This window comes from Corvus hawaiiensis, chromosome Z (assembly GCF_020740725.1).
Source record: "Corvus hawaiiensis isolate bCorHaw1 chromosome Z, bCorHaw1.pri.cur, whole genome shotgun sequence".
Classification (NCBI taxonomy): domain Eukaryota; kingdom Metazoa; phylum Chordata; class Aves; order Passeriformes; family Corvidae; genus Corvus; species Corvus hawaiiensis.
The window spans coordinates 62233974-62378152 of NC_063255.1; the positions used below are offsets into that span (position 1 = coordinate 62233974).

At 39.1% G+C, this 144179-nt stretch overlaps 1 protein-coding gene across 22 annotated transcripts; it reads left to right on the top strand.

The window, feature by feature from the left end:
- Positions 1–14875: 14875 nt before the first annotated feature.
- Positions 14876–116836, top strand: MPDZ (multiple PDZ domain crumbs cell polarity complex component). 22 transcript variants are annotated; one of them, XM_048292782.1, is made up of 50 exons: positions 14876–15196; positions 23352–23422; positions 24009–24175; positions 30643–30864; positions 31800–31939; positions 33922–34135; positions 36394–36522; positions 37740–37943; positions 40639–40753; positions 43051–43139; positions 45548–45743; positions 47048–47146; positions 49092–49171; positions 49884–50030; positions 51235–51402; positions 52392–52577; positions 55257–55466; positions 57930–58046; positions 60602–60760; positions 63640–63927; positions 64833–64956; positions 67985–68183; positions 71079–71120; positions 75533–75637; positions 76433–76525; positions 77010–77187; positions 79304–79414; positions 79942–80025; positions 82592–82693; positions 83916–83987; positions 86755–86917; positions 87517–87713; positions 92729–92820; positions 93082–93172; positions 93500–93580; positions 94117–94209; positions 94300–94374; positions 95731–95908; positions 96680–96825; positions 97145–97228; positions 97335–97528; positions 97784–97931; positions 101191–101277; positions 109558–109654; positions 110301–110344; positions 111389–111511; positions 112414–112518; positions 112637–112749; positions 113764–113887; positions 114658–116836. In XM_048292782.1, exons 2-50 carry the CDS (start codon positions 23407–23409, stop codon positions 114802–114804), a joined length of 6438 nt encoding a protein of 2145 aa, XP_048148739.1. In that variant the 5' UTR covers positions 14876–15196; positions 23352–23406; the 3' UTR covers positions 114805–116836. The 22 variants fall into 22 exon arrangements, with proteins under 22 accessions (XP_048148739.1, XP_048148756.1, XP_048148738.1 ...); XM_048292781.1 differs by lacking the exon at positions 14876–15196 and adding an exon at positions 15294–15379; XM_048292784.1 differs by lacking the exon at positions 14876–15196 and adding an exon at positions 15294–15379 and having other exon boundaries at positions 110304–110344.
- Positions 116837–144179: the final 27343 nt, after the last annotated feature.

Consider the following 144179-nt stretch of genomic DNA (forward strand, 5'->3'; position numbering starts at 1 on the left):
CTTCATATAGAGTATTCTTTATCTTTGATTCTAACTTCATTTTCCAGGCTTTGTATTAACTACAGTCTGCTGGGTGCCTGATTTCATCTCTCTTCTTTCTTGTTCACATATCTGATCAGTGAATTTAGTGTCACTGAGGCTTATTCATCCCAAGCTTTGTAACCATTCTTCTGTTCTGCATATTATGTACTTTATACATCTTAATGTCAGCTGTCTGGTAATGATCAGCAATGTGGGACTGATTACTGGCTTTCAGGAGAACTGTGGAGATTGTAAATAATACGTCTGTTGAGTTTGATGAAGAAATGTCAAACTTTCTATGATTCATGAAGCCAAGAAGGATGTTAGTCAAGAAGAGACCTGGTCCCAATTATCTTGGCATCTTTATAGAACTTTGTGCATTTCTCAAATCATTCACAAAATATTCTACCTCTTTACAGGAAACTGATATTTGTATATAGACAAGATACAGATAACGGCGGTCAGAGGGAGGAGACAGGAACGTACAGCTTGATGAAATGTCTACATTTCAACTTACTCTGCTTACTATTCCATCCTGGGGGCCCTCACATGAATTTCTGAAAACTCAAAGAGGTAGAACAATTTGCCCATAATGATTTTATTTAACTTGATAGTAGTTTGTACTAATTACTTTAACAGTTTAACTATCATTTAACAGTTTTTCTTCTCTCTGCTTCTTCTTTGGTTTCAGGTAAACATCTTAACAGATCTCATTCTGCCATGGACTTCGGGTTTTGGAGTGAGTTTTGTGTTTCTCTGTCAACAGTTAATGACACCACTAGCATCTAAATCATCATGGAGAATCTAATTTTCTGCAATAAGTGTCATGACTAGTATCAGTTATCACAGGAAAAAATAAAGAATCACGGTCTTGGCATACAAAAACTTAAAGTAAGGAAGAACAGCACAGTAAGTTATTTTACTTTCTAATGAGATTCTAAACATAGCAATTCATTATATATGGCTCCACCAACTTAACCGCCAATATAAGCCACCATGCAGTTCACTCAGCTCTGAACTCTACCTAGAAAGATCAGAGAAAGCTACAGTTACCTTTGATACATTATAGCTGTGCCTTTGGAAGGATAATCCTAGGTTTCTGGTTGGAAAAAGTCAAGTTCCAATACCTATTTCTGTTAATGCTACATATTTATGTACATTCAATAGGTTTTGGGGCAAAAAAAGAGGAAATTTAGAGTTACTGTTCAGAAAGTAAAGAAGATGCCTAGAAAATACCTCTTACATTTTTTGAACAGAAGCTCCCTTCAAGCTTCTGAAGCTATAAATGAAAGACTATAAGAAAAACAGACTCAATATTTTCCAAACCCATCACACTAACTGTTTCATGATATAACTTTCATTAGTACACTTTCATTTGTCTGCAGTAGTGAATACGAAGAATATACTCTTACATTATAGTTGAGTTCAATGGTTGCACTGACATCTACTGGCAAAATAATATTTTTAACTACTATGTGTGACATTTAAGGTAAAAAATTACAAGCCACGTAAAAAAATTACATACCACAAGTTGTGGTATAAGAAAACATTACTTTGTGCAAGTACTTATTTTCCTTTGCCTTTTTTTTTTTCCTGTAATACAACTAGCTATGCTATTTTCCTCAGATCTTGCTAATAATGGAATATATTTTAAGAATCTACATTTCAATTTATATATATATTTAAGATGTATATATTTGTAAGGAAGTATACCACACAATTTGACTACTTGGACTGGTGTTTTGCTTGGTTGGTATACCAGCCAATTTGGCTGGGGTTTTTTAGCACTCCCTAGAGATGCACTGAAAGGGAATGGGGATGCTACAGGATAATTTGGTACTAAACGAATGTCATTACAATGACATAACAAGTATACAACTCAAATTTAACAGGAGACATGTTTATCTGGGTCATGTTTAAATAGCCCAAGTATGGCATCAGAACTGCTGTATTATGACTCTGACAGTAGAGACATCCTGCACCACAGTGTCTGCATGAGCACAGAAAAACAACCAACTCTCTCCTGCCATCACCTCTGACTGAAGTTGTTTTGACACTTCTTGGATGAATTTTTAATTTATATCTGCCCAGGCACATCATGAAATGGAATGGAATTCCATTAAAAATGAGCATGCTAAAAAGCTGATAGGCAGGGAGCAGTACACATGAATGTTCACAAATCATGTCCTTAAAGCATAGAAAGACAAACAAAACAAAACTTAAAATGTAATATAATTTCAAGGGAAAGGGTCCTCAGCTATTTAAGACACAAAAGAGAGTATGTCAGTCTATTTTTTAAACATCAGTCTGCAACTTTAAAATAGATAACTTTTGCTATATTTTAGTTGTTTTCTTCCTCAAAATCTGGAAAGAAAAAGATATGTTAGGGAACCACCTTTTAAATAAAGTTTCACTGCTAGATTTCCAGTTGCATTTTTAAAAAGTCCAGGGTAGGGGATGTTCTCTCTGATTTTGGTTGAGCCCTCTGATTGCATATCAGAATTTTATATCTTGACTAGAGGAGGAAGATACATTGGTTACTCTGCCAGTTCAGGATGGAGAAAAAAGACAAAGAAATAAGTTCCTCTGATATTTAATAAGAAATTTGTATGCTTTGTCTTTCTAACATCCTTTGGAACAATTAGTGGAATAGCTCATTTATTTAATAATGAAGTTGCAGGGTTTGTATAGCAGCTGTTGATTAATTTCTATCTATGCTTATCATTAAATCTACATGCACAAAATACCAAAATAACAGATTACAAGACTCTGCTAAGCTGGACAGAGCAACACTTGAAAGTGTTGAGTTATGGTTTACCTGCAGTCACACAGGAGCTACAGTTTCACACACTCCTTAAACATGCTTATATTTTTTATCTCATGTTTTGGACTTTATCTAAAGTGTAAGAAATTATGAAGTTGGAGATAGAGGTACAGTAGTCTCGATAAGTGATTAAATGCTTATTTTGGGAGGTTAAAATGCTGAGAGATATCATAGAATCACAGAATCAGAGCATTAACTAGGTTGCAAAAGACCTCTGAAATCATTGAATCCAACCTATGACCTAACACCACTTTATCAACTAAACCATGGCACTGAGTGCCGCATCAAGTCTTTAACACCTCCGGGGACAGTGACTCCACCACCTCCCTGGGCAGCTCATTTCAATGGCCAGTCACCTTTCTGTGAAAATTTTTTTCATAAAGTCCAGTCTAAACTTTCCCTGGTGCAGCTTAAGGCTGTGTCCTCTCATTCTGTCAGTAGGTGCCTGGGAGAAGAGGCCAACCCCCACCTGGCTACAGCCTCCTTTCAGGCAGTTGTAGAGAGTGATAAGGTCTTCCCTGAGCCTCCTCTTCTCCAGGCTAAACAACCTCAGCTCCATCAGCCTCTTCTTACAGGGCTTGTGTTCTACACCTTTCATCAGCCTTTTTGCCCTTCTTTGGATGCATTCGAGTTATCTCAACATCCTTCCTAAGTTGGGAAGTTGATTATCAGTAGCTTTAAGTGTGAGGATATTTTGAATGTGTGAAGATCTTATATTATTTTAATTTAAACAGCATAACCCCATTCGATAAATCCTTGTATGCTTCAGTCTTTATAAGGATACACAACTCAGTGAGTTTGCCCAGAGAAACTGCTGACCAATAGCCATGTTAAATGCTTTCCCTGTATGATGTGCAGGTTTCTAAAACTACAATGAATTACAAGCAAGCTGGCACAATCTAAACATCTTGACATGACATCGTCTCATTGTAGCATTAGAACAAGGCATTAGGAATATAAGCTAATTTATATTAAATGGTTATTATTTTTAAAATGTTTAAAAGAGTATTTGAAAAGCTATTTAAAAGACTGATTTGTTCTTCCTATAGATAGTAACACTATGAAAACCAGCTTTTAGTTGGAGCCATCCAACTAAGTACTTCACAAATATTAGTTAAAAACATAGTTCTTTTGCAGTGTTAATTTGTGAGAATTACATTCTTTTTATAATTTTCAATACAAAATAATCCTTACATATAATTTCATAATGCCTAAGGCTGTGGTAACGGAAAAACAAAACTGATATTCAGGGTGAAAATAGTGAATTTATTTAAGGTATTATGGAAATGCTGCTGTAACTAGAAAGCCTAAATATTTGAAAATGAGACTTTAGTACTCCTAAACAGACCCAGAGCTTACCTTTTATTTTCCAGCTATAATCATATTGAGACAGAGCTTGCTCTCTTTACAAGGAGACAAAAGTGAGAATAGTGGTAAGTTGTTACAGATGCTTTTAGAAACTTTTCATGCAAGTAGATATAGCATTTAAATATTTAAAGTAATAATTTTTCCATCACATGCCTTATGTATTGGAAAATTTTGCCACCTGTGGCCAAACCTACCACGTACTTTATGACAGTAGACTTGAAAACCATTTTTAAAGGACTTTCAGTAGTGAAAACAAGGGTTCCAGCATGAATTTGTCAAATCACTGATGCTGGGAAGGTCATCTTAGGCAAGACAGCCCAACTTTTTCTGTAATCTGGGGTGTCAGATTTTAGATCTGTAATAGTGGGTCCAGAGGAGGGCCACAAAATTGATCAAAGGGCTGGAACTCCTTCCCTCTGAAGAAAGCCTGAGTGAATGGTGATTGTTCATCGTGGAGAAGAGAAGGCTCCTAGTGCAGCCTTCCAGTACTAAAAGTAGAGTTGATAGGAAAGATAGAAAGAGACTTTTTAACACGGCCTGTAGGGAAATTTTGGTTGGGCATAAGGAATAAATTATTTATGAGGATGATAAGACACTACAACAAGCTGCCTAGAGAAGTCATGACTTTAAGTTTCATTTCATGAAACTAGTACTTGCAGTGGAAGAGGCCATGAACTTTTGTTTTCCACTTTCCCTTTTTATCCCATTTTCTGCTCTATAGTGTCCCTCAAGCCAGTCAATGCTGGCTCCCTGTATGCAAAGAATGAAGTAACTATTACTGCATCTATTGTGAAAAAATGTTGCCCCAGTCAACTAACTTGTGCATCTACAATTTCAACAATTTTCACTACAAACATTGTCTGTAATTTACAGTACTGTAAAACATTGATGTGAACTTTTCATTCCTTGCAGTGTATATTTCATAGTTGTGTTTACATTATGCAACCACATGGGTGTCAGGAGCAGGATGATTACATTTGCACAATGTGTACCTCAGCCAAAATGCTCCATTGCCCAGAGCAAATTAGCGGAGTCATAGAATTCTATAATCATAGAATATCTTGAGTTGGGAGGTACCCACAAGGATCATCAAGTCTGACTTTTAGCACTGCAGAGGACATCCCCAAGAGCCACAACATATCCCTGAGAGCATTGTCCAAATGATTCTTGAACTCTGGCAGGCTTGAAGATGCAGTAATATGTATCTAATGTTTCCGGTACCTCAGCCATCTCTGAATACCTGAAGCTAGGCTCTGACCCTGCAAAGCAGTGCATTGTGACATGCTGGCATATCTGAAGTGCTAAGTAGCAACAAGGAGTCAGGTCTGATCCCAGTGGCAGCGTGAACCACCATGGAGACGAACTCTGCAGAGAAACTACTAGGGACCTGAATTCTTTCCTGCTCTATGGACTTTTAATAAGTGCAGCAAGTTTCAGTGATGGATACTTAATAACATTATGTGCCCCACTTCATCTGATACTTGATAAACATATTCCTTGAATATTCCTTTAGTTTATCTTGGGTGTCCATCTGATTTTTTAAAAAATTTTGACTAGAAATTAAGAAACCTTTCTTGGACCCATCTGCCAAATTAATTTGAAGTATAAATCTATTTTTTTTTAAATCTTTCAAGCATCTATGCCAAAAATCTATCAGATTTATTATTTCACTCACTGGGGAAATGCTCACAGAGTTTTAAGAGATGTTCACATTACTTAGAGTTTGCATTTCGCCCCATGCCCCAGTTTTAGCAAGTGTCTTCAGTACCTCTGAATTAGAAGGCACTTTTGTTCCCACAGGAAATTGGATTTCTCAAATATCTCATCAAGGTCAAAAAATCATTTATGCTTTGCCACTCTTGTAAGAAAAGTACACTTACAAGCAAGGCATGCCTGTCACTGCTGTACTTGGTACACAAGCCACAATCAGACTGTTGATGCTTATGGCTTAATGAAAGCCTGAGACAGCTGAGAGTCAGAAGGCAAAACTGGTATTTTTTATCAAAACTGTTTATAACTGGGGATAAAAATACAATTTTTGAATAGAATTGGAGAGGCAAAATAAGTCTTATTACACTATTCAGCATACGAATTTTCCTGTTAAATAATTTCAAGGATTTTCTAAAGAAAATTCATACAAAAAATCAAATAAATATGCTAAAGATATTATTTTGTAACTAATAACAGAATACTCTGAGTTGGATGGGACCCACAAGGATCATCAAGTCCAACTCATAAGTGAATGGCCCATACTGGGATCAAACCCACAACCTTGGTGTTATTAGCACCATACTCTACCCAACTGAGCTAATCTCATGTTCCCAGACTTGAAAGCATAGCATGAAATAAGAGACCATTTGAATTTTCCTGAGACAAAAACCAAGGTAATGAATGTAAAGCTGGATCCAAAGAAAATATGATTGATCCAGTTTCTTAAAAGTTTGCAAGTAAGTTAGACACCTATGACCTTGCTGTGGCTTTCAAGGCCTTCATGGAAGCACTGAGGTATAGGCAGATACCATTTTTCTTAGAAAATGATACTGGCCCTAAAACTGCCTTAGCAAGGAAGAACATAGACAAGGATATTCAAATCTTTCTCACTTGCTGGGCTGAGGGATTTCCTATTACTTCATATTTATAGATTGCAAAATTTTTTGGTTATTTCATCCCTGAAACAAAGGCTTGTTCCTTTTTGTATGGAGTAGAGACATCTACATATATACAGAGTAGTTTCATGGGCAGACTCTCCAGCTGGATTGTAGCAGACTCTACCAATTTTATTTCCTCCCCTTACTAGGACTGAAGGCTCTCTTGATCAAGGACTTTACTATGACATTCCTGGAGGGATTTAGGTGAAAGACTTTTGGGTTTAGATGTCAATAATGCCATGTATGAGGAGGATGAGATGAAACAGTCTTGGTGTCAAAGGCATAGACTGTGCCCAACTCAGCATATTAATAGTGAGGATAACATAGGTTATTTTTGCAAGAAATGTAAATTTAAATCCCTTCCAAGAAGGATCTCAATTCATATGCCTTGTATGCCAAATTCTTTCTCAAAAATGGAGACACAGGATTCCCTTTGGTCCTTGTGGTATCTCCACAGGAAAGTATTTTCTATAAGAGAAGTCTGGGTACAGTCTCCAAAATCAGATAGAAAAACACCTAATTTATGAATTCTAGCAGGACTTACCTGAGAGTACACCAAAAATATATTAGGAAACAAAAATGGACTCACCTAGGTAAATTAGATTTCCCAAATACAATGTTGGTGGCTCTCAGGCAGCAGACCTGGATGGGGCTGGGTACTGGGTGTAGCAATACTGGCAGCCTTCTCTAGCCACTCACACAGATCTGAAGAAAGACTCTTGAATCTCTCCAGCTTGAACTAATTCTGTAAGAACTGTTTCTCTCTAACTTTTCTAAGGATAGTTTCTACTCCCAGGTCCACAATTTATTTCACTACAGTGGAATGGACAGTGGCGTTATAACAAAAAGCACCTGCAGAAGGCATCTGCAGCAAGGGTGACCTTGCAAGCATGGATGTCTGAAAGCCCCAGAAATGTTCTTGCAATTAAGTCCATGTGAGTTGTCATGCATTAGATTCTAGAAAAGGAGAACACATTTAATGACTGCAGGAAGGAGGGAGAAAGGCTGACTTTGAGCCTCATGAGTGTGATGATGCACTCTGTGTTGCTGGGCAGGGGGTTATATAGAAACTAGTGCGTCTAACTTTGTATACAGATAGTTTATGCAGACAGCAGTCCTAAAAACTACAAGCATTTTTCTCCTGATGCTGGCTTCACTTCTGTTTCTCTTGTCAAGTCTTTCCTATTGAAAAACATACAAGAGGGATCAGGAGGTGTAGAAACATTTCTCTTGCTGTCTGAAGCAGCTCCTCTCTGCTGTTTGAGTAGCATTTACAAACAAGTGTGCATTGTGCAATTTTCATTCTTCATGTTCAAGAAGGTCTGGGTATGCTAAGGCAATACTGGATTATGAGACAGACTAGGTTCAATATTTCTGTTTTCCTTACCTTCATGTTTCTGTAGTTGCCTGGGCATTTATAGTTCTGTTTTTCAAAGCTCAAGTACCCAAATAATAGGGACATGAAAGAGAAGAGCATGAGAGGGAAAGAGTGATTTTTGCTTAGTTGTTTAATTTTATTTTTGGAAATGACGTTACTATTATTCATTCCTACTACGTATAAATTAGATTCAGAGTTCAAATATTATTAACAGGAGCTTTAAAATTCATCACTTTGCAGTTGTTAAATCCATTTCCTCTAGGTTTATCTCCTTGGCAACAAAAAATAAAGGACACCCATGTAATGAAAAAAACAAATGGCAGCTCATCTGAGCCAGTCTTTGCATAAGATTCTGACTGGGTGGGGACTAAATGTTGTCTCAAGTCATAAAACTGGAGGAAACTTATTACAGCCTTGGGACCTTGTCCTGTGCTCTGCACACTGTATGAATCCTTAAAAGGCTGGAGAAAACAAAAAAATATTGTACTTAGCCAATGACAGTGGCTACACCATCTAGCTAGAGAACAAATTATTTTTTGCATACAAGGTTGTGATACTGATAGGTAGCCACTTAACTCCTGAAAATGAGGGATTCCACTTACTACTGTGAGTTTAGATGGAGTATTGATTCTTATTTTTATATATAATGGAAGTTTCTGGCACTTACTGACCAGCTGAGGGCAAATTTGCTTGTTTCATATCAAAGTTTTTAAGAGCTCCTTATGACAATACCACTATGAGAAGAACCCTTCTCTATAAGACAAGCAGCTGCCCTAAATCAAAGTGGACTTTAACAGAAAAAAGGCATTTACTGAATTAGTTTCCTGCTCTAACAGAGCTTTTTAATGTTGCAGTTGGACTAAATTTAAATTTTCTCCATTTGCTAAAATGACTTTCACTTAGTGTTAAATTCCTATTTAAGAACAAACTAAAATGAAACTTTCATTTGTCAGATACTTGTATAAATGAGCTTATTCCAGAAATGCCAACTTTTTTACATCTTCTGGTCTGCTGAAATCTCTTTTCTCTCTGTGTTTTTTCATCGTTTTCTTAGTACTTTCTTGTGGCTTGTAGGAATGGTGAACTTTACAGCACTTGAGTACGAACAGAGGAAGAAAAGACCTTCAAAGAATCAAACAAATCATAAGGAATTTACATCAGTGAACCTGACTGAGACTCCAAAAACGCAGCCAATTACAAACATGCCCACTCATATCTGGGCCAATAGTCTGTAGCACAATGCATCAAAAGTTTCCTCCTTACATCCAGCTGGCTGAATAGGAGATATTTTCAATAACAGAAAAGTTTCCTCCACTCTTCTTGTTTTTACAGGTGCTAATCCTGCTAAATAAAATACCTTTGGTATGGAAGGACAGGTATAATAGCTATTAAAGCGTTTTTCCTGGGTAGCTTCTTCAAAATAGTGGAGTAGCCTTCTTTGGGGATGTCACTGGCCATCCATAAATGACTGGGCTGATGTGAATGAGCAATATGTAGTTTTCAAGTTCACAGGCAGATGGATATATTCTTTGCATGTTTGGATTTTGGACTCTCCGTACTGTACCAACACCATGCTGTAACTCCTAGTCTGTAATAATCACATTTTCAATGCAACTATGGTCTAATGGTATTAAAGGCGGTTAATAATAGCAGTAATACTAATAGCTTTAGTCCCAACCCAAAGTTCACCTACATCATAAACAAGATAAAAGGACACAGACGTGCATTTCTGCCTCGTCTCTATATATAAGTTAAAACTAAGAACATACAGCGTCATGTGGAATCAGATCCCTTGGAAAAGCAATGGAACAAGGTTGGTTGCATGGTCTCTGTGTACACACAGTGCCTTGGCGAAGCTATCTGTAAAGCTTCATTGCCCTCTCAAACAGGCTACAGCTCTAATCTGTCCATGGCTGGGACAGTGTAGTGAGTTGATACCATTTTGATGGTTCGGTAGGTAGGGAACTATTCATCCAAAATGGGTAATATCATGAACGTTTTTGTGAACAAAAGTCCTAAGACTGCCAATTCAGAGATGTACTTTTTCCTAAGATTTTAACTCTGAAAATCACTGAAAGCAAAATACTTCTCCAATTTCACATTTGGATGAGAAGCAGAGACTTGAAGACAACGTGTACTCTTACATGTAATCTGCATCATACACTGCACAGGGCAAGATATCAGATACATTGATTAGCTAAATTGTGCATATGGAGGCAATTACTATTTGGACAGTGATAAATTGCAGAGCCATACAACAAATCATTCTACACATATTGCTGTGCTTTCCTTTAGTTTTGTCAATTCATCTGTACATAAACTCCTGAACTAGTCAGGTCAGGTTCCTTTCATTCTGAATTTTTTAGAACTAAAGGAAGTGTCATGCAGGAGCTCCTGTTTTTCCTAACACAAGAATTGCTAATGAGATACTGCCTTGTCTTTTCAAATACTGGAACAACTGTTGCATTGACAAGCATACCCAGATCACATGTTGCTCTGACTACGTCCCTTGAGGGACTTCTGAAAAAAGCTTTTAAAATTAGGTTGTCTGAGAGTAGAGTCTGTCGAATATGTGGAAATCTCTAGCAAAATACAACATTTGAAAAAAAAAAAAGCCATAATCTGATGAAACCAGACACTCCTTGTAGGTATTATGTGTCTGGAGAATTTATGATAAGGTTAATATTCTTTGTCACTTATTTGGCTTCACTTCTCTGCTGTGAGCAAGGCCTGTGGCTTTAAACAATCCTGTTTGTGTGTAAATAAATGCTCTTTTAATTTGTCATAATTTCAAGTATTTTGTTTTGTATCTATAAATAATTAACATACCTTTTATGACTTTTTTACTCTGTTTTACCTTACAGAGCATACATTCCCTTCTGCGCATAAGTGTAGGCTCCAATAGCAATCATAACAGTTACGAAGTATGTCCCCAGGGAAGACAATTTCCCAAAGAACCTTTAAAATGTAAATCTATGCACCATTCTTGCCAACATGCAGGCTTCAGTAAGTGAAACTAATATTTGCTACTTGCCAGCATAATAATCCAAAAACTGTGTAAATTTCAAACATGAAGAGAAAGTGCCTGATTTTTAACTCTGTGTAACAACATACATGGTGTTACCTCCAGTAATAGAAGTAACTGCATAGTTACACCATCTGACTTTTGAAGTGTAACTTTTACATTGAGATGATGAGAAGAGTTTTATATTTAATACTGTATGCTTCTGCTAGTATAACTTATTCTACTCTAAAGAGCTCCATGAAAAAAGATGATGATCCATCCTTATTTGGATAAGGACAAAATGCATAACCACATACTTAAAATATTTAGATTAGCAGCTATAGCAATTAGGATCATAGTTACCTTTGATTTCAGATTGGTTTTATACAGCTTAATTCCACTTAATGCAATGGATTACTTTTGCTTTACATAGCTGGGAATAAAATTTATGTAATAAGTTATTACCATTCTCTAAAAGGGAAGATGGTAATTAATGGGTTTTTTAACTTAAAATTTGAGCAAATGCTATAATGAAAAGTATAATATTGTGTCTATGCATGCATATATACATATGAATATACATTAAGAAAAATATGCTGTCATATTGAAGAGTAAGGCTATAAAAGCAGAAATGTATCCAATTTTTAATCAAGGTAGTACTTATGAAAAGTGTTTATTGGTCTCTTTTCATGTTTTATTCCAAGTTCAGGGATGGAATATTTCAAGCATAAATATAAAACATATAAATATTCTTGAGTCCTTCCTGACAGGATTCTTCTTGGTCCCTAAAATATATATTCTACCCATTCTGCAGTGGGGCATGCAATAACAATGCCCATACCAAATATGATACCCAGAGTGATGAAACTAAACAATTACTGTTATGAATACTTTTTTTTTGTTAGAGAATAAATAGATGTGTGCCATAAATGTCGTCAAATGTGTTTCATAGGCAATATCTTCTCACAGCGAAGTCAGTACTTGTGACTCAGATAGAGCAGAATCAGTCTCATTTCATTGCCTAGATCCTGTTCCCATTACTATTTTAAAAGGCTGCATCCCCAACAGCAGCCTGATGAATGATTTAATGGACACACAGCCTTGTTTCTGGTGCCCTGTTATTTCTGTGCACACTTTTTTTCTGAGTTTACTTCTCCTTCATGTCTTCCAATAAATCTAAGCAGCAGATCATTAATATCAATATTTTATTTATTTAAGTAAATCAGCAAGGCAGACATCTCATCCAATATTGATACTTTGACCATGAGTATATTATAAATTGACCTGAGAAATGAAATATATCAGGATGTTAATACTAGAGAAGATAAAATGAGGGTTTCTTTAGACCCTCTTCACCTTTTCCTTAAGAGACCTTTCTGACAGAATATTTTGTTATGGATTTTGTAGTCATAGCAGTCTTTTGATAAAAGCATAGGATTTAAAAACTGCATGCAATTTTTATTTAAAATCACTGGAATAAATATGTGTAGATATAACAAGTATTTGTAGTTAGTTAAGACATTTAGCCTTGAAATACAAAGTAGATTCTCTTTTTCATATTTTAAGGATCTCTCAAGATTGCACAACAACAGTGGCCACACTCCTTGCAGGAACAAAGCCATGACATAACTTAAAACATGGTGTGTCACTGTACATAATGTAACCCACACTAAGGAAATTATTAATACTTTGTGACCCTCTTTTTCTAGGAAGGGGCTGGAGAGGTCTTACTTTATAACAAAAGGAAGAAATAAGTAAATACAAATTGCTGATATCTTTCAAGTTAACTTTCTAAAGCTAATACCAGTTATATCCACAAGACCAGGTGTGTACTCCAAACCCTAACAATTTGTTTTGCTGTTTGCTAGAACTGTGCCTGCATGGCTCTTCATCAGAGGCATCAGCTACTGCGGACAAGAGCTCACTAGGTTACTGTGTTACAAATTCCCATTACAGTTTTATGTTTATTGTATGCAGAGTTGTATGTTCACTGAGAGGGCTCAGTTTGTGTGTACAGCTATGTTGGCATAATTATACTCATGCAAATATTTTTAATACAGGCAAGGCCTAAGGTAGCCCAATGGTCTGAACTTCAGTAACTATCGTCTACTTAATATATACTCCAAGGACTTGACAAAATCTGACTATAATTTAAAATGTGTTTCTACTTGAGAATAGCAGCCTGTATGTTAAAAAACTTCTGAAAGGTATATCCCATACAAAGCCAAATTGCACCAGGAAGAAGTATTATGCAAGTAATGCTGTTGTACATCAGGAGTCCTGTTGCACCTAATTTTGCCCACTTTTTTGTCCAAATAGACTTAATAGAATCACTGTGTTTTGTTTCAGTTGTATGCCATGGTTAAAGCCTGAGCAACAGGAAAAAATTACAATAGCTGTCTCATTTTGTACTTATCTAATCAACTGTGGCTTATTCATTGAACAATGATACATGGAAACAAACTGTAACTTATTTTTAAGACTTTATTCTGGATTTAATAAAGGTTCATGTAACACACAAAGTTGGTAGGACAGTTATAGAGCATTCAATGTCCTAGCTATAGCAGAGCCTCTGTTTGGTTAAAAAGCAATATGCTTACCAGCACATGCCAGACTGAACAAGGGAACAAGGGAAAAGAAATACTTTTCTTAGTTAAAAAGCGGAAGAACTATTGTTAAAAAGGTGTAATTACATGCATATTTCAGTATTTAGCAGAGGAAAAGGCAGCTAATCATTTGGAGTTTTTCAATCCACCAGCTGTAACAAGAGCAAGCAAGAGAAATATTGTTTAGTGATTCAAATTTTTTTCAGAATTCAATTTTCTAAATAAAATTAAAAATGTACAAAGGGCTGGGTTTCTTAAAGTTTACATGTTAAGTGTCCTGCTAATTAAAGTTTTTGTAGTGGGATTGCATTTATTGATACTCTTGAAAATAGGGCAGTATTCCATTCTATCTTCATAACATTAGGTTTCCTTAAAAAGTTTGTGTGACCAAAAAAACCCCAAAAAAACAAGCCAAACACTTCCACCCCCTTCCCCCTGAATATGACGACACTTAAGGTTAAAATCTGTTTGGAAAAAGAACCGAACCAAGCCAGAAGGCAACGAGACAAAAAGCTCACGGAGCTTCTGCAGAGCCAGAGTCAACATGCCTGGTGGACAGCCGGGGTCCATCTCCCTCTGCAGGGGGTTTACCTCAGCTGAGCCGCCTGAGAGCATCTACATCAAAAAATTATCTTCTGTAAAGGAAAAGGTGAAACCGTGACCCTGATGACATTTGCTAGAAGTGAAGTTAACAAACAGCAAAACAATTACACTTTTAGCTGAACTTATGTTTTGGGGGGTTTTTGTGGTCACTGCAAACACCTCTGCATTACGTGCTTTATTCTTAGACATATATATATATGAAAGACACAGCACCTTCCTTACAAAATTTTAGTTAACACACTAACCAGCCGCTGCATCGAGGGAAGAGCCATCCCTTCATTAAGTCTGTGACCTTATAAATAATTTTGTCTAACTTCATCATGTGTTGTTTGTTGATCTTGGCATTTTAATTTTTTTTAACATTTCCAAACATTTCCTATTTTCCTCCCTTCCAGGCCAGGCTCATCTTGTTCCACCAGAAGGGGTATGGCTGATGGCCGGGCTGGCAGCAAGCGGGGCCAGGCCCGGCCGCAGGCAGCACCGCACCACCGGAGAGAGGCAAGGGCCAGCCTGCCGCCGCCTTCACTTCACGGGCGAACCGGGGAGGTAAACCGGGGCAGCCCGGCTCCCCCGTCTCATCTCGGCAAGGCGTGCACTCCGGCATCTGCGGGGAGACAAACTTTGAGGGCAGGGCCGCGACGCGACAGGCCGGGAGAGACGGGGCCGAGACCCCCAAGCGTGCCCCGCAATCCCCTGGACACCCCCGCCCACCGTCGCTGCGGGCGGCCGCCCCAGCCCGCCCCGGTGAGACCCGCGGGAGGGGGGTGCTGCGGCGGCCCGGGGGGGCGGCGGGGCAGGATTAGGTTTCAGGCCGCCGGGGCGTGCCCGAGCGCGCTGCCCCCGCGGCGCGGCTCGCTCAGCGCCGCTACTCGGGCGCGGGAAGGGCGGAGAGCGGGGCCGGGCGGCGGGGCCCGCCGAGCCGCTGGGGTAAGCAGGGTGCTGGGCCGGGCGGCGGGGAGCGGGGGGAGCTGGCCCGCGTCGTTCTGTGGGGATGCGGACCGGGGAGGGTGGGGAGGGCCCACCGCGTCGCTGGAGTTTGAACGGCCTTTTAAAACGCGTTTGTCTCTCCAAGTTTTATTTATTATTGTTCATTTGATCCGGGGGGGCTGGAGGAGGAGAGAGGCCGTGGAGCCGCGGGCGGGAGGGCTGAGCCTGTTGCTGTGTCCCGGCACATCCCCCTTTTCTCGCCCCCAGCCGGCCGCGGGCGGTGAGAGCGGCTGTGGGGGTCGGGCTGGGTCGGGGTTCCGGCCTGCGGCGGGCGGCCCGCGCCTCGGGCGGCCTGGCGGGGCGTTGTCCTCACGCAAACAAAAGCCGAACCTCCCCTGATATCCTCCGGGAGCCTTGCTGCCCGTTCGCGCATTCCGTTTTCACCCCCTGCGAGTGTTTCGTGACGGGAGGAGGTGTCCTCATCTGCCGCCGTTGCCACAGACCTTGCGGGCGGCCGCGGCCGGCACTTGTGGGCGGCGGCGTCTGCGGCGTTGACACTCGCTGGGAGCCAGAGCCGGACCGGAGGCCCCGGCGACACTGGCGGTGTCCTCCGGCTCCAGACGGGGCGGCGGCCGCGGCTTCTCGGGACTGGTACCTGCTACCGTGCTGGTGTCGGCGCTCCCCGCAGGTCCGACTCCGCTGTAGCGCTCCAGCCGCTTCCCCGTGCGCGTTTAAACGTAACGGGTTTGGCTGGGGGGAAGCGGAGGGCGAGGGGCGCCCGCGGTTGTACCCTTTGATGAGTTCGGGTGCGCAAAGAAAAGGCATGGTTCGTTTCTCGTGTCCCCCCTTGCTGCCAGCACCTCCCTAAGTTACTGGAAAGAGTAGTAGGAGGAAAGAAAAAGAAAACTCACAAAGCCGACCTTTTGAACTCCGTGTACAGCACTTAACAAATTTGGTTTGCCACTTGGCTGAGAAATGTTGTGGTTTTATTTTTGTTTCCTTTTCCTTGTCGTTTGCTTTTGTAAACACTGCCTCGTCCAGGTGTATTTTTGTGCATGTAGAAGATTTTTCAGGCGTATTTTAATACATGTAGAAGATTTTTCTTACTATAAACTGTTGGATAGAAAACGTCCTTACTGGCTTTGGTGCCAGAGGGGATGTCAGGAGTCTGTCACTGTAGGAGAGCAGTGATTTACTGAAATCAAGCGGAAGGGTCTGAATTCTGCAGTAGCGGAAGTTCTATTGTGTGATGTCTTGTGGTTTCCATATCACCACTGCGTTTTCCAAGATAACAGCGACTGGTTGGTAGGGAAGAATCTAAACTGGAAAAGGGGAAAGTGGTAAAATAGTTTTTGGGCGTGTTACTTGATGCTTCTGTGGAAATTGAAAGTAATTGGAACACTAGGAGAAAAGAATGCAAGTGGAAAATATCTAAGGACATACTCACCTTAACAAGCAGGATTTTTTAGACAGGGAACATAAATTTTCTTTATTGTTACGCATTTTTAGCTTGCTTATTTTTATCTCTCCCATCTTGTTAACAGTAACATGCATGTAACATTTAGTGATTAGACTGGTGTTCCTAATGGCATCCTTAGTGCTTTGAAGAAGCTTTTCGCTAGGAACTGGATACATTCTCCCTTCTTCTCACTAGGAAAGTTGAATCAGTATCAGCACTAGGGAAAGAGAACTGCGCTACTTACATACGAATGGGTGATCTTTTTGTTCCACCTGGTCCTGGTCTGTGAATTCTTCAGAGGGGAATGTCTTACAGCTTCTCAGTCATGCAGATAGCTGTAGATGGTTTTAACAAGTAGTACGTTACTCAGTATATTGAGAACCATTTTAAAGACCTTTTAAATCTCTGCTCCGTGTTTCACATTAAAAAAGTTCTAAAATTCTGTGAAGTGCGCCCAGTACATTTTCTAATTGGCTTTATATTTGAGCATTCTGGTGAAGCAGTTTTGGCCAATACAATGCCATGCTGGCAGGATACTGTATCATCATTGATGAGGATAGTTTTGTTTCACTGCTGGTGTTCCCAACAAGTCAATACAAAAATATGCTGGTTTTGCCTAGGCAATATTAAAGTATTTCTTTTGTAGGCTTTTCAGACCCTGTCCTTGCATCTGAGATCCCTTGCACAGTGGTCTTGTTACGCAGTGTTATGATTTTCTGTATAAGTCACTTGTTACTGTCACAATACACACAGAGAAATTTACGTTTTCAGTTTGTAGGGAACTTGGTGACTCTTTGTTGATGCTTACTGGCAGCTGTTCAGAGAGGCTTTGTATTTATTCATTTATGTATGCTGTTTTCACCTCTGTGAAGAATCCAGTATACATTGAGGTGCAACTGCTGTTACATCTATGCTTCATCAGGTTTAATTGAATTTAATGAATATGGTAATCAATTGCCTATGCTTGAAAACATAAAGAGGCAATATTAACCATACCTGTATTTCATTAATTCAGTCTACTTAGTGTCCCATATATTCTGCATATGCTAAAAAGTTGCTTTTCAGTTTCTGAAGCTGATGTAGAAGGATTCCAATTAATCTTAATTTAAGATATTTACTGAAAAAATACTTTTTTTGTAAAAGATGATCTGTTTATTTCATTAACAAAAAAACCCCAAACAAATCCCCCCAGAAACACCCTATTTTGTTGTTTTTGGAATGCTCTTTACAAATCGCTTTTGAATACACTATATCATACACATTTATCAGTAGGTGAAATCATTATGGATAATTCAGGCCCATTTCCCAGTTGCAATTATTAGTTGAATGTCAGTTAACATGGATGTTATATCTTATGCTGATGTAGGTCTTCTTACAGTGTTACGGAACATTATTAATTATACACAGTGAACAGATTGCCAGTTCATGGCATTTTTAAGTTTCTTTAATATATTAGTGTGATGTGTACAGAAGGTTAAAAGTAGTTGAATGTTCAAAATCCTGTTTTCATAGTTTATTCAAAGTACATGATGCTGTTCAGCTCTATCACAGAACTTCTCTTCAACTGAGCCTCTACATCTCTCTATTTTTGATGCATTTAACATTTTGCTAAATTTCAAGAGGCTAGTAATGTCCTTTCAAAGTGCTTAGTCTTAGTATAAGCTGTGCAGTACTGCCTTTTTATTTCTGCTTTGAATATTTCAGAACAATTTTCATTAGCATAGCTTTTAAATGTAAATGTCAGGTGTCTCTTGCTTGCTTGTTATATTCCAGGTAGTTGGTGGAAATCTGCTTTGTTCCTTGTGGAACAGTGCACATTAATTTTGCTTGTATTAAATCCTTAATTTGAATCAGTTCTGTCTTTTGTCATCCAGAAGTCCTCAGTCTAGAGTCTCTTGGCTGATGTAAACAAGTGGTTGATGTTAATTTGGCAAGCTTGCATCCTGTCAATAAAATGGTAGGCTAGCCTTTTTTCCCCTTCTTTCTTCCTGTCCACTTTTTCTTTTTGTTTATTCTCTTTTCCCTGTTGGTCATTGCTCTCTGGCATTTATTTTCACACCTTTTGTGTGCTTAAGAAAGTGCTGTATGCAACAGCAAAATTGCATTTGTGACAGTGGAAAAATACCTAGAAAAAAATATGTAGAAAAGCATGAGATCTTTCCACTTACTGTGAATAGTTTCCCCTGCCTGAATTTTGACCACCTTAGTTCTCCTCCTGGTAGTAGCCAGCATTCAAGAAGTAACTGGGAAAAATGGAAGAACTCTTAGAATCTGCAGGCAAAGCAGAAACTTTAGCAGTAATTAGTATCTCCCACTTCCTGCGTGGTTTTGTTTCCATTCCTGCAGCACACAGAGCTAATGCAATATGCCTATTTGAGTGATAGCCAGAGAACTGGGGAGGAAGATGACATGGGATAAAAATCAAGTACTAAAGGATATCTCTAGCACAGACAAATCCAGGCCAAAGTGTTGGATTAGCAGTTTCAAAATAGTCTTTTTAGCAGCTATAAAATGCATGTTGTGGTTACCTTGCTGCTTAATTGAAATAGATTTAATTTTAATCTCATGCAACTCCAAGCCAAAGTTTGGGCCTAGAGATCACTCTTAAGATAGGCATTTCCTCTGTATCCTCAGAGCGCTTCAAGTAATGCAGGAGCTACAGGGCAAAGCCTATTACTGTGTTTTCTATCTTTGGCATTTCATGTTTCCTAATCCAGGGCTATGAGCATTAGCTTCCAAGGTATTATCTGAAATGGCTTTTCGAAATAGTAGGTGGAGTATCCGTCAGTGAAACAGAGTAGGTTTCCTTGTAGAAACTAATCAGGTGTGAAAGAATGATCAATGGAAAAGGGTCATCTTTCTATTTTTGTGAATCTTTTGTCTGTTTAGCTAAATGCCTTCTGTGATTGCAGTGGAAAAGAGGTGATCAAATAAATTTTGGACTTTTTAAAAAATTTTGCCCCCTGTGAATTTAGTGTTTCAGAAGTGGACAGAAAGAAACCAGAGCTGCAACATGGCAGCTGTTTTCTGGCAACCAATGTTGTCAAAGAAGGGTAGCATAAAGAGTGGCGAAATGTGTATATAACATATTTTTGTTCATTAGCATGAGAAGTATCAAATTTCAGAAGTACAAACTTGAAAGGGATCATCTTTAACTGTCATTTATTCTTGGAGAGAATATGGCACGTTTGTCACCACATACCTGTCTAAAATTACCTGTGTTGTCTATTCTAATGTTCTAACGCAGAAGGAAAAAGAGAAGATGATGAGGCTTGAGATTTTGTCCTTTTTTTTTTTTTTTCTTTTTGGTTTGTTTGGCTGTTTGTTTGTTTTTGTTTAGTCACAGCTTCCAGCTACCTGTGTCTTTAGAACTTGAAAGTAAATTTAACTTGCTGTTTGCTTAACAGTATTTCTTCAATTTACCAATAAAGTCTTAACTCATACAGCCTGTTTTCTTATTACTGTGAAGAGATTAATGAACTTTAGCATTGAAATACAAAAATAGTTAAATCTACTTTGTGCTAAGCTAGTAAGCTCTTTGAGGTATGAATATTGTTGTATCATGTATAGAAGGGCTGGTTTTGGCTTCAGGTTCCTGTGATACAGACTGCCAGGAAACTGCAAAATGAGGAGATCAGAACAAAACTTCCCACTGTACATCTAGAAATCTGTGATGCCATTATAAAAATATTCACTATTAGCCCTTTCAACTTGTAATCATGCATGCCACTCTGCTTCTCACTGGTGTATTATTGCTAAAATACCTAGAAGCAAGCTGGTTTAAAGGCCAGGGTGTCCTGTAGTGGGTGGTGGTGTTTATGGATATGTCTCTGCAGTGCATTTTGGACAGATGTGTGGTTGCTTCTCCAGTACTTCCACTATGTTAATGTGCCACTAAGCTGGTGCTGACAGATCCCACTTGTTAGCGTGGATGTGGCACAGCAGGAGCAGTCATGTGGCTTTTTGCTATTTCAGAGTGCAGGCAGAGCAAACAGGGGTCATCTTGGCCTGCAATGCTGGTGCCTCAATGCATTGTGTCTGCCTCAGAGGAGGTATCTGAGGGAAAATATTCTGATGACAGTTTTGGTCTTGCTCATGCTTATTGCTGCAGTCCACAGAAGCATTAAGCTGGCCAGCTGGGGAGGGGTTCCCTGCTAATATAAGCACAAATAAGGAGAAATAAACCAAGAGTTCAAAATGGATTTGCTGATGCTGGCATGACACTAGAGCAGTATTCACGCCTCTCTCTGAAGCATGAGGTAAATAGAAAGTATGTAATGAGTGTCTTAGCAGAGCTAAGGACTTCATTTCATTGCAAATTAGACACCATAATCTCAACCTACAGATACGTTTAGAACTTGTGTCTGCTTTTAGAATCTTCTGCTATAAATTGTTAGAATTCATACCTTCAGGATTGCATGAACACACTGGAGACCTTGGGTGATGTCACTTGTAAAACAGCACAAGAAGAATGAGATTTTAGGCAAATTGAGTCGTAAGTTAAAGCAATATCTAGCTACTCCAAAAAACAGAGACATTTTACAGCTGCGTCTCTTCTTGAGGTTGTTGCAGAGCTAAAGCAGAACACTGATCCTGTATTTTCCCTGAGTAGTTTGATCTGTTGAGCATATGATGTTACGTGCTTGTGCATATAGTGCTGTGATACATGAAATGACTGAAAAATACACCTTTTCTAATTTTTTGTGCAGTTCTCTGGTTCCTTCCACTACACAGCCCCAAGAGTAGGTATTGAGAAAGAACTGGAACAGTGAAACAGGAAAGCACTGCTTTGACTGCCATTGCCACTGAGGAAAACATCTACAGAGATGACATAAATGCTTCTATCTTTAAATAGGGGCTCTGAGTATAAGTAATAGTAGTTTTTTACTCTAGAAACAAAAGCTATGGGTGATTAAGGTTTGGGGAAGTCAGCTTCCTTCATGATGTTTGAATAATCTCATCCAGCCCTTCCCATGTAAAATAGACTTCATTTTGTCCTGTTTTGTAGAGTGACAAGGTGAAAATACAAGTTATTTGGATTGTTTTTAAGATCTGGTAATCACATGCTGGGATTTTGCTTGCCAAGTGAGAAAACAGATTCTTCATAAAAGCTTATTTTTATTTAAAGGCATAATTTGGATCACAGAGTAACATTACTTTGACAAAGTCAGGTTTAAGGGGTTTGAATTTTGTATGTTGTCCTAAAAAGGATGATCAGTGATTCTATATCAATGAATTGTTAAATTCAAATTCAGTCTTCAGAGAGGTTGTGGACTCCGCATTCCTGTAGTGAGCTGGATGGGGCTCTGAGTATCCAGATATAGTTGGAACTAGAGGATCTTTAAGGTCTCTTCAAATATAAACTATTCTGTGATTCTATGAATAAAACTGATAGGAAGCTTCAGGCATACTGAAACTAGGGAAGTCATATTAATGGAACTTGAAACCATTTTAAACCCATTTGGTTTGCTTTTTCTGCACAAACTGCAAACAGTATAGACTTGACAAAAGGATCGGGTTCTATAAATAATGATCCTGTTAGGCTGCCTTATCCAGCGATCTGCCAACATCAATCCTTTTCCTCTTTTTATCCAAAGTTTCAAGAAAAAAATGACTTTTCCTGAATGCTTAGAGATCACAGCTCTGTACGTTTTTAAGTTCTCCAGATTCAAGTTTGGATGCTATAATTAACTGTTTTCTTCTATAAAGAAAACAAAAGCACGATTGTGAAAGATAAGATCAACAGTTCATATACCTGCAATAATACTTGAACTCCTCACTTCTCCTCAGCTATCCATCTCCATCAAGCATGTTGTATCACTGCAAATTTCTGAGCAATTGCAGGTGTACGTTTTTAAAAAGCCCCAAAAACAACAAAAAAGAAAAGGCAAAGCAATTTCAGAGTTTCTTCCTCTTAGTGTAGAATTTCCTTCCTGGAAACCCACGCTGATGAATACTCAGCTATCGTCCATACCTGAGTCTCAATTCCAGTGTTAATAGTAGAGCCTCTAGTGTGAGAGTCCTGCAAGCCTGTAGCCTTGTGATTTATATGACTTTTCTTTCAAAAGTAACTGTAAAAAATGTGCTGTGGCTCATGAACCTGAAATTGTCAACACAGAGCTTGAAAACTGATCCCACAGGGAATGTCTTTTTGTGAATCACTGAAAAGGAAAGCAATGAAACCGTGTAAAATATCAGTGTCAGCTATGATTCATAGCGTCTGATTAAAGCAGTGTGGGTCATGTTGTGCAACAATATGCAGACAGCAGCTTTGATATGGAAATGCAAAAATATTACAAAGATATTCCTAAAGCAGTTTTCAGGAAGGTTTGGAGCACCAAAGTGAGTCAGAATATGGTCACCTTTGAGGTTATTTCAATTATCTGTGGAGATAGGTTTTTTGTGGATTGTTATTTTGATGTTTATTGCTTTCAAAAGTCAAGCTTTTTTCTTTCCCTTCAGAGCTTAGTGTTTCTATTATTGTGACCTTTTTTCCTTTCTGTTATTTTTCAGGGAAATATTTACTGTCTCTTTCCAATGTTGAAATAGAAGCTGAGAAGCAGAAAACATGTTGGAAACAATTGGTAATCTTTTTTTCATTTATTTCACAGTATTTTTGTGGCCAAATCAAGTGCGTGTGAGAGATTTGGGACATTGGTATATACTACTGAGAGGGGTTTTGAAAAAAATTATCTACTGTGCTTAGAAATGCATGTTTTCTTTGGGTTTTTGTATTTGAAAACAAAAGTTGTACAATCGCATGCTTAGTGTATTTAATTTCTAGCCTGTTGTCTTGATTTAATTGTTTTAATCTTTTCTTGAATTAAAAGTTTGCATGGAAAAGACAAATGTTTTCTATTATGACTATTTATTCCACTATTTATTTACAGTGGACTGTAGCCACAGTTCCTGTAACTGAATTTTAATGGAGGCTCTTTCATTTTTGTAACCCACTTCTTGATGGACAAAAATACAGTTTTCGTTGGCTTCTGTTTTGTGCTCTGCCTCTGACTTCCTGCTTCATTAGACATGTTTGGGCTGGGATTTTTGTTCAAAACAGAGCCATTCAAGTTCTCTGTAGTTTGAACAGTAAAGAGGGTTACATATAAACCTGTTACCTTGTGTGGCTGTTTCTAGACTGCTACTGACTAGGAATGATTATTGCTACAGATACACATCGGGCCCTCCAGGCCATGGAGCGGTTACAGGCAAAACTTCGGGATCGAGGTGATGTTGCAAATGAGGAGAAACTGAGCTTATTAAAATCAGTGCTGCAGAGTCCTCTCTTTAACCAAATTCTGAACCTTCAGACTTCTGTTCAACAACTGAGAGATCAGGTAGGAAAAGCAGTCTTTCAAGTGCAAGGGAAAATTTGCTAAGGTCGTGTAAAGATGTGTGTGTTTCTGCTTGTTGAGCAGTGAAATAGCTTACACTAAACATCCGATCCGAAGGTTTGGGGACATACACTATTGACTTTTTGGGTCTTTGTTGAGGCCATATTTTGTGTATGTGATTTTTATGTATATGCTCATTACTTAAAATGTGCAGGGTAGGGAAATGGTGATATGGGGTGGGGGGGTTAACATAAAGCTTTCTTTCTCTGCCCTTCAAAAGGAGCATGTTTTCTAAGAGTCTAGGGCTTTTTTTCTATGAGCCTTTTATTGCTCTTTTGTGTCTTACGCTGCTAAAATGAGGTTGTAGAGGGAAACTATGGAATGGTTGACTTCAGAAGGACATGAACATCTATTTTGTACTTTGTACGGGAATAAAAGATCAAAGAGAAGCCAGAACTCCTGCCTCCTTTTTGCTTCCTCAGGGTATTAAGTATTAATTTTCTGCATGTTTTCAATGAGCTTGAGAAAAGGGTCAGCAGCTTGGCTATATTGACTTTATTTGTTGCTATAATTTTCTTGTCAACAGAATAAGAATTTGAAGAATATAGAGAGTAGTTCAGTAACTGAATTAGGACTAAACTGTGTATCTGGCTTTGCAAATAGTTGTTCCTGTTGACTCCTGCAAGATGGGCAGCTCTGTGTGGTATGCAGAATTGCTGAAGTGGGAGGGAGAAGACTCTGCGCATGGACCTTATCATCAGTGTGGAGCCACATCTGGTCTCTGACCAGATTGTGATGAGGAGGATTCTTCACAGTCCTCATAGTCCTTAAGCTGTGCGGCAGATGAGTGCACTGTGGCCCTTTCTTGCTTCTCATGGATCATCATGATGCTATTTTGCACAGACAAGAAATGCCCGTGCTGTATTATCACTATGTTTTTCAGATTTTGCCTGTTTAGTATCTAAAGACTTGATGACATTGGAGTCATTTTAAAAAATCCTGGGGAAAAAACTGTCCTGAGGATTTGTTTGCACTTTGAAAATGTGTTTGTTTTGCTCTTTGAAAATGAGAATTTAACAGTGACATCTAGAAATTGTGTGAATTATGTGGTGAAGACCCTGGGAACATTTAGTGAGAAATAAAAGTATGCCTGAAACATTAATAGAAGTTTGGTGAAATGACAAATTAAATTTTCACTTCTGGACATTAGCTGTGAAATTAAAGGATGGTTATCTTTTTCAATACACTTGCCTAAATTAGAAAATGAAGCAGCTGATACTAGGGTGGGTAATTTAAGGCATGTATTTTTTAAAAAGCAAATAATAACTTCACCTTCTGTCCTGACTCTGCAGGTTTATCTGCAAAATAACTTTAGTGGTCTGTGAATGTTGCATGGCACATACCCTGTCTAGTTGACAGGGGAGCTGTTTGGATGTGAATTCCCTTTTTTTATGTGTGCTTATATGAAGACTTACACATGTAAATATATGTTTCCAGCATTCTTAGATTTGTGTCAGCTCTTTTCCTGTATTTTCTCTGTAGGATTTCTTCCCTAGAATATAACATGAGATGGTCTGGGTTTTTTTTGTTTCATTTAAATATTTATAAAGCTTACTGAAACAGAACAAAGAATAAAAGCATGAAATAGGCAGTTATGTTAAAAAAAAATTTGTATTTTAAAAGGTTCACTTTTGAGGATACCCTTCAAGGACACCCTTTTTACAACTGGCAGGGTATTGTGCTCTTGAAACTCTTAAGCTACAGGTTGATGAAAACTGCAAGACATGTGAGTAGTGACCAGGTTTTTTGGCCAAGCTGTGCCAGACTGAGGAAGGAGACAAGTTGTGTCCCGAGCAGTTGCAGTCAGAGCTCTGTTTGAGACAGGATGACAAATAGTGCTGAGTTGTGCAATGACAGGATGTTGCAGCCTCTACCCACTCGAGACTAAGATGGCTAGTTTTTTAAAGTTTAATGATGAGCTGCAATGACAGTTGAGTAGGGGTTTGATTCTTCTCAAGGTAAAGTATGACAGTCTGTTTAACTGCTCCTGTGTTTTTAATGAGTTTTTAAAGAGCTACAAGACTACTGCAAAATTCTCACGGAGGTCATCTTTTAGAAAAGTATAGATTGAAAGAGGGGATGGGACCAGAGAAGCCAGAATGGCAGTTTACTTTACAAGTCAAACAGATTCCTTGCAAGTATCCCAGCAGAAGTAGATCAACCAGTGAGACTTCATTATGGGCTTCTAGGGATGTCAATAAATTAGAAGGTAAGGATGTATTCCTGGCTTGAGGCACTGTGTCTGCAAGGCATAGAGATGATAGTAAAAGTCCTACCCTCTGTTTGTGCAGTGTGTGGCCAGAGTGGTATGTTGCTTTATCTTGAGGCATGGTGCTAAAGTCAAAAAATCTGATGCCTTGGTTCTTATTAGTAGGTGCTTTAAAGTTGTGTGGTTTTTTTTCTTAAATGAGCAACCAGTATTTGTTTGCACTGCAAAACTGTCATTGCGAAGTTAACTGAAGTGGAAAAGTCTAGGCACAACAAAGGGATGTTTTTGTTGTGAATTACTGTTCTGACTTCACAAGTCACTTGAGCTGGGGACCACTGAAGGAACCAGGTTTTCCCGTCTCTTTCTGTCCTTGTTCTTCAGTGAATGCTTGTTTTCTCATGCTGAAGAGCAGTCTTGTTGTTTGAAGATAAGGAAGAGACAGAGAAGAAAAGTAGAGATTGTGGTGTATTAAACTTCTCAAAAATATTTTATTTTCTTTATGAAATATTTTAAAGAAAGTGCTCAGACCATACTAGCATTCCTGTGCTGATTCTCTTCTACTCCTTTTTGTCTCTCACATGTTCACCTCCTCCTCCCCACCTTCTCCTGCCTCCTTCCTGCTCAGAGCTCTGCCAGAAAAAAATATCCTGTGGTTGGACTGGATGGCAGGGCTGCATTCCTCAGTTTTGGTTTTTAGTGTGGTGGTTTGGGGTATTTTTGTTTGTTTGGGTTATTTGGTGTTTTTGTTTTGTTTTTGTTGTTGTTGCTTGTTTGTTTATTTGTTGTTGTTTTGGTTTATTTCTGTTGTTGTTTTTTGTTTGTTGGGGTTTTTTTTAACTTGTGAGTTTGACCATAGTTTTTCCTTCACAGTGTAGTGGTGGGTAGTAGCTGGGTGTCAGTGCTAGAGAGGGTTTAGGGAAGAAGTGAGAAAAGTCTTTTCATATTGTCTGTGAACACTCGCTTAACTCTGTATTTTGCACAAATAGAGCTGTTTAGTTCATGTTTTGAACCCCTTTTGGCAACAATATTGTTTGCTCTGTGTTTTTAAATGAAGTGATCATAAAAAAATACTGATTTGGGATCTGGTTCATCTGCTCTGAGGATGGAGTCATAAAGGTGCACCTAGCAGAGTGGTGCCGGTGCCAGTTCCTGTTCCTGGGAGTCCAGGGCCTTTCCCTGCTGTTGTGCTTGCATGGCCTCTGGCTTGCACTTTCTCAGTTCCAGTGTGATTGCTGTTGCAGCTGGCATTTTTGCTACTCAGGAATCTTGCAGTCAGTCTTGTGCTTCTTGAGATGTCCAGGACTGCTGCTCAGTAGCTGGAGCGCAGAAATACTGAAAATTTCTTTTTGTCTAAGTTGAGACTTAGTAATGGTGAGGACATTGCTTTAAGTGTTGATACACTGCAAACATGGCTTATGTAGTTGCTTTTGTCTTAAAAAACTATTTTGAGCTACTGCATGGAAGCACAGCTTGATTGTATTTAGTGTCTGTCTGTGTGACTAAAACATAAATTTTGTCATACTCAGTGTTATTTATGAATTTTTCTTTTTATCTTGTGCAAATTATGTCCACGTTGAAGATGTTTCATACCATAAGGAGAAAGCCAATTAAGGACAAATGGCATAAGCCAGTTTATAAAACAAAGGAGTAATGTTTCATGCAATAGTTATACAATCACAATGCTATAAAGCTACTTCTGAATGGAATTAGGGTGATTGTATTACTGCAAAGTAGTACAGTTTATAAGTTATGAAAAATACTTCATTTCAAGATTTGCACTTGTGGTTTATTGCTCCCCCTGGAATGACCTATACTTCTGTGGTTAGCAAGAATATATAGCAGGTATTCTCTGCTTTTTCATGCTATAAGCCTGGATTTCAGGAGGCACATGGAAGAGAGTAGTTGTCACATTTTTGGTTAAAATTTTTCTCCAAATTTTGAACTTCTACCTTAAGTGCTACTGTAAATGTCATTATAAATGTTTTTATAGTTTTTAAAGTGTAACCACGTCTGTTTCAGAAGAGGAGATGTGAAATGTGAGGTTTTTGCACACACATGCGCACACACGCACACACACACACGAAACTTTGTTAACAGTTTAACATTTTTTCTTTGAGTTTATTTTTTTCATAGAGTTTCAGAGGTCAGATGACACTTTATGTGAGGTTGGCTTAATGTGCTAAGCACATCCTCCACTGAACATGTGGCTGTGTTTGTTTAAAAAAGGTGTGATGAAAATGAGGTGTTGCTGTCAGTTGCTCTTGATGTGACTGTGTTCAATACTGTGTTGTAGCTGTGCTGTTGTACTGAAATTTTGAGGAGAAGCTTTTAAAGTTCAAGTTAAGCTAGTGTGAATTGCAAGGTTATTTTTTCCTTTTCTTGCAGTATGTGTAGTATGCAACACTTCTTTTCAGTGGTATTTTTACCATCATGCAAATAAATACAATCCAATGTTTTCAGAATAATGGAGTTGTTACTTAGTTATGTGTCTTAGGAAAACATGAACAACTTCCATCTTTTGCTTTGAAAGGCAGAAGGAATGGGAGAAGTTGGTCAGTTCCTGTATGTCTGCACTGATGCTCCAGCTCATACAAGTATGGAAAAAGGATGAAATTTCAAACTGAGAAAATGGCATTATATTGCCAGTTCAAACAGGATTTGGTCAGTGAAAACATACAATGTAAAACTAAAACAATTAATCGCCCTGTAACTACTTGTATTTCAGCATGAGAATGTGCAAGTTCTCTACCAGGGAGAAAACCATCATTCCCTAAGGACATTGCCTTATCTTTTTTGAAGAACTCCTTCAGTATTGAGTAGAGAAAAACAGTCACAATTTGTTTGAAACATAACCCAAGTGATTCCTCACAAATACAGATAAAAAACAGAATCAAAATGATATAAAAATCACTGAGTTCCAAAAATCCGAATTTTCTTCTTTACAGTTTTTTATGTCAGAGCAGACTTAAAAATGCTGTTGAGAACTTTCCTTTCCAGTTGCCTTGTGGTATTTTTTTCTTTAGCTTGAGGGCCTTCCCAGGCACATAACTTGTTCAACAAATTATGTTTCTTTTATTGCATTTTCCTAAAACACTCAAATGAGATGGAATTGTATGATGGAGAACAGTATTGACCTTTTAATGATTGAACTGTTGGAGGATTGATATGATGAACCTAATAGAAGTAACATGCTTGAAGAGTTGAGACTGGTAGACATTTTAGAATATGTCTACTGTTTTAAAATTTTTATTGATACTTGAAGTTTAAAATATGACTTAAGGAAGAGGAGCCTTAGGTTTCTGTATTGTGATGCAGAATGCTAGAAAGTGTGCATCATAAAACTATGAAAAGTGTTTGAAATTGCAATATGATGGTTAGTGTGCTAGGCAAGTATGAAGCAAATTTATCTGGAGTAAAGCAGTACCAATTGACAGTCCACAGGCAAGTGGGACGAAGGGCACATGAGGGTTTCTGCTTCACCTGAGCTTTGTATTGCCAGCAGCCATTCATTTGATTGCTTGGCACAGGTCTGCTTGAAAAGAAGTGATTTACTGTGGCTGTGCTAAATGGAGAATTTTCTTACTTTCTTTTCTGTTCTAAGAAAAGTGTGTTGTAAAGTCTGTCTGTGTGAATATATGATTTTGACTTTCAGATCAGCCTAGTGATTTTAGCCTTGTTCAGTAATCTTATATTTAATCCTAGCTCATGCAGATAGTCACGTTGGTAGCTATAGTACATAGTGATGCGGAAACTCTGACCAGTGAAATTTGTTTTCTGTGTAGCTGTGAGATTTCCTTATTTTTTCATCAATATACACATACTTTTTCTTTTTCTTGTAAAATAACTATGGGGGTTTTTTTCCTTAAATACTGATACTTAGAAAAAGTTTGTTCCTACTTGTTTACCTCTAACACTGTGGTGGAATTTTTCAAGATGCGATGTTGATGGGAACTGAAGAATTTTAGACAGTGTGGAAAATAATTTTAGGTTGTTCTCGTCAATTACTTTTGTGTTTTATGCTTGTAGTTCACAACTTTACATTGAGTATAAATATTGAAGATAATTTTTCTTCTTAACATGTCTGTTAAAAATTGCAAATTGGAATTTGAAGTACTTCTAATGATCAATTGGCTTATGATCTTACCTAATGAGAAGGTTTCTGCTGTGCCTATAGATCCGTGTTGCCTTCAATCTTTTACAGGTAAACATTACACCTCCCATACATTCCAGTGGTGAATTCCCTCAGCTTCTCCATCATGGTGTGAACGTGGGGTCCTTGCCACTTAATGAGTCATATTTGTTGGCTCAGCAGAATGGCAGTCCAGCTAATGTGCTAGAAGCATCAATGAGATCCATTACGCCTCAGATTAATGGGAAGTTCTCTAGTGATGACTTTGAGCAGCTGATCAGAAACATGTCCCAGGTAACCTTGTCATATAATAACCACAAAATATGGATTACTGATTATCTGAAGATTAAGATACATGATATTTATTTAAAATCAATTGAGTTACTACACAAACCAGTGCTCACTTACTGTATAATATAAAAGTAACCTTTTAGTTTGAGAAACAGTTAGTAGATGAGAAGGCAGTTGAAAAACTGGCCCTTATATTGTCACTTGTGAACTACTGTCCTTAGCTGACCAGTGTGTGTGTATTACAGATCAGCATGCCATTATTTTTCCATGCTCATTGTAGAATTGCTGCTCTGTGCATGAGGGAGATATACTATATGAGGGAGAGCATGTTCTTGTATGCATAATTAATGAAAGCTAGTTCTGTGACTTTGTTGGAAATAAAGTGGAAAATTTTGACCTTGTTATGCATTGTTCTGTAATCTTACTACTTTCATGTAGTAGGCAAAAATGGTGCATGAGTCCCTTCAGTGGCTGGAGCTGGGAATGCCCAGGCATATATCCTAGGATTTATCTATTAAATCTGTAATAGAGCAGCATTGGAGACATCTAATGGTGTTCAGGAGAGCCTTTTGAGTAGTCCAACTTTTTTTCATCTTTCTGAAATTCATCCTCTTTTCCTGGTTTTGCTTGAAAATTGTTCTGTACTCTCTAAAATAGATATATATCCTACTTCAGTCACTACCAAACCAAAACTCTTCATATTTATCTTTTATTTCCTGATTTCCTCTTCTGGGTTGTAATAATATTTATTTCTCAAATATTTTCTGTATGATAGCAAGAAATGGGAAATGAACAACTCTGTTTCAGTTATTAACTTGTGTGGTCTTGCCCAGCTGTAGCTGTAATTAGAAATTAATTTCCGAGTTGTTTACCACATTTATTATTACTGCTTTTCAACATTTTTAACCTTTGTTCATTTTTAACCTTCTGCTGAACAGGGTCGACTTGTTGAGACAATTGACCTTACTAAACCTCTAAGTGGTGGTCTGGGCTTCAGTGTTGTGGGACTCAAGAGTGAAAACAGGGGAGAACTAGGAATATTTGTGCAGGAAATCCAGGAGGGAAGTGTGGCGCATAGGTAAGATTACTACTGAATATTTTACTATACCAAGTGTTAATGTGACAATGCAGTTCAGTTGTGTTAGTGCTGTTACTTCTGTGGTACAATGGTGTGTTTCTCTCCATATTCTGAGCATCATTACAGATGTAAAATTACTTGCCACAATTTATGTAGTGTTGTAACAGGCATCGTATGAACTGTTCTCAATTTATGGAAACTACCAATGTCATTTCCCTGGGGTTTTTAAATAGGAAAAAAAGGGAAGCTACTGTTCTATGTCATTTCTTTTAAAGTTGGAATACGTATTTTGCTGTCCTTGAATTCACTGAAGAACAATATGATGCACAAAAGTCAGCTGTATCTGGCACTGTTACTTGTTAGGTAGAGTCCCATTGAGCAGGTGTGAAACCCAGCCTTAAAGTCAAGCAAGTCTTGGCCTAAAGTCAGGGACATTCACAGAGCTATTCAGCTGATATTACAGAAGCTCAGCAATCATGATAGCTTGCTGAACTCAGATTCCACAACTAATGTTGAGAGAAATGCCCAAAGGAGTACACAAACTCAATGGTAAATGGCAGCAGCACTGGTTTACTGCAAACTGGTGAGGTGTGTCGTTGATCAGGATCCTGGCCCAAACTGCTTTGTGGTATACTCCGTATTTTGTGTGGGGAGGCTGAGTCATATTGGTGCTGTTTCTCACCATGCTTTAGGGAGAAATTTTCGGATTATTTGTGATCTGAGCACTGTAAGTCTAATAAGAACATGGGCAAGACAGACAAGAACATGGTCTACAGAGTTAATTGCAGTTAATCAGTTACAAAATGTGACATGCTTTCTATCTCTACAATATTTTTGGCTCTCCCTAAATTCCACTTTCTCTTTTTGTTTGTTTATTTTTGTTTTGGTTTAGGTGGTTTTTTTGTTTCTTTTTTTTTTTTTTCTGTTTGTTTGTTTCCTTCCCATTTGAGAGATATTTGCTTTTACTTCACTTACTGCTTGGAGGTGAGACCTATCTTTACTGAATCAGGCCCTGCCTGATTCACTGTCAAAAAAGGAACATTCAACAGCTGTTACAGGGCTTATAATAAGTTTTTGAGAACACTCTGAAAAACAGTTCAAATTCACAAGTGAAATGCTATGGGTTGAAGCTAAATAGTCTTTTTCCTGAGTGCTCTACCTCAGTTTCTACAGTGTAGGTGCTCACAAAAGCTGGAGTAGTAGAGATCCTTGTTTTCCTTGCTGCCCTTTGTTTTCAAAGCATTGCCACTTTGGGATGCAAAGAAGTAGTGGAGGAAAGAGAGGGTGATTCAACTGTGTAGGCTTCATACACTTCCTTTGGAGTAGATCTGGGGAAGGACTCAGTATGTAATTTTACAGTGATGCTTCCTTTGTCAGAAAGTGAAGGGGATTTTTTTGATTTGTTCAGGGCTTTTTTCCTCTTTTATAAAAGGGCTCTACTTTATCATTTTTGTTCTGTTTCTTTCTTTGTCCTTGCTTTTTTCTTTTTTTCTTTTCTTTTTTTTTCCCTTGTTTTTCAGCAAAACAAAGTTTGTTTCTGTAACATATTGATGAAAGTATGTTCCACTCCATGGTTTGATGAATATTCAGTATGGGCACACTGAACAAAGTGGGGCACTTGGTCTGTAAAGCAAGAGGCTCAAAGTCAAGGATAAACATAAGTTCCCAGGCTGTGGTTGGGAGCGACTGAGATTAATATGCTTAGTCTCGCATGGGGGTTCAGGGAGAAGAAAGCTGGCTAGGGGGTAGTAGCCAGGGGAAAGTGGCAGTGGGATTAGCTTCAAAGGGAGTGATCACCAGGGTGCCACATCAGCTCCTTTCAGCAAAACTGCAGGGGGGGACTAAAAAAGTGGGGGGAATAGAGACCAGGTTATTAAAAATACTGGAAAATTGTCAAAATATTGCAATTTCTGTGGCAATGCTTCCTTGATTTTTCTTATTTATTTTGTCATCCCCTTTCCCCGTTTACACCTATGTGACAGAGATGGAAAGCTGAAGGAAGCAGATCAAATCCTTGCTATTAACGGACAAGCCCTTGATCAGACAATTACACATCAACAGGCTATCAGCATTCTGCAGAAAGCAAAAGATAATGTCCAGCTAGTTGTGGCTAGAGGCACTTTTCCTCAGCTCATCAGTCCTGTAGTTTCCCGATCTCCATCTGCTGCTAGCACAGTTTCAGCCCATTCCAACCCGGTGAGTATATCCCAAACGTCTGTGTATTCAGTTCTGTGCAGTCATGTACTTACTGCATATAGTCTTTTGAGTTATTTTTTGTAACTTATATGTACATTACTTCACAGTTCTTGAGGTTTTTCTTCTGTTTATCTTTATTGTACCTTTTCCCTACAAAGAGTAGAAAATAGTCAGGCTTTCTGGGGGAAAAATCTTTATCTTGGATGTATTCCTTCTTCCCATCTGTCAAATTATCTGTATCCACTAATGCAAATACAGCATGTTTACCTTAGTTGATTGATGTAATGACTAAGGCATGGACTCAGACCGGCAGGGAATCTGAGATATTTATTCAAAGGAGTGAAGCTGGTTTTTTACACTTCTTCAAGACCCAGTGTTTCCTTATATGGTATTTTTCACTAAGTGACCTATTACATTGCCACGTCAGTAACACACTTTCTTAATGTCCCTATATGGGGGTGATCACTCGCTGTCCACCCTGTTCTGGCAGGCTCCTCTCCACAGGGCTCTGCCATGTGGCATCTCCTCCCCCCAAGGTCAAGTGGAGATAAGTTTCTTTGTCCTGTCATGGTGTTCTGCAGGCACCTCCCACAGCCCGCAGTTCAATTCCATCCTGTCTCTTCCTACACTTGATGAAGCTATATTTTGAGGTTTCAGTAAACGGGATCTTTTTTTCTTTGCCTTCTGTTTGAGCAAAGAATTTTTGAGGCATTGTAATCTGATCTGCACCACCAGCTGGATGGGTGCTTTTGTGTTTGTTTCTCTGTTGTCTATTAGCATGGGGGCTCCAGTAAAGTTAAAAGATGCACTTAAGGACTCCCCAAAACACAGCCCTGCTACAATGCCTTTCTTTTGAGAGCTTTTGCACATCTAGGTGTAGACAACACAGTTCAGAAACATGGTGATAGTAACGTACTTTCTCTTCCTCTTATCTTACTCATGTAATGGCTTGTCCTGGGATGTAACAATTCATATTCAGTTTCTGTAGGTTTTGCTGTTCAGTCATCTGTGGCCCTTCTTTAAGGGAGTCAATTATCAGAAGTATAGAGAGCAATCAGTCTGGAAAAAGGAACTGTTCTAGTGTTTTTTAATCATTAGCATAAAACCTTTAGTGAAGGAATGTCAGAATTATTCTTTTTACCTGTGTGCAGGAGTGCAGCTGACTGACCTAACTTCCTGCCAGCACATGGGAGAAGCCTGTTCTCCTGCAGTATTGCTGTGGCACACTTCTTTCTCTATGCGATTGCCTCTGTATTCACTGAACAGTTTCCCTTGCTTGAAAAGATGCTCCGTACAAACATGCCACAGCTGATGCTGCTTTTTTTAGCATGCCTTTCCCAACTCTCGTGTTCTCTTTGCTTTCAAGTGCAGGACACTAGGAGCCATTCTTTTTCCTTCAGGCTTTGCTTGATCACCCTAGATTTATGTTAAGACTGAATTTCCAAACAGGTACCACAGGGCTTTGAATTTGCAATGCCTTGATTATTCCAAAATAAATGCTTATTTCAAGAGTGTACCTGGTGCAGCACCAGCTGCAGTTTTAAATTTCAGATGAGTTTGCTATGTGAGTTCTTCTTCAGGAGAAATAATACCATGAGCTTCCAGCTGTCTGTTCAAGCAGTGCCCCATGCGAGCAAGTTAGCATCTGTCTTTCTTTCCGAGCAGTTTTGCTCCTGTCAGAACACAAAGTCTGTCATCAGAGCTACTTTATTCTAGTGCTGTTGCCATCAGACAACCCAGAAGTCTTTGTTCATTACATGGGGTAATTCTGCTGATACCTGCCTCACAATACTTGGTGCTGCTTTCATCCTTAAAAATACTGAATTGGGATTTTGCTTTCTCCTGTGCTTTGTTATAATGGCTGATGTGAACATGCACTTATCTGAAGATTTTAATTTCCAGTCCTTTGTGGTTTTCTAGCAGCAGTATTTTCTGACTGCAAAGGGGCATGAAGGTGGGCAGCCCTAGGTTGCTGCTTAAATTCATTCAGCAAGTTCTTAAAAGGTCTGACCCATTACCCAACTCTGGTTTTATGTAATATTACACCTAATAGTAATTGTTAAAAAGGTATTATATGTACATCTTCCTCCAACCTTCCATTCTCAGAAACAGGCTCAAGAAGTAAGAGAAAATAGTTCGCAAGTTCTAACATGTGTGTTAGCAGTTTGACTTGATAATCTTAAAGGTCTTTTTACACCTGAACAATTCTATGATTCTATGTTTTTAATCATTTACAAGCTTATATTTATTCCTTGTAGGTTCACTGGCAGCATGTGGAGACCATAGAGTTGGTGAATGATGGCTCAGGTCTGGGATTTGGGATAGTGGGAGGAAAGTCAACTGGAGTGATTGTTAAAACCATCCTCCCAGGAGGGGTGGCTGATCAGGTAAATTCAACCTACCTCTCTGTTACTGTTCAGTAAGGTGTGAAGTTACTCTTTACTTTCATGGTCAGACCAAATAGTGGTAGCTTTTATCCAAATAAATGTAAAAAAAAGAAACAGTAATTACTGAAATTCTTCCTCTGTAAAGGTGTGTTTAGTGCAGGAGTCTCTGCATTTAAATGTTTAAGATGGATTAGGCTCTAAATCACATTTTCAAATCTGTAACATTATATATGTTTTGTGCATATGCATTTAGAGTCTTAATTCTTTCATGAATGTGCTGGTTGTAATCAGGGGTAGAGGGTACACCAAACATTGACTTGCTGTGCCCTAACAGCTAAGAGCATCTGCTTTTCTCCACTGAGCTTACTGAAGCTTGGAGCAGGTATGTGGCTTCATGTGTCTGCTTCAAGACACAGGCTCTGCTCTTGCCTGAAGGGCTCATGTGAATTGAATTTGGTTATCACAGCTTATTTTAAGCTTGTTCATTGGACAGGTACCTAGGACTGCACTAATGATGGTCAAGGGTTGAATAGGCATAGAGACTGGTCAATCTTCCAACAAAAGCAGTAGAGGTCTGATAACAGGGCCTGGACATGCATGAACAGGATTTACTGCTGCTCTCTTTTCCCTGAACCAGTAGATAGGTTCCTTTTACAAGCCTGTCTCTGTAATACTCATCATATGACCTAAATTCATGTGAAGTTTTTTATTAATTAAGGGTAAATCAGTAAGAGAGTAAACCAGTGTAAAGCAATACAGATAGCTGGATCACAGTAAGAGAGAAATTAATTTTATTTTGAAGTCATGGTTAATCCTGTTACTACTACTACTAGCAGTTTTTTTAGTAGCAGTGCAAAGCTGAATATATGTTTGCATGATGTCTTTTGGAAGTGTGCTTGGAAATGAAACCCAAAGTTCTGCCATCTACATGCAGTGGTTAAACACCAGCAGGAGTAACCATAGCTAAATACAATTTTTCTCTGTGCTTGCGTGACATCTTGAAAAAGGATCTCCTGGATATTTCTGGGGAAATTACAAGTAACATTAGTGAGCCATTAGGCAACCTTTTGTTTTCTGTGTTACCAAGATATTGACTTGGCATCCAAAAAAAGTTGCCTGATTCATATGTCTTAAAAGTGACTAAAGCTATGTGCTCTTTTTCTAATTGTATGGTAAATGGGAGAAATGGCATTTTTTCATCATTATTTTTCCTTCAGCATGGGAGATTGTGTAGTGGAGATCACATCTTGAAAATTGGTGATACAGACCTAGCTGGAATGAGCAGTGAGCAGGTGGCACAAGTTCTAAGGCAGTGTGGAAATAGAGTGAAACTGCTAATTGCAAGAGGTCCTGTTGAGGAGCCACCTCTACCAGCAGTTCCTCCAGGTACACCAGTACCAACCTCTACAGCAGAGAAACAGGTAAGCAACAGTGAACATATGCAACCCATTGCAAACTTCCTTTCTTTTTAACTCCTATTTGAATGTCTTTTGTGTTTATGTTCTCAAAATCTCGGATTTTCTTCCCCAGTAGCACTATTCTCATCTGACAATCTAGGAGAATTTAATTGTAATGAGTTTGTAGTGCAAGGAACTGTATTCTTGAAGACTTTTGGGATTATGGTTTAGTACTTCCATAAATACAATCTGATTAACAACTTGTTCTGGGTTGCTTGTAAAGGTATGTTATTATATTGGGACAACTGAAGCAACACAGTCTTTTGTTCAGACAGAACTAGTTGACTATTTAGCATTTCTCTGTCTGCCTGCCTTTTTTCTTTCCATATAGTTTCATCTGTTCATCACAACTTTCCTCTCTATGCCAACCAGCACACAGACGCTAATTCTTCCCTACATCGCCTGGCATTGCTCATTTGCTAGATGTTTACTAAAAAAAGTCAGCCAGCTGCTACCCTTACTCCCCTGATGATAATTATACTCTGTATTGTTACTCATCTACAACTCTCAGCCACTTAAAAAATGCTGTAAATATTATCATGACTTGTCAGCTCAAAACCTCTACAAAATAGGTAATTTGCATGTTTGTAACAGAGTCTGGTTTCATGGGAGTCAGAAACAGTACTGTTTTGCTACATATGGCTATGATCAGATACATTAAAATGTGAGTATCTGAAGTAAATTTATGACAGAAGAAAAAGTTTGTTGTTTTTGAGCCTACCCCAGACAGAATTTTTTGTTTTACTTTTTCCTGTAGTTTTTCTACACATTTTCTTCCCAGTTACAATGTAGATTTGAGATAAGTCACGTCAGAAGAGAAAATGTCCTTGCAATTTATGCATGATTGTTATCCAACAATTTATGATGGTGATACTATCATTTTGTCTCTGTCCATTATAATGATATCTGTGAAAACCTAACATGTATTCATCCCCTGTTTTGTAGCTGTAAGGCAAAGAAAGTTAATTTTAACATGGAGGCTCCTGAGCATCGAAGAGGAGAGACAAACTGGTACTTTGGTGTGCTTACAGCACTCAGAGGTGTAAAACCTTTCTGCATTTTAGATAAAGGGATTGATAATTAGCCCTGCTATTTCTTGTCTGAAATGCATCTCTCAAAATAAATTGAATTTGGTAATTTAATCTGTGTATATTTCTATAGTATTTGCCTTTTTCAGGTTATGTGATGCAATGTTAAAAGATGTATCTGCAGCTGCAGAAAAAATACGATTTCTAGGACTGACGAAATAGCTCAAAGCAGCATAGGGGCACAATTTGAGGTTTTTGCCACCTTCCCAGTTTCCATACTTTTCAATACCTCTTTCCTGGTACTTATGTACTGGCAGGAGGCAGGCTATTTTTGAACTGCTTCTGCTTATACAAAGTCACATTCTTGGAAGGAGCACCTTTTTAACTCATGCAAGACTCATTGATTTGGGTCTGGAGTGAAGATGATGTGAACAACTTGGTTTTTTAGTTTCTTCCTGTCAAATATGGTTTGGGTGGAGTCTTCGTGATGCTCTTAAAACTATTATTGAGACCAGAATGGCTTTGCAAAATGGGCACTTCTTGTCATATTACCTGCAGATGTCTATCCTGTAAAAATTCATGAAGCTGTAGAAGTTGGATCTTTTTTAGTGGCATTAGCTGTGGCCAAAATAATCCTGTGTTTTCAAACAGAGGGATGGTTAATGCAGTAGAAATTTATTTTTCTTGTGTTTAATTTGGTTTCTGGTGGAGTTGCTCGGATAAAGCGCTCAAGTCAGATTCTTTTTTAGCAAGTACCATCATAGCTCTCCTGAAGTCTTTTTCAGCGCATACTTATCTAGTCAAACTGGGTTTAGTTACTATCTGCCTGCTTGCCATATTGGCACTTAAAAAAAATGTTAGCTGCTGTTTGGCATGCAGAAAGAACAGAATACAAACTTTCAATACAAACCCCCTATTGTTAAAATAGGATTTTAATATGTATTCCATTTTCATTAACAACAATAATTAATTAACCCCCAAATTAATTGTTATTGAAATTCAGAGAGTTATAGCAGGTATTAATGGAGATTGTAATTACTTAGCTAGCTGAAAGTATTAACTGCTATGTGCTAAAACACAATTCTTAAGTTTTCAAAAGCAAGAGGTGTAATTGCCTCACTAGTGACAGCTTTTAGTATATTTTAAACTTGACAAGTTTTAAGAAGATACATAAAGTTAATGAAGAGAAATTTAAACAAATAGAATGCAAAATGCAATTCAGAATTTTTTTCTTCTTTTTGATAACACAGCAGTCTAAAGCTAGTTCCGAGGAGGTCCCAGAAAGGCAGCAAGCTACATATTAATGTACATATATATGTAACTTACTGTAAAAGAAATTAATTGTTCATTTTGTACAAATTTCACCAGTCATTTTAGTAATTGTTTTGATAGATTAGAGGTAATATCCCAGAGCAGTGGGGTGGGGAGGACATGACCTGCCCTACATTGCTTTACCATGAGGAATGTTACCTATTTCTTGCTTCTCTGATGAACAGCAAATAAGGACATATGCAAATTTCATACTTCCTTTTTTATGTTTGTATCTAATTTTGCGTGTTACTGACAATAAAGAATGTGGTGTAACTTTAAAGAAAATTAAGCTTCCTTTCTAATTATGCTTTTCTTATTAGGATGATGCTTCTGTTGATAGCTTTGAAGATGGGGAGAAATTCAATGTTGAACTCACTAAAAACAACCAGGGTTTAGGAATAACTATTGCTGGTTACATTGGAGACAAGACATCAGGTAATTGTTGATTCCTGCACTTTAGTATGCAGTCTATTGCATACTATGGTGTATGTACATCAAAGACCTAATTTTGGAATAGCTTCTATTAAAGGAACACTTACCCATCTAAAATCTATTTGTAGTTTGTAAAGGAAAAAGAATAAAAGCAATCGATATTATAAAATCCCACCTCAGTATTTTTAAATCAGTTTTTATCTTCACGTTCGGCTAAAGCTTGTGCTTACGTGTTTTTGAAAAACTGTCGTAAAATAGGTTGAGGCCTTTTTGTTAGAACTAGCCTTCTTACAAGACAACACAGTAGAATTCTGAGTAGTTTTAAGAGGTATTGTTATTAATTTTTAAACAATGTGTATAATGCAGCTGGCACATCAAGAACTCTTTACTGATCTCTTGATATAATAAATGTTTCTTCACCTGTGGGCTGTGGCAGACAATAAATATATTTATTTAAAGAAATAAATATGTAAATGTTCGTGTATGGTTGTTTATTTTTTCTTTGTAATTTCCACTACATTTTTCAGAAAAATTATTCAGAACTGTGTTAGGCCTCCCTAGGGGAAATTTGGCAAATTCGGTATTGCTAGGCAGGGATGTTTGTTCAATGTGCCATAAAACTTCTCAAAGAGCTGTTGGTTTGACTTGTATCCACATGTATATTGTTTGAAAAATGTATGGATAGGTACAAGCTATGTTATTGGAAATTTATAGCTATAATTTGTTGGATTAGAAAAACTGGACTAGACAATCACAGTTTGTGTAGGTCCACTCTTTAGCAGCTTCCAGTTGAATCCTCAAAAGACAAATTAAGGTGTAGAGCATGTGATAGATCTGAGAGCATATTTTAATTGATTTAGTGTTTGGGTATGAAATTACTGTGCTGCATGTAACTATGTTAGAGAATATTCTTGTTTTAGGAACTAATTAGGTAACTCAATTTTGTGACTTATCAGTTGCAGAACAACTTTGCTGTCAGAGAAGCAGCAATAAAACTACTGGACAACAAGTACCATGGCTGAATTTTTTGTGAATGACAAATAACTTGTCATGTTATCATACAGCTGTTGCAAGATATAAAAATGCTTGGAAGTTGGGACGACCAGTGATGTAATTATGCACTAAACCTGGGCAAACAACTGCTTAAAAAAACCCCAACTCCTCCTCCCCCCACCAAAAAAAACCCAGCAAAAAAAAAGAAACTTGTCAATGAGGTGACTTAAATATATATGTAATCTTATTTTTCCTAAATTGAATGGAGTCATTAGCCCTCCTTCCTTATAACTTTTGTCATATAGAGGCCCAGCTAAAAGTTAGCTTGAGGTTTGCAAAGGCTCTGACAGCTTTTAAAATGCATTTTGTAGTGGATTATCTTCACATCAAGCATATTCATTTTACAGAGTGGGAACATTTGTTCAGAGAGAGTAGATACTGTTAAGATTTCTGATACCAGTGTTGCAGGCCTGTGACCATCAGAATGATTTCATGCCAGTTTATGCTGTTATTTTTCCTGTTTTCATGTAAGCTGTGCAAAATGTGCATGTAGGAACTCAATATATTTTCACTTTATTGAGCTGTAGAAGTTCTTTCAAAGGCCAGTGTGCTTTTCCTGAAATGTTTTCCTTTAGTAAATGTCCCTTCTGTAGTTGTTTTCTATATATTGCTTTTCCTTCTGATTCAAAAGTAGTAACTAGTTAGTAGCTAAAATGTTTCTGTTTTGATCGGGGGTTTTTTTGTTTCATTTTGTTGTTCTGGGGTTTTTAAAACTTTGTGTCCTTTTATCAAATACTGATAACTGCAGTTAAAAGCTGATTCAAATGTAGTCCTGTTTGCTTATAATTTTCTCAATTTGGCTCTCCAAACATGCTTTTTCTTAAATGGTTATTAAGTACATAGAAAATTCAGAAATTGCAAGATTAGTGTGTTCAAGCTGAGTTTTCTGTCCAAATCTGGAAAAAGTCAGAGATACGGTTTTTGTCAATGTTGGTTTCAACGTTTAGATTAAATTAAGTTACAATATTTCTTGTTTTGCAGCAACAATTGTGAATTTGAGATTGTAAGATTTTGAATGAAATCTGTTCCAATGCAAGCAGACAGTAATCTGGGTCATTCTTTTCAAAAATAATAATAATATGTATGTTTTTCTTAAATCATTACTTTCTTTATGATTCTTTTATTGTCTTACTTAGAGCTTGTGTTTTCTTTTTTTTTTTTCCCCTTGCTTTGACTGATGCCTTTAGTTGCATTATTTGTTTCTTAATAACTTAGTTAACTTAATTTTTCCTGTTTCTTCATTGCAGAAGCTTCTGGTATCTTTGTGAAAAGCATTACAAAAGGCAGTGCTGTTGAACATGATGGCAGAATCCATGTGGGAGATCAAATTATAGTTGTAAGTAAACACAGGAAGAAGTGAGATCACTTGTCTACAAAACTCTGCTTCTTTAAGTTGTAAAGAAAGGCTCATTTAGTGCTTGCTTAAAATATTTACTGTCAGTGTTGCAATTCTTAGTCCTTTTTTAACAGATTATCTCATTGCATGTTTTCTGCACATATGCTACCTGCACATAACTTGTATTTCTTAAAAAAATCTGTTTTGTATGTGAGATTATATCATTGTATATCCTCTTTATCAGTAGGAGGTTAGTAAGTGTGAAATTTCAAAGTTTGATTCAAATCGAGCAACTGCTTTCAAAATGATTTAAAAAAATGTGTCAATAAAGTTTTAGGTGTTCAGAGAAAGAAGAACATATTTTCATCTGTAAGGTGTTGGTTGTGTGGTGGAAATCAGGTCCTGAATGCAGGGAGTGCATTTTTGTGTCTCTCATAGATCTGTCCTTGCATTTGTGTGAAGACAGCACTAAGAACAGGTTACGACCTCTTTCCAAAAGTGTCCACATGTTTGTTTGTGGAAGTATGTATCTTTTTTGTAATGATTTATATGCTGAGTACAAATGGCTAAAATGAATTATTCCGAAGTTTGTTTTCTTCTACTGATAACGCAGAAGGAGAAAATTATTTGAGTGATCTCAGACACCGAAGAATAATAAACATTTTTTAAATATGGTTTGTTTAAGTGCAGAGGAAAAGTTAAATAGTCCCAGCTGATTTTTAGTTACTTTATATTTAGAAGAATTTGAGACATGGATGACAAATGACTAATGGTCCAGGGGATCCATTCCTCATGTAGGAGGAATTAAAATAATGAAGTATATGTGTTGTGTAGATAGGCAGAAACAAATACAGAAGTCAAGGAACATAGTATTGTAAGAAGTATTTAAGAAATTTAAGGCCCTGTGGGGTAGATGTAGAAATAATGGGATATTGTGGAGTTTGCAGGGAGAAGAATAAAATGTGGTGGGTGCTAGGGATAATGGGATAGAATTAAGAAATGCCAAAGTTTTGAATTTCAGAAAAATACCTCTGAGTTAATAAGATAGTCAGATAGTCTCAAACAGAGGAGGCCAAAATTTTATTCTTTAAAATATTAAAATGATGACCCATCAATAACATCTGATTTGTTGCAACAGTGTTTTATTTGGAAATTGGACTTCATGGTGTTCATTAGTAGACTTCTCTGTATCTGAGTTTACTTGACCTCAGAATGACTGCTCTCTGTAGGTCTTTCTACCACAGTGGATCGATGTGTCTCTCCTTACTCTTCTCTCTCCAGAACTCCTAGCCATGGCTGTGTTGGTTTATTCACCCAGTATTTTCTCTTCGGAGGTAGGGATGGCTGAAGTGGTTGAGCAGAAAGGCTGCACAATATGCCCTGCACAGCACATGCTGTATCCTCTCCCACCTTGCAGAGCAGATCTTCCTGGCTGCACCATGGTGGGCACTCCTCCCCTCTTTGCTGTGGTGCTGGTTGTCACCTAGCTGTGGGGTACTTCAGTGGGAGTGCTTAGCATATCCAGTTACATAAAGTTGTACAGGTTTTGTTCTTGCTTGTCAGGATTTCCAGGATTGTCCCAGGATTAAAGTGTGCACGAGATGTCACTGAGATGATTTATTGCTGAATCAGTCTCATGTTTATTGTAGGTTGAGACAGCAGAGTCATTACGAACAGCATCTCTAATATCAAAGGCAGTAGTTACAGTAACAATAGCAGAAGTGGTAGGCCTGGCAGCAGCAGCAGGTACAGATGCCAGGTAGCAGCAACTCAGTGAGGTAGCAACAGCTTGCTGAAGAAGCAGCAGCCTGCCTCACTATCTCTCTACAAGGCTTTTTATAACTTTTTTAGCCAATAAGCAAATGCCACAAAGCTTGCTACACATTTGTACCAATCAACACTGTATAATTTGCTGCAATGCATACTTTCTTATCCAATAAACATATTGCTATTATAGCCTATTGCACAAGCTTACACTAATACATCTTAACTTTCTAGGAAACTTTATTATTAAACTCAAGACTCTTTACTCTTTTATTTATCACTATTATTTCTTGTATAAAGTATATTTTTACTACATTTCTATTCTTATAAAGCATATTTATTTCGAAACTACAAAACTGCATTTGCTTTAGTTTTGCAAAAGCTTATTGCTCTAAGTCAGGCAGTTTTTGCCAAGGCTGCAGATCGAAACATGTATCCATTTCTACCTGCTCAAGCACAATGTCGTTTATGTATTCTGTCAGCACCTGCGGGCTCTCTGTGAGAGAGCTCCCTGCACCTTCATTTCCCACACTTGCTCCTCCACTTGCTTTTTGCTTAGGCTAACAGATGCTAAGAGCTCACTGCATTGTTTTGCCCTGAACTTTTTCTTCCTGGGTGAACTGAAAAGCTGCTTAATCCTGCAGGTGGATGGAACAAATCTTCAGGGTTTTACTAACCAGCAAGCAGTTGAAGTTTTGCGGCACACAGGACAAACAGTTCGGCTCACTTTGATCAGAAGAGGTCTTAAGCAGGAAAATCATATTCCATCCCAGGAGGACTTCAGTGCTCCTGTTGAAAAGGACTTACTCTTCCAAACAATGGATAGTGCTACAGCCAAAGGTAATTAAAACTGGCTTTTCTGTAAAGTTGGCTTGAAACATTTTTCTTCTCAAATGCAAACTGGAAATAAAACGGGCCAGATTAATTCTGGGTACCTATTACAGATGGCAGAGCTGCTGTGCAAAGCTGCTGCACATGAGGGTGGAATTTTGTCTACTGTGGTTTGATTAATCTTTTAGACACAGTGGTATTATTTGCTACATTTTCAAAGTGAGTGTTGAAAGTTCTCTCCTGGATTGCACTTCTGGCTGAATTGCTTCAAGACTTTGATCCTGCAAATTTTTGAATGGTAAGAAGGCAGCAAATGTTTTATTCATGCTCAAGAGTGCATTCAAAAGGAAGCAGAGAAAGACCCTCCTTGATGAGCATAACCAATGTCATCTCCTTTCACTCTTGTTACAAGCCTCAGGTATGAGAGGAGTAGCCTGTATTTAGAAGCTGATAGGGTATTGACAATGATGTGTAAAATGTTCAGAAGCCAAAGACCAGTATTAATTTTGCTGCTGATGACATGAGATTAGTGCAGCTTTAACTTACATATTCTGCACATATTTGAGTATATGTGCCAGATCTTGAAAGTCAGTGTGTTTAAACACAAGATACCCTGCACAAGGGCCGGAAGCACAAAGCAGCTGCTTGTGTTGTAATTTGGTGTCAGTGAAAGTATGTCACAAATAGTCAACGGATGCCTAATCCCCACCTTGCACAAGATTTTCAAAGACCCGCTTGCGTGTTACCTGTATGTCATCCTCTCACTCCTACCTTTAATAAGAAATATAGATGAAATGTTCAGAATGCTGTTTCTCTAGCCAGCAGGTGTTCAAGACATCTGACAGGCAGAAACATACGTAACAGAACTTGATGGTAGGAGGGGTTTTCTACATATGAAAAGTGTGCCAGGTGTGCAGATCTCCAAGTCTGTAGCATTTATGTTTTCAGTGTCAGCTTTCTGAATTGCACGAAGGAAAAGAAATAAATTAATACAAGATTGCTAAAAGATGTTATATTTAGATATATTTTCTTTCAGTCATAGAAATGCAGGTACTGATAGTTGTGCTGGGTTTTTTGTTGTTTTTTTTTCCATTGAAAACTCACTGGAGAAGGCAAAGCATTAATAGAAGACAATGTCTTTGAAATGTGGTTTTTCTTGTGGGCCCATCATGCCAGATTTCATTTGCCAAATATGGGTACTCTGAAGTCCAGTGAAGAAGAGAGTTGGTGCCCCAGAGCATACCTGTGAGCTTGATGAGTATTAAACATACAAAATAGCTAAATAGCTGAAAAGATTTCTTCTTTTTTTTCAGATAACAATGAAATAGAACAGGCGTCCCCATCACTGTCATGCAGTGCCAGTGTGGTAAATATTGGAGATGACATGAAACAACAGGAAACAGGTTCTCAAGGTTTAATATTTTATTTTGTGAAAATGCACTTCAGTGGGCTTACACAAAGATCAGGTGTTTTGTGTGTCTTTCCATCTTCTGTGCATTCTGTAGCTGAGGTAGAACTACAAAGTCAAAGTAGTTGTACATTTAATCGTGTACTCTTGATCATGAGTGCTGTAGGAGCAGGACTACCATATGTGCCTGCAAGTAATTACGTGCTGAAGATGTCACATGAAGCAGTCTGCTTTGGCTACTTGCTCAGCCCTCTCCTAGTCTAGGTTTGCATAGCTACTCTTTTTAGTCTAGTCTAGAAAAAAACCCTTTTCCTCCCCATTCCCCATTATCTTTACAATATCTTACTGCCCAGCTACAGTTCCAGGGCTTCTACATCTTCTGACAAATTTCCTTTTAACAAATTCTTGGGTTTACATTTATTTCAATCTGTATTGTCTGATAGTGTTTGAAATTCAGTCAGTTCTGGTGCACTGGTATTTTCCAAATTTTCCCATACACTTTGTCAAAATTTTTATTTCCTAATGGGTATTTTTTTCCTGCTTGAGCTCCTAGAACACTGTTCTGCATTTCAGAAGTCCTGTGTGATGATATGTTTTTCAGATTCAGACATAACTTGATGTGTTAACTTGATGTGTAACGTTTTTGTGCTTCCAGAGTAAAAAGGGGAACTGAAAAGTTCTGCAAAATGTATCTTTTCATAAATTATGCTTTTTGATTTTCCTGGATAGCTGAATGCATTTCTTTTTAATGTATTTCCTTCAGATACTGTGTCTTGGCTTTGGGGAAAGCAATATCCTATTTGAACACCATGCAAGATCTGATTTTATCCTTAGTAATGTCTCTGAGCAATGACTAGACTTAAAACAGTGTTTGAGATTCTTAGTCGTTTTCTATTCTTACTAAAATCAGTGGGATTCAAGAACTTTGTAATAAAGATCCTTGTCTTTGCCTTTGATGAGCATTCAGATCTGAAGAGTTTATTTTGATATTTACTGTAGACACAGCCAAGACCATGGACCTTGAATATGTAGTATCCTGTTAAACTTGCTGTACCTGCTGGCTGTTGTATCTAAATACTGATTTTTATTGCTTTCTGCCGTAGAGCCTAGACAATGTGAATGAGGGGAAAATGAGCAGGAAGAAAGCATTTTTCTTTTTTTCAGACCTGCAGATAAATGTTCAATAGAATTAAGATGTTCCACAGTTTGCTACCTAGCCTGTTACTGTACTTTTCCCCCTTCCTTTCCAAGTTCGTTGCTGTTCTTTAGCTATTAGAATTTTATGTCATTGTATGTGGGCATATACATGAGTAGCAAAAAAAAAAAAAAAAAGCAAAGAGGTTGGACTTCTTGCATTCTATTATTGACCTCTAGGGCTTACAGTAAAGTCTTCACAGTTGTGCTCATGGCTTTAAAAATAAAAAAAATCTCCAGATTGTGTTTTTGGACATCCTCTGTAAAATTCAGGGTCTATTCAAAAGGATCAGTACACAGTTTATGTTTTTGAGTATTTTGGCCATCCCCCTGAATTAGTCTGATCAGCCCACATGTAGTCTGATTTAACACAGGGCGTGAATGCAACCTTTTAATTTCCTTTATGCCTATTATCTTGAAAAATGGCAAAGAATTGACTCAACTCTGAGGCTAGTGTAAATACGTATCCTTTCTTCACAGCCACATACACCAAATTATTTGACTGAATTTCATGTCTTTCAGAATATACAGTTAGTTTTGCATGGTTGGAATCTTAATACTATTTTGTGAGTTTTTCCTCTGGTAAACCCAAGCTTAGTGGGACTAAACATACCGAGGTTGTAGTCCTATTTAGGAGAATTCTGACATCATGGGAACGATTGTGTCACTGTGCATGTTCCATATACTTTATCAGTTATAGGAATTGACTAGATTTTTTAATTCTTTGTCACAATAATTTTAAATATAAATTTTAGATTTCCAGCTAACTACTACAGAAGAAGCAACTACAAAGATGAAATGGCAGAGGATTATGGGTTCTAATTATGAAATAGTGGTAGGTAAATTTTGTTTACTATTGTTAAGTGTCCGTCTGTCCATCTATTATGTTGACAACATATGGATAGAAATATGTTTGTATTGTATTTGTTCCTTCATGTATAAAAATTACATATACGTTCCTTAGTATGTTGAGATTATTTTAATTACAGATTTTGAATGCAGATATGTATTTTTCTGTATTTTATCAAAACCATAGCAGACTCATTAAATTACTGTGCCCATGACTATTGTTTCACTGATTTTCTAGCTTCAGGAGGATAAATGTGTATTAGAGAAAAAAACAATATTTAATATTAACTTCAAAGCTCCCTTCATTAGCTACAACTTGAGACTTCATACCCATTCAGCATACTGAATAAATGGTGTAATGTAATGATGTAAATAATTCATAGAACATATACTGTAGATACAGATTAAACGTGGTATCTGAGTTTAGGAGATACTGCAAAATCATGTGTCATAGATGTAGTGTCTGCAGAAGTATGTATTATTAGATACATTGTTGTCATAAACAGTTCTCACTTGTATATTGCAAAGTGGCATGTGATCACAGAGTTAGTTTCTACCTGACTGTCCCCATTACATATGACAGTACTTCTGGTTTCTCACTTCTGGAATTTTGACCTCATTACATGTAAATTGAAATGGAAGGTAACAGATCTGGCTGTAAATGTGACAAGTGTAACCATTTCTTTGTCTTATTTTAGGTGGCTGTGGTTAACAAGTTTAGTGAAAGCAGTGGGTTAGGGATAAGTCTTGAAGCTACAGTGGGTCATCATTTCATCAGATCTATCTTACCTGAAGGGCCAGTTGGACGAAGTGGCAAGCTGTTCAGTGGAGATGAGCTGCTGGAAGTAAGATAAAATACTACTCTATCTTAGTCTGCATTCAGTAAGGTTTTTGAGCTGTAAGTTTCTTCTCATAGGTTATGACCATGGGAGTGATGCATATCTAACTGCATGCCAGTTAGTGGTTGAGTAGTCACTTCATATGTACTTACATATATTTATGTGAATAACTATGCTTATGTACATTTCTCAGCTGGTACCTGACTTTTCACATACAAACGTGAGTCTCTGTTGTGGTCTAAGCTCAGCTGGCAAGTAAGCACCATACAGCCACTTGCTCACCCACTCCACTCACCCCCAGCCTGGTGGGATGAGGAGGAGAATCAAAAATAAAACCTTTTAAGTGGAGATAATGGCAGTTTAATAATTTAAACAAAGTATAATAATAATGATAATAAAAAGGAAAAAAAAAACCCTCAAGTGATGCACAATGCAAGTGTTCACCACGTGCTGACCAATGCCAGACATTGTACCCAAGCCCTGATCACACACAGCACACCTTCCAGTTAACTCCCCAGCTTGTATACTGGGGGCATAATGCTCTAGGGTGTGGAATATCCCTTTGGTGAGTTTGGGTCACTTATCCCAGCTGTGTTTCCTCACAGCTTTTTTTGGTTTTTGTACCTCCTCAGTAGCAGCACATGAGACACTGAAAGTCCTTGATTCAACTTAGCAGCAACCAAAACATCAGTGTGTTATCGATGTTATTCTCATACTGAATTCAAAACATAGCGCTGCACAGCTACTTAGAATAAATTAACTCTATCCCAGCTGAAACCAAGACAGTCACCAAAAAAAGAATATATAGCAAAAGCATTAAGACTGGATGGGATTATCCCTATTCAGTGAAGGGACTAAACACCTAATTACTTTTCTAAATTATTTTCTTGGAATTAAGATGTGAATTTGGTTTACATAAATGCAAGAAATATGAAGCTACAGTGTATGTGGTGTTTGTAGGGTGACGTAATGGAATTTAAAAGACTACACATTCAGTTCGATGTGTACTTTGGTGCTGAGCACCAAGCTGAGTAGAATTTAAGGGTTGAAAGTGTCTATTAGCATGAGGATTTTTGTTGCTTTTATTTTACTTTTTTTTTTAATGAGGTGATAAGTGAGTTGGGATTTTCTTGGGCTTTTTTTACTCATTTTTGCTTATTGTACTTATAAATACTCTGTAGTTCTAACCATTGTGTATTTATTTATTGAGGTGAATCAGATCTCTCTGCTTGGAGAAAACCACAAGGATGTGGTCAGTATCTTGAAAGAGCTGCCTATTAAGGTGACAATGGTGTGCTGTCGTCCAGTAGCTCCACCCATCACTCAACCAGAAATACTAGAGAGTCTAAGCCTATCTGAGGTTCAACTCACAGAAAAGGTATTTTGTCTTTAAACAATCACTGAAAATGACAGTTTCCTTGAGAAAAAAACAGATGAAGTTCTACATGACTAGAAATATGTTCTAATATTTTTTAAACTGGAGCCAGACAAATAGGAAACAGCAAATAATGTTTATCAGCCATTTTTAGGCCACCAGAAGGTATGAATCCTGCCTGGTCATAGATAAAAATATTCTAGGATGTGGGGCTGTCAGTTTCTAAGTACCGTACTTTATGTTGTGTAGGTGAGATATAGGGGTATGGCAAGTTGAACTGTGTGTTCTTTAGAATCTGAGTGTATTTAATCTAGTTTTGAGCTTTGCTTTCTGGGTTCACATTGCACATAACTGTGTCTGCATTTATCGACTGACACTTCCGTCGCTCGTAAGTGCACAGCTCTGGGCAGGCTGGTGAACTAAACATGTAGGAACAGCACAGGGTGTAGTATACAAACCAGTAGCATTTGTATGAAAAGAGAAGCAGTTAACTGAGTTCCGAGCAAGGCACCAAATTCAGCTTATAGTTTCTAAACTTCTCTATGAAACCAAGTGAAGAACAGACTGAAGAACAGTCTGTGTATGTACATGTGTGTTTGTTTTTACTTTTATTAAATATTCTGACTACTACTATACTATACTGTCAGTATGATTATGTTTAATGAAGGCATATTTTAGACATACAATTTAATAACATATATTTCCTGTATATTTGAATGCATATACTAATAAAGTTTTTTGAAGTTTTTTGTTTGACAGAAATTCCATTTTGTAAATATTTTTCTAGTCAGTCATTTAATATACGTGGAGCATAAAGGATATTTGAATTTTGTGCTAGGTTTTTCAGAGTACATTAAATCTCCTGAGTGCACTTCTTCTGTATTTAGAGATATATCACCTATTTTTTATCTTGTTTTTTTTAAGCAGGGGTTTGTCTCTACAGATTCACAAGTCTTTACATTTTATTGGTGATTTTTTACTGTTTTTATCAGGGTCACATAGAACTTGGATTCATTGGCTCCTCAGACACAGAGGGAACAGTTTTGGAAACAGCCGATGAGGGTCAGAGTGTGGAAGAGGTGCAAAGCTCATCTTTGGCAATGTGGGAGACAGAAGTACAGCACATTGAGCTGGAGAAAGGGAGTATGGGGCTTGGATTTAGCATATTGGACTATCAGGTAACTTCTGCACTTCTTTGAATAGAGAACAAAGTACTTCATATTGTTTGGATCTTGCAGTATGTTCTATATGTTTTAAGGATAATTTTAGGCATTCCAGTAATTATATTACATATTCCTCTCATTATATTAAGACTGCAGATTCTAATGATGATGGTAATACTGGTTCAGAAAAACAGATAATCCATTATATACTAGGGTTTTCAGAAAGCTCTCTTCTAGTGACCCAGGGACAATGAATGATGTAGCCAGCATATTTAGGCATTTAGCCATGTATTTTGCACCTGCAGTGAGGTGTTTAGGGCAAGATCCAATAAAGGACTTAAATGCTTAAAGCAGGATTTACTAAAACCCAGAACTGTAATTCTGAAATCCCTTGCTTATCTGCTGTCTGTCGAGGACATGCTTAAACATCCCCATCATTTTGTGTTTGACTTCAGAATTCCTAGATATCTAAACTATATTTCTTGGTGTGTCCCAATAAACAGCTTAGTGCCTGTCTCTTGCCTTCACTTGGTCAGGATCCCAGAACAAATATTCCTTCTGTTCCCAGTTTTCCAGTGGATGATTTTTAATTGAACCTCAAGTAATTTCTCCCTGTGGTCTATGTAGGCTTTTGCTGAGCTGTTTTGTGGTGCTGTGGAATCAGGTCTCTGTCCAGATCTCTGTTGGATCTTGTCCCTAGGAGTATATGCATTTACATCTGGAGATCACTTCCAGGTGGAAATTACGGCCCCAGGGCACTCCTTAGAATTAACCTATGCCTTAGAGATTGCATTTGCGCACTGATAAGGAGAAGAGCAGTGTAGAGAAATAAGGTGAAGGATAAAGGCATAGTCAAGTGTCTTTTATGAATCAGTGACTACTCTTTAATATGTTGCTCATGATGCTCTGCAGTCAGACATCACAGATGAGCCTGAGTATTTGAAGTCCATGTCAGCACATGGTGAAACATATTTTTGCTTAAGCCTTTTCTGAGCATTAAGAAAAATGGTGGGTTCGTATGTGGTTAGTGACTGAATTTTGTTTATGGATAACAGTAGTAAAGGCTTGTGGGAAGTGCCTTAAATTGGTTAATATATTTTTCAAATGTGAGTTTGTCTTACAACTTTAGTCAGCTTTCTGAAACTTAGCTTTTTTTTTATGTTATAATATTTGTGTATTCTCATTTGTTGTCTCTTTTGATATGCAGTAAAAAAAATTCACTGTCACCGAAGTTTTGCTTTCTTATAAGACTGTGAATAATAAATTTACACTGAGATTTATATTGGTATTTTGCTGTTTCCATCAAATTTTCAATTGATTTCCAATGAACAGTGACTAAAGTTAGGAGAATTATGTTCATACTAATACATTCCTCATGTTTTATACAATGGCAGGCCTGTAGAAAAGTCTACATAATTTCTAACCTTAAGGAAGACTATCACATAGACTAGAGAGGCTTGTTTCTTTTTTTTTTTCCCCAAAAGTGTGTCAAGCAGTGCCTTCTAAAGTTACCGTGCAAGTATTTGTTGTTAAAATAGTGAGGAAGATGTCAGTGCTCAGGCTCAAGCACTATCTGCAGCACTGCTAGTTATTTCCACTTGTGAAGTGTCTTATTGCTCCATGGCATACTTTTTACTGCATTAACTGCCATCAGATGATAAGGATCTTCTTGATGTCCTTCCTTCCTTCCCTCCCTCCATCAGCACTTCTCTCCCATACCAGCTTTCACCAGTCTCCCTGTTCCTGTGGCTTTCTCATGTCACCTTGATGGTGTCCATCCTTTCAGATGTACATCTTGACATGGAAACTTGTTACAACTGTGTGCTGATTTGTAGATGTTCGTTTTTCTCTACCTTTGCTATCAGTAAAGCTGTTACATGATTACATTTTTTGGGGTTTTTTTCTGTTCATGCACTCAAGTGAACTGCATGTTGGAAGTATTAACATGATGTTCCTTGTGAATGTAGTTCTGTAAGAATCACACAAATATTTTGCATGTGTGATAGTTGTTATAGCAGAATCATATGTTCCTGTTACTAGTATTTGATGCTAGCTCTTTTTATAAAAATCAGTGTATTGGAGGATGGTCACTTAAAAGCAGTTTTCTTTCTTAAAAGCAAACACCACTTTGTTTTGTCTTGTTGATTGGAGTCCTGTATCGGTACATTCCTGTCTCATGTAAGTATTTGATTAGGCATGTGCAAGAACTTGCCTCTTGAAGAGTGCTTTCTCAGTTGAGCAAGATCATGAAGTATCAGTTATTGAAAAGAACTCCTTTGTCCCCAGTCTACATTGTTACATTTGCCACAGTCTACATTGCCCACCTGTGTCCTCAAACCTCTGAGTGTAAGGGAGGATGGCGTTTGCAACACCGCCATTGCAGTAAGAAGTATATGAATTTCTGATGTGTATGGACAACATTCTGCAATTTAGTAGTATTTTGTACTGGAGATACATGATGGAACATCACCTACAAAGGAGTAATAATTTTCATGTTTAAGAATTAAAAATAAGTGGAGGTCTAAATGTATGGACCATACAGACGGGAGGGTTTGCTCCTACTGAAGGTTCATCTGGAGGAGAGCAACACTTCTTGACACAATTCTGGTTCGTAAAAGCTCAAGAATAAAAATTCACCTTTCAAGATATAAAAGAGTAAAACAATGAAATCTTTTTCTTCCTTTATTTAATTAGGATCCTGTTGATCCAGCAAACACTGTAATTGTGATTCGCTCATTAGTTCCGGGGGGTGTGGCTGAGCAAGATGGCAGACTTCTTCCCGGAGATCGGCTTATGTTTGTCAATGATATCAACCTGGAAAATGGCAGCCTGGAGGAAGCAGTGCAAGCACTGAAAGGAGCCCCAACAGGAACAGTTAAAATAGGAGTTGCAAAACCACTGCCTGTAAGGATTTGGGAATTCAGTGTGTACTTATCATGTCATTCAAGCTGGTACATACTGGTCCTGACTTCTCCATACATTTTGTGTGTTTTGGGGTACACCTGGGTGGCCCAACTATTGTCTTGCATGTAGGAGTGGCTTGGGTAGTGTATGGCTGGTGTAGTGTTTGCAGGACCTAGCACACCTGTCTTGCAGCTGAGAGAACAGCAAAGCACCTTGCAACCAGCAGAGTCTTTCAGGGCTGAAAGTTGACAGGGATAATATTGTACGCTGTACACTTTACATAGTTCTCTGAATGTGTGAGATGGTGACATAAAGTTGTTTTTATTTGATTTGCCTGGAATTTACCAAATCCTTTCCTTTGCAGGGTATAGTATTGTTACGCCTGTTATGCTGCTCAGAGAGGGTGTTTGATTTATTCTGGGTGGTGTGTGGGAGAAACAACAAAACTTTCAAGAGGTTCAATAACAAACTTTTACTTACAAGCTTTATAACATTAAGGTAGAAAAAGGTGCTTGGCAAATTTTAAAATGTAGGCATTTTGGTTAGAAATGCAACACTATAAAAGCATAAAAGTAATACTTTAGGAAAATGTATAAGGGAAAAGAAAGAGAAAGGATGAGGGTAGAAAGGCATGTAGTCACCACCCATGGATCCAGTGACAAGACTTGATTGTTGTGATTTTGATGCCCCTTGATTGTTGTGATTTTGATGCCCCTTGTTTGAACCGCTGGTCAGAGTCTTGGTCCATCAGGGATAGGGGAAACCCATGAAACACAAAGTTCAGTGGGTTAGTATACACTTAGGCTGGATGAGAATGTCCAGGTCCAGGTACTTCCCCTGGGATGGAAAGTTCTGCACTGTCTCATGTAACACTGTAGATCACGAGGCATTTCTAGAGTCTTTGATGGTTTATGACACCTAAGATATTACAGCTTCCTTTCAGGACCACATAGTTTAGCCAATTATAGCCCATGACAAGGCATGAATACCTTCAGCATATGCGTGAGTGTCTTGGCACTTCTCCAGAGGGGAGTTTTCACACCTGAGCCACTTGTGTAATGGGCATGATAAAAAGCACTATCCCACCTCACAGGATTTGCTTTTTACTAGCTTATTCCCTTATCTGGCTCAAAACCCAGCTTGCAGTCTCTGGTCGTGTGTGTGTACACTCTCTGCGTCTGGGTGATTATTTTGTGCCTGGTCAACAAAGCACTTGCTGCTTCTGTAAGTGTTTGACTCATTGACCACTAGCGTTCCAGTCCCTCACAAGTATATATGCAATATTGGTATTCATACAGCACACTTTGTTTATGTAATAGTGTGTAGTCTTCTGTTTGTATGCATCTATACAGCTGGTTATTTCCGGCTTGGCTTTAGAAGATAGTCTGTAACAATTCAAAAAAGGAAGTTGAAGGAGACCTGTGGTGGCTGAGATAGTGTATCAGTAAGAATGCTAGTGAACTAAGGTCTCTGATGGGTTAAATTCAAATCAGTAGAATGGCGTTAATTCATACATATGGGGAAGATACCTTTCTCTGTATTAGTAAGCCCAAGCACAGTTTTAGGGGTTAATTTTTGCTTTTCAGGAGTTGATAATCTTGTAATCCTTGTGGATGTAGATACCAAATTTTCATTCTTAGTAGATCTTTGCGGAGAGAGTGGGAGGGAATGGCTGTAGTTTAAGTTCCCAGAAACTTTACTTTTCGTAGTAGGAGAGTATGTTTTAACCTGCTCTGTTAAATTATTTTTTTTATTGGAGACTCCATCTTAATTGCAATCAAAAATTGCATACTCTAGAAGATGTCACTTAAAAAAAGAGAAAATACATGGGGGTTTTGTTTCTGTTCCCAAAAGTTGTAAACATAAGGCAATACTTCAGTATTTCCTTTGTTATGCTTGCCAACTAATTTAACATTGCAAATAATCACTGCTTTTTTTGCAGTACTGGACAAAATGCACCTACTAACAAATTATGTTGGAAAAAGCTATTGGTTTAGAGTCAGAATTATGTTTTGTCCTCTAGAGTCTGGCAGATACAATTGTAGAACAGAGAGTGCCTGCAAACAAGATTGCTCTGTGTCTAGCAAGGTTATAAAGACCTTTGCTACTAGGCTCTTTCTCTGTTGGCAGCTGTGGCGGCAGTTTTAGTATATCTTTATTAAGAACAGAAACTGAAAATGAGCTTAGACTAAGTTGTGGGATCTGTGGTATACCTGGATAAGCCTTTTTTGTTACTTGGGGTTACAGAATGAGGTGTGAAGCTGAATCAATTCAGGTAAATTTGAAAAAAAAAAAGTTGTCTCTTTACCTACTGAATACTATGACTGTGGTTGAAATGAACTCTTTGCTGCATTTGGAATCCATCTGCCTTTCTAAACAGCCCCCTGCCCCCCTTGCAGAATGCACTCTGCACCTCCTGTGTTCAGGCCACTCATCCGACTCAGAGCTTCGTTCTTTCTGCAGCTTTCACCTGAGGAGGGCTATGTCTCTGCTAAGGAAGATTGCTTTTTCTACACTGCCCAGTCACTTGAGGAAGAGGGGCCAGCTGATGCAGCCCTCTTCCATGCTGAGCTGGCTCTGGTTAGTGGCCCAACTTACCACAGATTTCTTCAGTCTTTGCATTTTGTAGTGAAAGGAGTTGCCTTGTCACTGTCCAGTTATTACTGCTTATTTTTTAGTGTTTGCTGTCTTTACGTTACTCATCCACCGTAGGTGGGATAGATCCTGACATTGTAGAAATTGGCATCTAGAGACTTCAGCTTTTTGCATGAGCTGTGAATCTGGCCTATGATATATTAATTACTGGGGGGAAAAAAACATACTTTGCTGATGTTTTCAAAAGTGCATGGCTATCCTTGCATCCACTTGTCCTTGCATGCACTGAGCATCCTTTTGGAAATCTCACCTTTTTTAGCAAAATGTTCATGTGCTTATTCTTCTGTGTATCGTAATACATCACTTCTTTACCATGGAAAGATTTTGATACTCCCTTTTTGCATGTAATCCAGCTTTACAAGGAGCGCTGTCTTTGAAAGCTGCAAATACTTCCTCCTAATAATATTCTTCAGCCTTCAACATCAATCAGTGATTATGAGATTTACAAGGTCAAAAGGTGTTCACTTGTACAAACAATGCGGCTTACCTGAGCATTCAGTGCCTTACATAGCCCAGAAGTTACCAATAAAAACTCAGATTAAAAAGACACAGGAAATAGGGCTCTACAAAAAAGCAAAAAATCCGCCAACTCCTCCTCCCGCAAAATAAAAAAAAAACAACCCAGAATAGATATGTATATGTATGTATTCTAAGTGTGAATCCTTATAGTTATTTTTCTGGTCTGGATCTAATGTTGAAATTATTAGGCCCTTATTTTCTGGGGACTTGAGCAGGGAAGCAGTTTCTAAGCACCAGAACTTAGTTCACTACAGAAAAACTCAAAACTAAACAAAAACCTGAAATGTGTCCTGTCAAGGTGAAAATCTCTGCATTACTGCTTCCAGCATATTTGCTGTTTTTTCACATTTGCAGATGACAAGCTGGCTTATTAACTTCCCTTTAAACAGACTGCATGTTTTTAATTCTTCAGTTTGTTCCCTTTAGCAGTTAGGTAATAGTGTTTGTCTTGCTCCATTCATTGAGAAGAAGCATGAGTTTTATATTCTAAATGACCTTTAATTAAAGATGTGTTGAATTGATCAGATTAAAACTATCTAAAAATTTGACTTCCATCTGTGGTTCATATTTAAAAAAACTTGTGAAAAAAAGCAAGGAAAATACATGACATAATAAAATTGTCAATCAAGTTTGTCAGTTTCTAATTGAATGTGCAAAATAGGAAACTAAATGTGCAGTCACCCAGCTGAAGATACGTTTTCAGAGTGCACATATGAGATAATTCTTTTTTGTAGACAGATCTGTACTCAGATTCTACAGATCTGTCCTGAATTTTCACAATACTTTTTTTAGAGCATAGCTTTGGTAAAATAAATATGCATTTTCCAGAAGATGAGCTGAGAGTAAGTTACAGCAAAGAAGCAGTTTGGATTAGTAGTTAAGTCTTCAGGCTTGAAATAATTAAAAAAAAAAATCCTTTTTACCCTGAAAAGGAATCAATATGTTGAATTACTGCAGGCAATTGTTGCTATTGCTATAATGAATTCATAGTATGATGAACGACAGGGGCTGAAAAACAAGTTAGTCCCATCTCTGTAGGTGGGTGCACTCATCTGCTTCATACAAGTTTATTATACGGGCATGGCTCTTAACCCAGTGATCATTTTTGTTGGCCTACACTATGTTCTTGAGCTCTGCTGGGGACATAAAATAATAATCAAAGTGTAGTATATAAAGCACCATAAATTAGGATTTTTAGGGCTTAATTTTATTCTAGTATTTGAAAGAATATGAGTCTTGGGAAAAATTATGTTTCATTAAAAAAAAAAAAAGGCAAAAATACCCATGAACTCATGTCTATGTCTGAAACTCTTCTAAAAATTTTATTTCTCATAAATAAAAGAGAAATAGAAATACAGGAATGCCCATAGTAATCTTGTTGTCAAAACCAAAATAATTTAAAATCTAATAAAAATATAATGTAATGATTTTTTCATATAAATGTTCTGTAAAGCACTGCAGTTTCCAGATGATTGTTTTTAAAAGCATATAAAAATAACTGAGCCTAAGAAGTTGAGTCAAGTGAACATTCCTGACATGTGGCACTAAGTAAAGCTCATTATTTTTTCCATGCTAATGTTTTTAAAAGAAAATTAAAAAGAAAAGAAAAAAAGCCCTAAAGAAATCAAAATATTGACACCAAGGACTACAGCAGAATTCTCCCAATGCTTTATACTTCTATTAATAGGCATGAGCCTGCCTCAGCCCCGCAACTTCCTCTGGTTCAGACTCTGGCTTTACTTCAGATATTCTTTGCAAGCTTTGAAGTTGTGGTAATACAGATTATTACTGGAAGCAGAAAATTTTCCTACTGCACTGTGCAAATGTAATTTCAATCTAAACACGGAATACCAAAAAAAAAAGAAGAAAAGTATCAGTATGTAGTGGCTGGTGTGCATGTGTTTGGAGCTTATGTGGTATGATGGCAACAGCCTGGCTGATTGAATTGCTTTTGTTGTTAGGTGGACTCTGGCGAGGCAGATCTAGCGGATGAGTCCACCTTTGAATCACAGTATTCTCTAGAGAGAGACGTCTTCCAGGATTCAGTGACAGCTCTGCATGACAGCGCCTGTAGCGGTGAGGTGAACGACAGCTTTTCTCTTCCATTATCAACTCCAAAGGTAAAAATGAGGATGGTTTTATTGATGGCAAACTTTAATTTTAAGTGTGAGCAGGCTGTATTATCAGATATAAATGTTTTGTGTCATCATGGATCAAAATGCTCTATTTGTTACAAAGTTAAATTTTTGTTTAGAGTAATGCTGACGTCTTGCAGATGTCTTTGTTGAAGAGAGAGGCAGATAGGAGGCACAAAGCTTGGATTTTTGCTAGATAAGGCATGATTTAGCCAGAGTATGGTGAGGTGTTTGTAGTATTAAAGGTGTGGTGAGCAGTCTGCTAGAAAAATATAATTGTCATTCAAAGCATAGTAAAGAGTGGTAACACAAAATGACTGTTGCTCTATGGTATTTTAGTATGAAAAGCAAGAGTAAATTTTCATCCTAAGTTTTGCTTTTGTGCTTCAAAATTAGTATGTTTCTGTGGTTTTGAATGAAATTTTCATAATGATGCTGTAATTAAATATGTATACATCAAAACTCTGCTAATAATTTTTATTTAAAGCAATAAATGAATATTTATTTAACAGTGTTAAGAAGACCGGTAGCTTTTTTTGGTTCTTGGTCACATACTCATAATGACCTGATTGTGTTTTGTTTCTTTCCATGGTTTTCCATATTCGTTTTTTCTTTTAAATCTTTAGATTTATTTCACTAACCTAGAGCCTTCCAATTCCATTCTCCTAGCAGTCATCATTGAAAACCACTGGTTTTCCAGTCTGTGGTCTTGAGTAGAGTAGCTGCTGCTTTTTCGGCCACACCTGAGCTGCAGTAACTGCCGTTAACCTTTCTGGAATACATTTAGCCCTTATGAGAGGCTGGTTGGAAAGCTAGATTCATCTTCTAATGGTTTCTCCTAATCCACAGAAGAGCACATCTCTGCTGTGCCAGTGGGACAGCTTGCATTGTTTAACTCTGTAATTGTTACTTAAATGGGTTATGCATTTTACATGCTTAGAAGCATTTTGTGAGATAGAGACTGGATCTACATTATGTAGTACATTGAGGCTCTAGAGAGTCTTTAGTTATTTTCAGTAGCAACTTAAAGATAGCTTTGGTTTACATGTTCTTTTAAAATGCCACGGTCCTGATTTTTCAGTGTTCATCTCTGTATACCAGTATGAGGTGAGCATTAAGTTCTCATCAAGTAACATATTCGTGGTTCACAAAACAAACATAGTGGGAAAATCTGTTCATTAATGAAGACTTTTGAAGCAGGTGAAATGGAATAAAAATTAAAACAGCACTACTTGATGCTATGAGGAATGCAGAGATATTTCAGTTATTTCTGGCTGCAGGGCAGTTGGCAGGTTCTGAGTGTCACTTTGGTGTCACATTTAAAATAGATGATGAAAAACATACTTAAAATGAAGATGCTCTAGTGAGGCCACATGTTACTATAGTTACAAATTCCTGAAATTGTGTTATTCTTAAAAAATTACAGCACTGACTTAAAGTGAAATAAAAATAAAAACAAGCATATGATGCAACTCTTAATATGTATATATGACATATGAAATAAATGGTTAGTATAATCTGATGCTTGTTTTCACTGGTCTGGAAATGGATACACAACAGAGTAGATGTCCAAGAAGTATTTGAAACCTTGTAAAATAATTTTAATAGATTATAGTACTTGTGTTCTTTTCTCAGAAAGGTAGAAAATTATGTCATTGATTATATCATACAGATTAGTTGTATTTAGGCTTTGCTCAATTATCTTCTCAGCTGTTACTTAAACTACTTATTTACTTGTTAGGCTTTTTTGATTCTTGTCTGGGGACAGAACAAGCATGTATGCACCTCATGAAAGTTGACAAAAATGAATTCTATGGCTCTTGAGACAAAATGTTTCAAAATATCCCCAAATCCTGGGAATCTTTCCAACTTTTTGAAAAAAGAATAGAACAATTAATAGGACCAGTGGATAACAACTAAGACAGATAGAGGTAGTTGTTTCTGACTACTTTTTTTGCATTTCAGAGAAAAATCCCTAATACTGATACAGAGCCTGTAAGTCTAACCTCTGAGTCCTCAATGTATCTTTTTAAAATCTAATGGCATACATGTTTTTAAAATAACTTACTTTAAAAGGTCAGCTAGAGAATATTTGAAGGTTTTTTTTCCAGAATATTGTGATTATTGAAATCCCTTGAAACATTTCAAAGGCAGCACCTCAGAACTGTGGAAGTCTAAACGAATGTGTAGAGAACTTAGTCCTGGTACTGCAGCCATAATTGTTAGATTTGCAATAAGTATTATCCAGTAATCTTCTGTAATTGCATTATTGTATTTCATTGTTGTGACACTTCAAATCCCCCATATTCACTTTATGCTGAGGTTTGACCAAGTTTGTACTTGTCACTCTTTCTGAGAAAGAGAAATCTTAATATGTTTCTGCTCAGTTAAATGGATGATTACGTTGCATTCTTATGTCTGAGCTGTATGGAATTCCTCTTTTCTTGCTAAGTGTGCTGAAAGTAAAGACATTGGTCTTGCAAAGTTCTTTCACCTGAGAAAAACAATTGGATGCTTGAATTTTAAAAACTTACTGGAATTATGTCTAGTATGAGAATGTGTAAGTGAATGTTACTTTGCTGAAGTTAGTAGAAAGTTATTGAAGAGTACCAAGTTAGAGTTAGTAACTTACTTTACTGATTTCTGGTATTATAAAGCAGAAGAAATTGTTTAAGAAATCAAGTTCACTGTATAGTAGAATGAATGCCTGTCGGGAATTGCAGATGAGGTTGATCTTACTGATCTTACAGCAGTATGTTTAAATTCTATGAGATTAGTTTTTGTTTAAGGTTTTAGCATGATATGTGGTTTTGAATTATACTACAAATGAATGGTAATTGTTCACTGTCTCCTGTGTTGAACAGTCTGTTGGAGAGGAATGCCCAAATGCTGCAGCTGATTTCCATGTATCTGAGAAGAATCTGTACAACATGAATCTGGATCAGAGACTGAGAGATGAAAAGTCTGTAGTGGACTGTAGCCTGGAAACTGCAAGTGATTTAACTAAAACAGATCTTCTGACTCTGGATGTTTCGGATATCAACCAAAATGAAAGTGAAAATACAGCAACATGGACAGGATCTCAGACAGCACCAGAAATTGTACTAAATATAAGCCTTGCTACTACCCCACAGCTTGATCCCAATGAAAAAGTAGTTATTTTCCTTTTTTTTTTTGATAATAATTTAAAAGCGTACAGAAAGCCTGTAATTAGGCCAAAGAATTCCGTACAGAAATTGTCACTGGCCAACAACCACATGTAGTTCTTTGATTATTAATGTCCTTCAAATGTGTGAGCTCACATCAAAACTTCGGAATTTAGACTTTTCCAACAGGGCGTAATTTCTGGCATCAAGATAGAATTTTCTCAGAGCCTGGCAGTACAGGGGCATATACAAGTCTTCTAAGGCCTCACATCATTAGATACTGCTGGACCGCAGTGTACCCACTGGGCAGGACACGGGAGTTTTTGTAGCCCTTGTTAACCTTCACAGGGGCATGAGTGCAAATAGGAGGCACATAGCTGGAATCTGGCCTAGGAAACCAAGGAGGAGTGGTATGAATATCCTGCATCATGGTGTTCTTGCAAGCCTGTGCAGTTCAGCTCACAAACTGACCTGTGATGCTGCCGTGTGCAAACATAATATTCCTTTATGTTTCAGTCACTGTGACATGTGTTTCTTATTTGTTCTGTTTAGTGGTTTATTAAGAAATGCTTAAAAAAGCTGCAATTTCATACAAGATTTGTTACTTAGTACTGGCAAATTGTCAGACATCTATGGTGAATGAATCTGAGGCCCTTGAATTCATCTTACTAATTTTGATGTCCCTAAATTAAAATCATGCTTTTTGGTAGATTTGGTATATTGCCTGAATGAAAACAGAAATCATGATGTTTGTTTGATCTTTGATGAACTGACTATACCAATGTGTATATAAGGAGTCTGACTTAATTATGTCCATGGCTTTTGTATAAGGCAAAAGTAGTTGAGATCAGTATGATGAATCATATTTTTATGTTGGTAATCTGAACTAATGTTATTTTTCCTTATGTTAGGATCAATTGCTTTTAATGGAAAAGAGATGCCCAGTATCTTTGGAGGGAAGTTCCACACCCCCAAATTCAGTCAAAAACATGTATGAGAAGACAATCACTATTGCAAAAGGCAATTCAAGCCTAGGTAAGTTAGCGGACTTTTTTTGTAACCTCTTCAGGAATATGGCTTTTGGTTTCCCTTGTATGTTTTATTGGTAAAAACTAAATATTTTCCATTTAGTGGGGACAGGATATTCATTCTTTGCTGCTCTTGTCCTTTTTGACTGTGATGGCACTGGATTCATTTGCTGTCGCTGTGAACACAAAAGTGAAATGTGCAGTCTCACTGAGAATTTATTTTCTCATAAAGGAGTTGAGTCTTTCCTAAATGTTGACAGAACAATTTTAATGCATTTTCAATGTCTGTACTAATACCGTGGACAAACAAGATACAGCCGAGGAATCCTGTAGACGAATATTATGGTCAAAGAGCTGCAGACGAGACTTCCAAGTAATTGTTAGCACAAAATGGTCTTGTTTCCTGAGGATGGTTAAAAGGGTCTAAACAAGCTGTTTTCTTCCTTGCCTCAAATTTGTACTTGAATCCAAAGTGCCTCAATGTTTCTGAAAATCATATTATTGATAAATTTAATAGGTATTATTTTTGGCTTAATGATACTATCATTTTGTAGTGAAGTTCAAAGTTTTTAGGTATGTGCACTCTGGAACTTCCTGAGCATACTGACTAGAAATACGTTTTGGAGTGAACACACACAACAGATGATAATGTTTTTCATTGTCCTATCCTGCTCCCTGGTGTAGCCCTGGGCAGTGTGAGGGGGAGAACAAGAACAGAACCCTCCAAGAACCCACACCGGGAAGGCTTTGTGTTGAAAGGCAGTGATGTGTCCCTCCTGTTCACGGCTTGTGTGTTCATTTGGTTAGATTTAGGTTCCTGGTGCTGTTTCTTCCAGCCAACTGCATATTCTTGAAGACTCTCTGGGATTGACAGGGCAGGACTTTGTGTCGGTGCTGGCTATTAGCAGTAACTCTTCAAGTGCTTTAAAATGGGCTGTCCACAGAACTGGATGTTTATAAACAGTCCCCAGTCGGGACTTCCTTGCTGTGCAGAGGTGGGTGTCAGTCTATTACAGCTGTGATGCTGTATTTCAGTGGGCACCTCGACCTGGAGTAACCTGCTTTCTGATGGCTGGATGCTTGGTCTGTGGCGTATCACCTTCATGAAACAGCCATCCTTCAAAAGGGCTAATTAAAGTCAGGGTTTTGAAAACAGAAGGATGTAGAAAAGGCTGATACAGGTATAAAGTTTATCTTTCATTGGGATGAGGTGCTCGGTTAACTACTACCTTTACTGGCCTCATTGCTAGGCTGTATCAAGTGCAGGTCACAATGCATTTTGGGGTACCTGGATTTTGTATAAAAAAGTTTTCTTTGCAATAAACTCTTCATTCAGTGGAATAGGTTTTCATTTATGTGTATGAGTATTTTAAGTGCAGTGAACATCAAAGCAAATTTCATATCAAGCATAATACAACATGAAAATACAGACTTGGGGCAGGGTGCATATTGCAGACATTGTATGCATGAAAAATAAGACTGGTCTTGATATGTACAAAGTATGAATGTGAATATTGCTTTCTTCTGGCTTTTGACTGTACCATTTTTCTTCCAGTCTGAGTGTGCTCTGGCCTGGGAAGCAGCCTGGGCACAGTGACCACTTTACGCACATGGCTGCTCTGCTTTTACCTTCCATTTTTAAAAAAGAGCTAAGTCAAGAACTATGAATGATGTTGAAAGCTGCAGCTGCATCAATTAAATAATTGAGAGTTGAGAACTGGCACTTCTTTTTTCCTTTTAAATGGTGTCACCCATAGTTTGCAGCAGCTCTTTAAAGACAGCCACAGCTGGAGCTTTAACATTTGGCTGTGATTATTTAAAAGATAAGAAGCACCCAAATGCAGAAGAGGAGCTGAAATGCCATTTTCCTGTGAGAAAGTTTTGGCAACTTTACAGTGGCATTTGCATTTTTAACCTGAAAATGTGGGTGTCCAAAGTGTGACACCAGCCTTCCAGATCTGTAATGATATCAGCATAGAAAAAGGGAAAGGGAGTTTGTTGTATGTATGTTTTTCTAAGGTGCTATTTCACTACCCTTGGTAATGTCTGTTACTGTCCTAGCTAAACAGCAAAGTTAGGTTCAGAATTTCAAACCACATTTCAGAAAAATAAAATGGTTTTTATGAAGCAGTATTAAGATAGTGGAAGTCCACTGGGTGGACTTCAAGGGTCCCAGCCCTGCCTTTCACACTGCCTTAGTGAAGAACAGTTTTTCCTGAAACCATTACTAGGGTTTGTTTCATGATCACCGACTGCCCTGAAGGTAAGTGACAACTCATGTGTGTAAGAACAGTCACAGTGACACATGAAGCCCATCATAAGTCAGTCTGTATGGGTTCCCCGTGGGAGAAGAGGGACAAGAGCATTTCTGTCTCATTTCCCATTACTGAAAAGAAAGAGGAGTTAAAGCATGTATAAATATTGAGAAGCAGTATTCTGCTGTGCCAGAGGTAGGATACTGGTTTAAGTAAAATATTGGACTGTATCCATTAGCAGTATGCAGACTTTCACAGAAGTCAGGATACTCTTCTGGGTCTAAGCTATAGCCCACATAGGAGAGCCGGAATGCAGTCACCATGTCAGTGGGATCTAATTCACACTTTCTGTTGAAAATAAGTGTGTATTTGTTTTCAGCCTATTAATTACCTGTTTAATCATTTCACCTTCTTTCCAAAGAGAGTTGTCATAAACGAAAGTAAAATGTGTATAAACCCAGTGAACCATTAGCAGAGTGGAGACTTTAAATGGTTTTAAAGCAATTTTATTATCTTTCTTATTTTTTGCTTTAATTTCCACTGTCCCAAATTTTTTTGTATTGAGCTGAGTATGTGAAATGACAACAAGGTAAAGCTACTGTGATTGTGATTTGTAATTGCTATCTCAAAGGGTGAGACTAAGAGCAACATTTATAGGCTTGGTGATATTGATAGGTCAGCTGACTTTTCCTTTCCCTGTGCCCCAAGTTACATTTCTTTATCTTGACACCCAGAGCTGTGGCTCAAAGACATTAACTGTTTCATGTGTTTTTTGTATAGGGATGACAGTAAGTTCTAATAAAGATGGTTTGGGAGTGATAGTTCGCAGTGTCATCCATGGAGGCTCAATAAGTCGTGATGGACGGATTGGTGTAGGGGACTGCATCCTGTCCATTAATGAAGAGTCAACCACTAACTTAACCAATGCACAAGCCCGGGCTATGCTGAGACGACATTCACTCATTGGACCAGATATAAAGTAGGTAAAACTAGATGACGAATTATGGTAGGAAAAAGCTAATAATAATTTTTTTTTTTTATTTATGCAAGTATTTTAAATGAAAATTTTGTTATTTCACATGAATTTACTGTTAAGATGCAGCTTCAGATGGATAATTCACCTTCAGATTACATTTCCAAGGCTTTCAAAGACGAGATCACTTGTATGAGAAGCTTCAGATGTTCTTAGAAATTACTGTCATGAGTATCATCATCATTACTGCCCTGCCCAGTTTTATGAAAGAATAGGATTAGTCAGAATTTTGCATTCATAGTATGACTCTTCTAAAGAAAGTAACAATTTTCTCAAGATGTTTGTGATTCTTGAAGGTGGACTGTCCTGGCCATTGCACAAGTGATTTAATTTGATTTTTTAGTGAGTTTTGGTTTTAGCTGCCAGATAGAAAGTATGAAATATTATGTTAATGCAGAAATTAATGCTTAAAACATTTCAGTACCTCTGTGACCAACAGTAGAAACACTGTTTTGTGTAGTTACTTCCAATTTTTTATTAGTACATATGAATGAGCTGTTGCTCATGTGCATATGAATGAGCTCTGCTCTTGGTAGTAGTAGTTTTAAACTTCCAATAATTAATACAAGTTTTGAGAAATCCACTTGATGAGAAAGTTTCTTCCTCTCAAGTTCAAACAATTTACAGAATTTTAACTCTGCCTTAAGGTACAATTCTACCTAGCTGCTGTGGCTGTGTAATTAACTTTGCCCACAAGCACCATGTAGAAATGAGGCTGTTCCTGAAGTTGTGGGTGAAGCTGTAGACACACCAAAGCTGGGTTTACAGCTTCAAAACCTAGTGGCTGTTTTCTCTGTTTAGCCTGTGGTTACATTGATTGGGTCAGATATGCAAATGGGATTAATGGAGTTGTTGGTAATAAAAGCCTCTACTTATTTGAGAGGGTGGCCTTGAAAGAATCAGTCCAGTCCCAGTGTGGTTACAGATAACTGTGGTCAGAACTGAATTCAGAATGGACAGCAGGGCATTCCATACTTGCCCAGAAGTATTCTAGTTTGGAAGAGACCTAGTGTTTTGGGAACAGGTGGGCAAAGTAACTTCACTGTGGGTGGTAGGTTTACTTGCCTGCCCCACAGCTGTCATTCATTTAAGATTATGATTTAATGTAAGCCTATTTAAATAAAGGGATATGCTCATATAATGAATTACATTGTTGTCAGTGCTGTCAGGAATATAAGCGAGTCAGTGTTGATGAAGTGTGACATTTTTTACTGTAGGCTTCCAAACTACAACTCCAACTGTCATGATTGAAATCGGTTGTATGTGTTTGCATGTCTGTGTGTATCTGCTTAGAGACACAAATGCTTCAGCACCATTTTTCTATGAAGAGTGTTTTCTTAGTGCTGTTGTTACATGATCAAATATAGATGTGTTCATTATTTGTGCTTATCCTTTATAGCTGCTGTATTTTATGCTGTGTGACTACAAGTTTTGTTTTGTAGTCGTATTCTTTTGCAGATCTGTTGGAAATACTAAAATCTTGCCTTGGATGTGGATATTTAGATTTTCCAGAGAAAAATGCATCCCGTTTCTGAAAGATATTGCAGAAAAGGGGCAGTAGCTGTTCTTACTCTTACTCAAGATTTTTGTCTTTTGCTTTGTATTTATGTCTTTGTTGCATTCCTATAACAAGTTTTAAAGTGAAGCCAGCTTCTCCACTTCAGAAACAGAAAGACTAAATCCTTCAGTAGCTTCTAAAGGAGTCTTGAAAGGAAAATTACAGTATTTTTGGGGCTACGCAGTTTTGTTATAAAACTATTCAGGATAATGAAACTTTTCTTTAATTTTTAACTTGCAGGAACATTACAGGATCCCAGAAAAATATTATGATATAAACATGTGGGTAACATCCCAAATCAGAAATTTGGAGATGAGGAGCTTCATGTTCAGATAGTTCTTCATTTTTGCTGAGAAGGATATACACAAACCTCCCCTGCTCCCACCTCCCCCACCCCCCCATATTTGTCAATTTAGAGCTAATGGGGCACATCACCTTGCAGCATTTGTGATTTAAGGGCCAGCTTTTCAAAGATTTAAGTTGAATCTCTTTGGTGTCTTATTTGGAAAACAAGGATATGCTAACACTCAGACGTGATCATATAGATATCATTCCTCTTAGTCCTTACTGCAAAATTTACCCCTTAACTTTTAGACTGAGCTTTTTTGGAGTAGCAGGGTTCCCCAAAAAGTGATTAAGCAGAAGTATTTTGCTTGCAAAACTGTATTTCAAGCAGTGGCAAATAATTTGCAGAGAAAACACAAAGCCGTTCTTACTGGCCATGTAAAGGCATTGTTTAATTTTATTAAAGGAAATTTGTTTTTGAATAGTTCAAGAACCAGCAATCTGAGTTTCAGAGTTGGGTATTTAATTTTTTTCCCTCTTTGTGTGTGGAAAACCAGATGTGTAGCCTTACCAGAATGTATTCTGTTTCACTTCTCACTCTACCTTGCCAGGAGCTCTTATATTTCCGTAATAATAGCCAATGCTTTGTGCTCAGCAGCAGCTGCTTGTAACATCTGTCAGATAATTATAAAGCTGAATTAGAATTTACCTGACTAAACTGGAGGGATGAATTCCGGATCAAGAAATAAGAGAGATTGCAATTCCATTTTCCATGCGTCATAATAATCACTGCTATAGACAATAATAAAGAGCAGATGTTTTCTGGGTTAGATGTAGATGAAGTGGAGGTGGAATAGGACAAAAAAACAGAAAGGAGGAAAAAAAAGAACAGCTCACACTTCTACATCCTTAAATATGCCTCTCGCATTCATCTTGAGACATTGATATTAATTAACACCATTGTAAAAAGACACTGCATCATATGCTTCACATTCTAGATCTTCTCCAGCACCTGCTGATGATCAGGCCCTCTGTTATGTGTGAGTATTGGCGATTCAGAAACTCATTATGGCTCTGTGTTGCAACTTGTCTGTAAAATCATTCCATGCTTTTATGACATCAATAGTAATGTCAGGGATATATCCAGATATAGGTACATATTCTCTTTCTCCTCATGTATGTATATGTGTGCATGCACATGTGGCTGCACATGTGGATGTGTATATATTTTTTCTTTAATTAAAAAGGATATGACTGTGTGTGTATAATTGTATTATATATTTATATATGGCTTTAAACTTGAAGATTGGAGCATACTTTCTAAGTCTGGAATGAATATACCAGTATTTTAAAAAAATCATTGCTAATATTTTTTAATTTCATCTATGACAGCCACCCGAGGTGTGCTCAGAGCACGTGTGTGTGTTGTGTGTATGTGTACAAGGTTCACTTCTAGAATTGGCATGAGTACAATGTACTGATATCTGGATTAATCTCAGTGTCATATTTTCTGTGGCACTTACATTTTACTTCCTCATGTATGAAAAGGTTCAAATTGAACCTTAAGTGTTAATTACATTAATTTGTCCTGAGCATTTTCCATACTTTGTAATTTGATTTGTTGGTGTTTTGAGGTTTTGTGTGGCTGTTCAGTCAAGCATGTGATTAATGTTCCTCTGTACTGCATGCAGTGTTGTGTTTACAAGTATTTTCATATGTACAACCATTGGTGTTTCCATTGTCACTGCTTTAGTTGCTAGTGCATATCTCTGGGGGTAGGAGAAGTGGTGATAGCTCTCAAGAAAGAAAACCAGAACGCTTTTCTTTCAAGCTGTACAGCTACAAAAGAGAGAAAAATGGTTAAACCATGCATATACTTTCCTTTGAAATTGTTGAACTTTAATTTCTCTTGCAGCGAAGAAATACAACACGGAAGTGGAGCAGTCATTTACTTATATTCTGTCTTCTGTGTCTTCATCTCTGTTTTCTGGCTCTTGTTTCTCTTGCTGTCTTCCCTGTAACTGTATTAAAACAGTAACAGTCTGTTTTGCAGGTGAACTATTCAGGTGCCTTGATGGGGTTTTATTTTCACTTTACAGCACAAGGTTCAACAGTTGGTCAGAGGAGCCAAAACCATTTCTTGTTCCGTGCTTATCATCCCAGCCACAGTCTGAGCTGTTCAGGATGATGCTGAATGTCTTCAGACATCACTTTGACCTCTGAGTGAGCTCCAGTAGCAGTCCAGCAAGTGATGGATTTGATAACTGTGAGGTGTCTGCCCATGAGCACTAAGCAGGGAAAAAAACTCTTCAAAATCTGAGGTCTTTAATGCAGTGTGACCTTGCCAAGTGTCAAAGAAGGCAGGAGCAGGTTGAATGGCCTCTTAGCAAGGACTGCTTTCTGGCATATGTATTTCCTAAAAATGTAGTTTACCACAGAGGGAGCGTTTTTGGTAAAGCTTTTCATTTCAATAATAACATGCAAAACAGAGAGAGTAGGAGGACAGTCACATCAGTAATACAGGTATTAAGAGCAGCTAGGGAAACTTTTGCAGTTAACCAGACTTTGGAAATCATGAGCAAGATTCCATGTGGAATATAACTTTTCATGTATTTGACCCATGTAATTTGGTTTTCTTTTGTATGTTACTTTTTTTGCAAAATGCACGTGTTCTGGTTTATATTAGTGAAACAGCTGAAGCATTACAGAAATCTAGTTGTAGATAAGAATGAACATAAAAACATATTGAATGTTCCTTTGAGTGCTTTAAATTAGACTATTAGAACTGTAGCTAAGCACTAGAATAGAAATAATGTATTTTTCCAAAGAGCTTAAAATGTATCAGCTCCCAGTGAGATTATCTAAATTTTATTCCGTCCGTGGAAATCTATTATGTAATTCAGTTGCTCAATTTTAGATGCATATTTTAAAAATGGTAAAGCAAACTTTTCTTTGCAGTTCCTGTGCTGTACACAGCAAGTGAAGCTAAGGCATCTTTTGGGAGATGTTTCTAAGTAGCATTTAAAACTCTTTGAGAGCATTCTTTGAGTCATATCTTTTTAATATTTCAGTACAATGTCAGTTATTTAATCATGTAATGAAAAACAATAGGGTATCCCAGAAGTTGGAGTGCATATGGTTTGCCTCCCCCCTGAGATCAGCTGATCTCAAGTGCTCATGTATAAGGCAAGGACTATACACCCGTGGACCTTGGAACCCTGCGTAATTGTTTGCCTTGTGCTCCTTGCAGAAAAGGACTAGACAAGAGTTGATACATACTGGAGACTGTACTGTCAGAGTTACACTCTGCTGTATACATTCAGGCTGAATCTGGGCTAACCTTTTTCCTTTGTAGGAATGTGCCATTCTCCTTTCCACACTTCGAACCATAGCTTCCAGCTTCAGTTTAGCATAAAGAAGATTATCCAAGCCTTCTAGCCAGCAGAAACATTGTTTGCAGTTTTGGTTTCTTTACTGCATCTTTCTGTCAAGGGAAAGCTACATTATTTCCTACTTATTTTTATAAGTGATGAATGTTAACTGAATGAGTGTTACGTTTTCTTACATTGAAATGTAATTTGCAGATCTTACAGCTTGTGTAGAGGCAAGGTATTCTTGTGGGCCTACTGGATGAAGCTGCTGCATCAGCATTTGACCCATGGGTTTTGTGAGCATAATACTTTGCTGTTGTTCGACACACTTAGAGTTGGAGATGACTGAGAAATAGTAGTCATTATTTTTAAAAATTCTTTTCTCTCTCTCTTCTTGCTGTTTCACTTCTGGGTCTTCACAGAATAGTGCTGCATGCCTGTAGCATTTTCCAGTGCTAGAATGCCCTCAGGAAAGGCAGATAAGAGCTGGTGATGTTGTGCTGAGGGTTTGTTTCCTAGTGTATGTTAACTTCTCAGCACTCCAAAAGGAAAATATGTTATGACTAGTGGAGTAACACTTGTGTGTTTGAAAAAAGGCCAGTGCAGAACAGGGAGGAGATTTTAGAAAGAAGTAAAGCTGGTGATAATAAAGATTTTTAGAATGGATATGGATTTAGATAATAGGGTTTTAGAAATTTTCATAAAAAGAACTAGGAAGTTTCTTCTGTTCAGCACCCTAGGCACCTCCATACTGACCCTTTTTGCATGTTTCTAGATATGGTAGGTGTGAGAGGAGATAAGGAACATGCTTGGACACATACACAGATGGACAAATTAAGGTGGTCCTTACAACAATTTTTGGTAGTGTTTTAGACTGACAGCATTAGTCATATAAAAGTTTATTTACATTTCTTCTGATGCTTGATGTATTCAGCAGAAGAATACTGCAAGGCAGAATCAGTGGCAATCAGGGTGTGACAGAAAGGACATCAATCAGGAGTGATGGACAGGAGATGGCTCCATGTAAGAGCCTCAGACCCGAAAGTGTCTCTTCCCAGCAGCTTACACATCCTTGTGAAGTGGCCAAGACCATTTATTTTTCTTTTAGCCCTGTCTCTTCCATGGAGAAATATGTTATTTTTTCTTTTAACAGTGTGATGTTTGGCAAGACAGACTTTTTTCTGCCATTTTTCCATCAGCCTTACTTCTTGGTATACTTGAGTCTGATAGCTAAGCTGCTTAATGAACAACTGTAGGTTTTTAAAAAGACAAAGCATTGTTCAAGGAGGACTATCTAAGTAGCCCTGTTTATATGATGGTATATACCATGGTATCCTTTTGCCTCCCAGGTGGAAGTTTTTTTCTAAGGTACATTCTTCAAGCCTTAATCTTTTTTTCCCTCTTTATTTCACTCTTCCCAGTCTATTGGGCTATTTCTGTTTCTGGCATTCAAACATCAACTGGAGTCTCCACATCATTTGGCTGGTAAAACATGTCTGTCTGACTGTCCCAAACTGGTTGGAAGTGCATGAAGGCCTGGAGGAAGGAGTTGAGCAGGGGATTGGTACCTGTGGCATAGGTGGTGTGCTGTAACAGATTTATATGTCCAAACCCATGAAGTGTTCTTCACTAAAAGCATAGAAATCTAAAATAAATACAAAACCACCCAGAAAAGCACAAAACCTCCTACAGGCCAACTTCCAGAAACATTTTCAGCAGTCATTGGGGGTGGTAATGGTGCCTTAAACCTCGCAGATCCTTCAATGTTTGTCTTTGCACAAGGAATCTCTGTTTTGAATGAGGCTGGATTGTCCCTTGTTACATTCTTGTCACCGTTCAAGCACCATTTACTTTAATTATAAAAAATTATATGCTGTTCAGCTACCTAATTTGACTGTAAATGTGTACTTGTTGCAAAGTCACAAAGGATTGCGTAAATGCTTATTCCCAACATACCAGCACTGTGGCTTTGAAGTCAACAAAGCAGTCGTGAGTGGCTTCCTCATATCCATACCACACACCCACCAAAGGGAGGACTGGCATTCCTCATGCTAGTTTAATCATGTCCCGTTTTATTGCAGTATTACATATGTGCCAGCAGAAAATTTAGACGAGTACAGGGCCAGTATGGGACAACAGACAGAGGGAGATGTGCCGCTTGAACTTTTTCCTTCACATATTGTCAGGTGAGTCAAAAGGCGTATGGTTTTCTCCCAGACAGCTCTTGAATCTGACTCTTTCCATACACCTTGCACATTTTGGGGAGATAAGTTTTGTTTTAGAAGAGATGAAAGATGGATGATTTTCTTCAACCAGCAGCCACTAAAATAAAAAGCTGTTAAGAATACAGTTTTTGCTTTGACTAGCAAATTCTTAAGCATTCTTACAAGACTGTTTGATCTGTGCAAAAAGGAGATTGAATTGTTTCTCATCCTAAATTTCTCTTAAATACCATGTAATTGGATTTATGGATTGCCACAAATACTGAAGTGCTTCCAACATAAGACTTTGGTATTGATGGTCTTTCCAGAACATAACTGTAAAGAATAAATTGTGCCATTCTTTTCCTTGAGTTTCAAAAAGTCATTGCTGTTACAGTCCAAAATTTCAAAGTGATTAATAATTGGGGTTTTTTTAAATTTATCTCCAAAAGCAGTAAGTTTTGTTGAGTGTTGCTGTTGTAATTTCTTCCATTTTGAAAATAGTTAATTGCCTTTAGCTTTGAGTTAGTTCTAGTTCCAAATTGTAGTCTTTTATTCCATGTTGTGGATAGAAACTTCATTGCAGAAAAAAAGTGGACAGGGGCTCCCTGAACACCATATGTATTGTAACAGACATCAGAAAAAGAAGTTCCTTCTGTGAATCTGGGAGGTACAAATTCTAATGCTGGCAGGGTGATTCAATATATGAATTTTTTCAGAAAAATCTAATGATTATATGGATTCTTTAGAAATAAATTGCATGTTCCTGTTTATCATCAGGGAACTCCCAGAGCTTCCAGAACGTGAAGAGGGGGAGGGAGAAGAAAGTGAACTTCAAAATGCAGCTTTCAGTAACTGGAACCAGCCCAGAAAGTAAGTGCAGGTCTAGTTGCACATAATAAAATGTCACCTGAAATTCAAAAATTTTGAAATATATTTTAAGAGGAGTAAAAAACTAACAGAATCGCTGCACTTATGTATGTTGTGCATTGCAGGAATAATTAACAATTGACTTTTACTGCCATTAGGCTAAATCCCTGCAATCTAGCAGTTTCTTGATTGTTAGAGTAATTTATCTTTACTTAGCCCAAGCTGACCCTCAGGGATCAAGTCAGAAAAGATGAAGAGAAAGATTCAGTTTCTATTAGAACCCAAACTACGTGACCAGCTCTAGACTCAATTACAGAATTTCTGATCAATCCAGTAGATAACTTCCACTGAAAGGCAAAACTTTGCAAGGAGGAGTTACGTCAGAATTTTTTAAAATAATTTTGCAAATCCAGGTGTCTTCAGTATGCAACTTTGTCATAATGACAACAGATTTTAATTTATTTTCGTCCTTTTTTTGACACAAAAGGGTCGAACTCTGGAGAGAACCTAGCAAGTCATTGGGGATCAGCATTGTTGGAGGACGAGGGATGGGAAGCCGCCTGAGTAATGGAGAAGTGATGAGAGGGATCTTTATCAAGCATATCCTGGAAGACAGCCCAGCTGGAAAAAATGGAACACTGAAAACTGGAGATCGGATTGTAGAGGTAGCATCTGAATGCCTTTTGCTGCAATTCCCCCAGCATCTCAGGAGTCACTGAGATGGATGGGTGGTTTGGGCTGACAGCTGTGCAATTGCTCCAGCTGATACCACTTGAGCCACATGGACTGTAGTACCATCTGCTGATGTTTGTGTCCAGACAGCTGTCTGTTAAGTTGAATATCCAACCTGAAACATAGATGGCTGACTGTGTGAGCAGGGATCTACAAAGCCAGCAGTTTGACCTGCCTATTTTAAAACCAGCATGTGTAGGAAAAAGCTTAAGTTTGGTGAAACTAAAAGATTTTTCACCTTTGCGTATTGGATAGCAATAGAAATAGCCAGTGCAAACCATGCAAATGAATGCCAAGCTTATTTTCCTCTTAAATCTTAATCAATTTGCATCATTCTTGTGCATTTTGTGCAGGAATTAAGGGGGGCACAATTTTTTTTTTCTCTTGACATGAAGAAATCTGGGTTTGATACTTCAGACCTCAAGAACATTGTGCCCATGCCTGAGTGTAATGTTGCCAGGGTATTGCAGGGAGGGGTTTATCTTCATTTCTCTTCTACTTAGAAATGTGCTCATGCAGCCACTTCTGCTTTCTCACATAAAGATATTGAAGAATGAACATGCTGAAGGGAATAGGTCTTTCCTGGCATGACTATCAGGGTCAGATACTGCCCTATCTCCAGTGTCAGGCTATAAGGAACTGCCTCTGCTTAACTGTGCTGGATGTCCTTAGCTGACTATCCATCGGTAAGCACAACAAGCAGAGTGATGGAGTTGGTGATTCTGGCTCAGAGTTGGCTTGACTTACATGGTGGTACTGAAACTGCAGTTTGCTGTTTGCTACAAGATCCATATCAAGAATCTTGAAATAATACTTTAGTATAGGTAGCACTTTCTACAACAGGATGCAACAGTTTGCAGTATATAAGAAGTTGGGAGGTGGAATTTTGCTGGAAGGCCACAAAGTTAAAAACATTAATTTCATGTTAATAACTGGATTTTTATGAGTGCAGTTGTTTCTGGTAGTGATGCTGGCAGAAGCTGGAATGGGTGAGTGAAATCAAAATGTTGTGTTAATGTGACTGTTTCTGAATGGACTGTTTCAGTTTCTCATGTTGTGGCGTATGTAAACTTGATCTCTGTAGTGTGTACAGTTTTTCAGACATGGGAAGTTGGAGAGTGGTATTGTTTTTGATCAGTTCCTCGTAGGTTTAGAATTTCTCTCAGATTGTTTTTATGCTCTCCTATTTGCATTGGATGGTTAAGTTTGAGTTAGAAAATTAAAAAGTTGTTGAGGTAATCCTCACCATATAACTTTGTGTGCTAGAATTGCTACTAACAAATAACCTTTCTGTGTTAGCTTCTAGCTTTTATTGTGGTCATTGTGAGAATACTTTACTGATACTAACCTCACCATAACATTGTTCTTACCTGGATATCAGGACAAATTGCTTTACACACCCACGCATATACAGACATGAAAGAAAACAACCAGGCACAAAAATGACCAGGGACAAATTAGCCATCCTTTCTAAATGCCTTCTTCTAGAAGCCATTAGTTTTTCAGCTCTGACCTAAAAATTTAACTTCTGAAGAAATTGTCTCATACCTAAAATTGATCTTACCTTGCTCTAAAAAAAAAAAAAAAAAAGAAAAGAAAAAGGTACACTGTACCAGCATAATACCTCATCATTAAAGACTCTCCAGCACCTAACAAGTTTCAGTTTTTAAATCTCATAAAGTCCTGGGTAATAGTTTTTTCTTAAGATGAGATTCGCAGGAAGCAGTATTTGGTAAACACTACCACTCTCTTCAGATTATCATATCTCTTCTGTTACATTGCCTGAGGGAAAACTTGTGGAGCCTGAACTAAAAATGTTGAAAATCCTATTTTTAAAACAGAGGAATAGGAGAATATTTATTTATTGTCCTATCAGTTCTCTTGGAAATACCAAACCTGTGTGTGAGGGACCTCAGGCCACGTCAGGAGAAAGGTTTCCACTAAAAACAGAGGTTTGGGTTTTAGTCAAAGTTTCCTAACCAAAACTCAAAACTGACTCATGACATTTGTAGCTTCTTGCAATGTTAAGATGAGGCCTTCCAATTACAGGTGGATGGAATTGACCTCAGAGATGCCAGCCACGAACAAGCTGTGGAAGCCATACGGAAGGCAGGCAATCCTGTAGTCTTTATGGTACAGAGCATTATAAGCAGACCAAGGGTAAGCATAAAGAATGTGAAAAGAGATGTAATTCATAGTAATAGATGAAGCAAATGTTCAAGATGGTGGTGTTTGGGAATGGGATATTTAATCCTGAAAGTGCCATCTCAACTATTTCAGGAACAAAGATTTGATTTAAGTATTATTTCCATTTAGAATGAAATCGATTTGGATTTGGAAATACCCTCCAGCACGCCGTCCTCAAACTATTTTGAAAAGCCTCAAGAAAGATAATTTGTTGGGGGGCAGAGTAGGAGTCTAACTAAAACCAACTCTTAGAGATTGACAGCATGTCTGAGGAGCGCATGCAGAAATACAGCACCTGTTAAAAAATTCCTTGGACGTTAATGAAAGGACCTAGAAGTACACGGAAGTTTTCCGTCACTAAGCTGCATGGACATTGCAGACAAAAGCTACTGAGCTTTAATATAAGTTGCTTGCATCACTAGAAACTAAACTTCTTCATTGTAGAGTCTGTGTAAGCTGCATGTTTATTTACTAGTTGTCTCATAACTCTTGTTCTCCAGCCAGAGTCTCTTTATAGCCCTCCTTCAGCTTCTGCTCCCTGTGGGCAGAAAACTACTAACCCATTTTATCGTCAGTCATCTAAGGTAAAGTTGCATGAAAAAGCTCTGTTGAATGTTGATTATTGATACTGAAGCTACTAAAGTAAGGCTTTTGCATTTGCTGTGATGTGAACAGAATTGCCACTCCTGAATGTTTAGGCCTATTTGGCATGGAAGTGATGCCATTACTTTATCACAACTTTTATTTAGAGAATGCTTCTTTGCTATTTTTGGTTGTAGTTCTTTATTCTCTCTTTTCAGATTAAGCTTGTTGGTTATTTCTTGACTGTACTAACAAACTCTTGTTTCTCTGTGAGCAGAAACATTGCAAATGCTCTTCCTGTACCCGTACATTATGTTGTGATCTTCATAAATGGCATTATATTTATTATTTTCATCTTTTGAAACTGACACTTGTACTTTATAGTAAGATCTTATGAGGGAATTTCCTGCTTTCATTCATGTCCAGTCACCCAAATAGCCAGCTGCCTGCACACACGAGCTATAATTATTATGGTACCACTATGTATTCAACCAGGCAGTCAGTTTTAAGTGACATGTAGTTAATGAGTCCATTTCTTTCCTTTTGTTGTTTTCATTCAGGTTTAGTAGTTAGAGATCCTGTGTGTACTCCAGAATAGCCTAAATAATGCACGTGGACTGTGAAAAGATAGTGATAGTTTTGCTATTAAGGAGTTACCCATTGAGTGTGTGTTTCATACTAATACCCCACTGTGTATTTCTGAGTAAGAAACAATATATGACTGTGATTATAGTCCCATAGTAGTGTTACAGCATTATGCTGGATGAAATGCTAGCTAGTTCCTGATAACTTAGCATCTTGGACACATTGATAAAATTCTGAACAGAAGTTAGTTAAAAAAAGGAAAAAACAGAAAGAAAAATCCTGTTACTTGAGGCTTTATTTGAATTTAAAAAATAGTTAAAGAGGAAATTCCCTTTATTTTAACATTTGTTTTTCTTGTCCTAGACTGCACAAGAAAGTATGCTAAACTGAACTGTTCAGGCAAATTCAAATGCTCCATATTTTATCACAGTAATCAGTCTGTATTAATACAATGCTTTTGCATGGATTAATATTAGGGCTAGTATTTCAGGAGCTATGCCATCATGACAAAATAAAAAAGGCAAAATTTTGAATGACTGTAGCTGATCTTTTGTTTCCTCTTTTACTAGAATTTTACTGTTGTTATATGAAATGTTTGTGATGTTTATTTTAGTTACCTAAAATTTCAACAAGATACATTTTAAAGTTCTTTGCAGATGAATTGTATTTTTAAAGTGTAATAGCATGATTATAGTAACAAATTACTTTTCACGAATTTCTCTTTATAAAATTCAAAATCAACTGTGAATCACATTCACAGAAAATCTTGTTGTACCCTAGGGAAAACAGCCTGTTGACTTTAAGTGACTTGCCCATGAAGACACCTTGGTCATTCATGGCATTACTTTGTCACTGCTGAAGATACAGTAGAGCCAAGACATATGTTGTCTTACCAAATTGCATTACTTTTTTGCAACATGGTATTTGAAAATAAATGTTTAGGGCTGTGTTTACTATTTTTTGAAGAATTAAAAAAACCAAATGCATTAAGAAATTTTTTAAACAGCACCGTATATTTGGATTAAATTACTCCTGATATAAATGATCCTGGAAGGTTTTCACATTTCTGTCTATACTATTTTTCAGGAGTGTTAAACTTACAGCCCTAAGACTTACAGGTAATTTCCAGATGGATAGACATAGTATATTTGTGAAATATAATATATAGTGAAATTACTTCTAGGTATACACAGTATATTTCCAACATACTATTTGAAATCAGAGCCGTTTCCTCCTTATTAAGCAGATTCTGATCTCAAAATAGAACACAGTACAAAACGTGCATAGGGAATATAAATGGTCAAATGATATTCTTTTATTTGATCTAAATGTGTAAACTCCTTTTCTCTTAAATAATAACGAGAAAGTACCTTGCTTCAGGGGAAGACCAGAGTATTTAGTTTCAATAAAGTATAGATTCAGGCAATTATACATGCATATGCATGTATACAAAGTGTTATGTAAAAATTATTATTAGATATGAAATCTGCTTAGAGATGCCTGATATTACTAAACCCTCACTTCTCCAAAATAAACAGAGTGTGTTACCACAGAAGTTAAATCAAATTATGAGAATCTGTGGTTTTCAAAATAAAACTAAATCTACTACATTATTACAGGTAATTGTGTTCATCCTAACCCAGAAATCCACAATTTTTTCAATTAATTAATGTGTGAGAGTGTCCCATATGCTGAGATGTTTGGACAAAATTGTACAAATATCACAGCACATAAATGCTGTGCAGTTCTGCACTTGATGTACTCTGTGGTCTAGAACAGGTGTGAGGATTGGTGCTTTTCCTCTCTGCGGCCAGAAACACAGGGCAAATACAGTTTTTCCCAGCTTCACATATCTGTTGCAAAGTGCAGAAAGTGGACCCTGTTTGGTTAGCCCAAACAACTAAATAAATATGTTTAGCTTCATGAGTGAAAATAATTTGTTTAAATTTTTTTTGCTTAGTTTCTATTATGCTTTCCTTTTAGAACCCTTCCCTGCCTTTCCCGCAGAACAGTGTTTTCTGTAAGCCAGCTGTCTTCAGCAGCACTAACCCATTTGCTGATTCTTCTCAGTTCAACACTGCTAAGGTTGGATGATGACACACTATCTTTTCATTCACCAAACATCCTATGTGTGCTTCTTTCTCATTACTGTCTCTCTACATTTAATTTCTTTCATACCAGTTTGCGTTAAATGCTATGCTGATGAGCTTGAAAATTCTATATAGTGAATTTAAAAGACACAGACATGCATGTACACAGAACAGTTATGGAGAAATTAAAAAATGCCGGCTCCATTAATCATAGCCACGAAATCTGATCTATCCAGAGCTACCAAAGGAGTAGGTTTTTAGTTATAAGATCAGTCCCTGTGGTATATGTTAAAATACCAACCAAGGGTAACTGTCTTACCAGTGTAAGGTGTTTTGCTGCTATGTACTTCTTTTTGGTTTTTTGTGATTATGACTTTCCAGCCTTGATATCTCTCTTTTATTTTTGCATGGAAAAAAAAAAAAACACTGGCAGCTTTTTTTTATGATGCTTCATGAAAATATTTTCCCTCTGCTTCTTGAAAATTCTTTTAATGCACCATGAATAGGACGCTGATGTCTTTGGAAATATAAAAAAGTTAGATTTTTTTTTTTTTTTTTTTTGTGGCTAGTGCTTACTTACTGCATGTTGTTCACAATGGGAACAGAGTTAATCTCTAACACGTTAATAAAAAAAGTTTAATCCTAATGTGCATGCATTTTTGATTTAATAAAATAATTTCTTGCTGGTTTTACGTCTTGGAAGTGATTGTGCCCTTTGTATATTTTCACATGTTGTCAAAAATATTGAATGTGCAACAAACACTTATGATATGATCTGTGGTGTATAATTGCATGTGTGTTTTGAAATCTCTTTTTGTATTTTGTTACAGTTCTGAGGAAAGGGAGTAGACATGTAACATAAATGATGACTCGTGTTTTCTATATTTTCAAAAGTATTTCTGAAAAAAATTGCACGTATTTTAAAAGACAGCCTGATGATCCTGCAGTTTCTGCATAATTCCTTTTTTAGCATTGATATAAGAATGGTCTTCTGTCATCTCCGTCCTTTTCTGAACACAGGTTCATGTACAGTGAGAAACTGATGAATCAAGGTCCTCAGTAATCCCTTAAATACTTTTGTCCATTTATAAATCAAGTTAATAAAGTTGCTGCAATTAGTAAAATGAATCTGTAATTGAAAATGAGTTATTGGTTAATAGTACTGTGTTTTGCCAAAGGTGCTGTAACATGTGGATTGCTGTTTTCTGTTACTGTAGGAGGTATCGAATCCAGTTAGGGTTACCTTCCGTTGTTCCCCAACTAACCCTTTTGCTCCCACACCATTCAAGGTTTGTCTTAATTCCCATCAGTTGGTCCTACTGTATGTGTGCTGTACATTTGTACATGGCCTGTGATACCTTCTGGAGTACTGCTTCTTCCTCCACCTGTGCCTTCATTTTTTCAAGCTCCAGACTTGCTGTCATTTTCAGTACTTGCTTGGCTGTGATCAGAGTGACCCTCATAGTTGAATGGGTTCAGCAACTGTTGGATGCTTTGCATTTTAAATGAAATACTGCGGTGTGACACACTGAAAGTATTTCATGAGTTAAAGCCTTGTAGGATTTTTGTGCATTGCCCGATTCAGGGAGCAAAAGTCTTATGTGTGTGTAAACTGTGGGGACCGGCTTCTTCTTCTGGCTGTTGAAATGTGATGTGTCAGCCTGAGTTCTGGAAGCAGGACATGTTCCCCTCCACCCAAATGGCATTGTAGCACAGTTTTTACCCACCTACAAGGGCACCTTGCTTCCACTTTGATTTCAGCATTTCCTTAAACATCAGAAAAGTTTAGGTTATGTTACGTTGTTCTGCGTGTACAGTGGTACAAGAAAGATGCATTTTTTTGTCAGTCATATTATGTTGGCTGCAGTTAATAAGTGCTAATCTGACAGGATATAGCCCTACATCCACACCTTACAGATCTCCCAGAGATCCTTGACACCAATATTTAGTTCCTTTATTTTAGTCATGTTTTCTTTAATTTTGCTGTTCTTGGACACTGTCACTTACAAAGAGTACCTCTAAAGTAATATGCTAATTTTGGTTTTAAAACATAGAGACTAAGTTTTGCTGATCTGGTTTAATCTCACACTTGTATTGGATTTGTCTTGCAAGATTATGGTAGTTGGGGAGGCTAGGAGGTGACTTTTGTCATATTTTTTCTCCCCTGTCCAGCTAAAGAAGGGAGTGATAGAGTAGCTTTGGTGGGCACCTGGCCTCCAGCCAGGGTCAGCCCACCAAAACACTGTACTTCCTAATTTCTTCAGGATATTATTTAGCTTTAGTAAAACTCTCAGAAGAACTCTGAAAAAAGAGTATTTCTAAAAGTACTCTCTCTTTTGCCCGTCCTTGATGTGGAGGTCTATCACCAGCTTTCTTCTTGGTGGACACAGGAATTTTTGATTATGAAAAATAACTTTTAATGTTACTAGGTAGTGTTTCTACTCTTCTCTGATTCTGGTAGGTGACAATGTCTTTCCTAGAATTTTGTTGCTTCAGTTTAGGGATGTTTGGTATCATCTTAGGAGATGACATTGTCTTAGATTTGAAGCATGGTGCAATATGACTAATGATACAAAAAGTCATATAACACTTATATGCGTTCTTTATAAAAATCATTGGCTTGGGTGTCACATTAAAACTTCCCACACTTTTAACACTTAGTGACTTCTTAGTTAAGTTCCTAGAACAAGTTCCTAAATGAAAGGAAAATCTTTTTCAAGCAGAAGCAGAATGAGAGAACTGAAATAGGGCATTTGCAATTTCTTTCTATCTTTGGAGTTATAGAGTGAAGATATGTCATTTTTGTTTAGACATGGGACCTTTCTTAAATTTTGAAATTACTAAATTAGTAGCTTTCTAGGTTTTTCAACACCTTCAGTTTTAAAGCCGATAAAGTCTTCCAAGGTGTATGTTGTTATTCATTTCACTGTTGCTCTGATGGAGAGATTACCTGAGGGGTTTTTGCACCTAAAGACACCACCTGAGATACTGTGTTCAAATTTGCTGATGGAGGTAGTGAGAACTGAAAGGATGAGAACAGGGTTATGAATCTAGGGCAGCACACCTGAAAATTTCAGTGTTGGAAAAAGACTTGTTTTTCATTTGAAATTCTTGTTGTTTACTTCAGTAGCTGATCTGCCAAGTATCCAGGTCTCTTGAGCATGCATAAGCTTTGGAGTGATGGCATTCAGACAGAAGTTTCTTGCTTACATGTTTACCCTAAACAACGCAGAATTATACAAATTTCACATAGTGAAATCCCTGATCAGAGTCCATATTCCTCAAGGAAACTGTCTTGTATGGAAGCTTGCAAGACTGTGGATTTGAGCATTTAACCATTATATTGCAGTAGTCATGTGTTTATACCTCTTAACTTTTTGTGAATATGGTTAGAGCACATCAAGACCAAAAGTATTTGTCTCTTGTGATTTAATCTTTATCCTCCTTTGTTTGATCTCCTCTGTGCAGCTTATAGGAAGCTAGTAAATGAGACTGAAAAGGTCCAGTCACTATGGATTTCTTCAGTTATCATCTGTTTAATTTTGGTTTTTAACTGTTCTATCAGTTCATATGCCAGTTATTTCTTTTTCCTGTAGGTATTTTTGAAAGTACCTGGTTTTTTGTTTCCTTTCTCTTTCCTTGTATTTGGCTTGCAAAGCATATGATGGGAGGAAATTATATGTGATGACTTTTAAAAATAAAATTGGTTGTAAGTCTTTTACAAATCTGGCATTAAAACAAAAGCACTTGAGTCTTCATAAGAGGCTTTTTCTGAAACAAAAAGTGGCACATAAAACTTTACTGAATTGGGCCTTTACTGTGAGTTGTTTGCTTCCAGATACATTTTGGTGTGATGTTCTCTCTTACCTTGCCTGGTGTTTGTTTCTGTCTTTGATCTCTTTCCGCCTTTCTGTGTGTTATTAATTTAGAGTTTGAGCTGCTTGGTATTGAAACTTTGAAGCTGTAGTCATTGCCATTTTGACATTTTTGTATACTAGTTTTCCCTACATAGAGTTTGCATCTTCTTAGCCATTGCTTTTTTCTTGTCCTCCACAGGCATTTGGTCAGTCAGATGTAGAACCAGAAAAGACTTCGCTTTGTAACTTGCCTCTGCCCCCTCCTTCAGCATTTTCAGGAATGAGCTGTGATGTTGCACAGTCATCTTCTATCAGAGTCCCAGAAGATGTGGAGAAGGAGGATGAGTTTGGTTACAGCTGGAGTAAGTTTTTTCTGTGATAATATTTTAAATACTCAGTATTAAAATTGCGCTGTATAAGATACAGATGTGGGGACATCCAGTTTGAACTGCTTCTTTCTCATGTGCATTGTGGTTTGGGTGTTCAGGGTTGCTGTTTTAGTTGTGTTTGGTCAGATGCACATGAAAAAATACAAAACTCACTTCTTTTTCTTCATTGCACTGCAGTCTTGTTTTTCCTCCATGGTCCAAATTCAATGTAGGCATACTTGAAGAATTTCATTGTACTCCAGGTAACTGATGGCAGTGATCAGTGTTATAGTTTCTGTTACCTGAAGGTGTTACTGGAGAGAAGATTACTTATTGTGTGTATGAAATTTAATTTTTAAGAAAATTTATAATATTTTCTGCAATTATAAGGAAAACAAAAAGCTAGAAATATTATTATAAATCACCTAAGGCTTAGCTTAAAAGAAGGTGTGGTTTACGCTGAAAATTTCAACATCCATTGTGGGCTTCTTCTGTCAGAGACTGCCCACTGAGCACTGATCTTGACTCTCTAGGTGACTTGTGAAACTTTCTAATGTAAATCCAACCTCTGCTACCCACACTTTTACATTTAGAAAAGATCATGCAGCGCTATGGAAATCTACCAGGAGAGTTATACATGATTGAGCTGGAAAAAGGAAAGACAGGTCTGGGACTTAGTCTTGCTGGTAACAAAGACCGATCCAGGATGAGTGTCTTTATAGTGGGAATTGATCCAAATGGAGCAGCTGGAAAAGATGGCAGGTTACAGATTGCAGATGAGCTGCTAGAGGTGAGTTTTTGCAATTTATACTGAAACCCAAATGTACTGATTTCAAAGACCATATTTCTTGCTGAAATATATATGTTTTTCGGTGGATTTTGAAATCCCAAATTTATCCAAGTTCATATCTCTATGCTATCAAATTTTCCTTCTGATGTATGCCAAATAGTTGTAGCAGTTTTTTTTCCTGGTTATAGTAGAGTTTGGTGCTAATAACACTAAGTTTTGGGTTAGAGCCCTGTATGCACCATTCATTTAAGAGTTGGACTCAATGATCCTTGTGGGTCCCTTCTAACTCAGAAGATTCAGCGATTCTGAATGAAGGTGTGTTGAATAAAAATGTGGGACAACAGCAGTTTCTGAGTTATGGGGATGTTTGGAATGGCAGTGAATTGCAGATCATTAAAAATATTGAAGTCCTCCAGTCCATCTATCTGTGGAGTACTCCAGACTTTCTAATTAGTTCTCTGTTTACTAGAAGTGGAATAATAGCAGAATATTTTTCTATTGTGCAACACAGAGTGTGGAAATTAAATGGGGGAAACAGGAACATACCTATTTTTATTATGGACTTCTAACTCATGACGTGTTTGGGTGCTATTTTCTAGTGGAGTGACCGAACCACTAAATATGCAACTAACGTTTCCAGTACATATGTGAGCGAAAACTATTTCTATATTCCCACAGCCCAGTTGATGATACTTGCAGATGTATACCCTACTACAACTTTTCCCATTCTTTCTGGTAGCAGTAGGTAACATGACCCTCACAGAAATGCTTTGTGTAACTTCAAAGCTATGTGTGGAGGTGTTTGAGGATGTACTGGGGAAACGGTTCAGAGAGGGAATGGTGAATCTGAACAAAGCTTGAGGGAGACATTGAGAAAGTAAATTATATAGGGTGGAAGTTGCAGAGTAGGAAAGAAATTAAGGGATTTGTGACACTGTGGACCAAGCCTCAAGGAGAGAACTTTGTTGCAGACTCCAGTGTTGTGAGACAGTTCTCTTGAAACATCTGTTTTTAAAATCCTGATGTTGAAGAGCTAGAATATTCTGAGAACACATTGAAACGCATCTGTCTGAATCTGACATCCTGTGATTTCTTGTTTACTGTCCACACTGTAAACTTGCAGACTAATGCTAAGAAATTGCCTCAACCTCTTCTGAGAGGAGACATCTGAGCTTGCTCCCTATATTCCCAAGCAGCTGTCCAGCAGCTGTTGGGGGCCATGTCCCATCACCCCACTTGGCAGCCTGACCATGTATTTTTCACAAGCCTGTGGCCAACACTGCAGGGAGTGCTGCATTTGGATTGTTGACTCCAGTGTAAATGACAGGGCTCAAGACCCCTGTGACATGCCTGGTGGGCACACCCTGCATAGGAGATGGTTGCTGTTACGCTCAGCCCTCTGTACAGTGTCTTGCATCTGTTGCTCACTGCTGTGTCTGTGCTTCTATTAGTGCTACCTGTGTGCATTGTATTACTTTCCCCACAGAACTTCAGCACTGTGGTTTTCCATTTTCGAGAAAAAATGCAACTAATAAAATGCAAGCAAGTAATGGCCTTAGTCTGTAAATTCACACTGATAGCTCCTCTCCTATCTGAATCATAGGTGCTTCAGGGTGTTGTAGTGAGTCTGCTCTGCCAAATGGAAAAAAGATTGCCAGGTCACGTCTTCAGATAGTAAGTGTGGAACCGTAGAATAGCTTGGGTTGGAAGGGACCTTAAGGATCATCTACTTCCAAGTCTCCCTCAATGGCCTGAGTTGCCAACCACTAGATCAAGTTGCTCAGGTCCCATTCAATCTGACCTTGAACACTTCCAGAGGGAGCATTCACAGCTTTTCTGGGCAACCTGTTCCAGTGCCTCACTATCCTCTGGATAAAGAGTTTTTTCCTGACGTCTAATCTAAAACTTTCCATTTAAAACCATTGCCTCTTGTCATATCCCTATTGCCCACGTAAAAAGTTACTCTTCCTCTTTTTTTCTAAGCCCCATTTAGGTTCTGGAAGGCTGAAATGATGTCTCCCCAGAGCTTTCTCTTCTCCAGGCTAAAAAGCCACAACTCTCTCAGCCTGTCTTCTCAGGAGAGGTGCTCTAGCTCTTTGGTCATATTCATGGCCCTCCTGTAGAGCTGCTCTGACAGATCCACATCTTTCTTGTGCTGAGAACTCCATGACTAGAGGTAGAGTCTCATGTGGTTAGAGTAGATGGGGAGAATCCCCTCCCTTGATCTTCTGGTCACACCTCTTTGGATGCAGCCCAAGATGTCATTCACCTTCTGGGCTGTAAGCCTACAGTGTTGGCTCATGTCCAGATTTTCCTTCAGAAGAATCCCAAAGTCCTTCTCTGCAGGGCTGCTCTCAATGACTTCTATTCCCAGTCTGTACTCTTGTCTTGGATTGCCCCAACCCAGGTGCAGGACCTTGTAATTGGACTTGTTGCATCTCATGAGATTCCCACAGACCCACTTGACAAGTGTGTCCGGGTCCCTCCAGATAGCATCCCATCCTTATGTTGTGTCAACTACACCAGTCATCTTCGTGTCATCTGCAAATCTGCTGAGGGTGCACTTGATCCCTTCATCTGTTTCATTGATAAAGATATTAAAGAGCCCTGGTCCCAGGACAGACTTGTCACCAGCCTCTATCTGGACACAGAGCCATTGACCACAACACTATGCCTGCCTCCATCCGGCCAGTTCCTTATCCACCCAATAGTTCACCCTTCAAATCTGTCTATCTCTAATTTGAAGGTAAGGATATGGTGTGGAACTTTGTCAAAGGTCTTACAGAGGCTTAGGTTGATGTCATTGGTTGGTCTTCCCTTGCCAGCCATTGCAGTTGCTCTGTCAAAGAAGGATGCCAGATTGGGCAGGCATGTTTTATCCTTTGTGAAGCTGTGCTGGCCGTCTCAGATGACCTCCTTGTCTTTTATGTGCCTTAACATTGCTTCCATGAGGATCTGCTCCATGGTGTTCCCAGGCACAGAGAAGGGGCTCATTGGTCTGTGGTTGCCTAGATCTTCCTTTCTACACTTTTAAGAAACGAGAGTGATGTTTTATGTTTTCTACTCACTGGGGACCTTACCTGACTTCCATGACTTCTTAAGTAGGATGGAGAGTGCCTTGGCAACTACATCAGCCAGTTCCTTCTGGAACCTGGATTCCAGATCATCAAGCCCCATTGACTTGTGCCTATTCAGTTTCATCAAGTGGTCCCAAACTTACTTTTTGTTTACAGTGGGAGAGAATTTGCTTCCCCCAACCCCCACCTAGAGGTTCAGTAGCTTGAGAGTTGTGGGAAGCCAGACTGTAATTGAAGACTGAAGTGAAGAACTTTTGAGTTCCACACCCTTCTTCATGTCCATTGCCACCAGCTGGCCCTTCTTGTTTGTCAGGGTGGTACACTCTCCTTGGCCTTTCTTTTCTGACCCCTTATAGAATCCCTTCTGATAACTCTTTGCATCCCTTGCCAAAGCCCGTTGCATCTGTGCCTTAGCTTTCCTAAACCCAGCTCTACACACATCCCAATCATATCCCTGTACTCTTCCCGGATCATCTGTCCCTAGTTCCACTAGCTGTGCATTTCTTTCTTACTCCTCAGTTTGAGGAGCAGATCCTTGTTTAGCCATGCTGGTTTCCAGCTTGCCTTGCTTGATTTCTTACACGTGGAGATTGAGTATCCTCAAAAAGCTGCCAGCTCTGGTGAGGTCCTCTGTCCCTAAGGACAGTTTCTGAGGGAATCTCATCCACTAATTCTTTAAATGTCTGGAGGTTCATTATTCTAAAGATCAGGGTCAGTTCCAGCTACGCTCTTTTTCAAGTCCGTGTTCCTTGAGATCAGTTATTTAACCAGGGCGTGGTCTCTACAGCCAAGGCTGACTCCCGTCTTAATCTCTCTAATGAGCTCATCCGCACTGGTGAGCATCAGGTCCAGTAACTCTGCTTCTCTGTTTCGTTTGTCCAATACCTGGACCAGGAAGTTATCCTCATGCACTTTAGGAGTCTCCTGGATTGCTTGCAGTCAGCTGTACCACTTTCCCAGCAGACATGAAGATGGTTGAAATCCCCCATCAGGATGAGAGCTTGTGGGCGCGATGAGTTCTGTATCTGAAGCAAGAAATCAGCAGGCTCGCTGTGATCAGGTAGATGTGGCAGACCCTAGCCACAAGGTGTCTCTTGCTCTTGCTGTCCTTCATTTTTACACACAGGCTCTTGAGCTATTTTCTTGGCCGTTTCTGAGGCAGCTCTTCACAATCTATCACACACAGCACATGTCTGCCCCTCCTTCTCAGCCTTTCTTTTCTGAGAAGGTTGTAGCCCTTGATTGAAGTGTCCCAGTGGTGTGATTCATCCCACCAACTGATTTCCAGTTTCTCTTGCTTGTTACCCATGCTGCCCATATTAGTGTAGAGGCACTTAAGCTGGGTTATCAACCTCTTCACCTTTTGAGAAGAACCCTCCTTAGTTCATTTGGGACAATTTAGAGTTGTTTCTCTGCTGCTTGGTGTTTCCTTGTTCCTCTCTGACACACAGAAATACATCCCCTTCCCTCTTTCTCATAAAATATAGTTTAAAACTCTGCTAAATGTGCTAGTGTTCAGACTTCTGTGTACAAAGTGCCTGGCTCAGGGGTGCAAAGTGCCTGAGATTCAATAAATAATAGCAATCTCATTGCAGGATATAAGCAATTCATTTATTTGTTATGGTTAGAATTTCCCATGGCCCTGCTTAATCACCTCATCAGTCATGAAGTGATCAATGGCAACTGAAAATAGGTGATGTGCCAAGTTAACTCAATATAACTCAGAGAATGACATTTTTAGCCCTGTGACAGTGTTAGTCTGAAGTCAAACTATAGTGAATACTTTTACTGGAAGAAGGGAGTGAAAGCAGGACGTAACATAACTCTCTTATACAGTTGCTGTTTAGCCAGTGATATGGACTTTTTAGGCTTAAAAATTAGTTTAAGTATAAGGAATTAAAATATTTTGGTAAATAATTGCTACCTTTCCTTATCTAGATAAATGGCCAAGTCCTTTATGGAAGGACTCATCAGAATGCTTCCTCAATAATCAAATGCGCACCATCTAAAGTAAAAGTAATCTTTATCAGGTAAGTTCTGGTTAAAGGTTTGGCTGAAAAGGTTTAGTTTTTAATGTGCTCAAGTTTCACACAGTGTTTGTTATTTTTAATTTTGGTAACATAGATGTGCTTTTGATACAATCTTACTAATTGTTAAATACATCTTGGAGTTTTGTTTTGATATTTGTTTTGTGAGTGCCATAAACTAAGAACCAGATTTAAACTTGTCTTAAGAAATATGGGGTGGTACTATTACCTTATTACTACATTCTTTAACTGACTGTATTGCAGAAACAAAGATGCAGTAAATCAGATGGCTGTTTGCCCTGCAAAGTCAGTAGAGGCTTCACAGTGTACTTCAGGCACACTTCAACACCAAGAGGTAAATATTTGTTTTTCTTACTTGACCAAAATACATTGTTCTGGATAGAGGAGGACCCTATCTGCTTTGGAAATACAGTAAAAGAGAAAGAAACCCAATAGAAAAACAAGTGAGATTTTAGTAACGTTGCTAAATTTAGTACAGCTGTGATTGATTCTGTTTCGTTTTATATTCTTCTATACTATGAAGTAAGCCTAACATTCCCATCAATAGGGTTTTAGAAGTTTAAGTGAAACTAGGAAATGAGCAGATTGACTTTAAATGTTTTTGCACTACTTTGTTTTGATGCAAAATGTTTTATATAGTCGCTTTTTCTTTTTCTCTTAGATTGATTTCAGTGTTGCAAACCCAAGTGCATTTTCTGACTTGAGTTCATGTAAAAACATTCAGTATGTGGAACTTCCTAAGGTATGTACTGAATCTATAACAGTCACATTTTTATTCAATAGCCATTCAATTTTGTAATGCAGTCCCTCTTATGGCAAACAGTCTCTTAGTTACAAGAAGTGAGTGAAGAGATTTCTAGAGATCTTCTGTTCCTGTTTGGGAATGGACAGGACTGTTTTTGATTTGCCAATTGCTTTGTGTCTCTGGAAGAAGTATTCTCTTGTTCTATTTGCAGAACTTTTGATAACCATTTACTGATGGTTCCTCAGGTAAAATCAATGCCCTAATTGTTTTAAGTAACAACTGAATCACAATTTACCTTGTAAGTTTCAAAGGGGTGGGTTTGAATTTAGAAGTGTTTCAGATTTATCTTGGTAGTCAGTATACTGTTTATAGGTTGGCAGAATCTATTCCAGAAGTCATTTAAAACAAAAATATTGGTGCATTGTGAAACCCCAAACTTGATAAGTCAGCAGGCTTCACTAGGCTTTAGTGAATGTATTCTAACGTTTTGATATCACAGTACTTAACCATTTGCGTTTTTCTGTTTGCGCCAGGATCAAGGAGGCTTTGGAATTGCCATTAGTGAAGAAGACACAACTAATGGAGTAGTTATTAAAAGCTTAACAGATCATGGTGCGGCTGCGAAGGTGTGAGAATGTTTAAAATCTGATTAGGGAATGAAGAATGTTTTTTGGAGTAGCATCCGTAGTTCATATTTTTTTTTTATGTTTTTCCAGGATGGACGTATCAAAGTCGGAGATGTGATTCTGGCAGTGGATGATGAAATTGTTGTGGGATATCCTGTAGAAAAGGTGCTTCTGAAGTGTCAGGAATGTTGCAGAAAGCACACTGCTTAATATAGGAGGTGATTGTGTCTTAAACTAGTGAGGTTCTCATGGCTATACTCTTACTTCATTTTTCAAAGCTGGCTAAAAAACCAAAGATCTGCAGGCACTGTCTGGATAAGGAAACTACTGAAAAATAAGCGAAATCCTAAATTTACAGCTCAACTATTATTTTATATTAATGCAGTACATGAATCCTCCTATCTCTGCTTTGAATGTGGTTTTATTTTCCCTGTAGTTCAGACCTAATGCCTGCGAGACACTTAGTGCGATAAAAAGCCATGAACTATTGCTTTATAATGACTCTGCATAGCTAGTCCACTTTAAAAGTATTAGAACCAGTAAAACTAATATGTGTAAATTTACATGAGTGAGTTGTATCCGTGGTAAATCAAGTCATAAACTGTGCTTATCCATGGGAACTGTCTGTAGCAACAGCCTCATTATATTCCAAGCATAGTATTTCAACCCTTTGGAGAAAAATGTCTCCATTCCTAAATAACAAGATTTATTTCTAGCTTCCAGCTCTGCAAACTCAATTTGGGTTCTGTAGTAAATCAAGGAGGCCTTTTTTCTAGCACCTGCCTTGCTACTAAGAAAAGTGATTCTTTAGGCATGAGTAGATTACTTTCTGTATGTTAAAGGGCAATTAGGAGAGCATCAATCTTACTCTCTGATGTACTGCTATCTCTGAGGCAGTAAATAAGTAAGAGATAGTGAAGTTGCCTGTAAGGAGGTAGGGGTAGGTAAGCTTTGTAAGAACAAAGATTGAGTAGTAATTTCTGAAAATAGCACTACCTAAATGTGAAGTGTCAAGAGGATTTGGTGTCTTTTCTGCAAGATGGCAATTGATTTTGAAGGGTTTTCAGTATCTCTTTGAACTAGATTTTGCGTTGTACCCTAGTGTCTTTCTCTCCCTTCCATAATTCAGGTAATATTTTCAGGTTTTTCTTCCAGAATGACAGTTGCACATTTCTTTAGTTCAGTAGATATTTTGGCATTGACTTCTGTGAGATCAGAATTTGGCTCCACCCAGCATTAAAAGGCAACACTTTTTTTTTTCCCTAATAATTGCTATAAATATAGTATTTTGTCTGGAGAAGCCACTGAAAGACTGCAGCATTCTCACCTGGTATAGTTTGGCAAAGTTTCATGGAAAAATGTTGCTTAGAAAAAATCAGTATTTTTCTCTGTTCCTTACGAGAAAACCTGCAGGACTGTGACTAGTAGCTCCAGTTTGTGGAACTGTTACTCTGCTTATTTTTGGTTTGCAACTGAACAATCCAGTTACGCTTTTCATAGGCTTTTATCTTTATCATTCAGTTTATTAGTCTCCTGAAGACATCCAAATCTGTGGTGAGGCTTACAATCAGCCCAGCAGAGACAGATAACCTGACTACAGCACCAGCCCCTTCCAGCACTGTCCCAGCAGAGAAGAGGAATATACAACAACCAGCAGCTGTTCCTCCTTCCAGCTCACCAGAACCAGAAGCAGTCAAAAGTAATGTTTTTCTTGTGTGTCTGTCTTCACTGGGGTTGTAACATAAAAACAGAGACCCAGCTTGTAAGTTTTCCCTTTCTGCATGTGCTCCACTGTCTTCTGCACTTTCTAATATTCCAGATTACATATTCATATAGATAAAGCATCGTTCCACCATACTAAAGACCTACCTCTTGCCCTGATGTTGTAGAGGCAGGAGGATGAAAGGATTTTCTCCTCCATCTCAAACATGCAGCAGGTGCCTTTGTCATGGTTGTCTAGAACTAAGTGAAAGGCATTCCTTTAAATGAGGGAGAAAAGTAATGTCATTTTTTGTAGAAAAAGGAGATGGTTGAGACTGTCTTGCCATTTATGAGCAGCCACATTTGACTCTTCTCCTTCAGAGTGGAGAGTTACGATGTTTCTGATGGATGATGCCCATTGGTTAAGCAACACGCTTCTAAGTTAATAATAACTCAAGTAATGCACACATCGTATAGATATTTAAATTAAATTCTATCCTAAATAGAATATGTTATGTACAACATCTTCTTTGGCTGTCCAGACTATAATCCAGGTGCTTGATGGTATAAAAACAGGACACCTGCAAATAAAACTACAGGATAGTACTTGTCTGAGGAGGAGGGAGAATTGGCAGCATCGTTCTCTGTGGATCAGCTGTTCAGCTATTGCTGTACAGCTGTCAGTGAACTCTGAAAAATGTTGTTTTAAAGTTACTTTTCTAATACCAAACCCTGTTACTGTAACCAGGATGTTTCATTGTTGTTTTAGACACAAGCAGGTCTTCAACTCCAGCCATGTTAACCTCCGACCCAGCTACTTGTCCCATCATTCCTGGATGTGAAACAACCATTGATATCTCCAAGGGGCGGACTGGTCTTGGTCTGAGCATTGTTGGAGGAGCAGACACTTTGCTGGTTGGTTGGAAAAATATGTGTGTCACTCAAGTGAAATAACAGTAATGAAATTAAAGTCTGATAGAAGAGATTTTTTGTCATTTGTTTCTATAGCATTTATTGAAAGATGCAAAAGAAAAAAAACAAGAAAAAAGCCCTTTCTAAAATTAAAAGTAAAAATGAGCTTCTTAAATATTTTGTTATTTTGTTCTGCATGCATCTGACTTTCTTTCCACCTGACTTGTCATTTATGGATTATAGTAGCAATTTTCAGTTACTTTTGGTTCAAAATGGCACCTGTTCTTTCAACGTGCAATTTTGTTGTTTTTGTTGTTGACAGGGAGCGATCATTATCCATGAAGTATATGAAGAAGGAGCAGCATCTAAAGATGGAAGACTGTGGGCTGGCGATCAGATACTAGAGGTATGGTGATTTCTTTGGTTGCTTTTGTTTTCATTGCTGGTTAGGCCTGTTGTATTTGTCTGCTGTAAGGTGCTGCAGAATTTACCATTGTACGCTTTCATTGCAGGTGAATGGAATTGACCTCAGGAATGCCACACATGATGAAGCCATTAATGTCCTCCGACAGACTCCCCAAAAAGTTCGTCTGACTGTGTACAGGGATGAAGCTCAGTACAAGGAGGAAGACATGTATGATGTGCTGAGTATAGAGCTCCAGAAGAAGCCTGGTAAAGGCCTTGGGCTGAGTATTGTTGGGAAAAGGTATGTAATGTACATGGAGATTCAGTGTCTGGAACTTCCTTATCATGTTTCTTTTGTGGTCTCGTGCTCAGATCCTGTGGACTTGAAGGCCATACATCTTATTTTTGTGCCTAAGCTAACCAGCCTTTCCTAGAGGAACTAAGTCAGTGTTACTTAACAGAAAAATGAGACAATGTTTATTGTGTTCCCAATAGGAAACCAATAATACAACTGTCAAACAATACTGTAATATAAAATTCATGTGTGTATTTGCAGAAATGACACAGGTGTGTTTGTGTCAGACATCGTCAAAGGAGGAATAGCAGATACAGATGGGAGATTGATGCAAGGAGACCAGATATTGACAGTGAATGGAGAAGATGTCCGAAATGCTAACCAGGAGGCAGTTGCAGCTTTGCTAAAGGTATTGGGAAAAGAGAAGATGGGTAAGAGTGAAAGATTGAGATGCAGATTTTTTGCAAGTTTTTAACTTTATTCAGACTGAGATCAGACTGTTAATGGGATGTCAGTGAGATGAGTTGTGGATCCAAATCTAAGCTTCCTGAAATCTAGAGCATTCATATTTTGATACTTTACCTGATAAAACTAGGAGTAATGATGGTGCAGAAAGCCATACATTTACAGGGTTTATAGAAGACCTTTACAGAGTACCATTACCTAAAACTACCAAAAACTTAACACTGTATTTTGTCGAGCAAACTGATAACTGGTTAACTGTTTCACATTTTCAGAAAGTTATGCAGAACTGACTTTAAATGATGGAGAATTCAGCAGAGTAGTTGTGCCAAAAGTGACTACTTTCATAGTTTGTTTACAAGGGCCTGTAGTGATAGGACAAGAGGGAATGATTTAAACTAAAAGAGTAAGTTTAGATCAGTTGTTAGGCACAAATTCTTTAGTGTGAGAATGGTGAGGCACTGGAATAGGTTGCCCAGAAAAGGTGTGGATGCCCCATCCCTGGAACTGTTCAAGGCCGGGTTGGATGGGGCTCTGAGTAACCTGGTCTACTAGGAGAGGTTAATTTTTGTTTTATTATATATGTTGTGTGCCACCTTATATCCATTAAATATTACAATGCATTTTTCAGGGACCAAGCATTTGGTATAAGAAACTGCTTTCTCAGAATTTACTGAAGTAACTACCTGCAGCTCTTGGAGCCAATCTATTCTTGATAAATTTTTTGTTTCTGATGTCTTTCCCTTATTTCCAAATCAGAATGAAGTCAGATATACAATATTTCCTGTAGTCTGGCAGGAAGTTCAGCTGGTCAGCCAGCTTGTCTGTTTTTCAGTCCAGAGTTTTGAGACATGCTGCATGATAAGGATTCCACTGAGTCAGCATTTTAAATGGAGAACTGTTTCACTGGAAAAAAAATTATCAGATGCTAATTATAGCTGTCTCTTGGATACATAGGCACATGGTTATGCTCCTTAACACTCACATTCAAAGGTATATTTTTCCAGATCTTTTGGATTTATTGGGTAGGAGGAGTCCTGGGGGAGAGCAGTGGTCAGAAAGCTGGAGATAGGAGGACTTCTGTATTCAGCATGTGCCCAGTAATGAGAATGCCAGAACAGGATCTGTGTTGTGACAATGAACTTGTTAGTATACTCTTCTTTGGTTATAATACTTTTCCATTCTTACATAACAGTTTTTTAGTTTTATTTAAGAACACAGCATTTCTTCTTCATATGCTGTACCTTTATGTCTCCTCTGAATAAAAATGCCGTTTCATGTGGAAAGTTCCTTTCATTTTGAGAAGCATTTTGGAGTATCTTACTGAAGATGCTTAGTTCCCATTTACCATTCTTGTATTAAAGTTTTAAGTACTTAATCATTGCTCAGTAGTACTTGTAATTAATTTTCATAGCCTTGAGAACTGGGCTTTTAAAATACCTTAGATTATTGTTAATAATTATTTTGTTTACATAGTATAAGTGGAATAAAGCATGGTCACTCACATGTAGGCAGTCACCACTTCCCGTTCAGGTATCCATTCAGTTCTCATTCATGAGAGTAGGATCTAGGAGTAAATTGTCTTGGACTGCCTAAAATGTAATTTGCTAGAAAATAATTCTATAATCTTTGGAAAATTCCAGTGTATTTTAAGTAAAATGAGACAAATAGAATGTGGCATCGGTCTGAGCATTTCGCCTGTTCTTGCAGGGTTTCTTTTGAAGTATCCCTTAAAGTATGTGACAAGATTATTAGCTTTTCCCCTCACTAGACTTAATGGACCTTTCAAATGGAAGCATTTAGGGAGAGAGAAAGGTGTAATAAAACTAAATGGGAATTGATTTTATTCACAAGTTCTGTTGGAAAGTATTACCTCCTACTTTCACACATTATAGTTTTAAAATCTCATTTGTGGGTTTGCATATTTGTGAGGATGTGGTAATTTTAGATACATATTTCCTCAATATTCCATTTGGAATAAGAGTTGTCCATATGGTTTAATACAACTAAATTCATGCAAGCAAAGAATGGTTTTGCCTGAGCTTTGATCAAGTCTTTTCCAGGACTTAGAGAAGTCAACATTACTTATGAAATAAAAAGCGATGAAGCAATAAATCTTTTTTAGTGTCACTCCTCAGAGAATAGCAACAGAATATGAGGCATTGAAACCTTGTTTGAATGGATATGTCTGGTTGGTTTTGATATATTCGCCTGTTACTGTGAATTTTTCTGACAAATGCATGAATCTCTCTTAAGATAATAAAGTTAAAACACGATAAATAAAGGCAACCTCATGTATTAGTAAGTTCTTTGAATGCAGAAGTTTACACTGACAAATTCCCAGTAAAAGGAAAAAAAACCAAAATAGCAACAAAACTGATATTTCTGTATTAATACATTGCAGATTGATGTTTTCTTTTGACACTACTTGTATTACGTTGAAAGTCGAATTTTCTTAGTCTTTTTTGTGATAATAACATCTCTGTTTTTTCAAAATAATGTCTTGATTTTTAAATATTTAATTGCAGGGTGAATGTCCTCCTGAGACATGCATTTTATGTAGACTCAATAGCATAGTTAAAATCTTAAAGGGTAGTGAAAGAACTTTCCCATGTGAAATCAGTCCACATCACCCAGCTTATTGCTGGGAGTCAAATGCAGAAACTTCACTTAAACTATAGCTGTTTAGGAAATTTTCTGCCCAAAATTTCTTTAGTTATGTTGGTGTCTATGCAGAGTAACAGATAATTTCAAAAGTTTGAGAGAGATGAGTAACTTCCAGTTCAATTACCATGTTCTCAGTCATATCAAGAGAACTAATGATTAAGACTTCGAGGTGTTATGCTGTTTTTAGTTTTTATTGTGAAAATTGTATGTTGACATTGTAATTCAGAAGCTACTCCTTATTAAGTGCAGTGGAATAGAATTAGTATTCTTGTGTGATTTTCATATCTGCATTATAATACTAATTGATACAGTATAAAAAATGTATCCTGTTCAGTATTCAGTATCATGGTGTACTTTGTGTGTCTCTGATCCTGCCATGGACTCTGTCAGCAAAGTGCTCATTGCAGGGTTGCTAGTCCATAATTCTTCTCTCTGTCCATTTTTTTTTTTCTTCTTCCACTTTCTAGAAAGTCACTTAAATATTGTAGGTTTAAGTCTTGTAGACAGAAGAGAAGTGTTACAAGTGACTGTTTGTTTAGTGTTCCTTAGGTACAGTAAGACTAGAGGTTGGAAGAATAAAAGCTGGGCCATTTCACTCTGAGAGGAGAACATCCCAGGGCAGCCAGGTATGTAACTATAAAACTGGTTAGTTTAGGAGAAATAATGTTAAATAATGAAAGCAAATAGAAAGATAGGTTTTATGATTACAATTATTTTTCACATACCTGATCCAAGATTGAGAAATTTTGCAGCTTTTCAGTAGCCAGTTTATATGTTCAGCTTAGCATATTGTATCTGTTATAGACAGGATCCAGCCAAAACTGTAATCCAGAAATGACTTTGCTGCAGGCTCCAGCCCGGAAGCACAAAGAACTCCAATTCTCACCAATACCAGAAGAAGTTAAAGTCAACTTTAAACCTTTAGTTACTTTCAGAGTAGTTGGCATGCAGTGGAGTACTGCTTCAGTAAGCTTAGGGAATTTCTCCATTCCTTGCATGTTCTTACTGTAATCTTGGCCGCCAGAAGCAGGAAACCTGTGCCCTTTCCATCACACTTCTCTTATTTATTTTATTGTTGGTTTGATGGTGGATTGTTACAACCTCCCATCAGTTTCTACATTTGAAAGTACTGCACAGTTTCTGCATTTGAAAGCACCTTCCATGGCATAGCAGCTCACACTGTGATTGTTTCCAGTAGGAGCTGCAGTTCTTAGAACTCACAAATTACCGTAAGAACTTTGTCTGGTTGTGAACTGGGGATGAAAATTATCAAGTATTAAATATAAATAGTTTGAGACACAATTAAACAGTTTCCAGTGAGCAGGTTAAGACTAGATAAGACTAAAATGTTAGGCTTTCTTCAAAATTAGTATTGCTAAACAACATGGAAACATGCAGACTCTGGTTGGCCTTATTCTAAGGTGAAGCTCAAAATGTTGAATGTTTTGAAGAGTGTCAGAGTCAGTGAACTAGTCTCACTGGGAACCATGTTGTTCCTTTACTTGCCCTGCAAGTACAGTGTCTCAGTTTTGGAGACAAAACTTCAGGAGGAAAGGGCCTCCCCTTTTCCTCCACCAATAAGACAAGTGGTTCACAAGAAGTGGAAGTGGGAAAAAAACCCCAAACTGTTTATTAACACACAAACAAAACAGGGTAGAACAGGATTAAAAAAACTTCAAAATACAACAAATTCCCGCAGAGGGAACAGACATGTGGGCTCGGATCAGCCAGGGTTGCCCCCACAGGCTCCCCAGACCAGTGAGGAGGGAAGGGAGGCAGTCAGGCAAGGGGAAGGAAAGGGAAAAAAGAACAAGAAAAACCCAACAGAACCTTTCCCCAGCTAGCTGGAACACAAAGGAAACCAAAAAGCAGCACAGCGCTCCTGGCGTACTCCCTCCCAAGCCGCACCGAGCCCCCCGAGCCCTTGGGCTGAACCGTTCCACCGCCCCCTGGGCCCCGTGGCTCCAGCCCCGCCCCCTGGGTCCATCTTAAAGGCACAGCATCCTTGGGCATTGAGCAGACAGTTAAGGAATAAAGCGGCTTCATAACATCACCCCAGGACATTCCACCCCTTATTCCATACCGTCTGCTCAATGCCCAAATTAATACATTTCAACTTTAAACATACACGTTTATACATATATACATAACTATATACAAACAGTGGCAGCAGCCTTCGACAAACATACATAGACATTCAAACATTACAAGCAGTTCTCGTCCAACATCAAATCTCCCTGCGGTACACAACGTGTTTCTCCATCCTTCTGCATTATGCACCATGTGCAACCTGGCCCCTGAGCAAAGACAGCCCCATGGATGTGTTTGTCTTTACGGAGTAATCCAAACAAATTTTCCCAGGAGTCCCCTGACATGCACTGCTGGGACTTTGTCTCCATCTGCTGTATGCAGGAGTTCAGATTGGGCAGGCCCTGCTCAGTTGGTGGAGCCTTGGGTGTTCACCAACCATGTGGCCTTAGCTAAATGCATCTCCCAGTTTTTAAAAGTTCCCCCACCCAGTGCCTTCAGTGGTTTTGAGCAGGCCATTGCACTGTTCCACTTTGCCTGCTACTGGTGCATGGTAAGGGATGTGGTACACCCACTCAATGCCATGTTCCCTAGCTCAGGTGTTTATAAGGCCATTCTTGAAATGAGTCCCATTGTCAGATTCAATTCTCTCAGGGGTACCATGCCTCCAGAAGATCTGCTTTTCAAGGCCCAAGATGGTTTTATGGGCTGTAACATGAGGCACAGGGTAGGTCTCCAGCCACCCAGTGGTGGCTTCTACCATTGTGAGCACATAGCGCTTGCCTTGGCGGGTTTGAGGCAGTGTGATGTAATCAATCTGCCAGGCCTCCCCATACTTGTATTTGGACCATCGCCCACCAAACCACAGGGGCTTCACCCGCTTGGCCTGCTTGATCACAGCGCATGTCTCACAGTCATGGATCACCTGGGAGATACTGTCCATGGTTAGATCCACCCCTCGGTCTCGTGCCCACCTATAGGTGGCATCTCTGCCTTGATGGCCTGAGATATCATGGGCCCATCGAGCTAGGAAAAACTCTCCCTTGTGCTGCCAATCCAAGTCTATTTTTGACACCTCCATCTTCACAGCCTGATCTACCTGTTTGTTGTTTCGGTGTTCCTCATCAGCCCAGCTCCTGGGGACATGAGCATCTACATGATGGACTCTCATGGGTAGCTTCTCTACCCGAGTGGCAATGTCTTTCCACTCCTCAGCAGCCCAGATTGGTTTTCCTCTACGCTGCCAGTTGGCCTTTTTCCATGTTTCCAGCCACACCCACAGAGCATTGGCTACCATCCACAAATCAGTGTAAAGGTAGAGCTTTGGCCACTTCTCTCCTCGGCAATGTCTAGAGCCAACTGGATACCTTTGAGTTCAGCAAGTTGGCTCGATCCACCTTCTCCCTCAGTGGCTTCTGCAGCCTGTCATGTGGGACTCCATAGAGCAACTTTCCACTTCTGTTTCATCCCTATGATGCGACAAGAACCATCAGTGAAAAGAGCATAGCGTGTGTCTTCTGATGGCAGTTGGTTGTATGGTGGAGCTTCTTCAGTATGCGTCACTTCCTCTGGTTCCTCTTCATCAGTGAGACCAAAGCTTTCACCTTCAGGCCAATTTGTGATTATTTCTAAGATCCCAGGGCAATTTGGGTTTCCAATACAGAGACGTTGTGTTACGAGGGCAATCCACTTGCTCCATGTGGCATCGGTGCCATGGTGGGTAGAGGGAACCTTTCCTTTAGACATCCACCCCAGCACCGGTAGTCGGGGTGCCAGGAGGAGTTGTCCTTCAGTGCAGATTACCTCTGAGGCAGCTTGGATTCCTTCATAGGCTGCCAAGATTTACTTCTCTGTTGGGGTGTAGTTGGCTTTGGACCCTCTGTAGCTTCGGCTCCAGAATCCCAGTGGTCGGCCCCGAGTCTCACCAGGCACCTTCTGCCAGAGGCTCCAGGACAGACCATGGCTCCCGGCTGCAGAGTAGAGCACGTTCTTCACCTCTGGTCCTGTCCTGACTGGGCCAAGGGCTACCGCATGGGCGATCTCCTGCTTGATGTGGGCAAAGGCTTGTTGCTGTTCGGGGCCCCAGTGGAAATTGTTCTTTTTGCGGGTAACCAGATAGAGAGGGCTCACAGTCTGGCTGTACTCAGGAATATGCATCCTCCAAAAACCTATGGCACCTAGGAAAGCTTCTGTTTCCTTTTTGTTGGTCGGTGGAGACATCGCAGTGATCTTATTGATGACCTCAGTGGGAATCTGATGCTGTCCATCTTGCCACTTTACTCCCAGGAACTGGATCTCTGTAGCAGGTCCCTTGACTTTGCTCTTCTTGATGGCAAAACTGGCTTCCAGGAGAATCTGGATGATTTTCTTGCCTTTCTCAAACACTTCTGCTGTGGTGTTCCCCCACACAATGATGTCATCAATGTACTGCAGATGTTCTGGAGCCTCACCCTTTTCTAGTGCTGTCTGGATCAGTCCATGGCAGATGGTGGGACTGTGCTTCTGTGCTTCCACCCCTGGGACAGTCGGTTCCAGGTGTACTGCACACCCCTCCAGGTGAAGGCAAACTGAGGCCTGCACTCTGCTGCCAGAGGAATGGAGAAAAATGCATTGGCAATGTCAATAGTGGCATACCACTTCGCTGCTTTGGACTCCAGCTCATACTGGAGCTCCAGCATGTCCGGCACAGCAGCGCTCAGCGGTGGAGTCACTTCATTCAGGGCACGATAGTCCACAGTCAATCTCCATTCCCCGTCAGACTTGCGCACAGGCCAGATGGGGCTGTTGAAGGGTGAGTGGGTCTTGCTGACCACCCCTTGACTCTCCAGCTCGCGGATCATCTTGTGGATGGGGATCACAGCATCTCGATTTGTCCAATACTGCCGGCAGTGCACTGTCAAGGTGGCAATTGGCACTCGCTGCTCTTCTCCCTTCAGAAGCCCAACTGCAGAAGGATTCTCGGTCAGCCCAGGCAAGGTGTTCAATTGCCTAATGCCCTCTGCCTCCACAGCAGTGTACTAGTTTGAAAACAAACCAGTGGGAGGCACAAAGTCAGAATAACAATTTAATGGGGAAATTAAAGAAAAGGAAAAAAAACTAAAAGAAAACATTGGTTCAAACTGACAGAGTCAAGATAAAACCTGACATCCTATTAGTCAGGGCGGTGGTAGCAGTCTGGTAGAATGGTGGCTGCAGTCCTCTGAAGCGGTGATCCTCTAGAAAAGGGTCTGCTCTTCCTCAGAAGGTCCAGTGGTGGCTGTGTAGCTCCTGTCCTCTGGAAATCCAGCGGAAAGGTTGTCTCTGGTGTTCAGAATCTCAGAATATATCCAAGATGGAATGCTTGGTTCCTCCCTCTGGGTGGAGCATCTCACAATGGGATGATGAGTCATGAGACCAAGTGTTGATTAGGCTCATTAACAGAAGATGGTTCAGAGGGAGTTATCTCTGAGTCAGGCGGCAGGACAATGATGGGCCATTAATAGAAAGATAGTCTGGGGGGAGGAGGCAAGGAAACACTGCCCCACCTGATTTCAACAGCTCATGAGGATGGTAATAGAATACACTGCAACCCAGGACAGCAGCTATTCCAAAGGCCCACCTGAGTCCCTTCGGGTCTTTGAAATACCCACTCCGGGGAAAATCTATGCCCAGAATACACGGGGCCCATGGGCCAGTCACAATAGGATGTTTCTTCCACTGCTTTCCAATTAGGCTCATGTCGGCTTCAGGAAGTGCAAACTGCTGCGGTCCCCCTGTCACTCCAGAAATAGAAACCAGTTCTGCCCCCACGTGTCTCGATGGAATCAAGGTGCACTGCCTGCCTGTGTCAACCAAGGCTTCATATTTCTGTTGTTCTGATGTGCCAGGCCATCGGACCCATACTGTCCAAAAGATGCAATTTTCCCTGGCCTCTCCCTGGTTAGAGGTAGGGCCCCTCTAGTCCTGGTTATCATTCGAAACTTGAGCTACTTCCCTTCTGGTGGGACTCCTTCTCTCAGCATTACCATCCTTCAATTCATCACCTGTGCTGCCAGGACCAAAGTTGATTTTCCATCCCACCTCCTCATGTCTTCCCCACTGTCACACAGGAAGAACCACAGTTCAACTCTTGAGGTGCACCCTCTCTCCCTAGCTGTGAGACATCTGCTTCTGGTAACAGGGCCTCTGGTCTGTACTGATGCAATTTGGAGAAGGTCCTCTTTCAGCTCCTTCCTGAGTTTCTGGTCTCTGACATACTCTTTTCCACAGCTGCAATTCTTGCTTGTGCTGGGCCATGCACAGTGTCTGCATACGCCCGGAGCCTCCTCACCATAGGACTCACTGTCTCATCCCCATCATTCCATGTCATCATTGCCAAAGCAGGGACATATTCTGGTGGCGCGTGTTGTGCAAGTTTCAGCCACATCACTGGTGTGCATTTTACCATATCAGGGCTCCTAATTGCTTGGTCATCTGAGAATATGATCTCTATCACCGCCAGTTCTCTCAGGCATTGAATCCCTTGTTCCATGGCCTTCCAGGGGTTTTGCTGCAGCTGGAGATCTTCCCGGCACAGGTATCTTTCCTTCACACTTCTTAAGAGCCGTGTCCAGAGACTGAGAGCTTCAGGGTCACTTGTCATCCCTTGGTCAATACTTAAATCACATGACAGGGACCCCAAATGCCTCGCTTCAGTGCCATCCAGAACTGTACCATCGCCTGCAGCATCCCAGATTCAGACCATCCAACTTAATACAGTTTTATCAGGCCAGCAGGTGTAATCCTTCCTCAGGGTAGGAAGGCTCTCTATGGACAGGGACTCAGTAATGATCTCAGGTTCCAATTCCTCTGCTGGCTGTGAAGGTCCTGACTGCTCATCATCATCCACTGGGCAAACGGATTTGGCTTTGTGTTTCTTTCTCTGGACAGGGGTAACTGTTACTGGTTTAGGCTCCCCATCTGCTTTAGCTGCACCTGGAGTGATTGGGGTGTATGCTGGCTTATTCTCCTGCCCCTCTGGCTGTATCTTCTGCCCTACAGTATCTAACAGCGTGCGGTAAGCGTTAGCCAGGACCCAGCACATGGCAATGAGCTTTTCCTTTTCATCAGCGTTGGTATTGCAGCTTTCCTTCAGATACTTCCCCACCTCAGCTGGATTCTGAATTCATTGAGGGGGGAAGTTCTAGGCTATTGGGTCAGAAAACTGCTTCAGGGTCTGGCCTATGTCCTCCCATACCCCACAACACTTAGGATTTTCTACAACTGGGGCAGGTGTCTGGGCAACCCCTCTGGAAATCTCCACCCTTATTTTAGACTACATATTTTACTTATTTTAAGCTGGAGACTACATAGAGGAACCCTGCTAGATAACATAAGAAAGTGGTATCTTTAACATCCAGGGGAAACTGGATACTTTCAAAAGGTGACGTGCCAGATATGAAAGGGAAGAAGGAGATGAAGGGCTGGGAATTATCATCCTCTGCTTTTCCCCTAACAAACTGAGTGTAATTGCTAATACATTCCAAAAAGAAACTACCAAGGCCAGAATGGAAAAACAACATGACATACACATTCTTGATGGTTTCCATTACTTCCATCAAACTTCAAGAAATCACTAGCACCAGGCATATTAAAATGGCAGTCCTGCTTCTTATTCCTGACTTATAAAAGGTGTAAGCCAGGGAGCTGCCTGTCCATAGCTGTGGACACGTACTTATGGTTAAGTTCCACAGAAAAATTATTAAATCAAACTGCATGGTCTTACTGCTATAGTTCAATACAAAGTGATTCAAAGCAAAATGTTGGTGGGTTGTTTGTTTGTTTGGGTTTTTTTCCACTTTCACGTGCCCCTTAAGTTGGGCGCCAAATTTATGTCTTGGTTTTTGAGACAAAAGTTCAGGAGGAAAGGGCCTCCCCTTTTCCTCCACCAGTAAGACAAGTGGGTCATAAGGAGTGAAAGTGGGAAAAAGAAACCAAACTGTTTATTAACACACAAACAAAATGGTAGAACAGGATAAAAAAACCCCTCAAAATACAACAAATTCCTGGAGAGGGAGCAGACACGTGGGCTCGGACCAGCTGAGGCCACCCTGCGGGGCCACCCCCACAGGCTCCCCAGACCAGAAAGGAGGGAAGGGAGGCAGTCAGGCAAGGGGAAGGAAAGGGAAAAAAGAACAAGAAAAACCCAACAGAACCTTTTCCCAGCTATTTGGAACACAAAGGAAACCAAAAAGCAGCACAGCGCTCCTGGCGTACTCCCTCCCAAGCCGCACCGAGCCCCCCGAGCCCTTGGGCTGAACCGTTCCACCGCCCCCTGGGCCCCGTGGCTCCAGCCCCGCCCCCGGGTCCATCTTAAAGGCACAGCATCCTTGGGCATTGAGCAGACAGTTAAGGAATAAAGCGGCTTCATAACATCACCCCAGAACATATAGTGAAAGTCTTTCTGGAAATTGTGCAGGTGAGGCTGAGTGGAGAGCCTCATCTTAGTTGTAGCTGATGCAGTAGGTGAACATTTGAGAGCCCACATGAGGATGTACTGAGATCTGTCTTTTGTATTCTGTCCTTACTGTGGTACTTGTGGCTAACTTGCATTAGAAGTTCTCTGTAAGGTGATAGAAGGTGCAAATACCAGGGCCTTGTTGGGCCGTCAGAAGAAGCACTTCAAAGCTTTGCATGGGGTTGTAGACATACAGTTTCCATTGGTCTAATGATGTTTCAAAAAGGAGCTGTCTAGTGTGACCAAAAAGTATGTGGAGTTCTCTGACTCAGTTTTAACTGGGCACAGAAAAAATAAAATGCTGCAGAAAAGACACTGAAGTGTATTTTACAAGTTACAGTTTTACTTTTAGTAGCTGGGTCAGTGAAGCTCCTCTCTAATCCCACTTTAACACTGTGTGTAGGTCAGTGAAGGAAGTGGCAGTCTCTCATCGTTCAGTTTCCCAGTTTCTGGGCCCAGTGCACCTGAGGTCTTTGAAAGTGGCCTAAAGAAGAATACCAGTAAGTTGGAGAGTTTTTAAGTGCGTTCAGTGTTTTATACATGTGAACTGGTAGCTGAAATCTTTCTGTTAAAATGTTATAACTACATGATGCAGGCCTCAAAGTGATTCGTTAGTCAGTAAAACGCTGCAGAAGTGGTTACTGCTCGGTACATCATACATATTTTGTAGCAGCTCTTTATAGAAGGAGCTAGCAACTTCTTATGTCAGCGGTTTAGATACTGACAATCTAAGTTGAGCCATAATTTTATATTTAATCTAAATACATTGTATGATACACTGTCTCATTCACAGAAATCTAGATACATGTGGAATAGCTGTCTCATGCTTAAATTTAGAACAAAGTTACTTCTGATAAAAGTATTTCTGGAAAATAATAATGTTTTTTCTATTCTATTTGAGCATGCTTAGGAGTCTTATTCCAAAAGCTATTTAAATAGAGAGAACTGTTGCTTCTTTCATCTATTCTAGAAGTATTTCAATCCAATTAATGTAATGACAGCCACTATCAAAATCAGATTAAAATATGTGTAACAAACAAGCAGAAAGTTAGAATCATCATAGTGATTTGGATAACTTTATTGGAAAAGTTTTTTAGGAATGCTAGTTTAACTTTTTTTTTAAATTTATTTTAATTCCTTTGACAGCAGCTTCTGAAATACAGGGACTAAGAACAGTTGAAATAAAAAAGGTAAGTTGTAGCATGCAGTGGCATATATCAGGAATAGGTTTTGTAGATGTTGTCAATAGGTTCTTTACGGAATGGAAGAAGTCTAGGCCTACTAATTGTTTTTGGAAATTAATTTGTCTGTCTTTTCAGTTCAGGACTGCACTATTTCCACTGCCTATATTTTTATGTAAAATAGTGGGACTTATGCTATCATGTTTTGTGAGCTGTGTTGAAAGCAAAAGAAGGAAGAGATACTGGGACCTAATTTTATCATTACCAGATTGAGTTAAATGCAGACTCTGTTTTGGTAAAGTCAGGGGAATTGTACCAAAGTTGGAAGGCTGTTTTTTGGTATTTGATATCTTTCTTCACACATATTTTTAATGAGTAGGTTCTTGCATGACAGCTGCCAGGTTTTCAAGTGTGAAATTCAGTCACCTTCATTATGCGTGTGAGCTTAGTCACAGACTGCTTATTTTCCAAAATATTTATATTTATTTGTCCTTGGTTGGCATCTAGTGCACTTGATTATATGGATTGTATTCAGCCATTCTCTTTTTACAGTAGAATCTGCAAATACTAGTTTTCAATAGCAGTTTTTACAGTGAGGTATTTGGGTGTGGTGCAGTGGTAAACAGCTGGTTTTGCTCTTCAACATTTGGGCACTAGGGGGAGCATAAAGATTAATTCTAGTCTTCAGAAGATTCAATGATAGGATATTCATATAGACTGTACTAAGGACAGCAATCCCATCTCAGTGGTTTTCCTTGCTCAGACCTCTGTGCTGACACTAAGAGTCAGGTGCTGAATTCTGTAAGTATTTAGTTTGGTTAAGATAAAACACACAACTAAATCAGCAAATTTTCACCTATGACTGAGAAGAAGAAACATCCATTCTGGTCTCTCTGCTTTCTTGAAGTGATGCAAAGCGTATAAGCTTAAAAACTGGCTTGACACAGGAATTCTGATTTTCATAAAATAGGGGTTTAGCGATCTTTTGAGGTAAGCCTGCAATTCTCTTTTTCTTTCCAGAAAAATCTAATCTTTTTTTAATTGCTATAACAGAGCCCTGCAGACTCACTAGGAGTGAGCATTGCTGGAGGTGTAGGAAGTCCTCTTGGAGATGTTCCTATATTTATTGCCATGATGCACCCGAATGGAGTTGCAGCTCTGACTCAAAAATTAAGAGTAAGTTAATAATTAAAAAGTCTGTAAAGATTGCACGGCAAATGCACCATAATTACTCTAGACAGGCAGTAAATCAGCAGTTCAGTGATACAGTTTTAAGTGCTTCAGGCTGTGCGAAGAATTCTTGCTGTTTGGATTGATGAAACAGTAACTCATATTGGTAGCATAGGAAAGTGTAATTGCCAGCATGTGCTAAAGTAATCTGGGACCGCAGAGTTAGTCAGCATGTGAAAATTTAAAGCATAGGAAGTGGTTCAGAAGGATGCATTCTGTAAACGAGTGCCACTGCTGAGTGTGGTGGTGATTCCTGCAAATGTAGGTGTGCAGTCTGTTTTCTCTTTCATGTTTCCTATGCTTAGGATAGAGAGAGCACTTTTTAGGCTATGAGTTAGAGTGGGAGATTTTATCTGAAACTGTACTTAAATGTGTACTGTATCCAATCTGCATCAGAGGTGGTTGTATTTGACTCAGGTTTCTTGGAAAATGGTCAGTGTTATTTCAAGATGAAGTTGAAGAGAATCTCTGATGATAATTTGCTACTTCAGTCTATCTGTCTTCTGGTGACATGCAAAATGCATCTCTGTTTTTTAACATGTTGTATGTTTCTAGAGTTTTAGGATCAATTCTGTAAAACATCATTACTTTTTACACTGAATACACTAAACCAGTGTAATTTGCTAATTCTGATGTTGAATTGCCTACCTTTGTACTGGGTTATTTTGTAGTTCAAAGATTATTTGCTTTCAAGAGGAAATTTACTATGAATTTACAGTTGCTTCTCTCTTTCTTTGTACCCTAATATCACTGACAAAATCTAGCTAAATGCAAATGCACAGATCTGCTATTGTTGGAAGTGACAAATCTATGTAACTGAGTTAGATTTTCTACGTTTTCTTCTGTAGGTTGGGGACAGGATTGTTAGCATCTGTGGAACATCTACGGAGGGCATGACTCATTCCCAAGCTGTTAATATCTTAAAAAATGCTTCAGGCACTATTGAGTTGCAGGTAAAAAAATCCTCAATGACATTTTGAATTTTTTCTGAATACTGTTTTGCCAGCTGCTACAATGAATTATTTTAGTGTCAGCTTTTTTATTTCGGTGTTTTCTGACCTCTGTTCCTAGGTTGTAGCTGGAGGAGAAGTGAGTGTCATAACTGGTCAGCAGCATGATCCACCTACGTCCAGTCTTTCATTTGCAGGACTAACTTCAACTGGCATTTTTCAGGATGATTTAGGGTCAGTAACTGTAGAATATACAGCCTCTGTAGCCTGTTACTTTAGATGGTATTCAGCCCATAAACCTTACAAATTCTAGCAAATAATAAATGACATTTTTGGCTTTATCATGAGTAACATATTTGGTAAGCATGGGACCTGTGGGCCATAGGTCCTCTTCTACATTTTTCATGATGCAATTTGCTGTGCTGCAATTTTTTTTGCCCTCTGTAGAGTTATGATGTCATTTGATTTCTTCTCCAGCCTCCATTGTTTCACTGAGATTGGGTAGCTGGGATTAACTGGTACAACCAAAAATTCTCTTTCCACTGTGGTATCTGTGTTTCCATACCGTGCTTTCTAGTGCTGGGCAATCAGGAGTATCAGATGTTTGTGGTGTACAAGGTATACTACTTCTGGTATTCTGCAAGGTGCATTATGTAAACAAGTTTTGCGTAAAACTCTGTCATAAATCTGAGGCATTTTTCTTTTAGGAATGGGGAAAGAGGAAAAGGGGTTCTTTGGCCACACATACCTACTCTGAAAAGTAGAACTCCAATATTTCTGACAATCAAAGTATGTGTGGGGAAATACACCTATTAATGATCTGTATAATAAACATGTACATACAAATACACAGTCATCTATTAGGAGAGAAGCAATTAAACCTTAATAGCATAAACTATTTGAGCTAATTTTAGACATTACAGGATTTTTAAAGGAGATGTTATAGAATCTTTAAGTACTGGCATTGCCTCTCTACTTCACTAGTAAGCACTGTTGGTGGCACATAGCAGCCATAACTATATCCTTAGCTGTGTATTTGAAATAGCTACTTTTATATAATAACATAGGCATTAGAGAGTTTACAATGTTTTACATGAACTGAAATAGCCTGTTCTTTGTAATAAAAGTATTTGTAGTTATAGTGGAAAGGGAAACGTATTGGTTAGCTTAAAAGGAGTGAAGTTTTTTGTTGAATGTTCTATGTGTTAAATCCAAGTTCAGAAAAAAAACTCTTTTCCCTTTCCTTAGACCTCCTCAGTACAAGACCATTACTCTGGACAGAGGACCAGATGGCCTTGGCTTTAGTATTGTGGGTGGCTATGGCAGTCCCCATGGAGACTTACCCATTTATGTGAAGACAGTGTTTGCAAAGGTAGGTGTAAATTTGTTCAGCCAATCCATTTATTAGTTTACTGCAGTTATTGTTCTAAATCATGGCCTGGGTTTGCATTCAAAAGAATGTTACAGTTTCTCACAGCTTTTCCTTTTTAGTGCAAAGGCTGATCAAAATGTGCTTGCAGCATTTGAAGGCTGTAATGTTCAAAAGATTGAGACTTTCCAAATACAGGTGATTCAGCCTGTAGCAGAGTCTTGTCCAGCTCTCAACACTGGACTAGTGCAAATACTTAGAAAAACAGGTCCCTTGGCTTATATTTAGAGTGTGTTTACTTCAGGTAGTAGAGGGAACTGTTTTATTGAACTCAGACTGGACCTTCAGAGAAGTTCAGATGCTGACCTGGGTTGGATAATTTGGACTGCTCTAGGAAACAGAAGAGAGTCTGAGAAAACTGGAATCACAAATCCTAAATTTTTATGGTAAATCCAAGTATAAAACTGTCTTTTGCAAAACTTGCTGGAAAGTTCTCTGGGTCTTGAAAATGTTACTTCTATGATACTAGGTTTTAAACATTATACTAGCTGGAAAAATGGGGTTAAGGGAACAAAGCAATCATATGGTTCCAATTTCTAGATGTGGAAATTAGACAGGGCAGGGCATACTGCAGCATTAGTGGTCTTTACAACAATTGGCTCTGCTTGTATTACTGAAAATCAAAAGTGTTGTAAGGGGTTTTCTTTTAAGGACTATGTGTCAGGAAGAAAAAGAAATGCGTGAGTCTGCAGTTACTTGTTTTATTATTCCAGGGTGCAGCAGCAGAAGATGGACGCCTCAAGAGGGGGGATCAAATCATTGCTGTGAATGGGCAGAGTTTAGAAGGGGTGACCCATGAGGAAGCAGTTGCTATTCTGAAAAGGACAAAAGGAACAGTCACTTTGACTGTATTGTCGTGAACTGGCTGCTTGATGAGTTAGGGTCAATAAGACAATATTATTTAGTTTCCACATAGTAAAGAGAATGGCAATGTTTTGTGTAGTCTTCTTGCTCTTTCAGCTTCACAGGACTGTGTTACAACACTGAAGAAAAGCAACATTTAACCATATTTTTGTATGCTTTAGAACTACTTCTCTTCCTGTCAAAGCACTGGGATGACGTTAACTATGGAAACACATGGATATTTTTCCTATTAGTAAGTCACCAGGAAAAAGTTTTCATTGATAACCTCAGAACAAAACTGAAATTACTTTGGGTATGTTGGAAAAATGATAAATTCACCAAGTCAGTAAGGGGGTTGCATGGGTAGCAGTAGTCAGAAAACAGGAATAAGAAAATATTAATAAAGAAAATATTAATGAAACAGAGATTTGGGATGTAAGAGGAAAAGTATGTAATCTGGAGGCAGATGGTTGATAGACTAGATTTCTTTTTTAATTAGATGAGTTTTAAGGTCCCTTTCAACCCAAGCCATATTATTTCTCAATGCTCCAGCAGTTTGGTGACTTGGGTGGGTTATTTTGCTTGTCTGTGTGTTTAAATTTTTTAAGTCATGGTGTATCTGAAAAAAAAGAAAACTGTTTTATTTTGGCTTAGGTTTGAGAGTTTGATGATTTCGGGGAGGGGGGTGGTGGTGGTGATGGTGGTTTTGGTTTTTGTTTGTTCGTTTTTGTTTGTGGGTTTTGTGGGACTTGTGCTCAGGGCTGAAAAATCCATTGCTAGTAGAAACTATTCCTGATGAATAAGAATGCCCAGCAACTTTAGTATTAGAAGAACTAGACTATTTAATAGTAATATTTTATAGTCTATATGGGTGGAAACAACCTTCCTAATATGAAGTGTCTGTAAGCAAACGTTGTCCTCTTCCAACATACAAGACTACCTAGAGGCTCAGCACAGACATTTCTGCAAGCTGCTTGAATCAGAGCCGGGAACAAACTGCTCAGAGCAGGTCTGCCTAGCTGTCAGCAGATGTCTGGCTATTGCCAGTGTGGAAGAAGCTGATGTTATGGTGTTGCTGCCATTATCAGTAGCTGCAGAGGTAGAGTCCTCCTTGAACTGAGTAATGGGTTGAGGATGGGTAAAGACCTGAAAATTCCTCACAGTGGAGGTGAGTAGTAAGACAGCAGTGGAGGTTTGCATCAGTAATGAGCAGAAGAGGAGATTTTACAGCTACAACAGTTATTTTGGGGATATTAATTTTAGAGGCACAGATAAAAGTGTCTAGTAAGTACAATGCAACCATGCTGCTGTTCTTTGATCAGCAGCATGGTCAATAAATGCATAACTTTCTCATCACTAAAACTTTATCTAAAAACTGCACTCAATGAAACACTTAGCTGATTGTAACCTGCCTGCCTTTGCCTGCCGTGCTCTTAGGAATCTGGCAGATAAAGCATGCTTTTCCCATGATTTCTTTTCCTGCAGAAAAATTCAGCTGAGTCTTTTGAGAGAGGAAGATACCAGGCTAACTAGTATTCTATTTAGCAGCATGATGCTTTGTGTTAATTAGCAAAAATGGAGTTTTAGCCAGAAGGCCACCATCTCAATTATCACTTAAGAGAAATATAAGCTGAAAACGCAGGCAATGGTCAGGCCATTATTAGGGGATAATACAAAAGATTAGCATTCATTTTAGTGGGTCACAAAAACAGTATTAGGAGTGTCTGTCAAGTAGTATTAACAAATTGATAGCTACGTGTTAGTGAATTAACAAAAAAACCCCACTCCCTTTGTCTTTTTAACTGTTACACTGTGGTAGGCTAAGATGCAATAAACCAGATGCTACAGTTACTGGTTGCTGCTGTTATTGAATTGCTTTTATACTTATTCCTTGCATAGAGTGAGAAATGCCTACATTAGAGTATGTAAAGTCACTTTAAATAGTATCTATATTTGTAACAGAAGTAGTGTACAGCTATTTTGTTACTGCTCTTGTGTCACAATGGAGGATTTAAATTAATAAATTCCAAACTGTCATGATGAAGTAAAGTTCTGCGTGTTTTACTGGTTGCTTTACAATAGCTCACTTGCATTATTCATTCTGTTGCAAAAGATTAATTCAAAACAATTTAATAGTTTTAAAAAGGCAATTCTCTTTATGTGAACCTTAAAGCATCTGCTAAAAATTTATTTTTTTTTTTAAGATTTTATCTTCACTTGTCAACTCTTAGCAAATTCATGAAACTAAGAAGCTGTCTTGCTTTTTTTGTAACAGAAGGCATTAATCATTGTTAAAAAAGCATTCATTCAGACATGGGACTTGCCATGAGAGAGAAAAATAGTGAGCCATGGAGCTTGGGACTCAGAGAACAGGCTCTCCCTCAAGCCCCATGCCAGGAAACTGTTGCATGACCACTGCTTAGTGGCTGCCATGCACTGGACCACGTAGTAATAAACTTTGCAGGTTTAGGATGTTTGGTTTTTGTTATCATTTGGTATTCAACGCAACTTTCCAGTCAAAGGGGTTGGTCCTGTAAGGTGCTTGGTACTGTGGCCCAGTTCTACCCAGTTTTATGGTTTTTGTTACATTTTTTCCATGTGACTGTGTTACAGGTTTGGAAGGGTCTGGCGTCTTAAAGGCTCCATCGCATTGTCTGGTCAGATATCCAGCCCTTTCTTTTAACTTTGCTTGACTCTCAGCTATTCTTCATTCATGGCTGAAGGGTAATCAGAGTGGTGTTAATGTAAAGGTCTTTAATTTTAGAGTGGTATTAATGAAATGGACTGTCACTTCTTGAAAGCATGGGTCTGGACAAAGGACAGCTGATTCGTAAGAATACACATGTTTCACTTCTTGACAGTGAGCAGGTATTGTTGGCATGGATGCTTTTCTGTTCATTCCTCTGTTGGATTTTATTTCTGGGTTGGCTTTATGGAAGCAGTAGTGTTGTTAATTCTCAGCTGGGAGAAGGGTTGGAATTTAATAGCTGTTGCTGATCCCTTTTCCTTCACTCTATTCAGTCTCTTTTTTTAAGAAAAAAAAAAAGAAGCTGTATACTCTATAGACCTGGATGAAGAAAAAAGTGTCATCTTTGTTGTAAGTGTCAAGAAGATGTTTTGTTTTGCTGATAGAGACTTGCAAGTAATGTGGAAGAACTTAGTACTTTTAATAGTGTTTTGCAAACAAAGCCTTATCTCAAAGTGGGAGTGACATTGGAAAGGGACATCTGTTAGATTTCTGCACACACTTTTTCTTGCTTTTTAAAAACAAATAGTTCGAAGCATTTAAAATATTCCTGTGTAGAGGGCACTTCAGTTTCAAGCTCCAATTGAAGCTACTAATCATAAAGTTTTCACTTTCTTTACAAATGTTATTAAAACTAGTAAACTATTATCTTTAGCATATTTGACACCTGTAGTGTGGATTTTTCTTCTTTTTTTTGAACAGGTCGTCGTGCATGTTCCTCAACAGACATGTAGATCATTAATATAATGTATTTTAGTACATAGCCAGTGCAGGGTGATGCATTAACTTGTGAAGTTTTGCCATCTGTTTTCATGGAAGTGGTAACAATGATAGGTGAGAAGATTGAACTCAAGCACCTGAGAAGAATACACCTAATGGAAAATGATGCCTAAGTAGATTGAGTAAGTAGATTTTTTGCTATGTTTTTCTTCTCCTGTCATAAAATCTTCCTAAGCTTTCTACTCCCAGGGAAAATTTTCATTTGAAATGGGTAGAAAAAATGTAGATGCTGGTTCTCTTATTTCAAATTCTAAAAGCTGCATATATCTGAGCTGAAAATAACAGAATTTTCCAAGTTAAATTGTTAATTTTCAACTGGAGATTTTTTTTGATAAGTTGCAGCAGCAAGTGGGTTTGTGAAAGTGAGGTAAACAGGTTTTCACTTACTATTTCTCTTCAGACTACTTTGTAGTCAGTCCATTGTTTTTGATCTTCATATAGGTAGTTTAAATACATAACTTTTTTTATTACGTCAAAGGAGTGTTTGAATCACGCACAAAAACAACTTACCTGTTTTTGTGGCTGCAAGTACTGTGTTGGTTTTTTTTAAATGCTTGCAGTTATATGTCCAGTTTGTCCATGGGCAGACAAGAGAAAGGTTTTTGTCTGAGAGGGGAGGTTTTGAATTTAACACTTGTTAGTATTTTCTGGTATTTCAGCCTTTGGCATTTTATTAGTTAAGACTACACTTTGTTAAGTGAATTCAGTTTAATTAAGAGTGTGCTTTGACTTACCAAGGTAGACATTATATCTAAAAGAGAGTGAATGTTCTTCTTGAGTATTTCTGTGGGATGTCAGGTGCCCTTTTGGGTCTCTCAGCACTGTTCAACAGCAGTGTCATTTTGATGTGTTTTCATAGTGTTTTGTTCATGCTTCTCACTGACCATAGCCACAGAAGAGGGCATGATACTAGGACTCAGAGGACTGAGGCCATGAGGTACATTTAAAAGATATGTTATCAGATTTCCACTACTGCACACCAGTTAGAGATAAAGAAGTTTCTTGTTTGAGCACCTCACACAAGTATTTAGGCTGAGGCACATGAAAGATTTTTTCAGGCTATAACTTTCAAGTACCTCCTCATGACAGGGATGCCAAAGCCACTGTGTCCAACACTTGAAGTTTTCACGTTATTTGGAATTTTACAGAAAGCAGCAGGAGCAGCATTTTGGGTAATTAGTAGGTAATAAGTTGTACTCTCTTTTGGGAGAATATTTATCTGAAACTGTCAAAAACATATACAGTTTGTTTTGACTGAAAAAAATATATTCATTACTCATTGTTAAATGTGAATATGTCTGTTGGACATAGAAAGACAGTATTGTGGATGAGTTTTAGATAGAGAGATCTCAACACAATCCTGGTGGTTAAGGTAGCAGATGTTCACTGGAATTCCTGTTTGTGACAGAAACCACTGAGGACAGGTGATAATAAAGATGATCATATGGGAAAAGCATTAACCTTTGTTACTGTCACCAAGACCAGAAGAAGGGTAAAAGTGCAAGTACTCATATTTTTGTCTTTGTTTTGTTTTGTTTTGTTTGTTTTTAGTAAGTTCACACTAGCTCTTTTTCCCAGACTTTACTTTCTTTCCCAAGTGTAGAGTTCCTCTGAAGGAAGGAATTTCAAGAGTATGAGAAGAATAATGCCTTATTAGAGGGCTAATAAGGTGTTCTTCTCATACTCTTGAAATTTAAAAAAAATACAGTGTTTCATAGATACGATTTTTCTTGCTTTAGATGAATATGTACACACATCGGTAGTGAAGGAAAATGTTAATATTAGAATTCTCTTGGGGAATCCAAGTAACTCCAAACCTAGTGTCTGGGCTGGAGACTTCAGTTTTGGTAGCTGGAGATTTAAGTAGGACAAGTGACACAGTTAGCGTAGAAAATCAGTGTTGTTTCATGGTGATCTTAAGCACCAAGACAATACCCGCTGCATCTGCAGCTTCTTTTTGCATGCATCTGGATGGTACACTAGTTCAATTGTCATGTCCTGGAAAAGTTAGTGTGAAGAGAAGGTCTAGGCTCCACTATTTCTCTTGCAACTCACGCTTCAATTGAAAACTAAGGTCCAGCAGCGTTTTGGGAGAACAACTGTAGGTTTCGGTCTGTATGAGAAGTTACGAGTTTTAGGTCTCAGGCAGACAAAAGCTTGAGTTGCTGTTCTCTGACAGATGTGGTGGTTAGCAGCTCATCTCTGGGTACAGCAGGCTCCAGAGACACTCCTTGACGGGACTGATGCATACTGGCACTTTTCAGTCCTGCATACCGGTGTGTACCACAGATTTCACTTGCAGTCTTGGAAATCAGAGCTTGGGTGGCCAGTTGACTCGGGGGGTTTTTAAAATGATCTAGCCTTGAGCATCTTGGCATTAATTTAAAGGTCATGTAGAGGACCTGAATTTGTTCTGCCTTTATCTCCAGTTCTACCAGGTACCTCAGGTACTTCCCTTTTTAAGCATATACATAAGGAGAAGTAGTCCACTCAAATTTATTGTTAATGTAGATCTAGAGGTTGTCTAACTGAATACGTATGTTGATTATTTCACAAGAATGTTCATGGACACATTCTCTTGGTAAGGCTTTTACAGCCTCTTTCAAAACACTGAATTACAGCAGTGATTGCCTTTGTGTTAAATTAACAAACCTTTGCAGTAAGGATAAATTTGGGCAGAAAGGAGAATTGCCTGAGACAAGGTAGGAAGCTCCTGGTCTGAGCTGATTTTCCTGTTGTGACTAAGCCTGCTCTCTGCCTTATGTCCCTAGGAAAAATTTGGCTTTGGTTTGTTTGAATGGAAGCTGACCATCAGAATTCTATGTGTATAGTCTCTTTCCCTCTGGAAAAAGGCTTTTATTCAATTGTGGTTGCTAGAGCAGGAAGAAAAAAAAATATAACCAGACCTTTGCTTTAAGTGCAGATTTATGGAATATTAACATTTAGTAGAAATAGCTCATTAACAGTTTATTGTTTGCTCTAATATGGTCTCTTCTTTCCACTCTAAGAGTCTCTTCAAAGCCAGCTATTTTTCCAGCAGCCAAACCATACTTGTCTGCACTTCTCCTGCTCCCATTTCTTTTGATTGGTGTGTCTGCATTGGGCTGGTGGGGGAAATAATGTGTGAGGGGAGGTTGTCAAAGGCTTTGTGTGTGCTCGTGCACATGTTTGTATGTGTAGATCTGGGAATAGTACTGTGTAAGTGGTAACTATTGGCCTGCAGATATTTCCTTCCAGGTATGTTTTTTTTTCTTACAAAAGAAATTAAAATAGGCACACTAATCCTTTTTTCTATGTGTAGGTTCTCAAAGGATTTTCTAAAAGAGAGTAAATATTTGATCTATTTTAGTATCAGGAAAAACTGCAGCAGAGGCATTATCCGTTTCTTCTTTGTGATTTTGTGATTCCCAATGAACCTTTTTCTAACTTGAATGTACATCTTTTCTATTAGCCTGGTAAGTTTAACAATGGAACACATTCCAGGTTCTGCTTTCGGAACAATGAAGTCCTATTTGAAGCTGAGAAATATTTGGGCATGGGATACTGATGCTGTGTTTGTGGGGCTAAGATCACCTCATGAAGTATGAATACACTCCAGAGTTCCTCACTGATGGAGGCCCTTTGTTTAGGCCGATGTGAAAGACCTTACATTCATAGGATGGTTCCTTTTGTATACAAGAACTATACTCAGTTTGACTTTACTGATAGTTTGAACTCAGGTACATGTATTATTGACTCACACTGGAGTATAAACCTTGGGTCTGTTGGCCAAGCTAGCGAATCTCTGATCAAGCCAAAAGTGGCAACCTGAATTGGATTGATTTCCTTCTAAATATCAAGGAGGAGGTGAACCAAGCAGAAATGTTGGACAGCCAGCAGCAAAGGTAAAGCCCGTGTGCTTTTCTCTATATTGAAAGGTGGCTGCAACTGCCCTAGGATGAACTTCCAAATCAAAAGTGAATTGAATTAACAGGAGAGGGGTAAGTTAAATTAACAGGTAGCAGAAGAGGGAAAGTGCTCACCTATTTAGGCACAAATAGGCATGGAGGTGGCTCTGTGAGTGTTTCTTTTGTATTACAAAACCAATAAACAAGGTATTTGTGCAGTCAGCTCTGGTTTCAGCTTGGGCACTTAGCCTGGGAGCTTTGGGTACTGTAGCATTATGGGAGAGGCTATTTGGCTCTTACTACCCAGCCCCATGTGCACACCTTGAGGTCACACTAGCCCTGGAAGAAGGATGGAGGTCAGTCAATAGAAGCTGACTTTTGTGTAGCTACATTTATACACATTAATAATTTTCAGTAATAGCCACTAGATAGCACTAGAGAATCAAGGTAGATCTCAAACAGCACAGGTTGCAGAGATTTCCACGAACTCAAGCACTCCAAAACAAACAACCACTGGAGCCTGTTGTTGCTGTTCAGCTCAGATCAGCAGCCTAATGGAAATGATTCAATCAGGAGAATTTTTTTTTAACTTCTGGAGTATTTAAAATGTCTACACTGATGTATTTCCAAGCAAAAAACCACATAGCAGTAGCTTCAACAGTTACCTTATTCTGACCCTGTTTTCAATGCTTTTGAACTTATTGAAAACCACAAGCTTCAACAAAATATGCGTTAAATCCAAAATGTTTAATACTGGCCATCACAAAATGAATGCTTTAAAATAAAAATATGCTTCTAAAAATATCCATAGGGATTTTATGCTTTCCAAAACATGCCTCAAAAAATCATATCCTCAACAGAACTTACTTGCAGAGTGAATAAAAAGTCTGTCACTGTCTGTAAGTTTATCCCTTGCAAAACTATTTGCCATTTTTAGTTTTTAAAGTATAGTTTAAGGTTTTGAAGAAATCTTTACTGATTACCTTTATGAGAAGCCAGGAACTGATCTTTTAAATTTCTGCTATGACAGCAATAAGGGTACTGCTCCTACTTGCTTGCTGATAGCCTTTCAAGAAGCCCCATATGAAGTTTTTTCTAAAGGGTTAGGAAAGGCATAAAGGTTTTAGGAGAAAGGAGTTTCTGCCTTGCATGTACAGTGCATTTTCATAGGTTTTGCAGTCCTCCTGCAAACCATGTACTTAATGCACATAAGTAATTTTGTTTTGCACATTCATAAACGGGTTTTTTGTGGCAGTTTTGAGGAATATACACAGGTATCCATGGTGCTGTGGGTGCTGTGCAAGGTAAGAACTTGGTGTCACCACTGAAAACTGCATTCCTCAATTCAAAGTAATTTGTAGCTGATCACAAATTCTTCTGTTATTTATTAACCAGGGTTTTATACCCAGTGCCACATCCTCCTTTGATAATGTCTTAAAGAGTTTTTCACAAGGATCTAAAATTTGAAGTTTGATGGTCTTGAATTCCTAGAGTAATGTGTCATAAATGCTTGCCTTGAAGGGGCGATTCATAATCAGCTCAGGGCATCTGGCTCTTGTGGCTTGCCTCTAAAGTACATTAAAGCGACTGATATCAAAATATGCAACTAGACTGGGGCGTATTTGCTATAGGCATGCTTCATCTTAGGTACCGGGACTTCAGAGACCTCAGTCTTGGTTGTCATTGATAGGAGCTCGCAGGAGTTCCCAGTGGACTGGGCTGATGCCTGTGTGAACTCATTCAGCCAGTGAACTGTTTCTAGCAGAAATGACAGCCTGTTATCAGGAGATGCATGGGCTGTCTTTGAGGCTTGCTTGCACTTACAGTACACCCAGAATGTCATTACCTAGCAGCTTTCTATAAATTCATCTTTTCCCGACAGTGTGTGAGAGGCACATGTTTAAACAAGATAAGAGATTTAACCGAACTGAAGGTTGATCATCTGTTTCTCCACAATTTAAATGAAGATTTTGCAGCTCTCATGTTTCCTCCCACGCCAGTCCCTCAACTGCAGCTTGGAGGGCTGAACTTCCTTGGTGATAAGAGTCCATTATGTGAACATGGAGCTAAGTAAGGTTTTCAGTCACACTTTGAGGCTGCTTGAGGCATCCTTTAGTAGTTAACAGCTCTTTGCAGTTGCCAGGCCAGTAAAGCAGTTCCCTACAGGACCAGGAGGTGAGCTAGTGTTACAATGCAGCTAAAGCAAGATTGGCAACTGACACTGTACTAGAAATCCTTCCAGCCCTTTTTGGCCTTACATTTATTGCACATATAAAACCGTAGTAAGTGTGTTATTTCATTCTCAAATGCAGCAGATTTTGCAGCTTGTTTTGCTCCAAGTGCCGGTGGCAGGGAAGCTGTTTTTGTAAGTGCTATGAAAACAAGTTCCAGCAAAACTGATCTTTATCAGGTCCCGTTGAAAAGGCTGCACATACTGAATAGTGAAACAGGCCAGTTAAATTTTAATCTGAGTTACATAAAAGATTGTTCTTAAAATGGCACATATTGACATTGTTCTCACACCCATTAACTTACAGCCAGAAGGTGAAAAGGCCAAGAGACATGTAAAAACCTCAGTGTGAATCCATCTGTGCATGTGTGCATAAGCAACTTCTAGGAAGGGTAAGGTACAATCTCAGAAACCTTTCTGTAGCATCCTGCCTATTGCACTGTTTTGTTCTTCCCATGTGGGGTGTGGGGATGGTGCCTTGCTGACTATGAGTTATGTAATTCAATAGCTCTTTTGGGGGGACAGTCCTTGTTTTGGAGACCTGTTATCAATACACTGATAGTCTTTTTCATGTAAGTTTAGAGGAGTAGCAAGGCTGTCCCCAGAAGCCTGTGTGTGGCCTGAATGGGGAAAATCCCCAAGTAAAGGCAAAGGGATGAAACACTTGGGCATAAGATGACCTGCATTTAGCTTATTAGAGGTGGTAAAATTTAGTTGAATTGCCAGCATAAAATTCTAGGCAGTTATTTTTGAAAGTATGGGCTCTTGGATGCTGTTCTTTGTGAAGGAACTGGAGTTACCACAAGAAAAGCAGTAAGTAAAGACACACATGCCTTGATAAACCAGACTACGACTCCTGGGAACTGTAGGATGGCATCAGTGCACAGTAGGAAAAATGAGAAGACAAAGTGATGCTTTAGTTTTTGGGGTTTTTTTCTGATAGTATTTCTAATTTGTAGTCAAATTTAGGGACCGAGGTTGGAGAGCTGGCCAGAGTAACGACACGTACACTGATACGATTAAGCATCGTTCTCCCTTTATTGTTTACCTATGCAAGCTTATATCTACTTTTGCAAAGATTCACGTCCAGTCCCTCTAGACGGCCTCTAATCAGCAGGGGAGCCGACCAGTGCATAACTTGCCAAGGACTCTCAGGCCTGCTTGCAGCCAGGGGCCAGTTCAGGGATTTTCCTCAGCAACCCTGGGTTGTCCAATCTTTCCAGGGGTATCATATGCCTCCGTTCCACAAGGAATCCCTCTACAAATCCCCCGTTTTCTTTTTGGGCAACCCAGGCCTGGTCAATGATCTTTTGTAGACCCGCTTTAATGCAAGAAAAAATGCACCCAAATACTATTAAGCCTATTATGACTACAAATAGCAATCGGCAGCCTTCTACTATCAAGGTACGCAGCTATCTGGTGATACCTAGGCTCTTAAGCCAATCTCTAATAGGGTTGTCTGTCTCCTGAAGGTTACACAGGCCTCTCTTCACCGCACTGGAAACAGGCTACTCCGCCTGTCCGGGGACCTGGATGTGGGCCAGCGGCCCTCGCCCCCTTTTTACTTTGTGCCCCTCCTGTCAGTGCTGCAGCAATGACTCGTCCCTGCTTTTGCAGGACATTCTGCAGCATTGCAGTAAATGCAGCTGTTTGAGATGACTGCTCCGCACGGCTAGTGCACACAAGCATCTCGTCTACTCCTGCTCCCTGGGGCAGCATGGCAAGGATTGTCTTAGTTTGCCTATTAGCATTTTCAAAGGCAAGGGTTTGGAATATTTGCTCTTGGAGCTCTTCAGAGAACTCAGTTGTGTCCTTCAAGGTGCTGAGAGACGGTCAATGAACTGACCATATGGCTCTGACAGCCCCTGTCAGACTGCTGCATATGGAGGAGACTGTTCGGGTACTGACAACAAGGCTTTGTGGGCAAGAGTCTGTGACAACTGATGAATGATTGTGGGCATGGTCAGCTGTGTCACCGTCTCTCCATAAGCCCCATTCCCAGTTAGCATATCAGCTTGGATCGCATACAGTGGGTCTTGCGTATCACCTCAGTGTTTGCTGGCTTCTTCTTGTGCTAGCCGCTTCCATGCTCGCTCCCAGAGCAGGAACTGTGAAGGGGTCAACAGCAACTGTGCGATGCTGATGCAGTCATTAGGACACAGGACATCTGCTGTAAAGATAAACTGCAGGATGCTCCGTGTAGCTTCGGACCGGAGGCTGTGCATGGTGACCGTTTGCTTCGCTTGCTGCAAGATTTTCCAGTCATGGGGCTCCCACCTTGTGGTGTCCCCCTGTATCAGTACAGGGCAGGCTAAGGCATCTATGGCTTGCCAATCTCCTTCAATGATTGCGTTACGGACAACTCCGTTCCATCTCCTTCGCAATGGATCAGTCCTCACCGTCGGGGCTGACGGACGCAAGGGCTGCACCTCCTCTTGCGGGAAGGGAGGGGCCATAGGCCCCGTGCCCGGTTCTCCCAATGGGAACGGAGGAATTCTGATGGCTGTTTTGACCGGTGGGTCCACAGGACCCCATGGTGCTGATGGTGTGGTTTCACAAGCCTTAGACTCCAGCGTGTCCTGGCGCGTAGACAATTCAGCAAGCTTCTTTATTACTTCATGCATTATCTCTCGGTGCTTCTCCTCTTCTTGGGGCTGACCCCCGGCAGCCCTGGCTGGCTCTGGCTCTGCGGGCGACAAAGCCGTAGAGGCTGCTTCACAGTCAGACAATGATCTGCTGTCCGGCAGAAGGGGGTAGCGCGCTGCTGTTTTCGGACGGCCACTAGGACCGCTTGCTTCTCCTCTGCTCGCCTGCGCCCCGCCCCCAGAGTCAGGAGGATCTACTTCTGCTTTTGTTTGCAGTTCTCCCTCAGGATTCTGCGGGGTAACTTCCTTCCCCGTCGCGTCCAGCAGCTCCTGCAGCGAGCGGAGGGTGCTGCTGTTGCCCTCATTGGTCTGCCCGCAGTCAGCCTGAAGAATCGCGCAACCCTGGACTCCGCCCTGGTCTCCAGCCACCACTCCATGAGACCCCCTTCTCTTTCTTTTCCAGGGCTGCCACCCCCCAGCGCCTCCATGGCTGCCATGGCCACCTTCCTCTCTGCTTTCATTTCTGTGAGGGTATTAGTCACAACTCTCCATGTTAATCCAAGAGCTTTTGCTTCTTTACCTTCCTTTCCACCCTCAGTTGTGCCAGTCTGTTTCCAATTTCCCACCACTCCTCCATCAAAAACAAAAGCGAAGTGCATTTCAAACACCCTTGTTCCCGGGCCCATGTAATTAGGGCATAGAGATCTCGATCTTACAATATCGCCTCTCTTAGAGAGGATACTGGCTAGGAGACAAGTTGCAGCCTTGTATTCCATAGCTGTCTTACCTGTGGGGGCTCACTTGGCGGCACGAGCTCCAGTCTCCGGCTCCACTCAACTTTTTTGCTGGGACACTCCAACTCCAGCTCTCCAAGCTCCTCACTGTTGGTGCTATGATTTGGAGTCTTGCCGCGTCTAAGTGAACCGCATCTAAGTGAAAACTAACCGCATTTAAGCAAAAATCACTCGAGTCCCTGCTTAGGCGCCAGGTGTTCGGGACCGAGTCTGGAGAGCTGGCCAGAGTAACGACACGTACACTGATACGATTAAGCATCGTTCTCCCTTTATTGTTTACCTATGCAAGCTTATATCTGCTTTTTGCAAAGATTCACGTCCAGTCCCTCTAACGGCCTCTAATCAGCGGGGCAGTTATACCAGTGTATAACTTTCCCAAGGACCTTCAGGGCTGCCTGCAGCCAGGTGCTTTCCAGGCTGCAGCCAGGGGCCAGTTCAGGGGTTTTTCCTCAGCAACCCTGGGTTGTCCAATCTTTCCAGGGGTATCATATGCTCCTGTTCCACAAGGAATCCCTCTACAGTCAAACCTGAAGCAAGATTTTTTCCAAGTAATTTGTGATCTTTAATATATAATTTAAAGTATTTATTTTATTTATGTAAAGTTTCTTTTCTAATTAACTTTATTTTAAAAAGACATGGAGTTTTTGTACGAAATTAAGAACAGTTTTCTTGTGTTATAAAGTTACACTTTAAGGTATTTTAAGATCTAAGAGCAAGTAAGTTATAGTGTGCCAAACTGAGACATCATTTACATACCTGTGATGCCTATTAATCTACATCAGAGCCCTTTCATATTTACTCCTGTGTACCTCAGATGATAAAATGGCCCAAGGCGTTTGGTTACCCTTTGGTTTCAAATGCTCTTTCATTAGCATTGGATATGACTTCATTTAGATGCAGGACTGCTTCTCAAATTACCATGGGGAAATTTTTCCTTGTTTTACTTTTTGCATGGGAATTAAGTCGTAATCAAAATCCCAGGAACACTGCTGTAGCTAAAAGTTTAGTCAAGTGGATTGCAGTGGCCAGCCACTGGGTGAAGTAGTACGGCCAGGTGAGAATTATACATGCACAAACATCTGAAGTGACAGAATACAAAACAACCTCAGGAGTTGGAGGGCCAAACTTAATTTTCTTAACCTATTTGCTGCTGTCTTTGGGAAGACACACAACCTCCTTGTTAACTGTATTTGGTCCTCAACACAGTGTTAGCTGTGTCTTCAATGCAGTGAAGTTTCAAAATGGTGGGTCATTCAGCCCTCATCTGTAACAAAAGATCAGAGCAGGGGCAAAGAGTTAGAAGTAGGGAGATGGTCCTCCATTTTTGTCACAAAAGCTGTGCCTTTTATTAAATCTTGAGTTAGGCTCAGTCTGTGGCCCAGGAAAGCTAACCACACATAAAATCGTATGGTTTATTGAATAAAAACAATTGCTGAACCCATGCTTGACACATTTTAATGATTAAGCCTGACTTCCTCTCCACTGTTGCTGTGGTCTTACATTTGCTTGCACCAAATTTGTGTGGGTAATTGTTTGCTTGTGTACACTGCCAAGCATTATTTAATTTAAAAAATATGCTTGGCAGGGGGAGTTGGAAGCGGGAAAAGACAGAATTTGTGTCAACAACCCATGTAGTTCCCAAAAAAAGCAGAGGGAAAATGTGTGGAAGAGAGATGGTGTGTGCAAGTAATAAACAGTGCTATGTGTAGTTGCTGACAACCCAGAAAGCAAGCATTAGCAAAGGTATCTGACTAAAAACTTCAGAAGCCACACTACACTATGCTACCCTGTCTCACAAGAGGTGCAGGAAGGCTTTGCCTTTCTGGTGCTCTGTAGTTCCTGTTCTAGTGCTTATAGTGCATATGAGTAAGGCCAAGCTCAAGAAAGAGTGAGAACATTCCTGCCTGGGTGTTTCTGCTGATAACAAGTAGCTTGGGAAAATTGTGTGCTCTATTACTTAAGAATCAGCAAAGACATCTGCTAAACCATCTCCTTTCGTTTTTCATTAAACAGCAGACTGTCTTCTACACGCCTTACAAGTACGCCAGAGATTCAGACTTCTGTATTTTAATCCCTAAAGACTAGTTAAGATTAAGCAGGTACAACACCAAAATAAAACAAAAGGACTTGTCTTTCTCGAAGTGTAGCTACACCAAAAAACTTCCTTCAGATTATATTGTGTTCAGAGGAGAGATGCAGGCACCTGAAAGTAAGCAGCAGACAGTCTGAAAGATGGGTAATGTTTAAAGCTAAGCACAGCTCTAGAGAGAAGTAGTTACATATATTGTATACTTTATTGGTAGGCTCCTAAATTAGGTGATGTGGGAAAATGAATCTGAATTTCAGCTGGAACATTTTCCCTCTCTATCCATATAATCATTGTTTCCTTCCTTGCTTTTCCAAAGGCCTATAATTACTGCTTTAGCAGAGAAAACATGCAACTGGAATTAAGGTAACTGTATTAAGCAGCTGTCTTTGTGTTAGTGATCAAGTTAAGCAGGGCAGATCTGAATTAAATTTGCAAAGCATAGATTTTCTTTGTGGCCAAATCAACTAAAAGTAACTCATCCCTTATCATCTGCTCAATGAAAGTTTCTAGCAGTTGTACTGTAAACATACCCTGAAACTACTGTTATGGAAAAATAATTGATGAGCAGTCCAAATGCTTTAAGGGATGATTAGTCCAGTGGTGGCTTCAGAGCTCCCTGGATCTCAAGGGGCCAGAGCAAGGGCCTATTTTTCATTCAAACATACATTTTTCAGCCAAAATGTAGTTGTGATGAGATTCCAGCTGCACAATTTGACCCCTTAAAGGTGTAAATTCATTTTCATTGCCATGGGTACGTGTTTGTACTTTATTAAAGCTATTCTCTGTCTTGCCTTAATATGTAATTATTGTTTACTGCTTACAAATGTGGCATTTTAATGCACTATGAAATGTCAAAAATTGTAATTGAAACCATATAGTCTGTATTATACATACTTTTTTGCTTTAGGGAATGAAATGGACAAGATAATAGCCTCTGCATTCCAGGGAAAATGTGTGAGACACTTGTTTCTGTTCAAAGGGAATTACAGCTTGGATTGGAGAAACAGGACAGGCCTAGCCCCAAAAGCTGGTGCACTTTTGTCATCAGCAGAGCTCCCCTCCTGTGGTGCTCCATACTGCATGGTGCAACAGGGCAGAGCCAGGTCAAACTCCAGAACATTGCTAGAATCTGTGGGGCTGGACCCAGCACACCTGGAGAGACGAGAAGAAGCATGCCCTTGTCATTGGGTTGTCACACAACAGCTCAGGACAACTCTTTCAGAGAGGACTCGAGAGAAGAGGCTTTGGACTTGGAAGAGCTCCACACAGTAACTGCTGATATTCTGGAAACAATCAGTTCACTGTAAGTCAAAAAGAAAGCTGAGCTTGGTCACAGATGATCTTAGTCTTCAGACCCTACTCCTCTTGTCCTCTCAAATAATAGAGCCACAACAAAACACTTTTCATGGACAAGGGAGAACTTGCCACTTCTTGTGGCTGATGTGCAGAAGGATGTCAGCAAAGCAGATCCTTTCCAAATGGCTGTGACCACTAGAGAATACAAATGATAAAATCAGCTCAGTCAAAGGGAACAGAGAAGCTGGTTTTTAGCTGCAGAAACTATCACAGTTCAAAGTACCACTTTCTTAACTTAGAAAAGCTCTGACTCACAGCATTCCAAATATTTTCTTGTCTGAACATCTACTGAGATTGCCAAATGTCTCTTTACAAAATAAAGGAGAAGTCAAATATCTACAAGTAGTCTGTACAAACAATTCTCAGATTAATTAGCCACCCACACTAGTTAACTGAACTGCTTTTTTAGATTTTACCTGGCACCTCAGTCTTCACTCAGTTAAGACTGTGAACCTCAGTCCTTCCAGCATACAAAATCTTGAACATTTTCCTCAGAGTACGCGGGTAATATTTACCATTCAGGAAGATGTTACTTCCCAGCATGGTGAGGAAAAGGGCTGACGCCCAGCTGTTTACCAGCAGCACCACTGGAGCACTTATCAGGGGAGGTACCAGCTCACAAATGCCTTAGTGACAAACCATATGATGTTCTGCTCCATGCAGTGTACTGAAAATTTCTTTGGGTTGGCAGCTGTAGAGTGTGAGACTGTTTATGTTGCTCTCTAATTGCATCACTTAAATTAGACATGATAATTATGAAGCTATAAAAAATGTTAATGGTTTTAAATTATTTAAGCTTCTGTAAGATATTCAGTGGAAGCAGCTTTCCCTCCTTAATAGGAGATTAATAGTAACTAGGACTGGAGAGGCAGTAATGCCAGCACCAATGGTATTCAATAGAGGTGTTCAAGTGGGAAAATTTAGAATTTTGTAATAAGATAGTGGCTCTGATACAGAGGTGATCAGGGAACTTGTATTTGGTCTTGAAATTATTATTAAAAGAGAAATGTTAAAATATTCAAGGAAACCTGAAGCATGGTTTTGAAATTGATGGTCATATCTGAGGTTCTCAAGGACTTTGGGTCAGCTGATGACAAACTGAGGTGGGATTTGGTTTTGATGGAGATGGCATACAAAAGTACCACAGTTATAGGCTAAAAATTCCATTGTAGCTGTTCTTGAGCTTGAGTTCTGTGGCCTTATGCTTCACATAAACACACAAATTGGAGTGGTGAGGAGAACTCCATTTATTTGGAAATGCATCATATGTTACTCTATTAGTATGGTCAAACTATCAGCCCAATGCCCACCTCCAATTTGTCAGAATCAGTGTTTTGGAGGAAGGTGGTAGGAAACGACTGCCAGGATATCATCCCAAATATGTCAGCTAAACTTCTCTTTCTGTTGGCTCACAGCCTTAAACTGGGCTTACCTGTGTAGCCTGCAGAGTTGCCCCAACCCTGGCAAAGGCCTTCTGAAAGATTGAAAAATACTCCTTTTTCTAGGTCCCTCAGCTCCAGTATTTGCAACAACTCCTGTCACTCTGCACACACTTGAATGGGAAGTCCCAGGCTCAACAGAATAAATACTGACCACACTGAAACTGATCGCGAGACTCTGGTTTTAAGGAAGGAAGGTATTTCACCAGGAAAGCCTATTGCTTAGATTCAGAAATGGTAGAACCTCAGCAAGAGGATTATAAAACTTCTTGGACTGAGACACTGAAGAGAAATAGGAAGTTGTGCCACAATTGTTCCCATACCAGCCCTGAAGACTAATATGTAGAGCCAGGTAAGCAGCAGTCCTCAGATAAGGTGCAGTTGCAATTGCTGTGTGATGGTGACTCGATTATTGTTGCTGAGAACATTAATGATCTATTTAATGCAGTATCTGTGATGGGTTAATAATTGAAACTCATGGCTCCTACTGCAAGGACATGGTGTTCAGCCCTTTAATGATACCAGGATTTTGGCAGCTAACTGGGTCTTAACCAGTGGCGCAGGTTAACTGTGTGCTGGGACCTCTTCTGTTGGGATGGCAGTAGTTACACATTCCAGGAAAGAGAAAAGACTAGTCAATGAAAAAAGCTGGGATAGGCCCATGAAATTTTGTTTTAAGTAAAGAACAAAAAGTAACTCTTTTAAATTGCCTATTGAAATAAAGATGCAGTTTGGTTGGTCAGTATGGATTCGTGGATACGCCTGGTGCAGAGAAGTAGAATAACCAGTGGGACTGTATAGCGAATTTCCCTAATAAACTCAACAAGGTGGAAAATTAATTGGTTCTAAAATAATAGGTCATTTGTGTCCAGCCCTGTAAAGATGATAAGTTTTTTCTATCCAAGAAGTTACTATGTGCAGGAGGGAAGCTTACAGACCAAGGGTAAAAATATCTTGGTCTTTGACCTTGTTTGTTGGAGGTTATATAACTTTTCCCAGATAATTATTTTTCTGCATTGATGAAAACCTATTGAGCTGTTATTTAATGCTTAGCTACTGCACTATGCTTTTGAAAAGGGGGTCACAAAAGGATTTTCTCTATCTCTCACTCTCATAAAATTGAATACAACTTTTTGTCCTGAGTCTGTTTTCCTTTTCTCACTCAAGTTTCTAGTGCTTTGGAAATTTTTAGCTTGAGCCTAAACTAAAGAAGTTGCTTTCCTCTGAATCATGGAAAAATGCACTTGACTGTGGCAAATCAGTGATAAAAAGGTACAGGTAGAACTGAGCTACTTAAACACAAGTGTTCAGTCTCATTTAAGGTGCTTGATCTGAGACATCTCCACTGTGGTGGAAGAGTAATTCAACAAAATACAGTTAATTATCTGGTTTTGCTTTGTCCAAGAACGTTTTGCTGTGCCTTCCACTTAAAAACTGGAAAGTCCTGTGAGAAGGAAACTATTGATGCTTCCTACTCATTTTCTAAAGGCAGAAACCATCCTGAATGATGTGAGTGCATTTATCTGCTCCTAACTACATTGCAGAGCAGAAGTGCTGCCAGAAGAAGGAATCGTGCTTCTGATTTCACAGGCACATGCACTTGATCTGATGGTTTTGGTGTGCAGGATTTGCACCTGTGTTTATGCAAATCTTAGTTAATAGTAAAGCAGCATAGTCACCACTAGCCAAAAAACAGCAACTCCTGCCTGGGAGTGGTGGGCATATCATACTGAGTGGTGGGCACAATGTCTGTGTGGTACTGGTTTAGGTTGTTGTTTATACCCAGGCTGCCTTCCCAGTATATATTTATTTAAGAAGAGAATGTTTATTTCAGAAATGTTACAGTCTGATTTCCCAGTAGTTTCAAGGGTAATAAGATGTCTAAATAAAATCCTGAGATTTGGGGAATCTGTCTCCAATTCATGCAAACACTTTTAGTTTCACCAAACTCTCTTTAAACATTTATATTTACACTGGTATGCCTTTTGGGGTTCATTTCTCTTAAATCTTACCTGTAGCAGGTGGTTGATTTTCTTCTCTCATCTTCTTCAGTTTCTTTTGAGTTTTGTTATAGACAAGAACACAAAATGCATGAAAAGGGGTAGTGTAGGCATTAAAAAAGTCAGGAATCAGGAAGCTGAGGTCAAATGAGTCAGTAGGAAGAAATGACAGCCACTCCTACATCTCATAATTTTGACTGTGTATTATTCCTACAGATTGGAATTCTCTAAAATAGCTCATTTGAATTTTCATACAGTCTTCATTGCCAGATAAGGTAAATAATACCATTGTATGCATTATGCAGAAACTTTTGCTTTTTAATCTGGAGTGTTCATTTTGCTATTCCTACAGTCTGAGCTCAAGCATTGGAGCGACCCTCCTGTCTCAGTAAGAACATTTTGCAGTTCATCCTGGTTTCTGTCAATCTTAATCTCTTAACAGGGATTCTTCTCCCAAGTCTTTGTCTTCCCCTGAGATAGTGAAGAAAATTGTGGATAGGATTTCTGTAAGCAGCATCTAGATATGAGTCCACTGACACTCATAAGAAAAGTGATCTGCATTCTGTGGGGAAGTGCCTGCTCCAAACAGGAAGCCTTGTCTTACAGTAACCCATGCTCTTTAGGTGGGATGCCCTAGCAGATAAGGATCCAGCTTGGATCCCACCAAGCTGCATAACCCTGCCTCATAGTGTGACCTCTAAGAGGGTCCAAAAGTGAGCAGAAATAAACACTGAAGAGAAATAAGAATGATATTATTACAAATGAGGAAGGGTGATTGGAACAGGACCATCAGGTGTACAAAGATACAAGAGGGAAAACATGCAACAATTGTAAATTCTAAAGAAAGAAAGCAGAGAGCTTAATCTAAGGACTACTTGATGTCACCAAGTCACCAGTGTAAGGTGTGGATGGAGCTGGCGGCAGAGGGCAGAGCAGCAGCAGAGCAGCTGGTCTGCAGAGCTCCAGGCAGTGGCTCTTCTCCCCCAGTTCACTGGTACTTTCCTCATCAGCAAAGAATGTGTAAGGGCCTTATCAGGGTGGCAAGAATATCTGAATCCTCTTGTGTGTGCATGATCTGAGAAACATCAGCTTCTTCATTTTTATTTGTGCTTGTCTTGTCACACTGAGCAGGGTCTTTCTGTATGACTGAGGGAGCCCAACCAGACTCACCCAGAAGATGGTTATTTTAAAGGTAAATTTAAAATTGAGTAAAGTGGGGGTTTGTGAGTTTCTTCTTTTTTTTTAGTGATTGTTATTTATTTGCAAAATTTTCAGGATGTGAATGCACCAAATGTCTGAACTGAGTGATTGCTGAGAACACATTGCTTGAAGCAAGCTGGTAGTGCATGCCTCTAGGGTGGAAATGACAGCAGGCATACTGGGTCAGCAAAAATATGTTAGGAATTGTTATCTCTGACTATGTTAATAGGCAGATTTCTGTAATCAGTCAAATTACAATAACTGCCCTCTTTACTTGAAAACTGGTCTATGAAAATAGACCTCCCTCTCTTCCCCCCCCTTTCTTTTTTTTTTCCACTTGATTATTTATTTCTTCAGATTTGTCATCTTCTTCACGTTAGTACTTCATCAATTATTAACTAAGCCCTCCCCATCTTCATGTATTTAAAACAGCTGGTGTGACTTTAGCATTCCTTCTTTATGTTTTTGAAACCTGGTGATTTACAGCTATAAATGATAACTTTTAGTTTCTTTCCATGCTGCTTCTTTTTTTTCCATCACTTAATTTGTAACAGTTGTCTGACAGCGCTTTTATGTTATCGGTGACAAACATATTACATTCACAGGCTTGGGAGTTTGAACTGTTGTACCAAGAAAGGTTTCATGCTTGGATTTAATGAATAGGAAGTCATAGATTAATTCTGGTATGGCTTCTTGGAATTCAGCATGGCCTATTCATAATGCTGTGCCTAACCTCTTCATTCTTACAGGCCGAGGAAGAAGAAAACACGGTCTTGGTCTTGGGTTTAGATTCTGGAAGTTAAAGAGCGACTCAGTGAGATAGCTTTTATTTTGGACCCATAGTCTGTTCATTTAAATGCTCAGCTCTAGAGGTTCCAGTTTTAGCTGGCATGGCCTTGCCATTCTGGGAAGCTGTTTCCCACTGCTCTGGTCAAATGCACTGTTGCTTAACATGGTGTGTCCCTAAGCACAGCTCCAGTGATGGCCATGACTTGCATGTATTGCCTTCAGTGGCATGCTTACACTCCCAAAGCACAACCTCTGTAACTTATGTATGACGTGTACTGCTCCGAAATCCATCCCCCCCACCCCATTTTCTCAAACAGACATAGCTTTTCTTCCTCAGGGAGGTACTGAATGTTAAAGCTCCACTTTAATTCTTGAGGATGAATTTCTACTGGGTGACCATTTCAATGACACTGCTTTTCTCCAAGACTTAGGGCATTATCCAACAGCCTGAATTATGCAATGCTTGTTCATGTGGCTGTCGGAGGTTAATTGCCATGGTGCTCGTTCATTCTGGTGTAGGTTGCACACATTTTTCAAGCAATCAACTTGGTTTGCATTCTATATTTGTATTATTGGGCTCTCTACATAATCTGTTTCAAAATTCTATTGCATGAAGTTCCTTTTTCCTTTCCTGTCATCAATACCAATAATTTGTGGGATCAATAGTAAATTCTCCCCAACCTGCAATTCAGTATATGACTGCAGCTCAGCTCCACCGGATACTTTTGGGTAATGAAAAGCACATAAAATGTTGATTTGGGCCTGTTTCATAAAATTTCTATGTATGTCCATATGTACCTATACATTTGCCTCACTCTGAACTAAATATTTATGTTGTGTTTGATTCCTGAAGAAGCAGATCACATCTGAGAGACATGACATGGATTTTTCTTTTTCTTTAGGTTTGAGGTTTTTTTCCGAGAATAAAAGATTCTGATTTGCCTTTAAATTTTCTGGGAACTTGTATCTATTAAGAAATTGTGTCTTCCTTTTTTGGCTCCATCACATATCATAGGTGTCATGGGTTAGCATAGCTATGGAAGTGAGTTTCTTGCAAAGAGGTGCTTATAGCTTCCTCTATGACCCAACAGAATCAATCAACTGTCTAGTTTGAATGTTGACAGTTTTTTAAGCCACTTAAAAAAGCTTGACACACCTCTGTGATCCACATTTAAGAATGGGCAAACCCCGGGAAAGCACTCTCTTGCTTCTGGCCTTGGGACAGGTAACTGGGGGGCCCGTATGCGGCCCAGCAGGGCCGGGCCGGGACACAGCCATCCTGGAGCCGTGCAACCCTGCTCCATCCGCGGCCCCCCCACAGCCCTGTTACGTGCAGACGGCGCAGCCCGGCTCTACACCGCCCCCTCCAGTGTGGCCGAAGATTCAGCTGAAGCTGCCCTGCTGCCCAGCAAAGATCATGTGACCAACAGCGATAAGCGAACTCCAGCTGCTATCTCCGGGTGAGATTAACCCTTTTAGTGCTGTAAGTTTCCTCCAGATGAAGCCTGAAGACATTAAGTCAAGAAGGAAGAGCTGAAACCTGAGGGAGGAGGGAGGAGAAAGAGGAGATGCTTAGAAGTTAAAATTCTGTTGTAAAGCTATGGTGGTGATAGACTATGATATATCAGAGTACCCATTGTAATTTCAGGAAAGCATGGAGGGTGGAGCATTCAAACTGTACTTGTAAGCAAAAGCACCTGTGCTGAAACAAGCAAATGCTGAAGCAGCTGTAATTTGATGAGAAGTTTGAACAGGGAGAGATGGAAGTGATGAGGACTCTTGCTCCAAATCGGAAGGAGAAAGACCTCTGTTCCTAGAGATGCTCCCAGAGATAGTCCTAGAGATGAAGATGATGAGGACCCTTTTTCTCCCAGGGAAAGGGGAGGGCCTCTATTCCTAGAGATGAAGATGCTCCCCAAGATGGATGAAGAGAACCTTTGTTTCTGAACAGCTCAACCTTAAAATGTTACCCCATTAGCTCAAGATTGGAGCCTCGAAAGCAGTTGTGGGAAAAGCTGTTAAGTCATGGGAGGGGCCTCTCACGTGATGCGAGCAGAGAACCAACCCGGGCGGCTGTCTCTTTGTGATACTGAAGCCATGAGAGAACTTCTTGTGGAGATGTCTCCATATCATGAGCAAGAGACACTCCTCTCCCTAAGTGAACTGAAAAAGGTTATTATGGAAGTGGTAACCTGACCGAAAATCTCAAGGGTTGTCTTTTTACATTGTCAGAGGGAGAAGGGAGAAAGGTGGGGGAGGAGAAGTGTTCTGAAGGTGTGGTATGATTTTTTTCCCTTTATTTTAGAATATAAAGAAGTTTTCTACCAAATTATTCCATCACCTGTGTAGCATGGTGATACTTGCATGTGAACGTGCGCATGTAATACAAGACAGTATTGTTCTAGAAAAGGAATTTATTTCCTGCAGGTACTGCTCTTGATGGATTTTGAAAGAAAGTAAGTGCCAAAGACAACAAAGAAGAAAAGTCATTTTTCACATAAAACAAGAACTTTTTAAAGAATCAAGCATGTTAGTGGTGACTGTTTTACTTCTGCTTAAGGCCACCACATAAATTATATGTGAAAAATTACTTATGGAAGGTTATGCACACCTGTTTGTGTCAGTGCTGTGAAATATTAATTTCAGTGTAGCTTCTGTTTAACTGAACATATTATTCCCTTCTTGAAACCCTTGAAAGTTATTTTAGGGTATTCCTTGAGTCTAGGCAGACTAATAATTCTTCCCTATCTTTGTTTACAACTGGTTGAGACAAACATGCTATGTTGTCCCTCCCAATAAACCAGTGTCAATGATCCCCACTGAAAGCATCAGTTAAACTTCCAGAAAATTCAGGGGACATTGATTTGCTTTTCTACATAAATTATATTTCATGCTGAGGTTACATACAGAACTCCATTGATTGGTTTATTTAAAATGAAGTTGTAAAGCATAATGCATTCCTTTGCTCTTAATTTTTTAATTTCCTTGGAAGATTTTCAGCTGCATCCTATGCATTGAACTTCCTGTTTTTAAAAAAATTGCTAAAATATAAAAATGACAGTGACCAATTTTGACTCAAAATACAGCATTGGTGATAAGCTGGTAGGATGTATTACAGTGTAGGCATAAACAAATAAATCTTCCTGCGTATAAATTACTGTAGCTGCATTGACTAGTCCATCTGCTCCAGCATGTCCCAGAACATTACTGTTTTTTTAAATCTATGCTCTTACGAGGAATGTTGAAATCTGAAGTTGTAAATATACTAGTAAATTTGATGCAACAAAGATTTATTGTAAGTCCATTGCAGAAAGATGTCACTGCAAATTACAGACAGCATGTACTTGAAATATGTCTCTTTCACCCTTTCTCTTTGCTGGACGTTTCTCTTATACACCCTTCTGATCAAGAGGTGCTGTAAGATACCTACATATTGAAGTAAGTCTTCCCCCAACCCTGCAGGCCCTCTCCACCACTCACCATCCACCCCACCTCAAAAAGCAAAAAATTATTACAGTGAAAATATTTGGGTGGACAGTCTGGAGTCTGTGATTTAACACATTACCCTAATCTATGTTTTCAGTTGTGCCGATGAGAAGATGACACTCAAGACTCTGGATTCACGGTGATGTTTCTTCTATTAGGTCAAAACCAGCAGTTACTCCTTCCAGATTATGCAATATTTCTATGAGGCTTTGCACTGTGGAAGAAAAATATGCCACAGGTACTTGGAACACCTCTTAACACACTGCATTTTGCAGCACAGTTTGCGGTCTCCATGTGTTGCCCACAGCATTTGGGAGCCAGACTCAAAGCTCAAGGCAAAAGTGAAATTTAGCTCAAACCGCTTTCTCTCCTGGCCTTGACTGCATCTGGTTGAGGTATATTATTAGTGCTTGGCCTTTGAGTGACATGAAACCCAGCTGATGAGATCTTACTTGTTATTCTCCTAATTTCACACAGATGATTTGAGTAAAAGGTGATACCAGAATTCAGGATTCAGATGAGAAATGGCCTTCTAAGGAAAGAAAGTGTGTTTGGTTTTTTCCCAATGCTGGTAATGAAGCATACCGCTTCTTTGCCCTTCCTTGCTGTTTTACTTGCTGCTAATCTTATGCTTGAAGGATGTATTTATATTCCCTTTGCTAGGCATGGACTCAGAGGTATCTTCTTTGACCTTTTTTTTCCCTGGGAAAATGCCCAGTTATGACACATTGCAGTGTTGTCTTCCTCATCTTGCAGCTGCCCTGAAAAACTGGTTGCTGAAAACAGTGCACATCTTCTCTTTGAATTTTAGTGATCTCAGTCAGGTGGTGTTAATCCTGGCAAGCTACAAATGTTTCTTTTTCCAGCTGTAAGAATCCTTCTGGGAACGGGGAAAACTCCATGGAAACTGGGAAAAACTTGAACATTCTTGCCTTGAACTGGAATTGTATTTCACCAAAAGTATTTTAAGCCATTTTTCTCCTCAGTTTCTAAGTCATTAGAACTCGTTATTTGTCATTCATCAACTCACAATTAATTAATAAAATTGCCATATTATTAATAGAATTACCATACTGCACCATGATACAGATCATGGCATAGCTGATCATTTTGTGTGCTGTTCCAAACAAATATTCTTCTCCTGTGTTGGGTGTGGTGATGACATTTTTGTCAGTGATGATACTCCGTGATTTATAACTAGCCCCTGATGACAGCGAATGACTGCCTTCTGGAGATTTCCTGCAAGCATCTCCAAGGTTTAGGAGATGTTGGCAGATGCTGTTTTTGGCAAGAAGAAGAAGGAACATGGTAAGAAATAACAAGAACCTTGTGTATGCCCTATATCTGAGGATGATACCCTCCAAAAATTTGAAGATTCCTGACAGAATGCTACATAACTGTGTTCATGCTTACTAACTTAAGTTCTATAAAATGAATATAAAAATGAAAATAAAAGACTTTTGAACAACTTCATTCTGTGGGGAGAAAAGTCCTGGGTTCTCACTGTTGCCACAAATGGAGTACAAAATGAGGCTTTCTTTGGTGCTAGGGGAGAGAGACAAGTTATTGCACAAAGTTAACCAGAGGTGACCATGGTGTACATTTTTTATTGGAATTTGGGGAAACTCTACCATAGTGCATTTGATCTGCAAGATGGGCTTTCTTTTGTGTTCTAACTCTTCAGTATGAATTCAGTAGGTAGTTGTTTGAAGAAGGATGCGGAATATTTGCAAGATGGTGAAGGTAGGTTATGAAATAGCTGGTGTGGAACATCCTCCGCACACTACCTAACATGGAGTGATGTTTTTGGTTTTTCTAGGTTTTTTTCTTATCTTCGTGCCAGCTGTCTAGCTATTCTTTCCTTAGTGTGTTCATCTGGGCAAATCCAGACTGGAGTTTCCATGGTATTGTCATGTAAGAATCTAATCCAGCACATTTTGTAAGTGTGAGTAATGCTCATCTGTATTAATGGTCTTGCTGGAAACACTAATGTTACTCATGGGAACAAGTCTTGAAAAAACAGATCTAGATTTATTCTGGCGGAACTGGAAATGTGGGTAAAAACTCACTGGGATACAAGATTTGCCACCTAATATAAACTGTGAGGTGGTGGGAGGAGCAAGACATGGTATGAGCGCCCTTCCCTATCTGGTATTTCTCAGAACTTGTTATAGCCATTCCTCTGCCATTCTGAAGATAAATTGCATTTGCCTTAGACCATCTTACTGGAAGGGGCTCAATGCAATTGCAAGTGACAACTCCAAGATAAGAGCAGTAATGTTATACTGAATACTCTCCGGAGGAACTCTCTCTTTTGGCTATACCAAAAGACTTTCTAATCCATGGCCTGGTAGTATTTGTTCTTTTTTTATTCTGTTCAGCCAGCATCCTTCCACCTGGTATAGATGTGATGTGTTCATCTGAAGCAGATGAATAATTTCTCCTTCATTAAATTTTAGAGGACTGGAGACCCAGCTTTTTTAGATTGCTACTAATTTGGAAGATTTGCTCTATTTGCTAGTACATGGGATTGCTGGCTACAAAAGGGTACACATGAAAGAAGCCCTTGGCAAGGAACCTGCTTGTCTTGTTCTTGGCAGAGAAGTCAGCCTGTGTGAAAACTTAACTACCCAGCCAGTGGTTCCTGGGAAGACACTCCCACAGTCTCCCAAAAATGGTGGGGACACAGCTTCCACACTTAGCACCAGGAGCTCAGTCTTTCTGTAGGGATCTGCCTCTCTATAGAACAGCCTCTGGAGACAATGACACAGTCTGTTTGGCATCTGTTCTAAAGCACAAGAGCCTTTGTGTAGGAGCTTATGGAAGAATGCAGAAATCTCTGAGCCAAGAGGTGAGATCACAATGTGTATTTAAAATAACAACAGAAAATGACTGTCTCTAGGGGCAAAGGTGTCTTAAATATACTCTTGAGCAGCATAGTGTTGGAATCATCTTTTGGCTACAAATGTGCAGTAGCTGCTAAATGTCTTAATGCTTGGACACTATTTATACTGATTTTAGGCAGCTACTCATTGGTAACATCCACACAGAGGAATGAAGTAGTCATGTTGTGATAGACCACACCACCTTGAGAGAGTATTTGCCAGAACTTCTACTGTGCTCTAGTCTTGACTCTTAGTAAAAACAAAATTTTTAACTCTCTTTTATTGATGGAGTGTTATGCAATGGCCATTGTTGCAATCTGCTCTAATCACAGAGGAGCAAAGAGAACTAACTCTCTATTAATAAAGCAGAAAGAACCCTGAAGATTCAAATATTCCCCAAAACGTGATTTAAATCAAATAAGGTTAGATGTTGATACCAAAACATTGGTATATTTTATTTAATAGTAATAGAGGCAAAGAGACAGGGGGAAAGGAAAGGGAAAGGGAAAGTAAAGGAATCACCCCTCTGTGGGTCCCAATGATGTCTTGTTGCTTCCCTTCAGCTGGTCTTCTTGGTGGTGAGGGTGCCCCTCCAAAAGCAGAGAATCCAATGGATTGATATATGTTTGGGGAGGTGGAAACACCCAGGTGTCTCCCTTGACAGGGCGAGTTTGACACTGTCTCTTGCAAGACTTTGGATCAGTTGCATCATGTTGCATCACTTGCAGTGCTTGTGTTCAGGGTCTGGGGTGGGGTGGGACACCCTTGATGTGCCCTTGGGCTGGGGGGAGGACACCCTTGATGGGCCATGACACTTCCTCTGCTCTCCCTTATGTGTAAATCCTGTAAATGTGGCTTTCCCAGGGTGAGGGGACTCCTGCAGCTGGGCTGGTCTGTGCAGAGGAGGATGGGCATTCACTGCTTCTGACCAGAGGCTTTTTTTGGCCATACATCCAAAACCTTACTCCTCCCCACTGGGTTGCGGACGTGTGCAAGCCTGGCAGTAATAAGCCTGGAGCTATAGACTCCACCTGAAGCTGCTGATCTGAGCCCTGCCATGGATGCTCTTCCAGTCTTATCCATCACTTCCCAGATGCTTTGAACAATAGTGTCACTTTTTTAATAT

What these genes read in the sequence shown, in the direction of transcription:
- MPDZ (XM_048292782.1), top strand. An exon ending in GAGGAGCAGACACTTTGCTG is followed by an intron (nt 96,826 to 97,144) that starts GTTGGTTGGAAA and finishes TGTTGTTGACAG; the next exon opens with GGAGCGATCATTATCCATGA. An exon ending in TGGCCTAAAGAAGAATACCA is followed by an intron (nt 109,655 to 110,300) that starts GTAAGTTGGAGA and finishes TTCCTTTGACAG; the next exon opens with CAGCTTCTGAAATACAGGGA.